The 133,902-nt window shown below is 40.8% G+C and overlaps 4 protein-coding genes and 1 long non-coding RNA gene across 10 annotated transcripts; 3 read left to right on the top strand and 2 right to left on the bottom strand.

Moving 5' to 3' along the window:
- Positions 1–19,507: 19,507 nt before the first annotated feature.
- Positions 19,508–20,719, bottom strand: LOC109481771. Its single transcript, XM_019784362.1, has one exon. The coding sequence runs from the start codon at positions 20,717–20,719 to the stop codon at positions 19,508–19,510; it is 1,212 nt and encodes a 403-aa protein (XP_019639921.1).
- Positions 20,720–27,345: 6,626 nt separating this feature from the next.
- On the bottom strand, positions 27,346–28,732 carry LOC109481770. Its single transcript, XM_019784361.1, has one exon. The coding sequence runs from the start codon at positions 28,730–28,732 to the stop codon at positions 27,545–27,547; it is 1,188 nt and encodes a 395-aa protein (XP_019639920.1). The 3' UTR covers positions 27,346–27,544.
- A 7,955-nt stretch (positions 28,733–36,687) lies between these two features.
- LOC109481903 (CD9 antigen-like) lies at positions 36,688–66,410 on the top strand. Its single transcript, XM_019784532.1, has 7 exons — positions 36,688–37,005; positions 61,471–61,671; positions 62,415–62,489; positions 62,629–62,727; positions 63,191–63,349; positions 63,697–63,780; positions 64,216–66,410. The coding sequence occupies exons 1-7, from the start codon at positions 36,940–36,942 to the stop codon at positions 64,288–64,290; spliced, it is 759 nt and encodes a 252-aa protein (XP_019640091.1). The 5' UTR covers positions 36,688–36,939; the 3' UTR covers positions 64,291–66,410.
- A 1,551-nt stretch (positions 66,411–67,961) lies between these two features.
- Positions 67,962–126,799, top strand: LOC109481902 (tetraspanin-18-like). Of its 6 annotated transcripts, none has more exons than XM_019784525.1 (11): positions 67,962–68,062; positions 74,379–74,411; positions 79,736–79,818; positions 109,579–109,755; positions 111,326–111,520; positions 114,699–114,773; positions 117,022–117,129; positions 117,894–118,085; positions 119,091–119,174; positions 121,660–121,709; positions 124,842–126,799. In XM_019784525.1, the coding sequence occupies exons 4-11, from the start codon at positions 109,687–109,689 to the stop codon at positions 124,852–124,854; spliced, it is 786 nt and encodes a 261-aa protein (XP_019640084.1). In that variant the 5' UTR covers positions 67,962–68,062; positions 74,379–74,411; positions 79,736–79,818; positions 109,579–109,686; the 3' UTR covers positions 124,855–126,799. The 6 variants fall into 6 exon arrangements, with proteins under 6 accessions (XP_019640084.1, XP_019640089.1, XP_019640090.1 ...); XM_019784530.1 differs by lacking the exon at positions 124,842–126,799 and adding an exon at positions 122,473–123,556; XM_019784531.1 differs by lacking the exon at positions 121,660–121,709.
- Positions 126,800–129,476: 2,677 nt separating this feature from the next.
- Positions 129,477–132,140, top strand: LOC109481813. The gene is made up of 4 exons (XR_002140931.1): positions 129,477–129,836; positions 131,189–131,292; positions 131,521–131,580; positions 132,099–132,140. It is a non-coding gene; the product is annotated as an uncharacterized LOC109481813 (long non-coding RNA).
- Positions 132,141–133,902: the final 1,762 nt, after the last annotated feature.

Below are 133,902 nucleotides of genomic sequence, written 5' to 3'. Positions count from 1 at the left end.
AAATAATGATGTTTTAATGAATATAAACGAGAAAACTATGAAATATTCATTTCGGTTTTAAAGTTTAGTTTTAATATTTTACTGGTAGTGCACATTCTTGAGTAAATGACTTGCTTTCGAAAGAACGTTTTGCACAATTACAATTCTCACACCCTACGAGATTTTATAAATTAAAAAACTGCAGGATATTTTTGTAGTCTGACACAATGCTGAGGTGTGTATTTGGTATACCTCCCATGTGAAGTATATCATGAGTAATTTGCGACGGAACTTCCTTAAATGTGAAATGATCCAGGGGTGTTTTGATATTCCTAGTCAAATGGATCATTCATATGTACTTGTGTGGGCGAGTGTTATGCTGTACAGGTATTGGGTGCTCTGCAAAACTTTGCATAATACATATCGCTTAATTCGCTTTGAGTTGAACTTTGCTTCTATTCTATAGCTGCGACTCTGACTATAAATGTTTGTAAAATTTGATAATTGGGGCAACGTCTTGATGTCATTGCGCAACGTTTATACATATCACGTTTGGTCAAGTCTAGCGGTTGAGAAAAATCCTGCAGATTGTATTTGGGGGTATTGTATGGCCTCAATCCATAATTGGCGTACTTGATACGGTCGCTAGGTGTCACTTTTCATGTTTACACAGCTACATGTACTTAGCTCGTGTTTGCTTTCTGTGACGTGATAAATGGCGAGGTGACTCGACTCAAGGATCTAACTTCCAAGCAGATCTTTGGGTGGCCGCAAAGACAGTATGAAATAGATGGCCAGGCCGTATGCATTGGCCAGACAGTATCGGGTGGCCAATGGGCACTGCCTGGCCAATTTGATACTGTCTTTGCGGCCACCGAAAGATCTGCTTAGAAATTAGCATTTCTAGACTTGCTACATTGTATCTTGTATTGTCGTACTGCATCATTGGAATAAAGTACTTTGTTTGGAAGTGAAGCTTCAGAGCAGTTTTCCTTGGTTTTGACCTCTTTAATCACAGGTCTAGTCTACAGGACCTCTCTACAGGAAGGGCCTTATTTACACATGTCACTTGTTCTGTTTCACAAAATAGCTAAAGTCTCAACCGTTTTTAATGCAGAATTTCCTCACATGAATAATGATTTACCGGTTATGTCAATATCCTGCTCTACAACATGAAAAACGCGCTATCCCTCACGTCCATTCATCCCACACGCCATGTCCTTCAATTTCAGATACTTTATGAGGTCCCTTTCTTCTTGTTTCATGCGGTCCTCTCCAGTCTTGCCCTCCCCGTAAGCGTTGTAAATAAAGAGTGCGATATTATCGTGCGCTGTAGTATCATTTTCAGTTAGGCCTCTCCTGCCATGTTGCGCGTATAGTCTACCGATTACAACCTCAACAAGTAAGGTTTTACCCAAGCCTAAAGGGCTTTCACTGAATGTAAGCAACTCATGGTAGGTTTTTATGAGTTCCGCGGACTTATCCGCATGATCTGACCATCTGCCTTCTACTCCATTTGTAGCCCTTCCTGCATAAGCCTGTACGCTGTATTCTTTGGGTACACCCTTAAAGCGACAGAGAAGGAGGTACACTGCGTTATGACATGTGCTAGGTTTATCTTCCGGGAGGAACGTCTTTATTGGGTCATTTTTTTTTATTGTGAGTTTTTCCTGCGCCTGCGCTATATACTCAGTAGCCCACGATGGAGGATCTTTCTCCGTCCCCTTCGAATTATCTTTACTGCCGTCCCCGTATGTCTCCCGATTATACTCTACCCAAACGGTAGATTTTTCCTCCTCCTCCTCCTCGCCGTTTCGTTTTTTCTTCTCCTTTAACCAATACATTACTGGCATGAGTTTTTTTCTGCCATCCTTGCGCGGCACATGCCACGACTTACGTGTAATACAAGAATGGAGCTGCGATGCTTCAAGCAGCCTTCGCTCCTCGTAATCAAGAATCCAGAACTTTGTGACTCCTTTCACAGCCTTCCCATCCTCATCCTCCGTGTCCCATATAATTTCTCCGGCGTCATACAGTACTCTTATTATGCGCTTTAAAAATTGTTGAGCTTCCACAGTATTCAGTGCTTTCAACGCGGATTCTGGGCCATCAATTTTCTTTTTTTCTTTGACAATGTGCTTAACAAACTCAGCGATCTTCTTTTTAGCACGATCACTCAATATCCCCCGGTCTGCAGTAACAACATCTTGTAACTGTTTTTCAAGTCTTTCTGTGCGTTGAAAGTTAATCTTTGTTTTGCGCATCAGGAATTTTGGTGGGAGAAGCTTGTCTGGGATCAGTAAGCGGTAGATGTCCCAACAAGCTGACATTTTTTCCTCCTCATCGCCTTGCGTTTTTTCAAATGTCGACGAATATACACTTCCAAGCTCGCTCTTTATTGTCTTGAGCCGCGGATCGTCTATTGTCTCAGAGGAAGCAGATGCCATGATATCTGTGAGCTACGATTTCAGGAGTCTGTTGGTAGTTTTACTGCTGGACTTTTTGTCAGTCCCTTTTATCTATAGAGGGATTACAACAAGATGCTGACACCCTCAGGCAGCGACTATATATATATGCACAACTGGTGTCAACTTTATTTTCCTGTACATAACAACGTAATCCATGTTTTCCAATATATTGTATCACTTATATAAAACAGCGTAATGCTTACTTGTAGTTTTTAGTTACATACAACTCCAGTACATTGTCATGTAAGCCATTTGACATATATATATTATATCACTTAAATAAAATAGCGTAGTGTTTAGTCTTAAGTTACAAAGAAACTCATTTCATTAATATTTTATACATGTATATTGTATCAATCAGACAAAAATGCCATAGTGTCTAGTTAGGCCACAGCAAGTAAATTTTATGGATGACATCCGCGCGCTCATTAATTTTCGCCTGATTTTGGAAAAAAAAACAAGAACTTTTTTTGGCTTCTGACAGTGGTCAACATGCCGAAAATGGGCAAAGATGTCTGCCATGCTGGAAGGTGGATGGCAGATATCTATGAAGAGAGGAAACAAGAAAAGGCTTTGATTTAATGTTTTGTTTCTTACTTTGATGCGGTGATATGTGATGCTTGCTGTGTATATGTGATGTTCCTACTGAATCAAAACCATTTGTACAATGATTGAGTCAAAATTCTAAATTGTAGGAACCTTGTTTTTTTCGACCCGCCTTGTTTTTTTTTCGCCCGCTCGCATTAGATTTGGAGTCTGCGGAGGATGTCATCCATAAAATTTACTTGCTGTGGCCTTATAGAACTTCTTAGCATTGTTGTAGGCAACAGCGATATTCGTTCAATGTTTCTCAAGAACTTGCCATACATGGTACCTGCAGCTGCGACATTTTTTTGTGCAATTAAGTTTAATTGATTCATATAATTTGCCCTTACGGCCACGGTTATCTGTGTCTGGTACAGTATTTGAGACCTCGCAGTGATTTTCATTTACAGGAGTGGACTTTTATTCTAAATATCGGCGTTTTTTCTTCTTCAGTAGTTTGATTCAAGTCTGAATCCCCGTCTGTTTTTACTTCTGCTATGTTCCACCGGTATAGCAACCCTTTGGCGCAATAGACACCAGCTTGAAATCAGCGGCGGCTTTGTTGTTTTCCAGCGAACAGACCGTAACCCGAGTGTACTCCCAGTTCTTGAGCGGAGAAAGGCAACCGTACGCAAGGTTGGCGGGAGGTGTCGACAGTATCCGCTTCTGTTTTGTTACACTAGCTGGTATAGCCACCCGACGGCAAATCGGCGGCTTCTTTAGTGGAGGCGAACAACTCAGACAATAGACTAATCGTACCAGTTCTGGAAAGCTGAGAAACTGTCCCTCTTTAAAACACACTATAAGTTCTCGTCAGGTCTCCGCAAAGTGTTCACACGTACCTCCAGTCTTTCGTGGTAACGTTGGACCGTCCACAGGAGACAAACACTAACAGAAATGAACCCACAAGACTCTCCACGGTGAGAACTAACCACTCTGAGCTTCTCACCGAGGTGGTAACTCATTTATAATATCTGCCAGACACACCTTTGGACAACTATTCGTTCCAAAGTTTACCTATGATTGACGTATATTTGTTAGTGTAAACAATGCACGTCAATCATAGGTAACATGTTACGGCTGCCATACACTGAAGTTATGATACGGGACTGGTGAGAAGAACAAATATATAATACACGAAGTGTTTGTACTACACACCTGATGTTGATGACACGACTAATGTAAAATTGTTCTAGACTAGGTGATGTTGACACACGGAGATAGACAGTCAGATATAGTCTTTGATGTTTTATCTATTATTGTATTTCACAACCTGCCGTAGTGTGGCTAACCTGTGTGCTAACTGAGCAAAGTTCGCATGGTTATAACAAGATGCTGACACGCCCGGACAGCAACTATATAGACAGCAGACAACTGATGTCAGCTTTATTTTTCTGTACATAACCACGTAATCCATGTTTTCCTATATATTGTATCACTCACGTGAAACAGCGTAGTGTTTAGTTTTTACTTATATAGAGCTCCAGTGCATTGTCATGTAAGCCATTTTTCATAACATTTTTCAGAACAACAATTAAATTATAACATGTAATGTTACATTTAAAAAGAGGCTTACCTGTGCAATGAATGTTTTCATATGTTTGTGAATTGAGTCACTGGGGGGGGGGGTCAACTAATTGCTATCTCTCTAAAGTGGTCACCTGTCCATAGTGGTCAAATTTGGCCAGTCCCTTGAGTGACCACTATAGACAGGTTTGACTGTATATTAAATGTCACGAAATACATGTATCATGTTTAGTCTTAAATTATATACAACTCCTTAACATTGTTGTAGGCAATATCGTACCTATTAGTTCGATATATTTAGTACTTCTGAAGAACTTGCCGTACCTGTTACAATTGATTGATTGATCGTTCGATTGATATATAATGTCCTTGCCTATACAGACACGGCTATCTGTTCCCATGATGGTCTCTACAGAATTTTTGAGACCTCGTGGTTTTCGTTTATATGACTGGACATTTATTCTAAATTTCTGGAGATTGATTCTATTTGAATTCTTCAAACAGGCCTTGTGGAGACTGCGTGTCACTGTATCTGGGCAGCATATCAGTCCCGCTTCGGTTCGTTCTGTTCTGTTCTTCCGATAATGCCCATGATGTCGGCAATTACTGGCATGTTTGTGTGGCTAATACGAAACGAGGGTTCGCCAGCCCCCCCGGTGATTGTCCAAATTCTACTGTATGGAAGTTGGTGATTCACTTACAAAGTGGGGTTCGAACCCAGGACCTCTCGGTTCCGAGCCAAACACGCCACTGCTACCGGCCACACGACCCCACGTGCCACCTTGTTTTTGATTTCCCACCCCTTTAAATTTTTAGAAGCATGAAAAAACAAAAACACAGCTTCACTTGCAATGCCAATAGAAATAAGCTAACAGGAAAAACAACAGGATACAGCGCGTTATTACCCTTACTATCAGTTCTCTTTGTATAAGGCATTCTTTCTAACCTTTGTACTTAGGGTAAATAAAGACAGGAGCCCCAATTAGAATTTGACAGAATAACACTGCTTTTAATAAAAAAATCTGTATCCATCAAACAATTCATTTCATATTTTAACATACTATCGACACAGATGACACGCTACTCATATACAGTTCCAACAAGTCAGGTAGACTCAGTGCTAATGCATTTCTATGCCAACTCACAACTTACACAATTTTTCAGGCAGTGATATGTAAAAGCCTATTTCCCCCTTCTCTGCTATGACAACAGAAGTAGTTTTTTCAAGTTCATCTGATCTTTGTGAATGGGTGTCAATGGTTCTAGAATAATCGTTTCCCTCCAAAGTTTCTATGTTTTTCCCATTCTTATATCCCTAACTTTCAATAGAAAAAATCATCTAGAAAATCAAGTTGATATTCTGAATGCATGAGATAGTTTTTAACATACATGCCTTGATAACACAGAAGTCCGTCTCTAGAACTCTGTACAGTACTGGTACAAAAGAAAGTAAGAAATGTTGTACATCTACACCCGTACCTGAGGTTATGACTACAACACTATACCTTAGATATTTAACGTTACAGTAATACGAAGATGTGGAAACAGTGCCGTCTATCACTGTGGGATCGAGTAGTAACACAATTACTTCGCGAGACTATGCCTGATCCGAAACACATCGTAGATGGGTAATGTAGAGCAACACGTTGTAAATTTCCCCTACAAGAAATCATTTGTCCGCCTTCTGATCTCGACGGGATGTTTTAACGCCCTTCGTTTGGACAAAATGTAGCTATATCATGTGTGAAATAATTTCCATCGTTTTATTTATGGTTAAGACTGCTGGCTAGCCCTTAAAAACTTTTCAAGAGACTGTCCCAATGGACCTTTCCGGTCGAACATCGTAAGCCCCGCCCCCTGTTCTCTTTCGAACACCTCGGTCAAAAACAGCGCTAGCGCAGGGAGGACCGCGGAGGCCACCGCCGCCAGAATGTCGGTTCTGCTGCTCAACATTAGGGTCGAGTTTTCGGAAGCGAAAAACTCTCCCAGTAGCCCCCAAAAAGTGTTACGCTATCTTCGTTGAAGTACACATCGATCCACCGAGTAAAACTTATCGGTGTAAAACTATATATTTGAATCGGAGTAAAACTATCTATTTGAGGAGGGGACAGGGATAGTTTGATGAGAGCAAAATGTTTTCGCTCAATGCGGACGCGGGATGCGCCGCATAACATCACACGGTAGGCGGACAAGAGTGCCCAGTTGCTGAGAAACAGCCGATGCAAGTGTTACGCAGAGTACGTTTATCTGTGACTGTGTTTTCCACGGCATTTGCTGCATGCATCGCAGCTACATATAAGCCAGGAAAAAAACGAAATGAAAAAAAAAAAAACAGCTCGGGTGGTCACGAGTAAGGGCGCAACTTATAAAGGGCTTTGATTTGTGATGCAAGTAGAAACATAAGCACGCAAACATGGACATGAGCAATACTGAAGGCTTCATAAAGAAATACAAGAATGACAAAACGTCTTTGGTCAACTTGAAATTGCCTCCGATGTCACAAATTCAATTTCACCGGTAAAACAAGGAGTACGAGTATTTAATAAGTAGACATCAACTCACTTTGCTGCTCTTAGATTTCCCGCGCTGATTTTGACCGAGGTGTTCGAAATAAAACGAGGCAGGTTCGACGTGTTCGATCCAGAAAGGTCCATTGTTGCGTTTCTATGAATATGTCTCACATGCTTTGCCGGTTATGTCAATATTCCGCTCTACGGCGAAGCGCGTTCCCGACGTCCATTCATCCCACGCTTCATGTCCGTCAAAGTCAGCTTATCTATTAGGTCTGATTCTGTATCTTTCATCAGTTTCATGTGATCCGCTGGTGTCTTCTTCTCACTCTTGTCCTCAGTGTTGTTCGCCTTGTCAGCACCGGTTCCAACCTCGTCTTCGTCGGTCGAATCCTCGTCTTCGTCGGTCGAATCCTCGTCTTCGTCGGTCGAATCCTCGTCTTCGTCGGTCGAATCCTCGTCTTCGGCGGTCGAATCCTCGTCTTCGGCGGTCGAATCCTCTTCTCCGTCGTCCTTATGCTCGTCTTCTTCGGTCCCGCCCTCTACTGCCTTAGACCCGCCTTCTTCTTGCGATTTTGACTCAGTCTTGGAGTCTTTGCCAGTTTTGTTGCCTGTTTCGTTCGGCCCGTAAGCACGGTAAACAAAGAGGACGATGTTATCATGTGTTTTTACATCCACTTCGGTGATAAATTTCCTACCACCTTGAGCGTACAGCCTACTGACTATGACGTCAACAAGCTGTCTGGAGTTGGGTTTGTTTATGTTTAAAGGCTTTGCACGAAACGTTTTTAAGTTAAGATATTTTTCCATGACACTCTTTGACGCTGCAGCGTGGGTCAGCCATCTGTTTGCTACTCCGGGTTCAGCCCTCCCTGCGTATGCCTGTACTTTAGGCTCACCCGTTCCGTTAAAGCGACAGAGAAGGAGGTACACCGCGTTAGGATGCTTGTTGGGTTCCTCAATTTCCTCTTTTGGAAACACTGTGATATCGATCTTCTTGTCTTTGATGTATTTAGTAGCCCAAGACGGAGGCTGTCTCTTCACCGGACTTTTACTGTCGCATTCAGTCCTACAATAACATGTACTTGACTCCACCCAATCTGTGTCTCCCTCCCCATCCTTCCAATACATTACTGGCAGTAGTTCTTCCTTTTTCTTTGGCACTTTCCTTGTCTTGCACGACGAATAGAGCTGTGCTGCTTCAATCAATTTCCTTTCGCTGTACTTAAATTCCCAGAAATTTGTCGTGCCCTCCGCAGCCTCCCCATCCTCAGTCTCCCACACGACTTGTCCAGCTAGAGACAGTTCGATCAATTTACATGATATGTATTCCCGATAGTTTGATTTCTCCACAGTGTTCATGGACACCGATACCGGGCCTAACATTTTCTTGCCTTCTTCAATTATATGACTGTCGACAAAAGTTTTGATACTTTTTTCAGCAGCAGACTCGTTCTCTCGTGCAACAGCCTCTTTTAACTCTTGTTTGAGATGTTCTGGGTCCTTCCGTCCACGTTTGAAGTCAATCTTGATTTCTGTAGTAGTAGTAGCAGTAGATCCCATAACCTTGCCAGTCGTAGGGGCATCATTGACCTCTGGTGGAGAATCAAAAAGCTTCCTGGGTTTTAAGCTTTTGTTTAAGTTTTGAAGCTTTTCAGGGGTGGCAATGGGGTTGTCTTTCATCGCTTTTCTCTCAGAATCGGCTGTGTCGCTGGTTCTTGCAGCCGTTTCTGGGTCATTCCGGCCATCTCTATCAACCGAATCTATCGAAAATTCTGACGGAAAAAGCTCGCTGGGTGTCAACTGGTCGTGGATCGCACAGCAAGCTGCCCTTTTCTTATCCTTTCCGCCTTCCGTTTCGTGAAATTTCATTGAATATATCTTTCTAAGCTCATCCTTTACTTTCTGCAGCCGATCGTCCAGTGTCTCAGCGGCGGCCATGATAACAGCTAGCTTAGATTTCTGCAGTTGGTTCTAATGTAATGACTTCTTTCACTGAGGGACGACTCTATAATCCCTTATCCCTTTTCTTCTTCAGTGGTTTGATTCAAGGTTGAATCTGCCAACTGTCTTTCCTGGTAAATGTGCTATGTTCGACCGTTATAGCCTTTGGCGCAACTGACACCTGCTTGCCAACGACCGGCGGCTTGTTGTTTGCCAGCGAACAGACTAACCTGTACTACCAGTTCTCCGGGAGCGAAGAAAGCAAACTCTCCCCCCGACAGACTTCGTTCTCGTCAAACTCCAGAGAAGTGGTGACAAGTACGTATTTCCAGTTTTTCGTGTTAACGTCGAACCGTTCATCACAGGAGACAGGCACAACTTGGCGAACGTGAAGACACAAGACAAAGTGGAATTCCGACATTCACAGTGTACAAACTCGCACCGAGAAAGTACTGTAGCTGCTTGTTGTTTCCCGACACACCTATGTTTGGCATTCGTTCCCAACGTTACCGATGACGTTGGTTGTTGCCCCTGGCAGGAGCTAACGTTAATTATTATACGATATGGGGCTGAAGAACAAATACACGAGCGATGTGTTCAGCTTCGCACTACACCTGGTGTTGATACATCACTATTCTATCCCCTGGCGGTGTTGACAATCGGGGATAGGCAGACTCCTCTCTCCTCTATGTTTTTATCTATTGAATATTTGTATATCACAACCCTAAAACTGACCAATGGTTACATCACGATGTTAACATGCACGGACAGCCCTACAGACACGGTTCAAAAAAGTTCTCGAGTCTATATACGAACGACAAAAGTTTGGCACACACTGAGTAGAGTAGAGTGTGTGCCAGACTGTTGCTAGGTCAGTTCATTCTATCACAGTGGAATGTCCTTGATACTAGTTATCCATACAGGTTAGCTCATCGGCCCCAGGGACAACATGTCCCCAAGGAAATTTACAAGCCCTAGACAACATGATTCCTTGGGTCTGGCCTGCGTATTGGCCATGAGAACCGTAACAGTTTAGAATCGTTTATACATATCACGTTTAGTCAAGTCCACAACACTTTTAGGTACGCCTAGCGGTTGAGAAAAATCCTGCAGATTATATTACTTATTAGGGGGTACTCACCTCACCTACTGGGTACTGTTGGAGGTGCTGTTGGGCCTAAATCCATAATTGGCGTACTTGATACGGTCGCTAGATGTCACTTTTCATGTTTACACTGCTAAATATACTTTGCTCGTGTTTGCTTTCTGTGACGTGATAAATGGCGAGGTGATTTAACCCATCGTATGTGAGCTAATCTCCAAGCAGATATTTCAGTGGCTGCAAAGACAGTATAAATTGGCCAGTATATCGACAGTATATCGGGTGGCCAATGGACACTGCCTGGCCAACTTGATACTGTCTTCGCCATCAGTGAAAGATGAACATTCTCTGGCCAATGGATACTGTCTTTGCAATTGCGACCACCGAAAGATCTGCTTGGAGATTAGTATTTCTAGACTTGGTGTCAAGATGTTGTATGTGCACTCCATCGTAGGAACAAGGACATTATACACACTCTGTATAATGTCCTTGATTTCCGATCTTGTACAAATAGCAAAGTATATTTACAGTATTTACATTTCTACTGATATCTTATGAATAATGTCCTATCGGCTTACCTAATTCTTTCAGTTCTGTACAAACACACGGAGATAAGACATATAGGTAACATTCTTATCAAACTTATCAAAAATTCTTATCAAAAGACCAGCAACAACCACAAAACGTTTGTCTAGTTCTTATGTTTATCTTTGATGGAGGTTATCTTCAATAAAATGCAACAGTATACACAGTAACACTATACATGTATACTCAAGTGACCATGTTCAAGATCATTCTCTGTACAATGCTTATACACTCGGACTATACTTTAGTTGATATTGATACGTATATACACAGTAGCCCATGTCATTTTTTCCAAATGCTATACATTTAAAACTTGTAACAATAAGGATTAAGAATATATAACGATACGTACTGCAGGATGCTAAAGGACCGCAAATCAAACGTGGCCCTTATACCTATAAGCCGAGATCCAGAGGACACGTTTTCTTAATACATCTCATGTTCGACAATATACATTTTCAAAGGTAACAAGCCATTATGTACATCACAACTTGAACTCAGTGTATCACAAAAAAATGTACAAGATATCAGTTCAGTCCAGCTCGTCCTCTTTGGAGGTGACAGTTATAATGCTTTTAATGATGACAAGACATCAAATGTCCTGGTTTGAATCTCAGGGGTACATGTATTGTACTTGGAATGAGTTGATAAGGATGCGATGGGAACGTACTTGTTGTCATAGAGCATGTGTGCAGGAACGTCTATGCAGGGTTTCTGTACAGCATCTTCCTTCACTCTTCCACATATATATTGCATATCCCAGGTATTTTCCGTTCTTCAACAAACAGTTCACAAGCGTCCGATCATGCTCCAACTTCCTTGAGAGATCTCATTCTGTCTTTTTCACGTCCTTTGTTTTGGTATTGTCCCCGTCTTTGCGTTCTTGGCATTCTCGGCCTTGTTCTTCTCTTTTCCGGGCTCGATCTTGTTCATGCCGCGCTCCATTTTCGTCAACTCCAACTCCCTTATGAGATCTCCTTCTGTGTTCTCCATCTTTTTTGTATTTGCCTCGGTGTTGTCCCCTTCTGCGTTCTTCCCGTACGCGTGGTAAACAAAAAGTGCGATGTTATCGTGTTCCTTACTGTCATTTTCGGTCAGGCCTTTCCTGCCATGTTGCGCGTATAGCCTACCGATTACAACCTCAACAAGTAAGGTTTTACCCAAGCTTAAAGGGCTTTCACTGAATTTAGGCAACCCATAGTAAGTTTTTATTAGTTCCGCGGACGTATGCGCATGATCTGACCATCTGCCTTCTACTCCATTTGTAGCCTTCCCTGCGTAAGCCTGTACGCTGTATTCTTTGGGTACACCCTTAAAGCGACAGAGAAGGAGGTACACTGCGTTATGACATGTGCTAGGTTTATCTTCCGGGAGGAACGTCTTTATTGGGTCCTTTTTTTTTATTGTGAGTTTTTCCTGCGCCTGTGCTATATATGTAGTAGCCCACGATGGAGGATCTTTCTCCGTCCCCTTCGAATTATCTTTACTGCCGTCCCCGTATGTCTCCCGATTATACTCTACCCAAACGGTAGATTTTTCCTCCTCCTCCTCGCCGTTTCGTTTTTTCTTCTCCTTTAACCAATACATTACTGGCATGAGTTGTTTTCTGCCATCCTTGCGTGGCACATGCCACGACTTAATGCAAGAATGTAGCTGTGATGCTTCAAGCAGCCTTCGTTCGTCGTAATCACGAATCCAGAACTCTGTGACTCCTTTCGCAGCCTTCCCATCCTCAGTCTCCCATTTAATTTCTCCGTCATCAGACAGTTTTCTTAATATGCGCTTTAAAAAATTTTTGAGCTCCCACAGTATTCAGTGCTTCCAACGCGGATTCCAGGCCATCCATTTTCTGTTTTTCATCGACAATGTGCCGAACAAACTTATCGATCTTCTCTTTAGCACGATCACTCAATGTCCCTCGGTCTTCAGTAACAGCATTTTGCAACTGGTTTATAAGTGTGTCTGGGCGTTCCCTTACGTTTGAAAAGTCAATCTTTGTTTTGCGAACCAGGAGTTTTGGTGGGAGAAGCTTGTCTGGGCTCAGTAAGTCGTAGATGTCCCAACAAGCTAACATTCTTTCCTCCTCATCGCCTTGCGTTTCTTCAAATGTCGACGAATATATACGTTCAAGCTCGCTCTTTATTGTCTCGAGCTGCGCGCGCGGATCATCTATTGTCTCAGAGGAAGCAGATGCCATGATATCTGTGAGCTACGATTTCAGGAGTCGGTTCTTGAGTAATTGGTAATGTTACTGCAGGACGTTTTGTCAATCCCCTATCTGTATAGGGATTATTACCATACATGGCACCTGCTACATGTTTTGTGCAATAAAGTTTGCTTGATTCATATGTTATTGCCTATACAGACACGGATATCTGTCTCTGGTACAGTATTTTAGACCTCGTAATGATTTTCATTTACAGGAGGGGACATTTATTCTAAATATCGGCGTTTTTTCTTCTTCATTAGTAGTTTGATTCAAGTTTGAATCTCCGTCTGTCTTTACTTCTGTTATGTTCCATCGGTATAGCCACTCTTTGGCACAACTGACACCAGCTCGAAATCAGCGGCGGCTTTGTTGTTTTCCAGCGAACAGACTAGCCTGTACTTCCAGTTCTGGAGCGGAGAAGGACAACGCACTCTCATCGCTTAATTCGTTCTTGACAGATTTCAGCCAAATGAAACACGTACCTCCAGTCTTTCGTGGTAACACTGAACCGTCCACGTACAGGAGACAAACACAACAAACGTGAAGCCGCAGGATTCCCCTATCACTTCGTGACAACTAGCCACTCTGAGCTTCTCACCGACAGGGTAACTGCTATATATAATATCTCCTAGACACACCTTTGGACAACTATTCATTCCAAAGTTTACCTATGATTGACGTATATTTGTTACTGTAAACAATGCTCGTCAATCATAGGTAACATGTTACGGCTGCCATACACTAAAGTTATGATACGGGGCAGGAAGAACAAATATATAATACACGAAGTGTTTATACAACACACCTGATTATTGATGACACGACTAATGTAAAATTGTTCTACCCTAGGTAATGTTGATACACGGAGATAGGCAGTCTGATATACTCTTTGATGTTTATCTATTTTACAAGATACCTTAGTGTGACTAACCTGTGTGCTGCCTGAGCAAAGTTCGCATGGTTACAACATACACGGTGCTGACACGCCCGGACAGCAACTATGCATACACAACTGATGTCAACTTTATTTTTCTGTACATAACCAAGTAATCCATGTTTTCCTATATATTGTATCACTCATGTAAAACAGCGTAGTGTTTAGTTTTTACTTATATAGAGCTCCAGTGCATTGTCATGTAAGCCATTTTTTGTAACATGTTTCAGACCAACAATTAAAGTATAACATGTAATGTCATATTTAAAAAGAGGCTTACCTGTGCAATGATCATGAATGTTTACATATGCTTGTGAATTGAGAATAAAGACATCTTACATCTTTGTTGGTACTACTGAAAGCATGTGTCACTTGGGGAGGGGGGCAACTAACCGCCGTCTCTCTATAGTGGTCACCTGTCCATAGTGGTCAAATTTGGCCAGTCTCTTGAGTGACCACTATAGACAGGTTTGACTGTATGTTAAATGCCACTTAAATGAAATACATGTATCATGTTTAGTCTTAAATTATATACAACTCCTTAACATTGTTGTAGGCAATATCGTAGATATTAGTTCGATATATTTAGCACTTCTGAAGAACTTGCCGTACCTGCTACAATTGATTGATTGATCGTTCGATTGATATAATGTCCTTGATGGTCACTACAGAATTTTTGAGACCTCGCAGTGCTTTTCGTTTAATGAGTGGACTTTTAATTTATTCTAAATTTCTGGGTATTGATTCTATTTGAATCTTTCAAACAAGCCTTGTGGAGACTACGTGTCACTATCTGAGCAGCATATCAGTCCCGCTTCGGTTCGTTCTGTTCTGCTCTTCCAATAATGCTGAGATGTCGGCAATTACTGCCATGTTAACGTTTGTGTGGCTAATGCGAAACGAGGGTTCGCCAGGCACCCGCCCGGGTGATTGTAAGTGAATCACCAACTTCCATACAGTAGAATTTGGACAAAGTGGGGTTCAAACCCGGGATCCGGACCTCTCGGTTCCGAGCCAAACACGCTACTGCTACCGGCCACACGACCCCACGTGCCACCTTGTTTTTGATTTCCCACCCCTTTAAATTCTTAGAAGCATGAAAAAAACAAAAACACAGCTTCACTTACAATGCCAATAGAAATAAGCTAACAAGAGCGCGTTTTTCAGTTACTCTGTCAGTTCTCTTTGTATAAGTCATTCTCTCTAACCTTTGGACTTAGGGTAAATAATGACAGGGAGCCTCAATAAAATCTTTGGCAGAACAACACTACATTTAATCAAAGAAACCTTATCATTAAACAATTCATTTCAGATCTTAACATTGTATCGACACAGATGACATGTTACTCTTATACAATACAGTTCCAACAAGTCAGGTAGACTCAGTGCCAATGCATTTCGATCCCAACTCACAACTTGTACAAATTTTCAGGCAGCGATGATCTGTAAAAGCCTATTTTGCCCCTTCTCTGCTATGACAACAGAAGAAGCTTGTTTAAATCCATCTGATCTTTGTGAATGGGTGTCAATGGTTCTAGAATAATCGTTTCCCTCCAAATTTTCTATGTTTTGCGCCTTCTGATATATCCTTAAGTATCAATAGAAAATCACAAGTTAATCTTCTAAATACATTAGATAGTTTTTAAACATACATGTATTTATAACACAGACGTCTGTCTCTAGAACTCTGTACAATACTCATACACAAGAAAGTAATGAATGTTATACATCTACACCTCGTACTTAAGGTTATGACTATAACACTATATCTTAGATATGTACAATAATGCGTAGAAGTGGAAAAAGTACTGTCTATCACTTACGCTAGAGTATGCCTAATATGTACACACATTGTAGATTAATATGTAGAGCAACACGTTGTAATTTCCTCCCTACTTTCAAACAGCATATCATTTGTCCCCTTTCTTATATAAACGGGATATTTTGACGCCCTTTGTTTTGACATAATATAGTCATTGCATATGCGAAATAATTGTCATCATTTTATGTATGGGTAACACTAGCTCTCATTTATTTATCCCATTTATTTAGTACTAAAAAACATCTCACTGAACAAAACGTGCTAGTTCACATTATGGGGATAACTGTATGTTATTTGTTTGTCGTAACACTGCTAGTCAGCCCTTAACAAACTTTTCTAGATACTGTCCCAATTTGGTTTCTGTGCATAAGATCCTCATATGCTTTACCGGTTATGTCAAAAGTCCACTCTGCGGGCGAACCACATTACAGGTGTCCATTCATACCAAACATCATGTCGGTCAACTTCAGCTTCTTTATGAGGTCTGTTTCTGTTTTGTTCATCTTTACCTTATTGCTCAATTCATGACTCCCGTCATCGCCGCCATCGCTCCCGTCATCATCGTCATCGCTCCTGTCATCTCCGCTCCCGTCATTGCCGTCATCGCTCCCGACATTGCCGCCATCGCTCCCGTCATCATCGTCATCGCTCCTGTCATCTCCGCTCCCGTCATTGCCGTCATCGCTCCCGACATTGTCGCCATCGCCACCGTTACCGCCGCCATCGCCACCGTTACCGCCCCCGTCATCGTTCGGCCCGTAAGCACGGTAAACAAAGAGGACGATGTTATCATGTGTCTCTACATCCATTTTGGTGATACATTCCCTGCCACCTTGTGCGTACAGCCTACTGACTATGACGTCAACGAGTAAATTTTTGGCTTCCTTTTTGTTTGTGATTAAAGGCTCTGCACAAAACGTTTTTGACTGACGATATCTTTTTATGACACTCATTGACGCTCCAGCGTGGCTCAGCCATCTGTTTGCTACTCCGTGTTCGGCCCTCCCTGCGTATGCCTGTATACTGGCGTCTTCAGGCACGCGCTTCCCGTTAAAGCGGCAGAGAAGGAGGTACACCGCGTTAGGAAGTTTGTTGGGTTTTGGAACCGTCTCTTTTGAAAACACCTGCATTTCTTCTCCGCGTATATTCTGAATATAGTCACTAGCCCAATCTGGAGGCTGTCCTATTCCCAGCTTTTCACCGCCTTTTTTAGTCCTACTTGACTCCACCCAATTCCAAGCTGTAGGGTCTCCCTCCGCCTCCTCCTTCCAATACATAACTGGCAGTAGTTCGTCCTTTTTCTTTGGCACATGCCTCGCCTCGCACATGCACATAGAATATAGCTGTGATGCTTCAATCAGTCTCCTTTCCCTGTACTTAAATTTCCAGAAATCTGTCGTGCCCTTTGCAGCCTTCCCATCCTCAGTCTCCCACTCGACTCGTCCAGCTAGAGACAGTTCGATCACTTTACATGATATGTATTGTGGATAGTTTGATATCATCGGCGATTTCTTCACGGTGTTCACAGACACTGATACCGGGCCTAACATTTTATTTTCTTTTTCAATGATATGCCCGTCGACAAAGGCTTTGATACTTTCTTTAGCATCAGACTTGTTTCTTGCAACACTTTCAACAGCCTTATTTAATTCTTCTTTTATAGCTTGTTCGTTATTCCGTCCACTTTTAAAGTTAATCAATGGAAATACTGATGGCAAAATCTCGCTGGGTTTCAGCTGGTCGTGCATTGCCCAACAAGCTGCCCATTTCTCATCCTTTCCGCCATCAGTTTCTAGATACTTCACCGAATACATATATTTGAGCTGAACCTTTACTTTCTGGAGCCATTCGTCTGGTGTCTCAGGGGTGGCCATGATAACAGCGAGCTCCGATTTTCGCAGTTGGTTCTAATTGTTATGTTCCGCCGGTGTATGTATATATAGCCACACTTTGGCGCACCAGCTTAATTAAAATGAAGCGGCGGCTTGCTACGTATTTGACCCAGACAACAGTCTAACCTGTACACCCAGTTCTGGAAAGCGGAGAAAGCCAACTCTTCCCCTGAACAGCCACACACTCAGTTCTCGTCTCGATCGTCAGACTCCGGCGAGGTAGCGAAGTGTTCACACATACCTCCAGTCTTTCGCCGGCCGCGGTAACCATGCAGGCCGTCCACAGGAGACAGAGAAAGACAAAACTAACGTGAAGCCAAGTCAGACTCTCCCGCTGAGCCATCCGGTACGGTGAGATTTCCTTCGCAACGAGAGGGTAGCTGCTTGTGTTTTTCCTACACACCTTTTGTTTGGCATTCGTTCCCAACGTTACCGATGACGTTGGTTGTTGCCCCTGGCAGGAGCTAACGTTATACGATATGGGTCTGAAGAACAAATACACGAGCGAGGTGTTCAGCTTCACACTACACCTGGTGTTGATACATCACTATTCTATCCCCTGGCGGTGTTGACAATCGGGGATAGGCAGCGACATAAACTCATGTTTTGTATACCACAACCCTAACTGACTAATGGTTACAACACGATGTTAACATGCACGGACAGCCCTACAGACACGGTTCAAAAACGTTCTCGAGTCAATATACGAACGACAAAAGTTTGGCACACACTGACCCTATACACGTAATGTAGTCTGTAGTGTAGATCTACTAGAGTAGAGTGCGTGCCAGACTTGCCAGGTCAGTTCATTCTATCACAGTAGAATGTCCTTGATACTAGTTATCCATACAGGTTAGCTCATCGGCCCCAGGGACAACATGTCCCTAAGGAAATTTACAGACCCTAAACAACATGATTCCTTGGGTCTGGCCTGCGTATTGGCCATGAGAACAATAACAGTTTAGAATCGTTTATACATATCACGTTTAGTCAAGTCCACAACACTTTTGGGTACGCCTAGCGGTTGAGAAAAATCCTGCAGATTATATTAGGGGGTACTCACCTCACGTACTGGGTACTGTTGGGCCTAAATCCATAATTGACGTACTTGGTACGGTCGCTAGATGTCACTTTTCCTGTTTACACTGCTAAATGTACTTTGCTCGTGTTTGCTTTCTGTGACGTGATAAATGGCGAGGTGATTCGTCTCATTGTATGAAGGAACTAATTTCCAAGCAGGTATTTCAGTGGCCGCAAAGACAGTGCCAAATTGACCAGGTAGTATCCATTGTCCAGGCAGTATCGGGTGGCCAATGGACACTGCCTGGCCAACTTGATACTGTCTTTACGGACACCAAAAGATGGCCAATTTAATACTGCCTTTGCGACCACCTAAAGATCTGCTTAGAGATCAGTAATTCTAGAATTACTATGTTGTATGTGTACGTATACTCCATCGATATCATTGGAATAAAATGATTTGTTTGGAAGTGAAGCTTCGAAGCAGTTCCGTTTTACCTCTTTAATCACACAGCATACTAGTATACAGTTCGAGTATCTACACGACCACAGCACAGGAAGGGCAAATCTTCCGTTGTTTGCACATGTCACTTGTTCTGTACGTTCTCATCTTGTACAAATAGCAAAAGTACATGTACAGTATTTACATTTTTATTAATATGAACAATACGTGTTATCAACTTGTAAAATGATTGTTAGTGCACTTATGACATATTGCAGCTGTCTTGGTAGCATTCGGAACAAATATCCCATGTATCATTCAAAAAAGCAACATGTTACTCTACAAATTACAAGACTTTATGACCTGTTCTGAATCTCAGTGGTACATGAATATGGTGTTGTTTAATAATTAGGAATTGATTATTTTCTTCCAAAGCTTGTACATTTCGGGCCACGTCAATAGCCATGCAGTTCAATAACAAACCAAGATTACAAGTGTCCATTCATACCGCGCTTCATGTCCTTTAGGTTTAAACTGCTTATGAGGCCGCTTTCTGTCTCCTTCAGTTTTTCTGTTTTGGTGCAGACAACAAAGAGTGCGATATTGTCGTGCGTCTTGTCGTGCGTTGTGATATCGTCAGCCGTTTGGGTGATGTATTCTCTGCCACCTTCGGCGAACAGTCTAGCGACTAAAACGTCTACAAGTAGTGAACCGCGTAAAGGTTCTTTGTTGAAAGTTTTCAACTTGCGGTAGCTTTCTATTAAATGTATTGATGCCCCCGCATGCTGTAACCACCTGTCTTCTATTCCGTTCGTTGCCTTTCCCGCGTACGCCTGTACTCTGGCTTCATCAGGCACCCCCTCGCCGTTAAAGCGACAGAGAAGGAGGTACACCGCGTTAGGATATTTGAACGGTTTAGAATTGTGATGAAACGGCTGCATAACCTTGGGGAGATCCTCTTTCGTGTTGATATAATCAAGAGCCCAGTCCGGAGGGTTGTTTTTCTTTAGTTTACTGCTTTTGGGCTGGAAAGGGTTCCACTGTGTCCAAGTTTCATCACCGAGTAAAGTGCTCTTCCTCTTCCAATACATCATTGGCAGCAATGCTCTAGTTGTTGGGACAATCTTTGACTTGTCATCCGTTGAATTAAGCCGCCGCCATAACCTGTCTGCTTCGAGGAGTTTTCTATGGTCATATGTTACTGTTCCTGAGAAAGCTGTAATGTCTCCCCCACTGTCTGGATCCTCGTCGTCGGTCTCCCATCTGATCTGTCTGGCAAGGGACAGTTCAATCAGTCTGAGTTTCATATACTGTGGGGCTTTCAACTTCTCAAGTACTTCCATCGCGGATTTCTGACCAGTCATGAGTTTGGGTTCAGTTTTAATAGTCCAAACAAACTTCTTGATGATTTTGATGGCATTCTGTGACACTTCCCGTCTTGCCTCTTCGACGAGCCTCAATCTTAACTCATCTTCAAGGGTTGTTGGATTAGTCTTTCCAGTAAGAAAGTTAATCTTAAAGTCTGGGCGAGGATGGCTAGGTTTCAGCCGGTCATAGAAATCCCAACACTTTTCCTTTCTCTTGTCTACATCGACATCGGCTGGCGTTACTAGCAACATTTGTTGGTATGCTGATTGAACATCGCCCTTGATTTTCTGAAGGCTACTATCATCTATGGTCTTTGCGGAACCAGTCGCCATTGTGAAAGCAAGCCTCCCTTTCTTGTTATGAATTACACAATAAGATAACTCTGTCAACCCTTTCCTTTATCCTTTTTACAGTGGCGGTTGCTTTCTTCTGTAATGTACAATACAGGGCCAACCGTGTTTGCTGTCCCTGCCAATGGAGCGGCCGGCCGTGCACCCGAGTCCAATATCTCATGTAGTATGCCCCTTAGGTCTTTCGTAAAAACGAACGTTAACGGTTCTGGAGTGCGTTTGTCAACAAGGCAATAGTTGCTCTATATATACACTGCTGACGACCTTTGCGGTCAGTTCTCCCCTTAGTAGACTTCGTTCTCGTCAGACTCCAGCGAAGTAGCCAAGTGTTTACACGTACCTCAAGTCTTTCAGGTAACGTTGGATCGTCCACGGGAGACAGACTAACGGACGTGAGTCACGTGAAGCCACAGGACTCTCCACGGTGAGAACTAAATAATCACTCTGAGCTTCTCACCGAGAGGGTAACTGCTATATATAATATCTCCTAGACACACCTTTGGACAACTATTCATTCCAATGTTTACCGATGATTGACGTATATTTGTTACTGCAAACAATGCACGTCAATCATAGGTAACATGTTACGGCTGCCATACACTAAAGTTATGATACGGGACTGGTGAGAAGAACAAATATATAATACACGAAGTGTTTGTACTACACACCTGATTATTGATGACACGACTAATGTAAAATTGTTCTAGACCAGGTAATGTTGACACACGAAGATAGGCAGTCAAATGTATTCTTTGATGTTTTATCTATTGTTTTATTTCACAACTCAGTTTCAGTTTCAGTTTATTTATTTAACCAGAAGATACACTCAGGTCATTTGACCTGTTTTTCAGGTAGATCTGGGTACAATAAAAATGCAGAAACAATACAATGATAACAACACAGTACATAGCACATAACATAGCACATAATAGCCATACATCAGTACAAATACAATATAATTACAATGAGTTTTTGAAGGCCGTTACAGTTCGGAGCTTTCTCTGTTCTATTGAGAGCTGGTTCCACAGCACTGGACCCTGGTACTGCAGGCTCCCTTTGTATGTGTTAATGTTTGCCGGTGGAACAACCAGCATGTGAGGGTCCCAATTTGCTAACTGGTTTACAGCTAACCTCGTCCGTCTGTTCAACATTGGGGGTGGCATCCACTTACACATTTCAGACAAGTAAGGCGGCATTTTCTTGTTTAGTACCTTAAAAACAGTCACTAGTGTGTTTACTTCCACTCTTCGTGATAGTGTTTCAATACCCGCCTCTGTTAAAAGAGTGTCAGTAGGTACTCGGTCCTGCAACGTTCTGCCGGTGATGATTCTGGCAGCACGGTTCAGCAGCCTGTTCAGTTGCTGTGTTCTTGTCTTGTTGCAGTTCAGTAGCGCTAGCAACCAGGCAGTGGCACAGTAGTCCAGATGTGAATATAACAAAGTGTTGCACATAGTTTGTAATATACCAATGGTGACAAAGGGTTTCGCTCGACTTAGGGCACTTAGGCCTGCGAGGAGTTTCTTTGTTACCTTCTCAGCATGAGCTGCCCACTGTAAAGAGGAGTCTAGAGTAACACCAAGGTAAGTAAAGGACGGAACCTGTTGGAAGATGTTTACCCCGTCAGTTACAGATACTGACTCTTTGACATGCCGTAGTTTCTGGGGGAGACCAAAGAGCATGGACTTTGTTTTGTCCGGGTGTAATGACAACCTGTTTTCTGTGAACCAGTTTGCCGCCCTTTTCATGTCCAACTTACCTTAGTTTGACTAACCTATGTGCTGACTGAGCAAAGTTCGCATGGTTACAACAACATGCTGACACGCCCGATCCCCAGAACAGCGCCTTTATACACACAACTGATGTCAGCTTTATTTTTCTGTACATAACCACGTAATCCATGCTTCTTGCATATTGTATTCCTTATGTAAAACACCGTAGTGCTTACTTTTTAGTTACATAGAACTCCAGTGCATTGTCATGTAAGCCATTTTCATATATATCATATCACTTAAAAATGAAGTGTTTTATATGAGTAGACTTTTATTCTAAAGTTCTGGGTATTGATTCTATTTGAACCCTTCAAACAGGCCTTGTGGTGACTGCGTGTCACTGTATCTGAGCAGGATATCAGTCCCGCTTCGGTTCGTTCTGTTCTGTTCTTCCGATAATGCCCATGATGTCGGCAATTACTGGCATGTTTGTGTGGCTAATGCGAAACGAGGGTTCGCCAGGCCCCCGCCCGGGTGATTGTAAGTGAATCACCAACTTCCATACAGTAGAATTTGGACAAAGTGGGGTTCGAACCCGGGACCTCTCGGTTCCGAGCCAAACACGCTACTGCTACCGGCCACACGACCCCACGTGCCACCTTGTTTTTGATTTCCCACCCCTTTAAATTCTTAGAAGCATGAAAAAACAAAAACACAGCTTCACTTACAATGCCAATAGAAATAAGCTAACAAGACAAACAACAGCGCGTTTTTCAGTTACTCTGTCAGTTCTCTTTGTATAAGTCATTCTCTCTAACCTTTGGACTTAGGGTAAATAAAGACAGGGAGCCTCAATAAAATCTTTGGCAGAACAACACTACATTTAATCAAAGAAACCATATCATTAAACAATTCATTTCATATCTTAACGTTAACATAGTATCGACACAGATGACACGTTACTCCTATACAATACAGTTCCAACAAGTCAGGTAGACTCAGTGTGCTTTGCATTTCTATCCCAACTCACAACTTATACAATTTTTTCAGGCAGTAAAAGCCTATTTTGCCCCTTCTCTGCTCTGACAACAGCCGGGGTAGCTTATGTCCATCTGACCTTTGTGAATCGGTGCCAATGGTTCTAGAATAATCGTTTCCCTCCAAATTTTCTATGTTTTACGCCTTCTGGTATCCCTAAGTTTCAATTAAAAATCAAGTTAATCTTCCAAATGCATTAGATAGTTTCATAACATACATGAATTGATGACACAGAAGTCTGTCTCTAGAACTCTGTACAATACTCGTACAAAAGAAAGTAAGAAATGTTGTACATGTACACCCCGTTCCTGTGAGGTTATGACTATAACACTGTATCTTAGATATGTACAGTAATGCGTAGAAGTGGAAAAAGTACTGTCTATCACTGTGGGATCGAACTACGCTAGACTATGCCTAATATGTACACACATAATATTGTAGATTAATATGTAGAGCAACACGTTGTAATTCCCTCCCTACTTTCAAACAGCATATCATTTGTCCCCTTTCTTATATAAACGGGATGTTTTGACGCCCTTTGTTTTGACATAATATAGTCATTGCATATGCGAAATAATTGTCATCATTTTATGTATGGGTAACACTAGCTCTCATTTATTTATCCCATTTATTTAGTACTGAAAAACATTTCACTGAAAAAAGGGGCTACTTCATATTATGGGGATAACTGTCTATTTGTCGTAACACTGCTAGTCGGCCCTTAATAAACTTTTCTAGAGACTGTCCCAATTGGGTTTCTGTGCATAAGATCCTCATATGCTTTACCGGTTATGTCAAAATTCCGCTCTACGGGCGAAGCACGTTACAGGCGTCCATTCATCCCACGCTTCATGTCCTTCAACTTCAGCTTCTCTATGAGGTCTGTTTCTGCTATTTTCATTTCTTTCTCGGTCCCGTAAGTGCGATAAACAAAGAGGACAATGTTATCATGTGACTTTACATCTATTTCGGTGATATACTTCCTACCACCTTGTGCGTACAGCCTACTGACTATGACGTCAACAAGTAAATGTTTAGGAGCATTTTGGCTTACATGTAAAGGCTCTGCATTGAATGTTTCTAACTCACTATAGTTTTCCACGACGACCTTTGACAATCTTGCATGCTGAGCCCATCTCTCCTCTACTCCCTTTTTAGCCCTCCCTGCGTATGCCTGAACTTTGGCTTCTTTAGGCACGCCCTTTCCGTTAAAGCGGCAGAGAAGGAGGTACACCGCGTAAGGAAGTGTGTTGGGTTTCTCACCGGCGTCGTCGAACAGCTGCATTTTGCCAGGACCCGGAGCGATTTTGCTCTTCTCGATATAGTCAGTAGCCCATTTCGGAAGCTGTCCATCTTCCCCCAACATTTGTTCGCCTTCCTCAGTACTTGACGCCCAAGATCCATCATACCAATACATTACTGGCAGCAGATCCTCTGCTTTACCTGCAGCTGGCACATTACCATTGTTCTTACACAAAGAATGGAGACGTGATGCTTCAATCAATCTTCTTTCTTCGTACTCAAGATCCCAGAAATTCTCATAATCAGTCTCCCATGTGACTAGTCTAGCCAGCGACATTTCGATCACTTTACATGATATGTATTGCGGATAATCTTTTTGGCCCGTTTGAGCTTGATCTCCCTTCAGGGACACTGATACTGGGTCTAACATTTTATTATCTTCGAAATACCTGACAAAAGTATTGATACTTTCTTCAGCAGCAGACTCGTTCTTTCTTTCACCTTTTAACGCCACTTTTAACTCTTTTTTGAGAGTGTCTGGGTTATCCCGTCCATTTTGAAAGTCAATCATTGGGAATTCTGATGGAAAAAGCTCACTGGGTTTCAGCTGCCTGTGGATCGCCCAACACGCTGCTCTTTTCTCATGCACTCCGCCTTCTGCTTCTTGATACTTCCTCGAATATATATATTTGAGCTCATCCTTTACTTTCTGGAGCCATTCGTCTGGTGTCAGAATAGGAGTGGCCATGATAACAGCGAGCTCCGATTTCTATCTGCAGTTGGTTCTAATCTAATGACCGATTTGACTAAAGGGATACTTTAATCACTTATCGGCAAAGACGTACTTTCTTCTTTCTTCAATTTACCCCGTGGTGCCCGTGCAAATTTGAATGTTCGCTTCTGTAATGTTCTACCGGTATATATAGCCAGACTTTGGCGCAACCGATACTAGCTTCATTAAAATGAAGCGGCGTCTTGCTACGTATTTGGCAGGGAACGACCCAGACAACAGTCTAACCTGTAACCTGTACACCCAGTTCTGGAAAGCGGAGAAAGCCAACTCTTCCCCTGAACAGCCACACACATTCAGTTCTCGTCTCGATCGTCAGACTCCGGCGAGGTAGCGAAGTGTTCACACGTACCTCCAGTCTTTCGCTGGTAACCAGGCCGTCCACAGGAGACAGAGAAAGACAAAACTAACGTGAAGCCAAGTCAGACTCTCCTGCTGAGCCACCCGGTACTGTCGGAGATTTCCTTCGCAACGAGAGGGTAGCTGCTTGTGTTTTCCGACACACCTATGTTTGACATTCGTTCCCAACGTTACCGATGACGTTGGTTGTTGCCCCTGGCAGGAGCTAACGTTAATTATTATACGATATTATGGGGCTGAAGAACAAATACACGAGCGAGGTGTTCAGCTTCACACTACACCTGGTGTTGATACATCACTATTCTATCCCCTGGCGGTGTTGACAATCGGGGATAGGCAGCGACATAAACTCATGTTTTGTATACCACAACCCTAACTGACCAATGGTTACAACACGATGTTAACATGCACGGACAGCCCTACAGACACGGTTCAAAAACGTTCTCGAGTCAATATACGAACGACAAAAGTTTGGCACACACTGACACTGTATACGTAACGTAGTCTGTAGTGTAGAGTAGAGTGCGTACCAGACTGTTGCTAGGTCAGTTCATTCTATCACAGTAGAATGTCCTTGATACTAGTTATCCATACAGGTTAGCTCATCGGCCCCAGGGACAACATGTCCCCAAGGAAATTTACAGACCCTAGACAACATGATTCCTTGGGTCTGGCCTGCGTATTGGCCATGAGAACAATAACAGTTTAGAATCGTTTATACATATCACGTTTAGTCAAGTCCACAACACTTTTGGGTACGCCTAGCGGTTGAGGAAAATCCTGCAGATTATATTAGGGGGTACTCACCTCACGTACTGGGTACTGTTGGGCCTAAATCCATAATTGACGTACTTGGTACGGTCGCTAGATGTCACTTTTCCTGTTTACACTGCTAAATGTACTTTGCTCGTGTTTGCTTTCTGTGACGTGATAAATGGCGAGGTGATTCGTCTCATTGTATGAAGGAACTAATTTCCAAGCAGGTATTTCAGTGGCCGCAAAGACAGTGCCAAATTGACCAGGTAGTATCCATTGTCCAGGCAGTATCGGGTGGCCAATGGACACTGCCTGGCCAACTTGATACTGTCTTTACGGACACCAAAAGATGGCCAATTTAATACTGCCTTTGCGACCACCTAAAGATCTGCTTAGAGATCAGCAATTCTAGAATTACTATGTTGTATGTGTACGTATACTCCATCGATATCATTGGAATAAAATGATTTGTTTGGAAGTGAAGCTTTAAAGCAGTTCCGTTTTACCTCTTTAATCACACAGCATACTAGTATACAGTTCGAGTATCTACACGACCACAGCACAGGAAGGGCAAATCTTTCGTTGTTTCCACATGTCACTTGTTCTGTACATTCTCATCTTGTACAAATAGCAAAAGTACATGTACAGTATTTACATTTTACTAATATGAACAATATGTGTTATCAACTTCTAAAATGATTGTCAGTGCACTTATGACATATTGCAGCTGTCTTGGTAGCATTCGGGACAAATATCCCATGTATCATTTAAAAAAGCAACATGTTACTCTACAAATTACAAGACTTTATGACCTGTTCTGAATCTCAGTGGTACATGTACATTAGGAATTCTTCCAAAGCTTGTACATTTCGGGCCACGTCAATAGCCATGCAGTTCAATAACAAACCAAGATTACAAGTGTCCATTCATACCGCACTTCATGTCCTTTAGGTTTAAACTGCTTATGAGGCCGCTTTCTGTCTCCTTCAGTTTTTCTGTTTTGGTGCAGACAACAAAGAGTGCGATATTGTCGTGCGTTGCGTCAGCCGTTTGGGTGAGATATTCTCTGCCACCACCTTCGGCGAACAGTCTAGCGACTAAAACGTCTACAAGTAGTGAACCACGTAAAGGTTCTTTATTGAAAGTTTTCAATTCACGGTAGCTTTCTATTAAATGTATTGATGCCCCCGCATGCTGTAACCACCTGTCTTCTATTCCGTTCGTTGCCTTTCCCGCGTACGCCTGTACTTTATCATCTCCTTTAAAGCGACACAGAAGCAGGTACACCGCGTTAGGATGTTTGTACGGTTTAGAACTGTGATGAAACGGCTGCATAACCTTGCGGAGACCCTCTCGTTCTTTCGCGTTGATATATTTAAGAGCCCATTCCGGAGGGTCTTCTTTCTTTAGTTTACTGCTTTTGGGCTGGAAAGGGTTCCACTGTGTCCAAGTTACTTCTCTGAACCAGAGGCTCTCCCTCTTCCAATACATCATTGGCAGCAATGCTCTAGTTGTTGGGACAATCTTTGACTTGTCATCCGATGAATTAAGCCGCCGCCATAACCTGTCTGCTTCGAGGAGTTTTCTATGGCCATATGTTACTGTTCCTGAGAAAGCTGTAATGTCTCCCCCACTGTCTGGATCCTCGTCGTCGGTCTCCCATCTGATCTGTCTGGCAAGGGACAGTTCAATCAGTCTGAGTTTCATGTACTGTGGAGCTTTCAACTTCTCAAGTACTTCCATTGCGGATTTCTGACCAGTCATGAGTTTGGGTTCAGTTTTAATAGTCGAAACAAACTTCTTGATGATTTTGATGGCATTCTGGGACACTTTCCGTCTTGCCTCTACGACGAGCCTCAATCTTAACTCCTCTTCAAGGGTTGTTGGATTAGTCTTTCCAGTAAGAAAGTTAATCTTAAAGTCTGGGCGAGGATGGCTAGGTTTCAGCCGGTCATAGAAATCCCAACACTTTTCCTTTCCCTTGTCTACATCGACATCGGCTGGCGTTACTAGCAACATTTGTTGGTATGCTGATTGAACATCGCCCTTGATTTTCTGAAGGCTACTATCATCTATGGTCTTTGCGGAACCAGTCGCCATTGTGAAAGCAAGCCTCCCTCCGTTATGAATTACACAATAAGATAACTCTGTCAACCCTTTCGTTTATCCTTTATACAATGGCGGTTGCTTTCTTCTGTAATGTACAATACAGGGCCAACCGTGTTTGCTGCCCCTGCCAATGGAGCGGCCGGTGTGACGGAGATCTCGCACCCCCTGATTTTGCACCCCCCCGGGGCGAGATCACTAGCGATCTCGAACCCCCCGGGGCGACATCGCTAGCGATCTCGCACCCCCCAAGCTAGTGTTTTCGCACCCCCAAACTAGTGTTTTCGCACCCCCCGGTGATCTCGCACCCCCCCGCCAAACATTTTGAAAATTGTTCTGTCTGCCCGGTATATAGTTGATAAAGTTAGTGCTAACCCACCCCCACCCCCTTACTAGTACTGTGCATGTGAATGCTATACACGTGACCTAAAGAGAGAAGTCCACTTGATGCTGGGTTTGCTGTTTTGTAGTTCAGTATACATCAATGCCAGTTGTTTTGTTGTTATTGTTGTTAAACTTTATTACAGAAATTTAACTGTTGTCCTGCCTGGAAGCAGAGAACCTGACAGCCTTTCCAAAGTTCCTGAAAAGGAAGACAGAACGGAGAATCACTGTAGAGACAGTTACTGTGACTGCAGACGGCCACAGAGCATCGGAAAGTTTAACCTGTGCTCCGAATGGTCTCACTACAGATGTACTAGCATTGGACTCTCGGGCAAAGAAGCAAGGAGCATGCAATTGGAAGACTGAGAGTGTCCAAAATGTAGGCCCCCATCGTCAAAACGGCCGAGACTGTACAGCACACTAGTACTGTGCACGTGAATGCTATTCATATACGCGATTAAATTAGATCGCTCTTCTGTTACTTTTCCTGTTACTGTTGGGAAGATTCTATGGAAATAAAATTTGAATACATGTAATTCAATTTGGTGTGTTGTATTGCCTCAATAACCTAAGGAACGTACCCTTGCAGTCAAAAGAACATGAAAGGTAAACAAAAATGGATTTGTGCATTATATACAACTAGAGTTCCACGATCTCATACCTTCGCCAACTGATGTTCACCTTAATTTATATTAGATTATGCATATGAGGTCTTAATTTGAATAAATTATGTTTAATGATATTCAGCTTTGCTCACCCTCCAAACGCCACAAACATCAAATTCCTGGCAGTTAAAAACAATGAAATTATAGCTTTTTCTTATAAATTATGAAAATTAGCCCCCAATTAACATAATATTATATGGCCATGTTCCTCTCCTGTCCAATTACACATGTCACAAGTCTGAATAGTCCTATCATGACATGCAACAGATTTATAGAATATCCTCATTAACAATGCAAATTATATCCTATAAAATCGATTGAGGGGGTGCAAGATCACCAAAGGGGTGCGAGATCACTAGTGATATCGTTCCGGGGGGTGCGAGATCGCTAGTGATTTCGCTCCGGGGGGTGCGAAATCACTGGGGGTGCGAGATCTCTGTCACACCGGCCGTGCACCCGAGTCCAATATCTCATGTAGTATGCCCCTTAGGTCTTTCGTAAAACCGAACGTTAACGGTTCTGGAGTGCGTTTGTCAACAAGGCAATAGGTTAACGTTGCTCTATATATACACACCTGCTGACGACCTTTGCGGTCAGTTCTCCCCTTAGTAGACTTCGTTCTCGTCAGACTCCAGCGAAGTAGCCAAGTGTTCACACGTACCTCAAGTCTTTCAGGTAACGTTGGATCGTCCACGGGAGACAAACACAACGGACGTGAGTCACGTGAAGCCACAGGACTCTCCCCGGTGAGAACTAACCACTCTGAGCTTCTCACCGAGAGGGTAACTGTTTTATAATATCTACCAGACACACCTTTGGACATCTATTCGTTCCAAAGTTTACCGATGATTGACGTATATTTGTTACTGTAAACAATGCACGTCAATCATAAGTAACATGTTACGACTGCCATGCAGTGAAGTTATGATACGGGACCGGTGAGAAGAACAAATATATAATACACGAAGTGTTTGTACTACACACCTGATGTTGATGACACGACTAATGTAAAATTGTTCTAAACTAGGTAATGTTGATACACGGAGATAGGCAGTCTGATATACTCTTTGATGTCTTATCGATTGTTTTATTTCACAACATACCTTAGTGTGGCTAACCTGTGTGTTGACTGAGCAAAGTTTGCGTGGTTACAACATACACGATGCTGACACGCCCGGGCAGCAACTATATATAAACAACTGATGTCAACTTTATTTTTCTGTACATAACCACGTAATCCGTGTTTTCCTATATATTGTATCGCTCATGTGAAACAGCGTAGTGTTTAGTTTTTACTTATATAGAGCTCCAGTGCATTGTCATGTAAGCCATTTTTTATAACATTTTTCAGACCAACAATTAAAGTATAACATGTAATGTTGCATTTAAAAAGAGACTTACCTGTGCAATGAATGGTTTCATATGTTTGTGAATTGAGTCACTTAGGGGGGGGGGGGTTCAACTAATTGCCATCTCTCTATAGTGGTCACCTGTCCATAGTGGTCAAATTTGGCCAGTCCCTTGAGTGACCACTATAGACAGGTTTGACTGTATTTTAAATGTCACGAAATACATGTATCATGTTTAGTCTTAAATTATATACAACTCCTTAACAACTACTTAGTACTTCTCAAGAGCCTGCCGTACCTGTTACAATTGATTGATTCATCGATCGATTGATACCAGTATAATGCCCTTGCCCATACAGACACGGTTATCTGTGGTCACTACAGCATTTGATGGTCATGATGGTCACTACAGCATTTGATGGTCATGATGGTCACTACAGCATTTGATACCACACAGTGGTTTTCCGTTACTAGAGTAGACTTTTATTCTAAATTTGTGGGGATTGATTCTATTTCAATCCTTCAAAAAGACCTTGTGGTGACTGCGTGTCACTGTATCTAAGCAGCATATCGGTCCCGCTCTAGCCTGGTATCCAGTCTTACGTGATTGGGGGTGTTGGGGTATTTAGGCAGCCTGTGTCTTCGGGGGCTCTAAGAGGTCCCCCCGCCCAGTGCAACAGGCCGTCCCGGTCTGGTCCCGGTAGGAGTGTTACGCTAATCATAGACAGTATGCTTGGGATTTGGTCCCGGGACCTCTCGGTTCCGAGCCAAACACTAGCTACTGTTACCATCCACACGACCCAACGTGCCACCTTGTTTTTAATTTCTTACCCCTTTAAATTTTTAGAAGCATAAAAAACACAGCTTCACTTGCAATGCCAATATAAATAAGCTAACAGTACAAATAACACAGCGCGTTGTTCAGTTACTCTGTCAGTTCTCTTTGTATATGGCATTCTTTCTAACCTTTGGACTTGGGTAAATAAAGTCAGGGAGCCCCAGTCAAGTCTTTGACAGAATAACACCACTTTTAATAATCACAGAAACCATATCATTAAACAGTTCATTTCAGGTCTTAACATAGTATCGACACATATGACACGTTACTTCAATACAATACAGTTCAACAAGTCAGGCAGACTCAGTGCTTATGCATTTCTATCCCAACTCACAACTTATACAATGTTTCCGGCAGTGATGATCATGTAAAAGCCTATTTTGCCCCTTCTCTGCTATGACAACAGCTGAAGTAGTTTGTTTAAGTCCATCTGACCTTTGTGAATGGGTGCCAATGGGTCTAGAATAATCGTTTCCCTCCATATTTTCTATGTTTTATGCCTTCTGATATCCCTAAGTTTCAATTGAAAATCAAGTTAATCTTCTAAACACATTAGATATTTTTTAACATACATGAATTAATGACACAGATGTCTGTCTCTAGAACTCTGTACAATACTCGTAAAAAGAAGGTAAGAAATGTTGTACATGTACACCCCGTACCTGTGAGGTTATGACTATAACACTGTATCTTAGATATGTACAGTAATGCGTAAAAGTGGAAATAGTACCGTCTATCACTGTGGGATCGAGTTAGTAGTAACACACTCACTACGCTAGACTATGCCAGATATGTACACACATTGTAGAGTAATATGTACCGCAACACATTGTAATTTCCCCCTACTTTCAAACAACATTTGTCCTCTTTCTTATATACTACGTAAACGGGATGTTTTGACGCCCTTTGTTTTGACAAAATGTAGTTATTGCATATGTGAAATAATTGTCAACATTTTATGTAGGGTAACACTAGCTCTGATTATTTATGACATTTATTTGGTACTGAAAAGCATCACTAAAAAACGTGCTAGTTCATCTTATGGGGATAACTGTATGTTACTAGTACTTGTTTGTCGTAACACTGCTTGCCCAAACTTTTCTAGAGACTGCCCCAATTAGGTTTCTGTGCATAAGGTCCTCATATGCTTTACCGGTTATGTCAAAATTCCGCTCTACGGGCGAAGCACGTTACAGGCGTCCATTCATCCCATACTTCATGTCCTTCAACTTCAGCTTCTCTATGAGCCATGTTTCTTTGTTTATCATCTTTGCCGCATTGCTCTCTCCATCGGTCCCGACTACGTCGTCATTGCGCCCGTCATTGCGCCCGTCATTGCGCCCGTCATTGCGCCCGTCATTGCGCCCGTCATTGCGCCCGTCATCGTTCGGCCCGTAAGCGCGGTAAACAAAGAGGACGATGTTATCATGTGACTTTACATCCATCTCGGTGATATAGTCCCTACCACCTTGTGCGTACAGCCTACTGACTATGACGTCAACAAGCTGCCCGTATTGGGATTTGCTTATTTTTAAAGGCTCTGCACAAAACGTTGTTAACTTACGATATTTTTCCATGACATTCTTTGACGCCCCAGCATGGCTCAGCCATCTCTTGTGTACTCCATGTTCAGCCCTCCCTGCGTAGGCCTGTACTCTGGATTCTTCAGGTACACCTTCTGCGTTAAAACGATAGAGAAGGATGTACACCGCGTTAGGATGGTTGTTGGGTTCACTAACTTTCTGTTTTTGAAACACCTGTATTTCTTTATCCAGCAGAACGTTTTTGCTCTCGTCGAAATAGCGAGTAGCCCACTCTGGTGGCTCTCTGCCGTTTTCAGGCCTACCTGACCACTCCACCCAATAGCAAGGTGTAGTGTCTCCCTCCTTCTCCTTCCAATACATTACTGGCAGCAGTTCCCTTGCGTTAGAAGGTACGTGTGCATTTTCTGCCTTACACGACTCGGAATGGAGCTGTGCTGCTTCAATCAGTCTCCTTTCGCTGTACTTAAATTTCCAGAAATCTGTCGTGTCCTTTGCAGCCTTCCCATCCTCAGTATCCCACACGACTTGTCCAGCTAGAGACAGTTCGATCACTTTACATGATATGTATTCCCGATAGTTTGCTTTCTTCACGGTGTTCCCTGAGACTGATACCGGGCCTGACATTTCATTTTTTTTAATATGATTGTCGACAAAGGTTTTGATATTTTCTTCAGCCTTGCTTCTTACAACACTTTCAACAGCCTTATATAACTCTTCTTTGAGAGGTTCTGTGTTAGTACGTCCACTTTTAAAGTTAATCACTGGTGATTGGGGAGTTGGGGATGCTGATCGAAACAGCTCTTTTTTAGCTTTAGCTTTTATACCGTCGGACTCGTGGGTCCCACCAGCTGCCCCTTTCTCATCCTTGCCGCTTGGCGTTTCAAACCTCTTCACAAAGTTCTGTTCTTTCTGGAGAGAGTCGTCGTGTTTTTCAGGCGTGGCTATGGGCTTAACGTTCTCAGAATCGGCCCAGTCTAATTCTGATAGACAAATCTCGCTGGGTTTCAACTGGTCGTGGATCGCCCTACATGCTGCCAGTTTCTTATCCTTTCCGCCCTTCGTTTCATTTAACTTCGCCAAATATATACTTTTCAGATCACCCTTTACTTTCTCAAGTCGATCGTCCGAGGAGGCCATGATAACAGCGAGCTCCGATTTCTGCAGTTGGTTCTAATGACTAACCTGTACAACCAGAAAGCTGAGAAACTGTCCCTCTTTAAAACACAGAATTAGTTCTCGTCAGATCTCCGCAAAGTGTTCACACGTACCTACAGTCTTTCGTGGTAAACGTCCAACCGTCCACAGGAGACAGATACAACTTGGCGAACGTGAAGACACAAGACAAAGTGGAATACAGGCAATCGCAGTGTACAAACTCGCACCGAGAGAATACTGTACCAGCTTGTTGTTTCCCGACACACCTTTTGTTTGGCATTCGTTCCCAACGTTACCGATGCCGTTGGTTGCTGACATTATACGATATGGGGCTGAAGAACAAATACACGAGCGATGCGTTCAGCTTCACGCTACACCTGGTGTTGACACGTCACGGTCTAGTCACTGCTATTCTATATCCCCTGGCGGTGTTGACAATCGAGGATAGGCAGCGACATATACTAGTGACCACTAGTATACTCGTCGATGTTTTATCTATTGAAATTCAATAGATAGAATGTTTTGTATATCACAATCCTATTATATAACACAACCCTAATATACAACACGATGTTAACATGCACGGGCAGCCCTACAGACACGGTTCAACTGGCGAACGACAAAAGTTTGGCACACATTGACCGGACCGTGACTGTACTCCACAGGCTCCGCAACGTGTAGAGTGTGTGCCAGACTGTTGCCAGGTCAGTTTATATTGGCTGGGACGTTCTATCACAGTAGAATGTCCTTGATACTAGTTATATAGGTTACCAGGGCCAACATGTCCCCAAGGAAATTTACAGACCCTAAACAACATGATTCCTTGGGTGTGGCCTACGTATTGGACCTGAGAACCATAACAGTTTAGAATCAAGGCTACGCGGGGCAACATTAGGCATGATTTGCGTCCTTGCTGTGGAATATACGAGTTGACCTGTTGTCAAGCATGAAAAAAATACACGGCCAAAGGGATTCTGCGCTCAAGTTATTCATCTCAACATTAAAAAATTAATACCAGCAAAGACAAAAGGCATGCGAACCTATTTTCATAGATACTGATGTTACAAAAGCTACATGGTTTCATCGCGCAGCCACACACTAATGACTGAGTGTAGACAATTGTTGTAATTTAGCAACGTCTCGCTAGAGGTCGCTCTCACTACAAAGTGGCATGTTCTCCGTCTCGCAAGAGTTGTACAAACTTTTTTTGGCCAATGATGTTGTCCGACATCAGAGGGCATTGCAAAGTAGAAAGCAATTCATCCAAGAATAAATAAGTTTAAAAGAAAATCAGAAAGAGGTTGATCTTGCAATGAGTGCATGTTACATTTAGCACACCTTTACGGGCATACTTGATGGAAAGGTATATGTATGACTCTTAGCTCAATGATAAATCGTATAAGGTATTCCGTCTAGGACTGCCAAATGCTGTCAAGGAGCTACAAACACTTTAAATCAGACCAACGCTGCCAGTAAGCTTTTATTAGTTGCACATTAATAATTAATTGTCCGTTCCGAAATGTACCCAACTCCTGTGTCTTTGTGTTACGTCAGCAAGACACCAACTTACTAGTATGATACAATATCAAATATTGAATATGCTACCGATACTAGTACACCAAATACTCCAATATAATGCATTCCTGTGCCATTGTGATGAAAATGACGTTGAAAATGACAACTGAGTAATATATTTCCAACCTATCCAAAATACACATATCGAAAGGCCACACGGCCTAGCCGGGTTTTAGCCTCTACCAGGCACCGCGGATCGCTGGAAAAATAGTAGAAATTGACCGAAATAAAGGAATGAAACCAGGGAGTTAGCCGGCCAGAGAAGCTTACCAAACCTATATTTTCGCAAATGCGGAGGACAAATGAGACTCCGTTCGGCAACTAAAATAGGTTTGATGACCAGGCTAGCACACAACCTCCAAGACCATCACCAGACACCACTCCACCCCCAGCCTCCTCCTCCTCCCTTCCCTGACCAACACTGACCGGTCCCCGGCCCGCCTGGCCCCTGCGCATCATGACTTCACCTCTCCCGGCGCTCTATTTTGGTCCCATGTGTCAACCCGTGTTCCCAAACCTCCGGGCACAGCTCCGCCACCGCCGCCTTTGTTAGTCTACCGTCAGAGGAACCACAACCAGAGGAAACAGAGTCACAGAGCCGTCTATTTTCTCTACGTACAACATCGTTCCACATTTCTGACTGTTGGGATTTCTACTACAGTACTACTACTACCAGTGTGGAGCTTCTACCATGGCATTGGAAGGCTGCATGCGATGTCTGAAGTATCTGATGTTCATATTCAACTTTCTCTTCTGGGTGAGTTTGTCATGTTGCTAGTTTTTCCCTTGTCATCAGAGTAACGTGTTTAGTCTGCACAGGCGTACGTGTTGCTTGTTTGTTATCACACGTACGTGATATTGGCGGCTCGCTATCACATCTGGGCCACGCGATGGGGCTGGGTCCGCGAGTTCTGGTCCCAATTATTCAGCTCCAGGGCCGCTCTGACCGGTCATATGTTATATTGATAGCACGTAAACGGGCCAGGAAACACCCCACAAAAGGGGGGCACAGAGTGGAGCCCCTTTGTCCTCGTGCTGGGGCGATTCAAAAGCGTTTTCATACTTTTTTATTCCAGAAAATCGTGAATGTGCGAACCCCCGTTTCGCAGTGTCTTGTGACCATTGACGGTCGTTTGCATGACACTCGGGTGTGAATTCGTGCCGTGTTAAAACGGTTAGCACCACCCAGAGAGCGTGGGTACTCGACCATCAACACACAACAATCAAATAACTAGCTTTTAAAACAACCAAATAACGATATTATCTGTTTATTTTGTGTACTTATCAGTCACAGTCTTTGCCTTGGTTGTTTTGAAAGTCGGACAGGGCAACATTCGAATCATGTATTGCGTGTATACAGAAGCATGTAACGGTACTCTCAAACACCCCCTGTTCTCGTGCTACGCAGATGCGCTACTAGTTTTTGCTTGACTTCTGTCTAGTGAGACATCTTTACAATCTTACAAGATAGTTTTACTTTCAACCTTGACCACCGTGGGCGAGAGAAGCGTCGGTAGCGGTAGATTTTGGCAGCGTGTCGTGTGGACCGATGAATGCACGCTTTGTTTGCAGTTCAATGTTGCTGGCTTCGTGCTATCTGATTTGACCTCAATTCTCCCGAGGGTTGGGGAAGTATTTATAAGGATACGGCAGGGACGGTTCATTTGCTGCGTCGATGGAGCGTAGCAGGGCTCTCGAAATATAGATTGAGAAACTTTGCTAACAATTACTTATTTTTCGTCTTTTCTTCCTTCGTTGATGCTCATTTTATCCTTGTGGAAATGAAGTTATACATTCTCTTACATTAGGAAATGTGAGGTTTTTTTTTTCATTTGAGAGGCTAAGGCCCTTGGGGTTGTCTGATTTTCTAAATTTGTGTCGGCCAGAAATTCTCAGAGGACGATTAACTCTCAATCACTGTAATCAGGGGCTTGTAGTGACTGATTATCTGGATCTGCATCTATCATGGAAAGGACGTGTAATCACTCAGCATCGCTGTCCTTATCTGTAGATTACACGTGGCGTGTGTGTAACGTTACATCTCACATCTGGGCAGTTTGCTGCTGCTTTATCTATTCTCCAAGCAGAGGTTGGTCATTTGTGGAGAAGACTGTAACCTTTCTATGTCAGGGCTTTCTATCATATCCATATAGTATACGTTTTCTGTCGCCACTCTCTCACTACGATCTTTTCCACCAACCTCTGCTTGGAGAGGAGTAACTTTAATATCGTCCGATCGGGTCGTGCGGTAACAAAAAATAACAAGTAAAATGCTTTGGAAAAGCTCAGGAACTGTCTAGATAAGCTGTGCTGACCATTCGTTGTTGTAGATAATGCGTACGTTTGACTTTGTGTCCTCGAAAAGAATTAAGACTAAACTCCAAGCTAAGACATATCAAGGATATACTACTAAGTTCTGTTTGCTTTACGAGTGTTGTCCTTAGACGTCGGCTTTTGGTCACATGATCATATGTACTTGTATCACGAAACAACGCTTTGGTATTAAAGATAGACGGTAGTTGAGTTTTATTCCACAGTTATCAAAATATTTCCACTCTGGACTCATACATACAACACCAGTGTGTCCCAACACCCCCTCCCTCTCCACTGTACTGACAGTCTGACCTTCAATGACCTGGAATTCGAGACCAAAAGCAAAGCGAAGCGAATCGAGGTCATCGAATATGGAGCCGCTTTTCCTTTTCCTGTTGCTCCACATTGTTTCCCACGAGTTTTCAGTGGTGGGAATCCTCCAAAAGAACGTCATTTGACACTACAGAAAAACGAGAAGGAACCTGAAAATAAATGATGCTTTGAACGCTTTGCTCTGAAAATGTCGTACCAAAATGATTGCAGTAGCTTTTAATTAATGATGATCGAATTACTTTAGAATTTCAATTAACACTGCTTGGAAGGAAAAAGTGAAAACCAAATCATCCCCAGAAGACATTGAGACAAAATCAAACACTACAAAAATGTAACTGTAATCGCTTGAATCCAATATGTCCTTACTAGGTATTTCTAACCTTTGGTTGTTTACTAACAAAACGTCTAAATGTTTAAGTTGCCCCACTTATCCTTTCTGGAGATGAAAGACGTCCAGGCAAAGCACGAGTCATTGAATCAGGCAGCAGGAGAAAAGTTTATTGTGAGAGTTTCTCACAGGATACAAGTTGTTGAAACGTCTCATTCATCTGGACGGCTCGTGCCGAGACGAGAGCTGCGGTTACCATGGTGACAGGAATGTCGGGAAGGAAGGAAGTGTGGCAGGGAAGTGTGGGTAGTCTGGGGGAAGAGTTGGTCTTGAAGTTCAGAGGTTCGGCGGTACTAGTACGGAAAGGGCGGTCTGTCAAAATATATGTTAGGAAACAGTTGCTAGATCTTTTAGAAATACCACCCTTGAGGCTTTCTTTTTTGGCAGGCGTACTGACGATATCAGTCCAGAAATCATTTACTAGTAAGTGATACTTAGCTTCTCCATTAGTTTTTTTTTTTTGCTATAAGTTTGTTTTTGATTATTTAATGTTTACTTATTTACATTTTGTTAATATTTTCTTGTCATTTGCCTTGATTGTCATTTGAAGCATTTCAGTTAATGTGTGATTGTCATTTGTTAGGTTAAAGGTAAGGAGGTAGTATAAGCCTAAAAGGATTCCTGTCTTCTCCTGCACAGTGTTTTTAATCTACTTCAGTCACTTTGTATTTTGTATTTTTGTGCGAACAACAATAAATGAAAAATAAAAAAAAAAGAAAATCTATTAAAACGCGAAAATAAGCCGAAACCTAAACCACTGCTGGTAGAGTACTCTTCTCTAACGTATCGCCCAGATTTCCTGTCCATCTGCTGTAAGACTGCGGATCAATACCGTACACTGCGGAAGTACCCAGGAACGCCATTAGCCGTAAGTGGTAGATCTAGTCCGTGGTACTTTGGGACAGATCTCGATCGTCCTACCGTACATCGATTTTCGTTTCTACCAGCCCCGGCTTGTCCGGTCGATACGTTTGTGCAGATGCTGCCGTGTTGATAACCGTCTGTAAGAAACGACGTAACGTTACATCTATCAAGGACCGTGAATTCCATACTGATTACTGCTTCATGTTTGTCGTCGTAAACTTAATATGGACGGTGGACCTGTAGAGTTCCACGTGCACACTTGCCACTGCGACATGCTTACGTGAGTTTCAGGCTAAGGACAGTCGATATCGGTTTAAAATATTACATGCATAACGTTATTGACGGATAGATCATTATCATACTTTACTCTATCAATCGCTCGAAGAGCAACGCCTTCAGAAGCCGTCTACGAATTTTCTGTTTCCGCTAAGCAGATTCTCCAGGAAGTTGAACATAGCTAAGGTCATTCAAATGCACAAAAATGCCTTGTAATAAACTTTGGACACATTTTGAATTTGACATACGATACGATTCTTTGCCGTAAGCTTTGTTGTCCTTTTTTTGCCATTCTTTGGTCATGCTGACGATGTTCTTTGATTTCATACACCGGGAAGTCAATGATCGAGGGGGTCTATTGCCATTTCTTTGGAGTCTGGACTATAGCCAGTAGTGAAGGTAGTCCCGTTGCATTAGTCCCAAGGACCTCATTCATAATTCCGCACTTTGTAGACGATGTGTGTTTCGAATTACAGCAGAAATGTATTTAGAGTCTCCCGGGGGCAAGCGTTTTCCGATAATGATACTGACCCCCATGAACTGCAGACCCGCATGGCTCGGACTTGTGTTGTATTGGACAGAACGTAAACCTCATAGATTTAAGGCTGGTGCAACACTGCATTGCTACTACTAGGATTCATAACTAAGAACACGATATGATTTGGTTGGAAAGAGGTATGAGAAGTCAAGAAAAATGTACATAGAATCCCTAAAGATGGATAGCTGGCTATGTCATATCGGTACAGGGTCTCTATGAGAGATGAGGGTGAACAAAAACTAGGAGCTCTTGTTTTCCTTTGAAATTCCCCACACAACTTACTTCTCAAACATCGTCTGTCTCCGCTTAGTCCCTGAAGATGGATAGTAGGCTTTATCATCGGTACAGGATCTCGATCTGTATTTGGAAGTGAACCAATGCTACTAGGAACTCTTGAATTCCTATGAACTTCCCCCGTTAACTTCCCAAATTTCAGCTCTCTGTGTTCCAGGTTATGAGGAATGCAGTATTCTCTGTTGTGTCAGTGTTATAAGACCGCAATAAGACCGCAAAGGTGTCATTCTTTGGCAAATAAATAATACAAACGTCACATTAGACTCTCTAGAGGAACAAGAAGTCCTCAGACTAGACAGTTCCAGTTGGAACGAGGAAACACAAGGGACAGCGGCCAGGGGTCCCAAATAGGATATCGTTGCATGTTTCCCTTTACATTGCTTTTAAGAGCTGAATAATATGGTTTCAATTTGCCGGAGACTTTCAGGGGGATTGCTGCTTGACCTTGTAAGTATTGAGGAACCTGAAACGAACCATTCAAGTCCATGGAGGGGTGGAGGGTGTAGTCACTGGAGTGGACATCCTCTATTGGAATCGGCAGGACGATTTCGACTTTGCAAATGTTTTTAACACTCTGTGATGCCATCGTTACATTATCGATGCTGTTCGATATCCAAAATATGATCCATGGGACCAGGAAGAAACAATGACTTTATTTAGATCTACAGGATTTTCTTTCGTCAACGATTTTTGTCCGAAGTAAATCTCAGAACTCCCAGCAGCTGGTTTCATTGACTTCTTCAAGATTTGGCACCAGTCGTGCTTTCGGCTCTTTCCTCCTGGAGGGCGGACAAAATCAATGACCGCCTCCTCCAACAGGTGAGAGGTACTAATAACCGCTGACAGTTTGTGCCGCCTCCGGGAGTTGTAACTGTGAGAGGAATTTTCTGCATCCGGCTGCTTCCCGAGTGGGTGTGCGAATTCGAAAAAGGTTAGAAGTACCTTTGAATTGTATAATCAGGGCTCGAAATACTGGGTGCATGTGCACCTTAGTGCACCAAAAATTGGAGCTATGCACCCAATTTTTTTCTGTGGGTGCCCAGATATTTTTGTAAATATTTTATATATATTACATGTATAATAGTATAAAGGGTATTCTTGGCATCTAAGTGTCAGAAAAATAATAAAATATTTGATGTAGTACTTGTTTAAGATTTTGAAGTTAGCTTCCATTTCAGATTCAAGCCCAGAAGAGCAGTAAGATCTGTGATTAGGTTTTATTTTATATGGTGCACCCAGATTGTGCACCTAATTTTTTTAGGTTGGGTGCACCAGAGCACCTATTCCCAAAAATGAATTTCGAGCCCTGATAATGCAGTGAATCATACATACAACTGGTAATGACATGGTTAATTTCTGATAACATTGAGAACGTAATCTGCAAAAAAAAAAATGATAAGGCAGCAACAGATTGTGTTTCTTGGGCAAATTTCTGGTAGAATTCAAGGGCACGGACCTCGAAATGTCCCGGATGCCAAAGGACCCAGGGAGAGTTCCCGGATGTCAAGAAGGCCAAGGTCCCGGATGATATCTTGTGAAGGCGTAATTTGTTGTGATTGATATATTGAGTCGATTTCGGTGTATAGTTCAAGGCTAAATCATATTTCTGACGGCCAGAACTGCAAGTTGATAAGATCCTGGTGATAGATTAATCGATAAGTAATACTGCTGCGGACCGGTAAAACTAAAATAGCTTCAAAGGTGCAGACCATGTAAGGATTGCCGCCGCAACAATAATGTAAGAAATGATGTAGGACAGGTAGATGATCGTGTATCTTGTTGCCTTACTTTGTAAGATTTGTCTTCACTCGAATAAGAGAAGAAAAATAGGGGTGGTGCCTATCTCCACTTCTGTAGCCCTTGAGCCACACAGTCAAGGACAAACTGAAAACACATACTAGTACTTACACAAACAGTCACCCTGGCCTTGCCATGTTGGTGGTAGCACGATGCCTATGATTACTCTGACCGATGACCTATCATCCTCATTCTCCATTTTTTTTTACTTATTTATTTTTTTTGTAACGTTATGTTATGTTTAATAGGTGTTAAATGTGCAATGTGTAAACTTATGACTCCAGGAAGACTAGTGGTGATAAAATAAGCCTGGAGTTGTACAGTCGAAAATTTGTGTGAGTCCAATTTCTTGTGTTGGATATTACAGTTTAAACTTGCTTCATAATGATTTCTACCAACACAGATGAACTTTCAAGATAAAATTTGTTTGGAGATTAGCATATACAGTGTATAGCATGTCGTAAGCTGACGTAATTCGGGAAATTGAAAGAGTTAGAAGATAATTCTATCAGAGCCTGCTAAGCTGCAAACGAGATACCAGACTCGGTCAAACCAAGGAACCTCCATGGCCTAACCAAACCGTAGTTCCCCACGTCTGACTCATTTTACACGTCAGCCGTCCATCATCTCAGGCGGAAGAAAAAGTCACGACCTCCGAACTGTTTTTTTTAATCCAAGCACACACCAGAAACTGGAGACAGCCGATGGGAGCAACGTATCAACACAAAAACAAGAACAAATCTATACACAAACGTTTTCAGCTACACAGCATGTATATGCAATATCATGTATGTCTAGTATAGATGTACGTGATTACGAGCAACCGTTTTGCTGATAATGGCATTCGCCCATCGTAAAAGACCTCGACATTTTTCTATGCAGAGTTGTGTTTTATTGGTAGGTTAAAACTGCCAACATCGCCTCCTTGGTTGAAGTCGTAAATAAATATGAATTGAATGCAAAGCTCTCAAAATCAATGGGTACTCTGCGGTCGACTACATGTATCATCTTTAATTGCCACTGCGAAGTTCTACTCAAGTCTCAAGATATGACAGATGGCTGAGCGTAGCTATACTTGCAAGACGTTACAAGACACATCTTTCTTGTTCACATACAGGGAATCAATACTCTGCCTTATTGTCTTCGTCAGAAGGACTATGAAATTGTCTCGCCGGAGTGTAGGGAACTGCGGATTTTGCGTTATAACTCTGGAAGGCATGATTCGACGTCCATGATTTTTGGCAGGCAGATTACCGCTGTTAAGGCCGAAGTCAAGTACAAGTTTCGGCTTCGTGGGGGGTCCGTGCGTTACGTTAGTGCACCTTTTGTGTTTGTGGCTTGTTAGCAAAATAACTCAAGTCTTTGTAAAATGTTGATTATAATTCTTGGTCTGGTGCTTACTATTGTCAGGACCAAGGTTAAGTTCGTTACTGAGCTTCGTGGGGGGTTTCGTTGTGACTACAGGGGGCATTTTGTTAATTTTTCTTGTGAGCAGGATAACTTTTGTATGTGTGGATGGAAGTTAATGAAATTTGATAGGCATGTTACTTTGATAGTCTCCAAGATTGAGTTCAAAGATGAGAGTCGTGGACGTCGTTATGTCCCCGTAATAGGACCTTTTGTGTTTAGAAATCCCCACCTACATCTGCTTGGAGACCGCCGACAGCTGGATATAGCCGGGGAACCCCATAATGGGATGGGATCAAATGACGGTACATTGAGGGATCGTACTATAACTTCAGCAGGGGGGGGATACTAGTAGGTTGGACATATGTCAGGTTATTTTCTACGGCCACACCAAGTAATTGCTATGGATGACGTCCAATGGAGACCTTAAATCTAATTACCTTAAATTTAAGGCAAGCGCGCAGTAAAAACACGAAGGGCCGAAAAATGAGATGCCTAGATTTGGAATATACTAACTGTAGAAGTACAAATGTTAGGACACAAAGAACACAAGTCTTCTATTTGTCATAAAGACAAATTAACAAAACAGCAGCCAGTAGTCACCCTGTTCTGATTCTTTCCTTTATAACATCTTCTCTTATTATATTTTGCGGCGCTTTCGTGACACTTTCAACACAGTAAGAATTTCATGAACGTTTTTTTTCCAGTAACAGTCCAAACTCAAATAACGTAGGGGGGGGGGGCTAACACGGGTGACGACGCATCTGTATAATCTGCGGCAAACCGTTTCAGGGTGTTCTGTACCATAAAAATAGTACAGAGATTCTTTTGTTCTTTAGACCAAATTGATTATCAAAAAGAGTGAAGAATACGCATGTTAATTTCTCTAGAACGATGTACCTCTGACGAAAACATGAGATCTCCGACCTCTAGTTGTATGTGTGAGGCTGAACGATCGGCGGGTGTTAACGCTTTAATGCCTTGTCTGCAGCTTGCATCTAAAATCAACATTTCATCGCTGTTACATCCCGTAACTCTTATGTCGTATGAACCTAAATCAGTCTTGAGTAGGCAGAGTAGCTATGAGTATGAGCTATATATGCGCAGTTCTTGTGGCGCAAGACATACATTGATTGAGACAACTTCGTTTCTGTGGTCTGATGTCTTTATACAGGACGTTGTCGACTTATTATTCCTGTCGCTTTTGGTGACTTGTTTTGACTGTAAAAATGCGTAATCATCACAAAGGCAAATAGTGTTAGAAATTCAAAATTCGTTAATTTGCAATCTCCAATCTACGTTGTTGCTCTTGTTATTTTGACTTGCAATTCCAATGTAAGCCTTTGGTAAAAGTTTTACGATGGATCCTCTTTTTTCAACCTGCCTTCCCTCACTCTCTTTTCAAAACTCCTGTTCTAGATCTAGATCCGCTCATCTCATTCTTCTTCTTTAATGAGAGATTCTGAATCGCTGCTCCTGTACATCATATGACACGATGACCTCCTGTCTGACCTGACGTTCCTGTCACCAGTTGATTAACCGCGCCAAAATCAACAAGTTTCATCTCCGCCTGGATGATTTATTCTGGGACAAGCACGTCTCCAGTCTGTGATGGTCCATATCGAGTAACCTATCGACATCACATGTCCGATGTCTCATTCCTAGCTACACAAGACAACCTTGCGAACGAACAGGCAGATTTCAGGACGCAATGAAAACCTGTTACTGTGATAAACAAGATAAAGCATGTTACTGTTACCAAGGAGGTCTAAAAATTCTATCAAACCACCCAGTTAACAACTATTCTCACAACGACAGAAAACGAAACTAGAAAGGTGACATCTAAAATAATGTTACGAGTACCTTCACATTGTCTAGCCTAACACACTAGTATGTTCCGTTTGTTTTTACTCAAACACATTCACATTCATTTTTATGGTGACCAGCCTCTCCAGCGCTGTCCTGCTATAATGTAATCCACATCACATGGTGTCTGCTACAGTACCAGTTACCATGGTGACAGACGTCTGGTCCAGGTCATTGACACTTTATTTGCTTGGAGAAGAAAATAGGAAGAAACTAAGCAAAAACAACATGTTTCCTTCTGCAAAGGTAAACATAACAATACAAAGGTACACGTGAAATTTCCCATCCGAAATCATCAATACACAACGAGTTTCTCGATGTTAACCTTCCATTGGGCGAACGCTAATAACAAAGCGATCAATACAATAGATCAATAGCTGGAGAACTTGTTACCATGCTGTTGAGAATTGTCACCACAGACGAATTTCAACTTCGGATGGATTTTTTATTGCCATTCCTGAAGGTTATCTCCCGCCGTCTCAACATATTTGTTCTAATTTTTGAGTGCAGTCAATATTTACAATGGCTTATATCGACCACGCCATGTCTGCATACGCTCATGCCTGGGGCATATATGGTTAACTGTAGACGCAACATATCGACGATTTTCCACCAGCGATTAATTTGTACTTTAATGTCAACGTTGCGTCTTGTCTGCTGCTTGAAGTGTAAAATACAAAGGTTTCTTATTGATCCTTATTGGCACGACGAGATTCCTTTGAGACGTCAAAATTTATGGGCCCAGTATTCCACTAACTTGAGTAACATAATGTTCAAGAACAGTTATCGTAAAAGGCATCAATAATCATTTGTTGTAGCAGGTTTTTTATGTATCATGTTCTATAAGTGAGAGGAAACTATACATTGTTAGACCGCACAAGCAGGCTCTTGTCAACGTTTGGAATGGTCATTTTTCGTTGGGTCGACCGGTACGTTCCAAAGCCCAAGAGATTATCATGAAAGTTAGCAGTTCCAAGGTTGGCGCTGTTGTACACACGTGTTTTAGATTATAGTCGTGTCATCGACCTGCTACGAACAACGAACCTTATCAACTTGATAAACTTTCTCTGCCGGATGCTTCGAAATCAAAACCACACGTACGCGCCACTGTCCACCCGTTTGTTTACATCCCGCCCCTACTGGACCCTCCAGGACCTCATTAGTAGTAATTTGACAGAACAGACGTGGCTTGTAACGAGGTCCTGACACTTGACAGCAAGGCTTACTTACCACACAAACAGCTACTCTCCATGCAGAGGTTTGGGCTCATTACCTTCGCCAAGAAGGTTATGTTTTCAGTAGCGTTTGTCTGTGTGTGTGTGTGTGGGTGTGTTTGTGTGTGTGTGGTTTAGCAAGATAACTCGAGAAGCAGTGGATGGATTGGAATGAAACTTGATAGGTGGGTATGACTTCATGAGACCTAGAAATGATTAGATTTTGGGCCCCCTGGCGGCTTTCCTAGGTACTGCAGCTGAACTTCCGGTTTTGATATCTCATGTTCTGTACATGCTAGGGTCACGAATTTTGGTTGGTAGATAGCTCTTGGGGTAGGGAAGAAGTGACATGAGTTTGGGTCCCCTAGCGCCTTGTTCTAGAACTGCAGGAGCATTTGTTGAAAAAAAAAATTGAAGGACGATAACTCAAGAACCGGTTGACGTATTGTCGTGATTTTTGGTATGTAGGTAGTTGAAGTAATGCTTGACATAATCAGATGGCAATTATGCAAATCAAGAGCTAATTTGCATAATTAATGAGGAAATTCTATAAATCTGCTTTGTTCGATAATAGAACTATGAAACAGTTGTGACATCTACTTGAGAACGAGAAAAACATCTGAGGATATAGATTATGTAAATGAGGACCTAATTTGAATAATTAATGGCAGATTCTTATAATTCCATAGTTGTAACTGCTGCACCCGAATTTCATACTTGCCACATTTGGAAGTTAAGTGAAGGTGAACATCAATAAACATAATTTATTCAAATCATGACCTCATTTGCATAATTTATGAGGAAGTGGTATAATAGCCTTTTTGTTATGATAAGGCTGTCATTGGATGGAGAATATGATCAACTGATATAATCCATGCAAATGAGGCTCTTATTTACAAAATCAATGATTAAAATTGTAGACTTCGTCACCCGCAAGGGTTAACATTTTTTGGCGAAGGTATGAGATCGTGGAACTCTTGTTTTGGCGTGTTTTTAGGCTTTTTTTATCGGGGTTTCTTTTTCGCACTGCAATTTTTGTTGGGTTGGTGTAAAAAAACAATTCAAGTGCTAAAAAAGAAGCCCCGATGAAAAATAAGCCAAAACCCAAACCTTGGAGAGTAACAAACAGTCACTTCTGACAGATTATCTCTACATATATGTTTGCATTTCACGATCTCGTTTCTACACCGAAGAGCCTTTGGCAGAAAGTGCCTAGAATCTTGATTAGTTGTTGTATATCATCATTGACCAGTGTTACGTTCACTTGCAGCACTCATTGTATCATACTCCAAATGCCGTGAAACGTCTGAACTTCTCTGAAGTGTTACGTTTCTGACAGAGTGTAGCTCTTTTTCTAAAAGTTTTAGTACTTTCTTCTATACAGTTAACTCTTGATCTGATGTAGAGCGCATGGAAGAGATAGTCACTGCCGATCCACCTCTTATAAAATCAGTTATTGCCTTTCAGTACCAAAATGCTTGCAAACATCCCTTTCATTAGTACATTCTTCATCTCGAAGACGATACGCTTGTAACAACAATGTCCAGATAGCCTGACATCCAGCCGTGTTTAGTTTGAGTCTGCTCCAACCGTCACATGTCCTGCGCTGTCAGCAGTGTAAGGTTGATAGATTCAGGCTAGACAAGACTGGATTCTGGAGCTTGCCCCCACTCTCGTTAACAAGTGATCTTCTTCAGTATGTTTCTAATGTCAACGTTACTTGATACTCAGAGTGGACTGAGGTTTGTGGGCGTCAAAAAAGCTTTCATCAGTGGAATGCCTAACCTCATGTTGGCAACTATTACTTCTCGAAACAGTCATGCCCTTTTTGGGGACGTCCCAACAATGTCAGCCGAGGAAAAAACACTGGCAGCCCTTTCAAAACAACATTGTACAATAAAACACTCGAATAATATCTTCCCCCTCATTTGAATACTAGTAACTTTTCTTCGTCATCCAAAGACAAGAGCAGATCTACAACGTTTAGATGTAATCTCCAAGCAGATCTTCTGGTGCAAAATCGTCAGCTATCAGATCTTGGATGCCAGACAGAAAACCGTGGCGATTTTGCCGCCTGCTTGAAGATCAGTTGGTTCAGTTTAGATGCTCCTTTAAAACATTATTAACGTCTTTTCCCCATTTATGATCTCATCCCAGGACAGAAGCGATGAATATTCCATCCAGACCTGCACGACGAATCGCCGACCCACATGACCAACAGACCAGACTTGGCCCGCGTGCCAAAAGCGTCGTTCCCACGGCCATTTTCCCCATACATTTGTCCCATTCAATCATTTCAGACGGCTGGAAATATCGGCCACTGCCCACATATAGCGGATAAAGCGTTTTTCATGGCTTACACATACTCCTGGTGGTGCGATTTTCCAAGGATTTAGAGGAACTTTGAGATCGGAAAATCGTACCATGTCTTGCAGGGTACGCGATCCGAAATGAAGACAAATGTCATGTTGGTTGAGCTGGTTTGGACCGGTTGTCGTATACCCCAAATCCCAAAGTCTAAACTTGAACTTTAGATGGTATTAGCCTTTGGTTAGCTGCGCATGCCTTCAAGGGTACTAGGTTGACAGGTATCGTTTCTATAGACAAGGAGGTTTAATCAGGACCTCATTGGTCTAGTTATGTACTTTCTATATTTTAATACAAGACGCAGTGGACGTTTCTGAACCGCTGTTATAAGAAAACATCGAAACATTATCAACCCCTTTGCACTATGTTTACAACGAAACGTCTGAAAACAGGATAGATTGTTTTCGAACATTCAATGAAACTCCTGGGACTGCAACCCATAGTTAGTGGGTCAAATGTAACAAGCGTCTTGGTTTCAGGAATGCCAAACAAGATTCTTCCTCTTCAGACGGCTCCCAGTAGGTCCTCTAACCTTTCGCTTGCCCGGTGAAAATATCACGAAATGCCGTACAAATGTCAGGCGTTACCAGCCCCGTGTAGCAAATGTACCGTGACTTCTAAGCAGATCCTAGTAGTAGCGACGAAAACAGCATCCATTGACGAGAGGAGTGACCATCACATGGACACTCCTCTGGCCAATAGATACTGTCTTGCCACCGTAGCAGGGCGTAGGATTTGATTGTTCCGGACTTTTCAGGAAGCAAGAAATTGCAGAACTAAAGACCTATCACGGTGAGGAATAAAAGATTTCAGACAGAAAAGCGGGCTGTCTGTGAGTAGACAAGACTTGTAAACGCGACGCTGACCTATCGAACTCGCTTCTGGCTTTTTTTTACGCAGACTGGGTGGTAGGTGAGAACCATTTAGAGATATATTTGTTAGTTGTAGACCCATAGCTATGGATCAGACAAAGTTTGAGGATCACTGCGTCTCGCCCACTGCCCATCTTCAGACCTACTCAAGTGTCCTGACGTATTATCCAAGTGAAGGGGTTCTGCACTCTGATGCACTCAGGAGTAAAATTGTCGAAGCAACCCGATTGCCAAAGGCTGAGCTATCTATATCCATCGCTTGCTTGTCTTGGCTTGACTTCACTTGGGCGTTTGTGGTCGGTCGATATAGGCGCGGTAGCTAATATTTCTTACTATCAGACAGGAGCGAGGCCTGACAGGAGCCGTTCTTAGACAGTGTCTTAGATCTAGTAGCCAGTCGACAAGGCACCACCCAGTCGGCAAAGTAACACTTTGCTGATGTAGGGCTGTACTTTAAGACCGACTGTCGCGAATTTGTCCAACAAGCCCTTTGCCGGAGTCATGCTTGTTGGCATTGGCTATTGTTCAAACCTACTTCGTAAGTTTCTCACGAGTTCGGTTCCTCTTTGGACGCCACCCACGTCTAACCAGTCTTTGTATTTTTCAGAACCATGACAAATTTGTCGAGTATCGCTAATTTTCTACCACGCCCGCATAATTTGTGATTCAACCTATCTTTGCCAGCTGCAATGTTCTGTATGCTCCTGTTCATCTAAAAACAATATGAATATCTACGCAAGATACAAGATCTTAGAACGTATATTCTCAGTAAAAGCTACGTCAATCACCAAGAAGGTTTTAGGCTTTTCGCATCACCATTTGTGTTGCACTACTGTCTTAGAATGTTATAATCATCTTTACTGTATATTTTCTTGCGCGTCGTGTGCTCAAGTCAAATTTTCATTGGAAAACAGGATATTATAGTAACATCATCAAATCATCAAGCCTTCGGGCTGACGGCATTCAATTTCATCATTTCACGATCAAAGAGGCGGTTCTACTAGTCGTAAATGCAATCTTATCGGAATTCATGGCAGCCAGAAGTTGGCAGAATCGAAAACAGGGGCATATCTGTGACGCAACGTTTGGTGATTCTATTTTAAATCATGGCGTTCCGGAAGACCACCTTAAAAAACAGAAGGCCCACGCATGTCCCAATTCTCTCAGTATAACACAAACACGGCGTGATGCCGGACGCATCTGTTGTTCTGACGTCACGTGAACTTGGACAGTGTTGGGTCGACCTCAGCTTATCACTCGTGTACAGGCCACCGGTGACATGATGTCAAAAGGGCAGGACAACATGTTTGTTCTGTCACTCTGCTGAAGTCTCGGGTAAAAGGCATTTTCAATCAACAAGGTTGACCTTCGAGTAACACACAACACTACCAGTGGACTGGCCCTCTGCTGTAGTGCTTCCACAATATTGATGTGTTTTTTGAACGTCGATTGTGCAGATGATTTGATATGTTGTGGGAAAGTGTTGAATGTGTAATCTCCAAGCGGATCTTTTGGTGGGGGTAAGACAGTAAACAAGGGTGGGGAAATGGTTACAGACTGGCCAATTTGATACTGTCTTACCCCCACCAAAAGATCTGCTTGGTGATTATTGAATGTGCGCATATCTCTTCGACGGCAATGTTGGTCAGGCCGTATCCTGTTGGCCTACTAACTTACAGGCCCCAAGAGATATGCTCGGCGATATGCAAGAACGGAGTCTAGTAGCCTATAGCTAGTTTAGCATGAAATATTTAGCAGATGGTGTTGTAGATACTGCAGAACTACTCTCATGCACAGGAAACAAAACATTTAGTTTGAACACAAACTTGGCAAGGTTTTCGCCCATTTGTTTTCACATTTCCTTAAAAGAGGAAGTTTACAAAGTCTCAAAGCTTCCTGTTGGTCCAGTGCCTGAGAAAAATATGTGATGACAATATTAATGATGAGATTTCTGAAACTCCAGATGTCAGTAATTTTTTAATCCCATCAGTATCAATACTAGTATATAATTTACTGTGATAATTCCTGTTAATGTCAGTATAATGCTAAATTACAATGTACAATGATGTTATCACTGTGTCCAACTACGTTAAGTCGCTCCATCAAGGGGATGATGGGGCAATGCTTTTATTCCTGGCCTAAGAATAGTGAGATTATTTAATTTCCCAGAAATGGGTGGGGAAGTTGCCACATGGGTAGACCTAACACGCACATGGAAATTACATTAGGGGACATGGGAGAGTTTGCTGGCACACTGGTGTTGCCAGCTACGTTGGAAAGATCATTATATCATAGTAGGTAATGGTATTAGCATCAAAACCCTGCATGAGTGACAGACTGAAATGCAGAAAAGAAGTTATAACTTGGAACTATGCAGCTCCAGATGTCTTACTGAGGGATGACTGCCCTGTACTGTGCTAGATGTTGGTTAGCTTGAGGAATGAATCCACTCTACTTATAATATGCTGCAAAACCCTACATGAAACAATTGATTCAGTATCTGGCAACGTTGCATGCAATACAAAGAAGTGCAAAGGCATTCTATACATGACAAGAACAATAAACAGTTTTAGAGGGGGACCCAGATAGAATTTAGACCTCAGTTTCATTTGACGATTTGCTCTTCGATAAGGGATTAAATCCAGATAATGAGATAAATATACAAGAAATTGTTATTGATAGAAATTAATAGATTTTGACATATCCAAGTCACTGACAAAAACTAGTGGATGCTACTTGAATGAAATGTCTGACAGTTTTCAAAATCTGTCTATTTGCTTGAGTAACGATTTCCATGAGTAACACATCTCTGTCATCGAATTTGAAAGGAATCCACTTGAAAATGTCTGTCTTGTAGATTAATACCCTTACAAATACAAAGTAGCAACACAAGTGGCTGGTCTAAGAAAGGAGCAAATGAGAAATGAGTTCGATAAGGAAGGAGAACAAGTGAGCGTTATGGTGTGTGATATGTAACCTCCTTAGAGTCACAGGTCGCCTTTGATACCGTTCCAAGTCATATGACCTGCTCCTTAATCTTGCATCAGCTGGCTTGAAAAGGTCTGGCTTCCTTCCAAGACACATTCCTTCTTTCCTGCCAAACACCCCTACTAATGAAGTTACCCACTCTCGGGATCTATAAGTTGTTCTTGTATTGACATGGGAAGTACAAAGTAAATGTACTATGGTAGCTTTTGGAGACGTTCTTTTAGGGTAATTTTATCTCAGAAATGTGAAGTATGCGCTTCATATCTGGCACAGTCTTGAGGATGCTTCTGTCATCTTTCAATTAAGACAACTGATTAAGACAAATTTCTGCATGTTGTCAAAAGATAAACAATATTTAAACATCTGATAAACAATATTCCAAGATAGATATATCTGAAGGAGATAATTTGCATTTTCAAGTTTGCCAATTTCTGTACAGCTGTGCAATGTTTTGTGCAATAATTGCACATTGTTTACACAAATTTTCAATCATGCTATTAGAAAAGAGGTAAATTCAAAGGTAAACAGTATGTATTCTGCCATTTCTGTTGCATTGACACCACAAAGTCCAAGAATCTGAGGTATTTTTGTATCATAAAAAATGCAAAAGCCACAGACAGATGGTATGATTTGGACTTCATGAAGATTTATTAACACTGCCATTTTGATTGTTTGATCCTTGTTTCCCTGAAGTGGTTTACAACCTAATGACATTACCTCTCCTAATTCTATAATTACAAACCAATTGAATGGGGTGTTCTATTTTAGGACCCCTGGATAGGGCACACAGACCCCTGCAGTCCCCCCTGTTGACCCAGAAGTTTATTCTTATCAGAAGAATGTAAACATTTGTAAGGCTTGCTGAGCTTTGTAGATAAGAGACCATAGGATGTAGGAAGTCCTGCTACCACACATAAATTGGATCTCCAAGCAGATGTATGGTTTTGTTTATGTATATCTTTCACCAGCATTTTGTTTTGATATAATATACATGTAACGATATCTGGTGTGTATTTGTGTAGATGCAGTGTGAGCTTGTTTATGTGTGCTTGTTTATGTGTGTGTTGTGTGTCCAATGTGTGTGTGTGTGTGTGTGTGTAGCATTTGTGTGTGTGTGTGTGTGTGTATGCGCATTTACATAATGTATGTGTGTTTCTGTGTGTGTGTGTATGTATGTGTGTGTGAGTGTGTGTTTGTGTATGTGTGTTTGTGTGCGTGTGCATGCGGCTGTGTGTGTGTTAGTACACGTATGTGTGTAACGTTATGTGCATGTGTTTTTGGGTGACTTGAACTGAACAAAGCACTGTAAAAGGAAAACAAGCCAAAACCATATCTCTGCTTTAAGATAAACACATTGCCTGGGTGCCATTGAGTACTATAGTAATACTGAAACTTGCAGTTGTCAGTTTGCTGCGCTAAGAAAAATGGGAGCACCCAGGTAATTTGTAGAATTATATGAGCTACCCTGACAACTTAACTAGGACTGAGCAACCACTACAGCCCGAAAGAATGTACAGCAAGTCTTGTAATGATACCCTTTGAATGCCAAGGAAATGACAAGACTTTGAAATACATTTAGTTCTTCCTCACAAAGTGTAGGAGTATGATAATTACAGTTCAAACCACCAGCCATGACTCTACAAATTTACAAAAGAGCTGATTTGACAGAAAACAAAAGTTGTGGCAGTGGTTTTGTTCCTATGCAGGAGAAGTGCAGGGCTAGCATGACGTGCTGTTTGGAACCAAACCAATGTGCAATTTCCCCTTCCTCCTGCTCCAGGCAGATAAGACCTCTGCCAAAACAGACAAAGAAGACCTGCTAGGTTGGATTACGTTACTTGTTAGGAAGAGGAACTAAATCTTTCGCAGAGCCTGCAGCAGTAGGCACATTAATTTGATAGGACGGCTCTTTATTTGGCAATTACCCCAAATCAGCTGCCTGGGTCTCAACTGGGTGGTATTTAAAACAGGCTATTCCGTTTTATGGTAGGTGTTTTAAGGTGGTGGTCTGTCTTCACAATAAAGTTTCTGGACTTTATGAAGTAAATGCTGGGTTTGAATTACTTTTTATCCTGGAGAGAAGTTTTAAAATGGAATTGGAAGTGTTCTCCTTCAGTCCTTCAGATGAAGCGTTCTGCTTTTCCGATAGTTCAATGGCATTGATTATGTTGCTGCACTGTGGGTTGCCTTTTCAGCCAAGCCCACTAGGTCACAGGGGGGCCTGCATGCCCTTTTTCGTAAGGCGTAATAAGGCCTTTTTAGTCTTCGTAATCCATAGGCAGCCTCCCAAAAAATGAACGTAATTTGTAATAGAACATTAACTGCAAAGCGTAAAGTCATAATCAGCTCTGAGACTTTAACGTGATTCGTAATCACTACCCCCCATGCAGGCTCTCTCACAGGTATACTTTGTGATAGGTGTGTCTTTTCATGTACTTTTACATGCAGTTGTTTTATGCTGCGGTTCCCCCATACACAGAACCAACAGCTCTACATCCCTTCCGAACAGACAAATGCAACCCATTTTTACCTTCGCCAAGAAGGTTATGTTTTCGTTGGCGTTCGTGTGTCTGTGTGTGTGTGTGTGTGTGAGCACGATAACTCAAGAAGGCTAAGATGGATTGTCTTGATACTTGGTAGGTGGGTAGGTCTTCATGAGACGTGGAACTGATTAGATTTTGGGCCCCCTAACGGCTTGTTATGGTACTGCAGCTGAACTTCCGGTTTTGATATCTCGTGATCTAGACATGCTAGGGCGACGAAATTTGGATGGTAGGTAGCTGTTGTGCTGGGGAACAAGTGACGTGAGTTTGGACCCCCTAGCGGCTTGCTCTGGAATTGCAGGGGCATTAGTTGAAAAATGTTTAAAGGCGGATAACTCAAGAACCGATTGATGGATCGTCGTGATTTTTGGCATGTAGGCAGCTGAAGTGATGCTTGACATAATGTTATTACAATTATGCAAATATTAATGTAATTTGCATAATTAATGAGGAAATTCTATATATCAGCTGCATTCCATGATAGGACTATTCAAGCTTGTGATATATGTAATGCAGAACGGCAGAAATACAGGCAGATATCGATTATGCAAATGAAGACTTAATTTGCATAATTAACGAGAAAATGTTATAATTACATAGTGGTAATGTCTGGAATTTCATACTTGGGATATTTGAGAGTTATGTGAAGGTGAACATTATTAAACATAATTTATTCAAATAAGGACCTCATTTGCATAATTTATGAGGACATGCTATAATGGCATGCATTGATAAGATAAGACTGTCTTCTGGTGTAGAATATGACCAACAGATATAATTGATGCAATATAGGATCCTATTCGCACAATCAGGGGGATTCATCTATAATTTCTTAGTCATAAAGGCTAACATCATTTGGCGAAGGTATGAGATCGTGGAACTCTAGTATTTATCTGTGCTTGGTCTAATAACCCTCCACCCTCTGGATCCCCGAATTATGATTGAAGTAGCAGGGTGGCATACTGTTTTCAAATATATTAGCTTATTATGACATGAAAATGCACAATATAACCTAATAAAAGAAGTATAGAAGAAAAGCAGTGGAAAGATTTATTGATTATAAAGTTGAGCGTAATATTTATAATACTTCATCAATAGTGACTCCTCCACATTTCACAGTTATTACTCCTCCACTGCGTTTTGGTCTAGTGGCGGTTCCTCAAAAGAGACATCAAACACATGGATTATACTAAATCAATGCAAGTCTGGTTATTCGGGTGATGTTGTATTGGGGATAATGTGTCACATGTGCCCCATTGAGCGCCGACAACACCATTTGATGAGCTTGTACTGACATAGATGTATTTCCCTTGGAACAATGGTGTATCGATTGCAAGTGCAGGCTTCAAAAAGAGGACAGCAGTGTGTTATTATTATTCAGGCGTTCTCTCTTTCATCTCGGAGATATTCTGATGGAATCAATTACAACAGGAAGCAATTTGGCATGAAAAGGATCAAGCTTGTTTATTAGAGGGTCATTAGGGTCTTAGGTTTGATTTGATTTGGTTAGCTGCATGTGACGGGGTGATGATTTGGATATCCATCACTACAATTTTCACATTTGACAAGGAAGAATTATTTTTCTGTCATTCTAGAAATTATATTACACACAATATAGCTGGTATAACTACCCTTTGGCGCAACACACCAGTACTTTGTATAACGTTACAGTACTACCCAGAAATTATTAAATTTCAGTACCTGAAATCATACAAATAAATTCAATGTATGAGTAATTGTTACATTAGCCTGGGTACCATCCTGGTTAGTTAACGTCCGCTCCCACAGTCGCTCCCACCAACATGGAGCTTCTGTAGGAGCAGATGTAAACTAACCAGGATGGTACCCAGGCTAATTGTTACATATGTTTAAGCCAGTAATTCTATCTTTTGTGCACAGAGGACAAACAGGTAGAACTGGGATAAAAGGACATGATTCAGAAAGATCCCCTAGGACATCATGGCACCTGTCTAGTTTCCTCGCCCCATACCCATTCATCAGGACTCCATGACTAGTCTAAAATGGCTCTCCTAAGCCTGCCTCTACCTGTCTCTATCCAATACAGTCTGATAAACTTGCTCTTCCCAGTTTCAAACAAACATTTAGAAACAATTGCCTTGAAAATTTTACCTTGCTTGTGATTCCAACAGATGGCAACTCTTTCTAAGTCCTAATATTTTGCCACTGACTACAGTTGAACTGCATCAAAAGGCAAATCTGTATTTGTGCACTTGCTGTGTTGATTGATCAACAGATGTATACAACATAACGTTACAGTTAACATTACATTTAACTCTACATAACATCTAATTAGGAATGAGTAAACTTTTCAATTGTTTTTTTTTATCAGAATGTGCAGATACATGTAGAAAACCCCAGGCTAGTCAGGCAGATGGTCCAGTTCCTGTTGCATTCTGTCTCCATTTGAGTTCAATATATCGGATTTCCATTATCCTAAGAGCCACCATCCATTTGGTCAATCCAAAAACCTCTTTCTGTACACCGCGAGCCCATCCTTGCCATCTGCCTTCCAATCATCATGACAGTCCTGTGTCATTTTTTTTTTTACATTGGAAGGTCATCAGGTTGAATCTTTTGTGTTAAAAATGCCTGAAACTAGTTCGTTGATGTTAATTACCACAGCTCTGTTCCCTCACAAAGGCAATTGCATGAACTGGCCTTTTAGCAACTAAATGGTACATGTACTTATTATCTGAGCAAGAATTGAGCACTTTGCTTTTGCAGACCGCCTTTTCAATTTACCAAGGACCATTGAAGCATCATGGGAAAGATTGGGTTAGGTTCAGATGTGTGTTCCATTCCTACCCAGGGTTCCCTGCTATTAGGCCACACCAATTTGATTTGTCTGTTTGGATTTCTTTTAGAAAAAAATATAATATAAAGCGACAGGGTAAAAAAATAACAAAAACAGACCTAGTCATGACGTCAACAAATCAGGCTGGTTTATTGTTCAAAGAATGAATTTATCAAACCAATGCATTGAAAAATTGAAAAACTGTAATAACTTAGAAGAAGAGGAGTGTTCTTCAACTTCACTTGATTGTTTGGGCTGATTGAAGCATTTTGGAGTTTTTGGAGATTCAGAACCTGAATCTTAATCTTTTTTTTTTGCAAATCTGAAAAAAATGATGAAAAAGCGGGTGAATCTGAGAACCAATTAATCAAATTAATGTGGCCTTATCTACATCGTCCCTGTTGCTCTGTGATGTATGCTCCAATCAGAACGTCATGACCTTGCCTAGTATGACCACCATTTTGGACAGGACAGATGGGGGTATAAAATCACCTATTGTGTGTTTGGCGCCATTAAAACTTTAAGAGCAGGCAATTACTACAGTACTGCAGCATGACAGGTGCAGGGAATTCCACTGGGAATTCTGATGAATAAATAAATAACAACCAGGAGTCAAGATAACACGAAACATTAATGTTGTGGGCACAACCAGGCACAAAAGTTTGCATTACTGACAATGCTTGTTAGCAGAACAGGTTTGAATATTGCACAATACCACACGTTGCAAGGTCAGCATTCCAGTAGCCTTCAACCAGTTGTTCACAACTTGTTGTAAATTCCACCCAATGTATTTCTAGAGATTTCCACAATAATCTGTTGTCAATGTTATAGAATACCAGGAGGTATAATCTTCTTGAAAATTTCAGTTTTTCACAGAACTTTGGTCTGAGAATGGTTACGTGTATGGCTCCAGCTTGTCTGGTTTGAATGATGATGGATGTTTTTATGTCCCTCTCACCATGATGTATAGCATGAGTCATCATTACCTGCCTGTAACTGTCACTTTACCATCCTTTGGGACCAGGTCTGGCAGACAGATTAACGTGAAATCATTTTCCAAGGAAGCCATCAAGGCAAAGCTGCTATAAGTTACGTTATACTAGCAGGCTTTGTACTAAGTAAACAACAATATAACATAACACCACGCTAGGTAAATGATTTGACGATTAGAAACTTATTTTTGTGCAGTTGCTTTCAAATAGATCATAACATTTTTTATGAATTATATTGACATAAAAACTGTCTGCTTATGATATCATCTTCAATGGAGGGGGGATTCATTTTATGCCTGCAATCGGCTTGACCGTTTGTGCAAAGCATACGCATACCCTGTATTTTATGCATTCTTTGATATCACTCCCGAATATGGTTCAAAGGCCATTCTCTCAAGGCAATTCCCATAACCTGCAGTGAGTTTTCCATGATTGAAAATTCTTGAATTTGAAAAAAGTGTGACAGAACCATCATTCATATGCTCTACAACCTGTTCACTGCAGTCAAATCCAAACATAATTCTGTCAACTACAGAATGACAGCAAATCACTTATTACTTATCTTCCTAAATGCCAGAGTATGTTGGTGCATGTTGGCCAAATGCCAAACAATTTTGAGAAATACTGTCCTATATCCCTGGGCTCTTGTAGATTCCTGTTGACATTACTGGTGGGATTTTCCTGCCCAGTTCAGCTTGTTCCTGTAAATGGCAAAGTGCTTGCAGATGATGCCTACAAGCTGAGGCTTAGAGTAGCCGGTGAAGGCTACTTGTTCAGTCAAGCGAAGGGAGGTTTTGATACAGATCCCATATTCTAGTGGTTTGAAAATGTCCATTGGCAGGTTGACTGTGCACTAGAGTACTTGGTGCAGTACCCCCCTTGTGGTACAACAGCGCCTCCTAGTATATGAGAGGATAATTACAGCCTACACTCACTGCCAATGTGGTTCCAAAGTCTGACTTGATGAATTTGTATCTGTTTTATTCCACACCCTTTGTATTTAGATTCTTAAGTGATAGACATTATGAAAAGAAAAGTGGGAAGTGTAGGACTATAATATATGAGGGTAGTCAAAGTCTCTGTTCTGTATTTTCGTTTACTCTCCAAGCAGAGGTTTGGTTTTGGCTTATTTTTTGGCATGTTCCAAGGATTTTGTCAGGCTTTCTTTTTTGCACTAACATCTTTTTTTACGCCAACTCAAAAATAAGCCAAAACCCAAACCTCTGCTTGGAGAGTATTTTCATTTTCCTGAGTGGTTTTAATCTAGCCAAATACATTATTCTTCTTTACGTTATAGCAAAACTTTCATCAAAACTTACATTGCAAGCTATTCATGTAAATTCGTCTTTCCACAGTTACTTGGCTGTGCGATCCTGGGCGTTGCGATATGGCTGCGTGTGGACCAGAGGACGACACAGTACGTGGACACCGGGGAGAACCTGTCGTCCTACTACATCGGCACGTACGTCCTGATGGCGGTGGGGGGGATCATGATGCTGGTGGGCTTCCTGGGCTGCTGCGGAGCCATCTACGAGTCACAGTGCATGCTCTGTACGGTAAGTATCATTTCAATTAACAGTTGAGTTTTTTATGTTAGCCACACTGATTTAATTTTATGGATGACATCCGTGCGCACACTGATTTTTACCTGCTGTTCATAAAAGTTAGACTTAGAGGATGTCATCCATAAAATTAAATCAGTGTTGCTTTAGTACAAAGTCACTACATAAAGATACACTAAGCTTACCTCTGCCTAGCCTGGTGTCTAGTCTATCGCAGTTGGGGCAGTTTTCTTGGGGGCTGCAGAAGCTCTTCCCCGCCCGACTCAGCTAGGTTCCCCGGTAGCCTGGTTTTGTACGACTTGAGTTAAATTAGCCTCACCACATTCTTTCTCTAATCAACTCTTGCCGTGCAAAACTCGTACAGGCGTAACACTCCTACCGGGTGGTCTGTTGAGCTGGACAGGGGAAAAATATTAGAGCCCCGAAGACAGCCTTCCCAAACCACGATAGACTTGATACCAGGCCTGCCTGGATAGTGATGTTTTTACCAATATACATGTAGGTCAAAAGAGGAGCTAGAAAGATAATGATGTTTTGGAGGGGTAACAGTTAGGCCTTGGCCTTAGACACCTCTACATGTAGCTCTAGAAAGTTACAAGGTTTAGAAAATAACTGGTCATAATTAGTTCTAGAATTTTTAAAAGCAGTCTGACACACCAGATATATAGTTAGCTTTAATATGTTGACGGGACTTCAAAAACAGACATTAACAAAAATCTACTCTCTGTCTTTTTCAGTTCTTCATCTTCCTGTTGCTGATCTTTGCAGCAGAGATTGGAGGGGGAATCTGGGCCTTCTTACACCAAGATGATGTAAGTTTTATAAACCTGAAAAGACAGTATGGTCACACATGTATTTGATTATGATAAAGCATTATTCCTAGCTTTATTGGGCTGAAATGCCAGCTTTTTTTCAAGTATGTAATGTTTAATATGTTTTGTCTTGCTACAGCTGACAGAATTTATCAAGTCAGATTTTGAAGACATTGTGAAGAGCAAGTACGGAGTCGACCAACATGCCTCAAAAAGCTGGGACGGGGTTCAGGAATCGGTGAGTACAATGTCATATATAAATGTCTTTCATCAGTTTCTTAGACTGGGTGCTTCCTTATTCATCTTTAGTCCTCTGCTAAAGATTGAAACTAAGACATCTATTTATGTTTATGTTTATTAGGAATCTCCATTAGTAAAACAAAGTTTGTTTACTAGTCTTCCTGGAGTCCTTTAACATTACATTTAAAAGATGAAATATAATCAATTACAAAGTTAACTTAATAGCTACAATTATATGCAACAACATCAGCTTAAATAATAGTATAACAATTAACACAATCTACATATTAACCCACATTTCAACCTTATGCTTCTGTCTTCAAGCTTCTAGCCTGAGTGTCAGCCTTTTTAGCTTTCGTAGCGGATGGTGGGGAGCAGACGAAAGCTGAAAAGGCTGAGACCCAGGCTAGTCATTGCAGTGGGCTGTTGGACTGATTTTCCTATGTTGACTCCCCTCCCAGCTGATGTGTTGCGGTGCGGCAGATAAGAGTGACTGGGCGCAGAGCACGTGGGGAAACCAGCAGAAGAACTGGGGCAGCGTGCCGCCGTCCTGCTGCGAGAACCCCGCGCCTGGCTGTGGCAGTGGCGGGATAGTGCTCATTCAGCAGATTCACCAAAAGGTGAGAGGAAATGTCTGGTATTATAGGGATGGATAACAAGCTAAGATGGACATTACAGCACATCGGCAGAACATACTGCACATGCGTGAAACCCGTAATGTATTGTGCATAGCACATAGCACAGTAGACTGACCTAGTGAGGCTTGTCACATTGCTTCTTTGAAATGTGACGTCAACACTGAGTCAAAGGTATCTGGTAGACGATGTCGACCCCATCGCGGTATATATTATGAGAACATAGCACCATCACAATCATTGGTGATACCAGTAATTTCCATTGTTGAAAAAGAGCTATTTAGAATTATCAAAGTATTTGTTTTGATATGTTTGTTTTCTCTCTGTTTCAGGGCTGTACAGACAAGTTGATTGAATTCTTCCACAAGAACCTCATGATTATTGGCTGTGTGGGCATCGCTATCGGAGTAATTCAGGTGTGTAGATTACTAGAAATATGTTTCTTTTAATTTGTTATAAATCTACAGCAAAGTAGCTAGAGTGTTTAGAGTTTGCAAATTAATTTCGTATTGTGAACAAATGTGGTAGAATGGGATCTAGAAGTAATTCATTTCATTGAGGGAAATGATCTATTCATTTATCAATTCACCTCATTCAGTAACTGTTAGATCTTTTATTGCCTTCAAATTTTAAATTTTGCTTTTTTTTGTTGAAATTTGATTTTGTTGAAGCATTGATTTAAAATTCTGGATTCTTTTTACAGTAACAACCTTATTCTTATGAAGCAAGTTTGTAATTTCCAGCACAAGGAATTGGGCTTTCATGTGTGTCATCTGCATAACTTGATGTCTACCAAATGAATACAGATGAACTTTCAAGATAAACTTTTTTCTTTTTGCCTCCCTCTGTAGCTCCTGGGAATGACCTTTGCCCTGTGCCTGTGCTGTTCGATCAGAAGGAACAGGAATAAGCACTACCACGCGTGAAGACTGCCTCCCACTAAACTACCCTAGCCTTTAAACCTAATCTCCTAGCAGATCTTTCGGTGGCTGCAAAGACAGTATGAAATTGGCCAGACAGTCTGGCCAATGGATAATACCTGGCCAATTTGATACTGTCTTTGCGGACAACGAAATATCTGATTGGAGATTATTCAAAACCAACCCTGCAAGACCACTGGGCGTGGATTCGGGCCGACAGTCAAAAGTTTGCATATTTTATGTGATAGAATTCAGAGCGAGCATTTCAACTCATAGAGAGTCATAGGCTGAAATAAGTTGATTTGCAGATACAGAGACACTTGTTGCATGCTCAATTTATGTTGATTAACAATTGTACCAGACAGTGATAGAATTCGCAGCCATAGCCATTTTCCTCAGTCAAATCAACTTTTGCAACATATCTAATCTTTGCTATGTTCTGTCCTTACTCCATTCTTCAGGGTTAAAATGATATATGCACAAATGATCACAATAGGTAGCAGTCTTTCCAGAGCACTTGAGACTTGTATAAACAGTTTTGTAAGTACATGACATTATATCAACACATATATTAACTCAGTTATGCTGAATGTCTTAGTACAATTGCAGAGCAGAGCTTACATAGTAAAGCACTTGTAAAGCTATAGATTACAATAAGGGAATACCAGGTTGATAATGAGACTTTTTCAATAAAAACTAAGCCAAAAGCCTTAACATAATGCATAATACAGGAAGTGGATTTAGATACACCAAGATTTTCATTGTTGAGATTCATTTCCTTTTAAACTAAGTTTTCTAAACAGCTATCAAGTCCAGGGTGGCGAGATTAACAGAACTCATTGGATGCTGTCCTTGGTACTGAATGATGCCGTATGGGCTGTTCCAATTTAATGGGGAAACAAATGAGTTTTGTTAATCTCCAAGCAGATCTTTAACTTTAAAGTAACCACGACAGTGGCATTTTGGACACTGCCTTGGTTGCCTAAAGACCTGCTTGCAGATGAGGTGGTTGGAGACAGCTGTAAATAGAGACAATTGTCTGTCAGAAATAAATTGGACATGGGAATTTTAAAAAATATTCCGACTGGGTTCTTTTGAAATTGAGTGACTCTCATAGCTGAATTTCATCATCATCCTTTTTACAAATGTACTATGTAGATCTAGTTACATGTACATTTAGTTTTAAGGTGACTATTATATTTAACACATCATAAATTCATAAAATATAATACTTGATCTTTTGTAGTCCATCCTATAGCTTTGTGTACAAGAAATGTTTATTGTGAGTTTGGCATTGCTTCTTGAAGTTAGTCTTTAGTGAAGTCAGGTTCAATTTCAATTAATTCCTTACTTTGCTCTTTATCAAATTCAGCTTGTCTTCCATATGGTACCAGATGACTGATTATATAATAAGAGTTTGAAGGAACTCTGAATTTTGTGCTATACTGTGCCTATGAAATTTGATATTCAAAATGTAGCAGATTATTAATCTTATGCTGACATTTAAAATTTGTACATTTTATAGGATGAAATGTGGAACAAACATTTTAAACAAATACTTGATGACAGAATATGAAATTATAATGAAGACAAAGTAAACTTTGCATTTTAAGTTAATGTATTTTAGACTGGTTGTTTGTGATTATCATAGGAAAATGTATTTAACCATATGTACTGTACAATGTAGTTACTACATATACATACAGTCACTGTGACATTACAGTTTTTGCCATTGCAGACTTAGAAATTTAGTGTAGTAAAACTTACTTATTAATGCAGAACATTTTTATCCGTCCTACAGTTTTTTAAATGAGTTTGACACCTAGAAAATGAATTCTGGGTAGAAAGATATTATGAAAGATACAAAGGTACCTTTTTAAGTTGACAAGACTTACTGTTCGTTTTTATTTTTATTTTTTGTTGTCAAAAGCACATCAACAAAGATTATGTGTGGGTACTGTAGAACCCTTAACTAACCTATTGCATTAACAATCCTATGGGATTAAAATACAACCGAATGTATTGTCTTATCCATTTATTGCAACTGTGCATGTTTGAATGGTTCAGTTTGTCACACACAATATCTGTATCTTTGTAAAAACGGACATTAAAAGTTAAAACATTTGAACAAACTTCGTATTCTTTCGATGTATTATTTCTCCACCACGAAGGTTTGATCAGAGCACACTCAGATGCAGAGTCGTCTAAATCCGACAGGTGGCGCTGCTGCTTGGTGGAAATGTGCTGCTTGCTTCAACAGAGTTGCACAACTCGAGGAAATGTAGATTATTTGTTTTGAACGTGTTTTGTAGGCATGTAGTGGTCCGTGGCGTCTTCTCCTCGCCTAAAATGACAAAAAGCGACAAAAACAAGCCTGGCACATCACCCAGAAACGTTTAAAGCAATCTTCCTTCCCAACCTCTGCTTGGAGATTAATATTATTGGTTGTCCCGTCGTCTCTTTCGCGACAGTTTTACAGAAACAGAAGAAATAGAAGGGACACGTAATAGAACGCACAACTCTTTGATTATAATTAGAGAATCTTGCGTTCCTGGTATGTAGCGAGGAAGTGTGCATCAACTTTTATTGGAAGCCATTCGGAACTGTAGAACTTCGGAGCACATACATGTAGATGAAACCTACCAGGCTTTGGGCCTGGGAGGAGGCGATTTCTCTATGCTGATTTGTTTCAATTTTGTTATAATTTCAGCATAATTTTGTATGTTTTATTTACTATCATTCTTGCTAGTAATCATTATCATTTTTATTTTATTTCATGTTATTGGACTCCAGGAAGAATAGCATGGAATTTACCATACCAAGGGGAATCTCAACAAACAAACAAACAAACAAACAAATAAACAAACAAACATGACTAGTTTACTACACTAAGTATATTGTTATATGAATTCATAAATATTTCAATGATAAAACCGGACTATTATAAGTACATAAGTACAACGTTTATACATTATTTGTCAGTCCTAGCTAAAAATGCATCTTCGCTTGATTATGCTCAGACGGCAAAAACGCTCTCGTTGCGGACCCCTTTAAAAAGGGAATTTGAATCTCGAATAATGTCAAGAATAACGTCACTGTCACTCCTAGCGAAGGAACCGTAAAGTACAACCTCCGGGCAAAAGGGTTTCAGAACATTTTATACCCTACCCATTAAGAAAAGGAGCAAAGAAACCTGAAGAAACCAAACCCTGTTTACTCAATAGGAGAATATAAGTACATGTACACAAAGGATCACAATGGAAATGCTGTAGAAGCGTTAGATGGTGAATGGGAATGGTACTCGAAAGAAATTTGTGGACTCGCAATCATGTCCTCTATTTTGACAAGACTTGATTTTCAATTGAAACACATTGATTAACGTTTAGATCTTTATGATTTCAATGTTCATGTTGATGTAGATCATGAACTGCTCCCCCCTCATTCTAAAGTGGACTCTTCCAAAAGGCATATTTTCGCCCGACCGCATTGGACCGTGGCGAAAATAATAATCGTAGCCTCAGGAAACTGGCCTCAAAATCCCAAGACTACTTATCTAGTCCACAAAGTACAGATAATATTTTTATCATTCGAGATAATGATGTATCTAATTCCCATATGACAAAAGGAGGCCCAAATCACACATTCTTTGTTAGTATACGGCACACAATGCTTCGTTACGTTTGGCTGCCACCAGGTCCTTCAAAGCCGGACACTTCAAAACAGTCGGCGCGTTCAAGGCACGCCCAGAATATTTATCGGGACACCTCAAGCCAGAAAGGTGGGTTTATTTGTTTACCTGGAGGCTCTAAGGTGGTCTGTGGCACGGTCTGAGGTATGTAGTGCCGCGTAACGCTGCTGACAAGGCCGGTTCGCTGGAATATAATACGTTCCGTGGGAACTGTCAGGCCATGAACATGGCTTTGTTGTTTTTTGGGGTAGCCCAGTCGCTAGTTGTGTTTTCCTTGTTTGCGTCTTGTTGACAAATGATGATTTGAAACGTAGATTCGCTGTTTTAAGAGTCTTGATAACGGGATTTCATAGCTGCGTTTCGATACTCCCATGTAGTATGAAATTGATTACGTGGAAAAATTGTGTGACATACACCGCTGTACAAAAATTTGATACAATGTATTGTATGTATGTTGTGATGAGCTACTTCAAGAAAGCACTTCAGAGAGTAGCTTAGTAACGTCTACTGTAACCGTTATACTAAAAAAATTCAAGACATTATGTCATTTAGGACTAAACAGGATATAATGTTAATATCATAAATATTATGGGAGAATCAATTTGTTGACACTTAAAATATTTTCCCATCAATTTTGTAACGTTAACGTTATATTATTACGAGGAAAAAAGGCAGCAATATCCTTGACAAAAGTAATTGTTGAAAGTAATATAATTTCTCTTTGAAAAAGCAAACACATTTAGAGCACCGCAATATACACAATAATGATAAACATGTCATTAGTGCATGACATATCAAATTTTTAATTGTATGCACATCGGTGGGTGTGGCAAAATTACTGACTCAACTCAAGGACTTCTTCAAGTATTTCTCAGGCGCGAAAAAAATTGAGAATTGGGTGGAGCAACATAATGCACATCCTGCTTCATGTGAGGTCACTTAAGGCAACAAACTGATCTACCTGCAGGTTGGGTTCATTGTAAAAGTACATTTCATGTCCAATATACTGTAAATCACGATTTTTTTCATGGTACTTTTATATTCACGTTTTTTTGTGGTCACCTCTGTAACCCTGAACTTATCATTACCGTGAACAGATAATTTGTTGACTTTTTGCAGGCACCTACCGCCACTGCTTATAGTTCTGTGAACATGTTAGACCGCAAACTTTTGCTACAGTGAACATTAAGTGATTTACAGTACTAATACTTTTGAAATGGAGTCACCATGTTCTGTATTTTAAAAGCTTTAACGTTACATACTAGTACATACATGATGCAGGATTGGTGTCTGTAAATATTGAAGTAACTTGTGATATTATATTACAATACATGTAAACACATAATATTTATAGAAATATACATATCATGGCATAAAACTCATTACAAGTGGTTAAAAAGGGTGTAAACACATAATATTTATTGAATATAAACACATACATAGAACAATTAAAAAGACTAAATTATATTTTGATGTCTTATGATGTTGCACATCGTGTGCACACCCCAGTTAGTACCTCAAGCTTGTATCCTTCAATAGATAATAGAAGATACTATCGGTCCCCCATGGATAGGAGGTATTTCCAAGATTTTAGGAATGAAAGTTGCTGAGGTCCAGATGTTATAAAGATCTCAAGTGAAAATGTTTTTTCTCCTTGATTTTATTGCTCAATGTATATAACGTTACTAGTATATAATATGATTCAATTGTGAGTGATGACAGTGGGAGGAAGACAGTTGAAATGGCTCGCTGAACTGAGGATGTCTGAAGTAGATATACAGGGAGTAGAAATCGAAGGGTCATTAGTAGTAGTCAGCAAATGTTTTTTTAATAAGAAGATGAAATCCACAAATTTTCACAAGAGCCAGTTCTATGCAAACATTGGTTGAGATATAATTAGAAAAAGTGGTAAAATGATCTCAAGTACCATTTATTCAATACATAATATATTATTATAAGACAGCTTGATTCTTAACATATTCAGTCTTCTTAATCCAGCCAATACGTGTTACTATTAAAGTATTATATTGTATCCAGCCATTTTCCTAGCCTTTAATAGCCTAAGGCCCCACATTATGTGTATAGTGCTGTAGCACACATGGTGTTTACACATTTTTCTATCACAATTTCACCCCAAATTCTTTGTCAGTCTTGTTATGCCAAAAATTGGGGAAAGAAATTCCAGGGTTAACCAGATCCGGGTAGCCCTTGGCTTTCCCCACAGTTGACATGAAACAAAACTGCCCAACGTGCCTGTGGTGACTGAACAGCCCTCTCTAACCATGTACATGGGTAATCCATCTAGATCACGTTACTGAACTTGGACACTGTATGTGGGAATGCTATAATGGTTTAACACTGGGCACTTATCAGTGTACTTTCCTAAGGGGGCAATGGACATGATATACAAANTACGATTAATGTTAAATGGACCCTCAAAGCAGAGTGAAATAGGCGAAAGATAGAAATGCGTGTGTGTGTGCATGTGGAGTGTTGTCTCGTGTTAATAAAGGAAACATACTCACACCCAACTACCCCATCTTCTTTCCCACAGCTCTACCAATAGAAGTCTGGTTCTTCCTCCTGCTCAATCCGGTCTCCGGGTTCACATCTTGAAGACAGAGAAACAGAAGTCAGTGTATTGAAAACAGCACTTGGCTTTTAACTTAAATTATGTCACACAACTTGCATGTTTATGACAAGAATGTAGATATAATCATAAACCTCATTCAACTTTCGTGGTTGAAGCATCAAAACCTGTGATTTTTTTGGGCAGGAAAATGGACTTACTAACAAATCAGCGAAACAAAACTATGCCCATTATTCACTCAAAAGTTTCTTTCCCTACATTTACAACTGCCCTACCTATATCACACTTAAAACTGTTTACTTTTTAAATGGCGAGCTACACTTTTCGAGTAAAAAGCTTTTTTTAGTGTCTGCCTTCGATAGTGGGAATGCCGTGTAAAGAGAATTCCAGACAGTGTAGTCTCGCTGTCATCAAATTTTCAGTTGTTGGCAGAAAACTTGACGAAAGCGGGGCTACACTGTCTGGAATTACACGGCGTTCCCACTGTTGCAAAAATTTGTGTATAAAGTGGGCCTACAAGTTACAACAGCCTGTCTACCTGCGAAATGATGACTTTTAACTTAGTCACTTGAGTGTATTATACGATCCTTGTATTAATGTTGATCTTTTGCCGAGACCACCGGGACCAGGAAAGAGATCCTGGCCCACTGTCAAGGCCATACCTGCTGGTATCTGTATCTGTATCTGTATAGCCGGTATAACCGCCTTTCGGCGTAACACACCAGCTTCGCAGGCACGCGGCGCGGCGGCAGCTGGCTATATTACACCGATCGACTTGTTACACCTAACCCTTGAACTTCTAGCTCTAGACATTGTTTAAAGCTATCTATTGACAGTGCCCCTACTGTACTTGGTGACAGTGAGTTCCACTCTGCGATAGTTCTAGGAAAGAATGAATTCTTGAACACCTCAATCCTTGGTTGATAACTCTGGTACTTGAATGCGTGGCTATTTCTTGTTCTCTTCTGAGCTGGTATTAGGTACTTAGTAGTTGGGACATCCACCAGTTTATTGGTCATTTTGTACATCATGCATAGTCTAGACATCTTTCTTCTGTCTTCCAGTGAGGTCCACTGTAGGTTTCTTTTCATTTCCGTGACACTAGCACCTCTTACATAGTTGTTCATACAGAATCTTGCAGCTTGATTCTGTACCCTTTCCAATTTGTCTTTGTCTTTCTTTGTATATGGATCCCATACTGTCGCAGCGTATTCTAGGTTCGGTCTTACAAGTGACGTGTATACAAGTGATTTTACTCTCGTTGGACATGCCCACAGATTACGTTTAATCACTCCCAATGTCTGTTTCGCCTTAGTTGTGATATTATTAACATGTGCACCCCACTTCAGTCCGCTTGTCAGCGTGACGCCCAGATACGGATGGATTTTTGTGGTTGCTAAAGCCTGACCACAAAACTGGTAGCTAGTTGCATGTGGTGTTCGTTTGTTTGTTATGTGCATAATGTAGCATTTTTCGGGATTAAACTGCATGAGCCATTTGCTTTGCCATTCTTCCAGGGTGTTCAGGTCTTTTTGGAGAAGTTGTGAGTCGGTCTGTGTAGAAAGCTCTACATACAATAGACAGTCATCGGCAAATAACCTCACATTTGAGTCAAGCTGATCTGGTAGGTCATTTATATACAAGAGAAAGAGCAATGGCCCCAGGACGGTTCCTTGAGGGACCCCAGACGCTACTTTAACTGGAGCCGACGCCTTCCCTTCAACCACTACTGTTTGCTCCCTGTTGGTCAGGAAAGCCTTTAACCAATTCAGCGTAGGGCCTTGGATTCCATAATACTCCAGTTTTAAAATGAGCCTGCCATGGGGGACTTTATCAAAGGCTTTAGTGAAATCAAGTATCGCTAAATCTACCTGCCGTTTACTGTTTAGTGCGCCAGCTATGTCATGGACTGTTAGTATAAGCTGTGTTTCTGTGGATCGTTTGGCTCTGAATCCATGCTGGTAATCCGTTAATATACTGTAACTTTCTAGGTGCTTCATGATTTGGCTATGGATGATATGTTCAAGTAGTTTGCAGGATATGCAGGTCAGTGAAACAGGTCTGTAGTTGCTGGGGACCGCTCTATCTCCTTTTTTAAAGATGGCGCATATATTTGCATCCCTCCAATCTTTAGGGATTTCTGCAGTGTTTAGCGAGTGTTGGAAAATATTGGTTAGAACAGGCGCGATTTCACTAGCTGTCAACTTGAGGAACCACGGTGGTATTTGGTCTGGTCCGGATGCTTTAGAGGGATTGAGACCTTGAAGCATTTTTTCGACACCATCAGTAGAAACTACTATATGTTCCATTGGAGGAGTACAGGGCTGACCTAGAGATGGCATATCTGTGGTGTCTTCCTCTGTGAAAACACTTTTGAACTGTGAACTGAGTACTTCTGCTTTTTTCCCACTGTCACTGATGATGGTATTTCCCACCTTTAGGGGTGCTACCCCGACAAGGTCTTTCCTCAGTCCTTTTATGTACGACCAGAATGTTTTGGGTTTGTCAACTATAGCTTCTCCCAGTATGTCTGCCACGTATTTAGAGTGTGCTTGTCTTATGCTTTTCTGAACTCCCTTCTTAACTCTCTTATATTTGTTCCAGTCTTCCTCTTGGCCTGTTTTCTTAGCTTTGTTATAGAGCCGCTGCTTCTTACGACAGTGCCTCCTTAGGTTTCTGTTGAACCAAGGCAAGTTGTATCTGCTTGATGTTATCTTACTTGGGATGTGCTTGTTCATCGTGTCTTTCATTTTGTCTTTGAAGTCTGACCACTTCTGTGTAACTGACATATCCTGAGTTCTTTTGTGAAAGTTATTTGCATAATCCGTTAGGTCTTTCTTAATGGCTGGTTCGTCGGCTTTTGTGCGGATGTACACTTTTCTCTTAGGTTTCCTGTTTTGTTTCAGTGCCAGGTTAACGTCCACTAGAACCATGTCGTGGTCACTTATCCCCGGGACTACTGTGGTCTTCTCAATTATGTTGGGGTTATTAACTAAGACCAGGTCCAAGAGATTACCATTTCTAGTTGGTTCCTGGACTGTTTGAAATAACCCGTGGTTATCCATTAGGTTTAGTAGTTTCTCTGCTTGGCCTGTGTAGGCCTGACTGTTGTCAGCTACAGTAGTATCCCATTTGATGCCAGGGGTGTTGAAATCGCCAAGAATGATCACATTGTTAGAGTTTATTTTTGCTCCCATTTTACCTATAGACCTGTCAAGTTCATCCAGACTATTGCCCTGGTCTGATGGGGGTCTGTAGTATGTACCTATTATCAGTGGTTTCCTTCCTGCAAGTTGAGTTTGTGTCCACAGAACCTCGCAGTCTGTGTCAAGGTCTGGCCTATGGGTAACAATTAGATCATCTCTGTTGGCCTGAAATACACCACCTCCTTGGCCAGTTTGTCTGTCTTTCCGGTGTGCTATGTGCTAATTACATAGTTCCAAATTTATCAATTCTAAACTCTATATTTGTACATTTACTAGTATCACATTTGGGATAGATAACAGCACTTCTAATCAAACATAACACCACATGTCCCTGAGGTTGCACTATTTATATACAGCCGTGTCATGTTTACCTTTGGTCAGGGGGTGGTGCTACAAGGACATAGTGATGTCACTCCTAAGCCCTTACTGACGTGTATCACTACATGTGTATGATCAGGAATTTGCTCTGTGGTAAAAATTGACCAGGTATTCAGGTGATGTATCAATTTACGTATTATATTTCCACTCAAGATATTTATAATTATGATGATGGTGTTTGATCCTTTAATCCTCTGACATGTGGACTGACACAATATTGTTTGGGTTTCAGAGTCAACAGACTGACTGAAAGAAGGTCATTAAGGTTGGTATTTAAGTAAAGGATATACAACTGTTTAGTAACTGTTGTTTTTTAACACATTTAACAACTGTTTGTTCCAAATAAGATTTAAGCTTCATTATGGCATTTTTGTTTTGTTTTCTTCGCTATGTAGTTTTGATCTGAAAAAAGCATTGGACAGAAAAAAATAATGTGCTTATTACTATAAGGATCCTTTCCTCATAAAGGATCCTTTCCTCATAAAACATATTTTAGAACACAGTATAAAGTTGGGGTCATAAATACAAAACAAACAGTGGACATAAAATGAAAATGGCTGGCACACCAATATAGAACCTAAAACGAATTAAACGTATAACCTATGGCATACATTGTATGTGGGTTTAACAGTACTAGTGTGCAGAAATTTTTTGTGTTGAAATATATTGTGACAATATATTTCATACATATACACTGTCAGTATGTCACTCTTTTTTGATGAATTGGAGATGAAACATAGGTCTTGTGATTGTTTGATTGTAGGCACTTTCTATTGTAAACAGGATCTTTTTCCAATTGTAAACAGTTTCCATAACAGTTAAGTGTCTGTAGTGTTTGGGGATCAAGCCCTGACCAGTTGGCATAGTGTCAGGAGGTGATGAGAGATCCCAACACATGATACGCATGTGATAAGTCTTCGCTAGCTTCCATCTTAATCTAGCTTCAGTCTGGTCCTTCCATTGTTAAGTAGTGTTGTTTAAGTGTTTGAAAGGCATATTGCAAATAGGTATAATCATCCTCAAAAAAAAATCTGATTGGTCTCGAAATCATGTCTTGAATGACCATTTCAATTTCACAAGAAATCATTGGATGACCACTTCAGAAATTCAATATCAACACAGACTCAGTGTATTAATAATATATCAATATCAATGAGTTGAGAAATGTGACTTTATAAGTTGTATATAATCTACTAGACTAAGTATATATTTTGTTCAGTATGTGCAGTGTTATCTACTGTGCCTGCACGACATCTGAAAATTTTCACGTTTTTCGTTGGAAGTTTGTTCAACATTGCATTTGTGAATTTTGCTGTCTTTTATGAAAACATTTGACAACTATAGACAGAATGTCATCTTTGATACATGAATTCGACTTTGATTAATGACACGTCATTTTGCCTGCCAAAGTGTTCACGTAAGGTACATTTACCAATTTTGTGCAGGTACAGTATGTTTTCTTTTGGGAGCAGTACAAATTAGTTCAAATTCACCTATGATAGAAGTCTTGCGTACAAACTGAAAATGCAGAGGGTTAAGAAATGTGGTTATGTTACTACTAATACTAGATCATAGAATCATCTTTTGGGATCACATTGACAGGTGCAGTTGCCTTTTTGGTGCTTATCAGGCTTGCATACCACTGACGCATAACTGATGAAGTGTCTTTATCTTTTCTATGATATTGGAAAATTAAATATTCATGCATTACAAATGACTATGAATTGTAGAAGCTGTAATATATGACATGAATACTTTATGTCTAATAATGGTTAGCATTATCACTGGCATCAGTACTTATTGTGAAAATGCCCATAAAAAAATGTTTTTCATTAGTACTTTACTGTAAAGATTATACTGTAGGGAAACGGTTACATGCAAACTACTATGGGAATGCATGCACTGTATGTAGATACACATGCTTGTAACATATTTCTTTAGTTTTGTGGCATTATCAAATCATGGTTAGCATTTTGAATTTGATGAAATGATCATTCTGATAGTAACATTTTTTTCCAATCAGATTACATATAATTACTCAAACTGTCAGTAAATCAGAAGCATTATACTTGTCAGTAGCTTTACAGTCATGCCAGTTAAACAGCTTTACTGAAATGTTACTGAAATGAGACTGTAGTCACATATCAGTATTCGACCAGTTTTTGAGGGTAGCCTCAACTTTGAAAACAATTTATTAAGTAAACATTTGTTTTTCCATGATCATAATCTATTACATTAAACATGATAAATATACAATGTACTAGCCTTCATATGTAAGTGGAGCATTTGCACAGTTGCCTTTCTATCAGACTGTTTCGTAAATGCATCCAAAGCGAGAAATACTACTCCTCAGTTTTGTATAAGTGAATTAAGTGCTGCAGGCTATTGTTAAAATTTTCCATCCCATCATATCACGTTACAAGCCCTCTCTCCAGCTTGATTCTGAAGTGTTCTGTCATGAATACACCGGCCCTGTTTGTAGTTGGTTGTCGGTGGCAACAGACGCCACTCATTAATGCTCCATACAATTACACAGGAAAATTGCGATTGATTTGACAACATAATAAATTATTGTATGCAATGTATTTTTTTTTTTTGCCTCTTCTAGTTTTACCTAGAAGGACTAGGAATTTGTGCACTAATCTATTGTAACAATTCACATTAAGTCCATTCCTAGCAATGCACCTATATACATTATTACTAGTACTACCCACATCTTTGCCTCTGTAAAAATGAAAGCGTCCCCGACGGAGAAACGCCCGTCCGGCACCGTCCCTGCCCGTCCTTAGCGGGAAACGGCGTCCTGACCGTCCCAGCACAGTTGGCAGCGTGTCCAAACTCCGGCCGGACGGCGTCCCAGAAATTAGTGACGGCACCCCGTCGCTCCCAGCCCGTCCTGAAGCGTCCGGCATGGAAACGGGCGTTTATTAATTAATTGGCACCGGCAGTGGCGTGCTTAACGATGTTTCCCACGGGGTTTTAGGCTTTTAACGCACATGCGCCAAGTTTGAAGGCGCTAGATTTAACCGTTAGACCGGGCTGGCTGGGGAAACACGTCTCCTCGGTTGATCTGAGTTTTTTTCCGTTTTGTTGGATTGTGTGCAATTTTGGAGAATGGATTTCAGTTATACAAGCAGCTATATCGTTCGACGATACTGCACACAAGTTTGGATAGCTCCAGCGACTGACTAAAATGTCAAACGAGGTGTTCCAAGAATGTAAACAGCGGCTGCCAGAATTTCGGGTGCACCGAAGCAATCTGTCTCAGCGGTTTTCTTTTCGAGGAGACTCGGTAAGTGGACAAGAATTTTCTGTTGTCAAATTTTACAAAAGAACTGTGTAAGACAGTGTTACAATTGCTACAACAGCAGAACAAGTTAATTTCTGGGGCAGATTTGTTGTCATTATTTGTTCATCGTCTCCGGGCCGAGTGCCGTGCCCTCCCCACAATTGCGACATGCGCCGGGCTGGTAACGGAAATTTGATGATGATGATGCAAAGTAAAAAGATGCACACGAACGATTTGTAGAATAGATGTATACAATACCTGCTGTTTTAATAAAGAATGATGATGCCGTAAAAATGTTCACGCTATGAAAAATCTAACTTAAATCCGGAGGCAAGTTCCCGCAGTTCGGCCGCCTGTGTGTCCCGACGTCACGGATGCCATCTCCAAACGCAACCGTCAATGTTGTTTTGATACGAAATTTTCAAAAATGCACGAAAACAACGTAGAATACAACTGTACAATATCTGATATTTTAATAAAGGAAGATGATGACGTTAACATGTCCACTTTGACAATAGTTCACTTATACTATTTTTGCACCCTGGCCTTTATGTTTGTATGTGCTCACAATGGTGCCGATTTTGCCAAGTTTCCGTCACATGTTCGCCGCTGTTCAACATTTTGTCACGCCGCAGACTGAATATTCTTGAAGAAAATCGTTGTCATTTGATCATGATTTTCTGTATTTACTTGTATTTAATCCCGGAGTGTTAGGGCAACTGTTACAAAATTATGTGGGCGGCCGTTACCTGATTCGATGCCAATCTGCAATTGTTTAATATCGGCGGCTTCTGTGACGGGACGCCGTCGGAAACGCCGTCCCAACCCCGTCGGAGCGGCAAGATCACACTGTCCACAATGACTGAGCACCCCCCAGAGACCCGTCCGGCCGTCGGACACGCCGTTTGTATCCCACCTGTGCCGTCCCAAGCGTCGCCCGGACCCGCCCTGGAGCCCGTCCGGCAGCCCGTCCGGGAGCCCGTTCGGTTGCCCGTTGGAAACGCCGCCCAAACGCCGAAAGAAACGCCCGGACGGCGTCGAAAACGGACAGTTCTGACGGCGTCCCAGGCGTTTGAGGCGTCCTGGCCCGTTTTTGGCCTTTGTCAAGGCGTCCGTTGCCGCCGTTTACCGCCAGGGACGGGCAGCCGTCCCAAGCAAACGGCCACCACAAACGGGCGTTTAAACGGGCGTTTCTCCGTCGGGGACGCTTTCATTTTTACAGAGGCGGCCACTATAATTCATATAATTATGTAAAACACGATATATTTGTCAGATTCATCATTGTTCAAAGGATTACTTCATAGTCACCATTACTAATAATACACATGGCTACGTATCTACTTGTACAACTGTTATGCATGGCTTCCATCCAAGCTGGTTGAGATGAAGATTTGTAGAGGAGTTGCAGGAAAGCAGTGTTCTCCTGGTCACACCAGGCTTGGCAAAGGTTCAACATCCATGTTTGTTGAAACAGATCTATACTGTATTAGACAGTAGTGCCTTATCTGTGATTTAAACTGTCACAGTTGGCTGCGTGTGAGCTTATATCATGCCGGGTTCGGTAAAGGAACTCATAGGTTTGTTCTTTCCTCTCTATTTCTTATAGTAACTGTGAGAGATAACCAAAAAAAATGTCATTAAGTAAATCTGTCAAGTGCTTCTTCTTGCATCTTTGTCCTCAATTACATAATTCCCATATGATTTATTTATTTGATGATTTGTTTTGTACTGGGGTACATTTTGAATAGTCCACATTTGATTGGGAGGGAGATATAGTGAAATATGCTGTATTTGCTCCCAAGCAAATGTCGGCCTTTCTAGTGTTGGTAGGATTTGTGTATGCTTGCCTAGCAGAGATGGTTGCAGGGAGAGTGGGTGGATATTGGTTACTAATGATTGACAGGGAGGTTAAGGCTCATCATGTGTTGGTTGGGAGTAAGTGGGCGGTATGTGGAGGAATTGAGGAAGTGGTGTATTACCTGATTACATTACATCATACAATCCCTTCTACAGTTCCAATATTACACTCATGAAAACTCTAACTACTTCCGTGAGGTCTGTGAAGTTGAAGGTCACAGAAAAAGACAATATATTTCTACCAGAAGTATGAAATCTCCAATTTCTTGTTCATCTGTTACAGTAACTCAGATATTGTTGTTTATCAATTTGTCATTGAATTGAATGGACCACCCAGAAGGCTGACAATTAATCAATCAATCAATAAATAAATAAAATAGATAAATGAATATTAGAAGAAACACAAATTCATATTATGCTAAACTGTGATTTCCTTTGTTTAGTGGATCCGGTGTGAGGAGTCTGTTTGGTGGTACCTGTGAGTTCCTGTCATAGATCACCAAGGAAGAGCACACCATTATCTAAGGTAAGTCAATGTCTCAAATTATTCCAAATTGTCACATCCCTGTAGCTACAGTATTATGTAGAAATAAAAATTATTAATAAGTACCTGTACTATCAAAATGATCACCAAATTTTTCAGTCACATCATCTTGTCTCAGTACCGTATTCTAAACTAGTAGCCTCTACCAGGCTTCTGAAGTGGCTGGAAAGAGTAGAAATCGGCCAAATAGACACAACTGTCATGTACAGATAACAATTGCCATTGGGGAGTTGGTCCTATAAAGGAGTACATTTTGCGGCAAATTTTATTAAATTACCTATTGGTTTGGTAGCAGATCAAATCTGTCTTTATTTGGCCATTATTTCTACTCTTTCCAGCCTCTTCCAAAGCCTGGTAGAGGCTACTAAACATCCAGAATACATGTATAATGTTTTCAAGGTGACCATGACTTTATGACACTTGAGTTTTCTCCCCACCAAAGGCACTACCACTCTATGTGTAAATTGTAGTGGCTTGATGTATTTGATGGCTGCTGGCAGTGTTCACCTGCCATAGAGAGATCTTGTCTCCCACCACCAGAGGGTTATTAAACACTCTACTGCCAGCCCAGTTTTGCACAGGGTTTTAAAAGGGTGGGCAGGTTTTTGGCTTTATGAGGGCCTGTATGCCCTTTTTCGTAAGGCGTAATCAGGCCTTTTTAGTCTTTGTAATCCGTAGGCAGCTTCCCCAAAAATCAACGTAATTCGTAATGGTACATTAGCCACAGAGTGTAAAGTTGTAATCAGCTCTGAGACTTGAACGTAATTGAGAAAATTTTGCGTAATTCATAATCACTACCCCCCATGCAGGCCCTCCTTTATGATGGTGACTCCTTGGCATAAGTCAAGGACAGCACAGGAAAAAATGCAATTCAAATTCAATACTTGCAATGTCGGTAATTGTATAGTATTACATTGTATATTTACAGGTGTCTAATATGTGTCATGTACAATGTTTATGAAGCATTTTTTTCTTTATGTTAGAAGATATTTTACCTGCGTTGTCTGTTAAAGCTACCATAGGAAAATTTCATAGCTCATTTAAAAACACGTCTGACATTTTGTTGGAGCAAATTTTCGTACTTAATCAAAGTGACAATCAGTCTAGAAGGATGCTTTGAGAAACACCCTTTTCTACAAACCTTGTACAAATGTAATTTGGATATTTTTCACCTACAATTTATTGCAGGTTTCTTAATTCAGTGTATGCAGAAAAGAAGTATTTGGAGCCCTGGTATCTTGAGCCTTGGCTCACACAGTAATAAGTACTATAAGTACAGTAAAGACCTCCTGGAATTTAAGATGACAAGTAACGCTAGCAGCACTCTGACCGTCTGAACCCAAAATAGGCGTGGCTCCTTACCAAATCATGTTCAGCCCTTCCGGCCAGAAATTCAGCACATACATGTAGTCAGCAACTCTCTTATACAGAACACCAGCTTCATATCTTTATTTCCATCAGTAGCACTATCCATGGCATCCGAAATGACTGATGATAGAGATAGAACTTGCCAAGATAGCTTACTGGTTAGGGAAGCACACAATGCAATCACTGAATATGCCAGGTATATATAATGAGTGGGAAAAAAAGCATAAGGTTGTTTTGCTTCATGATCCCTCTATATATATATTCTGGTTCTCTTTCAATAGGATAGTCCAATGCTGCAAAATTAATATTTATAGCTTCTTAATGTACATTGTATACATGCATAATGAGGATATAATAAAATGGAATTGGGGTTAAAGAAAGTGCAGATCATAGATATCGATGTAGAAGTGCAGTGCTAACGGTAGGTGCAATTCCTTACCACAGTTTTTATTATAAATTATTGAATTATTTTTTATGTCCTTAAATATGTCCTTTGTTTACTATGTATGATATAAAGTGATTCATGTATTATTTTAGGCCAAATGTATGCAAACATATTCTGATAATAAAATAAAGGCAATTGTTACCTCTGGTATATTAATATAATATTAGACATTAGACATTTCATTGCATTTGATTTATCAATGTAAAAAAATGAAATTGAGCCCTGGTATGCATACTGAATATATGCGTATGAAATGCAGAGCTTGAAGATATTTAATATTTGTCCTTCATGGCATTGATATTCAATCATAAACTAATCAGTATACAATTCAGCAATACGCTATTTTTCTATGTACTAAATAAACAGTATGTAAAATGTACAAAATGTATATTTTACAAGGTTGGAAAGTCTGTGTCCGTCCATTCCATGTTGTTTATTTAGTTCACCCTGCCACGTCAACGTTACCCCGGGACTAACCTTACACATCTAATATTCATGCATAAACGAAGGAATAAATCCTTGCTGTTTCCAAGCCGTACATGTATGTGCCTCGTTGGCCCGTAGCGATCTGTTACACGCTTGGTTTTCCGCACTGGGACTATTTCCTCGCTATTAGTATTCAGGTTGAGCCGCAGAATCTGGATATCTGGAGGGACGGTCCATTGGATACCACCTGATAGGGTAGTGATATTATAATTATAACAGAAATATGATGAGATTTTTGCAACAAGATATTGTAGTTTTGGTGTCCTGTGTGGGTGTAAGTGACATCCGGTCTGAATGTTCTAAATTCTATCCCTGTACAGTATAGGTTGGGCATCATATTTTATAAATGTAAACACATTCAATCATTGTGAAATGTTGAACTTTATTCCAACACACAATTTACAAAGAGAGGAAATTTTCAGATCAAACATTCAATCATTGATAGCTCTTTTCCAGAATGCCTGCTATTACAATATAGAATATAACATTTCTGATTTGTATCTTCATGTACATGTAGATAGGTAGACAAGATGGCAAAGTTGTCTTGTGGTTAGGGTTACAATAAATGTTGACAGAATCTGAAGGTTCTGGGTTCAAATCCCGGGAAGGCCCAGGTGAGTGTTGTCCCTTTGGAAAGGCACTTTACACCAGTCCTATTTCCTTATTTGACTCAGGTGAAAATGAGTCTTCTCTTATAGGATGTACATTTTGTAAAGCCTTAGGTCCAGTACTTGAACGTCACACCTCAAAGATCCCACCACACTTATCGAAAAGAATAGGCGTCCTTACCAGAGTTAGTGGTTCAAGCCTTACAGTCTGGTCTAAGGGTTGACATTTTGAAATGGTGATACATGTAGTCACCTGTTATATGTTACTAGTAATCCTTCCACAATGTGTGATAAGGCCACACCAATTTAATTTCTTGGTTAACATATTTTTCTAGAAAAATAATGGAGCAGGCGGGTGAAAAAATAAAAATAAAAACAGGCCTAGGCATCCTATTATGGTCCAAAATGGTACGATAGGAGCCATGAAGTCAACATACCAGACTGGTTCAAAATTTAAACAATGAATTTTGAACTTTTAATGATACCACTGCATTGAAAGATGGAATAACTGTAAGAAGAAAAGGACTGTTTTCAACTGTTCATGGCAAAATATGAGAATTTTGCAGTTGATTATGAATTTTTATTTTTATTTGCAAATCAGAAAAATGAAGTGGGCAAATCCGTTAACCAAGAAATTAAATTGGTGTGGCCTAAAGATATATTAAAAATATTATAATAATATCATATGACAAACAATGAATTCCTCTGGCCTGGCCTGATCCTGACCTGAGAGAATTCCCAGCAGTTTTGTCTGAAATGATCCCTATAGATGCTCTCTTCACCACAGCAGATACAGTTTCCCCAGAGACTAAATTTTTCATAATCAAATCTGAAGGCTTGTAATTATGCCATCATTATATTGGCTTCACCATGTGGGTTTGGCCTCCTTTTGGGTACACCACATATTAGATAGAGGCACGCCTATCGACAAAAGAGAACACTTTAGATCAACGCTATATAGTGCTGTATTCTTAAATTACCATTTTTCAATCTAACCATTTCTTAATCACTTTTTTTAAAAGTAGCATAAAATAGGTAAAACTCTTATTTGGTATACAACAGTAATGGTAGAGGCACACCTATCTCCAAAAGAATTAATAATATTTACACCTAGAACAAGTACTAGTGGTCAACAAGTACATAATGTATATAAACTTAAGGCAGATTAATTTAAAATTTCAATTGATTCGGCCATGATGTATTCTTGAATACATTCATATTTCATACATTGTACAACAATAACTGAACAAGGTTTCTAAAGAACAACATGTATAACAGGCCTTTTGACAAGCTGCTTTTTTATGCCTCCTCGATCCTCCCCCATAATCATTAGTGTACGGTCCCTAAGGGTTGGGTCGGCTCATGCAAGATGGCGGGGCAGTAGGAGATGTGCTGCTCCTAGCTCACAAACCCTCACACTAACAAGGTAGGAAAGCTGTGTTATTATAGGACCTGTTCGGAATTCTATGGTGCGGGAATTCGCATTGTAAACCCTTCAGGTACGATTTGCAGGTACACGTGTCTGTGGATGCGCAAGAAATGTGTGATGTGTATACATTCAATTTTTACCAGTAATTCCTCCACATAATTATTTACAATATCACAAGGTAAACTGCATGTAAATGCATCAGTCCTACTACATGTACATGTACATGTATATCGACTTTGGTTGTAAAGGGTCCAGACAATAGCATTGTGTTTTCACATTGTGTCGATTAAGGTATGTGTTACGTGGGGATTTCTCGTATTTTAAAGGAATGGGTTGAGCAAATTGAGCCGATACGTGGTTCCAATGTCATTATATTTCGTACAATTCTTGTTCCATCACGTCCCGGCACGATCCATACCCGCTAACCGAGTGGTTCATAAAAATCCGCTCGCAGCGGTACATCGGGACAAGCTCAACGATTTCTGCGCGTGGCAAAGGTCCAGTACCTCTCTGGGTGTCGGCGCTGGTCGGATCGTCATTTAGCGGCTTTAGTTGATGTAAATCAATTTCTGCGATGCAATATAGCGCAGTAACGGCCTCGTATAGTCCCTGGTGATAAAACCGGCCCGGGTAGAACATGCCTTATATTTTATGAGGGCCCAGTGGTGGGAGACAATTGAACGGTTACTCTCAATTAGCAATCATTGAAAATCTTCATTCATGGCTTTGGCAGGGAAGTAACGTTACATTTACGGAGATTTTATTTAGTATGTGCATCTTACCCTGGATGATCTTTTTATGGAGCGTCGCAAACAGATATTACCTGTCAGGACTCGAAATACTGGGTGCATGTGCACCTTAGTGCACCCAATTCTTTTCTGTGGGTGCACTGATGCACCCAAATATTTTCGTAGGTTTAACGTATGTAAAGATGTTAATTGTATAGTTGTTACAGTAATTTTTAACATCTAAGTGTCAGAAAAAATAATACAATCATTGTTATTGTACTTTTCTTGAAATGAAACATAATTATAGTTTTTGCTGACATTCTACCTATTTTATCTTATATGGTGCACCTAAAATATTTGGTGCACCAGTGCACCTATTCCCAAAAATGAATTTCAAGCCCTGCCTGTTATTGTGGTAAAAAACACAACATTTTGTGCGGGTGTGTACATTCTAGCCTGATGACAAAATCATTTGCATTCCCTCTGCGTATGAGAGGCATGTACGGCAAATGCGCCAGCTACAGGACTAAGCCCTCCTATTGCTTCCCTGACAGAAATGCAGTCGCTGCCATACTTTATGGCCTTCCCATAATTATACATGAAATCGGGCGGCATAAATTATGGACCGTAGGATGTCGATATGGAGGGGACTGTGGGAACAATCATGTTCGCTGGCTCAGCTCTGCTCCGTGATCTATAGTTTATAGGCTCAGGGAATTTCTCTATATAAGGCCTTAATAATTCAATTTGTTGGGTTGTGGATTTTTTTATAAAAATATGAAGCGACAAGGGAAAAAAAAAAAACAGGTCGACATGTAGGCATCCTAATGATGGCCCTAAATGCTACAGTTGGAACCACGAAGTCAGCACACCAGGTTGGTTTTTCAAATAATGAGTTTGAAAAATTTTAAACAAATCACTGCAGCATTGATATAAATGGAACAACTAGGAAGAAAAGGACTATCTTCACTGTTGGGGCCAAAATATGAGCACTTGGAGTTGTTTCATAACCTGAATTTTTAGGGCAAATCAGATAAAAAGGAACAGGGCAAATCTGAGAAACAATATAATATTAAATTGGTGTGGCCTAAGCATAATTCACCCAAGAGAACAGCTAAAAATAATGTCATGCATAATTTTTAAGCTTAGGTTTCTAGATACTGCATGTTAAATTACAAGATAGGGTTAAAGCTTATAATATACTTAAAGTTTTAAGTACTCTGATTGACACACTTGTTAAATCCGAATATTTTACATGACCTCCAAGATCCTGACCTTCATGGCACTAGTTAATCAAAGTCTCCTTCTTTAGCCTTTATTTTTAGAATCTATAATAACTCCCTGCCTGATGAACCTGACCTGTCTACCTTGAAATCCAATCTCATAACAACTTTTGGCAAGGACTCAAAAAACAGCACAAGTGACAAACGACGACTTTGCTATTGTGGTTGATTCATGTCTACTTCTGGTGACTCCGTGCTGGCTAATGACAGCTTTATGTTAACGGATGGTTCTATTAGCAATGTCATTAACATTAAGGGAGGTTTGCAGGCGTTTCCCTGACTCAATCTACATTGTAATGTGTTATGATTTAGATTTATGTTCGTATGAAATTGTTTTATTAAATTGTTAATTCTCTATCACATTAAAAGAGATGCGCACATTCTAGATGACACCAATAAATTTACTGTTTTATGCACTTAAGTCGTGACAGCAGCCACATTAAAATTTGTTTGTAAGTTTCATGAGAGTCTGAAGTAGTAAAAGTTTGCAATGCATATATATATATATATGTATATGTATATGTATATGTATATGTATATGTATATGTATATGTGGATATATATATATATACAGTATATAATGCACTGCAAATAAAATATCCCTGTATATACACACCCACATTTGTGTATAAACCTAGTGCATGTGTACCAATGCAGGTTAGGTGCAGGTAGACATCAGAAATACCTGCACAGTTCCAATTTTTGCGACGGTCACAACCCGCCGTACGTGCTTCTGCGTGCTGTCTACGTGCAAAAACGTGGGCAAACGTAGGGCATCCGTGCGTGGTGAGTACCACCTCCGTACGGAATCCTACGGATTTGGGAGCACGCAGACACGCCGTAGAACTTTAAGTGCATGTAAAACTTTTTCTACGTGCGGTCTGCGGATTCACCACCCGTGCGTGCAAGTACGAGCGACGCGCGTGCCCCGTACGCGCCGTGCGGAAGAGGCACGTGTGAATACGGCCTCCTTGCGGTAAAGTTGCAATCGCACAGAGATCGTACGTTGTAAGCACGTACAACTCACTTACCACTTGCGCAACGTACAATGCACGCAACCGCTCACGGCCAGACGTAACGTGCAGACCACACTCTTACACCTTCCAAAACTGTGCGAGTGACGTGCGTCGATGCCACTTCTTCCGCACGTTTTCAGAAAAAACGTAGCAGACGTAGCCTCCCAAAAAACGTACGGACAAAAAGCACGCACGGCGGGTTGTGACCGTCGCTTTAACCTGCACTAACCTGCATGTAACCAGTACATGGACCAGTGCAGGTTAGGTGCAGGTAGACATCAGAAATACCTGCACAGTTCCAATTTTACCTGCACTAACCTGCATGTAACCAGTACATGGACCAGTGCAGGTTAGGTGCAGGTAGACATCAGAAATACCTGTACAGCTCCAATTTTACCTGCACTAACCTGCCTATACCCAGTACATGGACCAGTGCAGGTTAGGTGCAGGTAGACATCAGTCATACCTGCACAGTTCCAATTTTACCTGCACTAACCTGCATGTAACCAGTACATGGACCAGTGCAGGTTAGGTGCAGGTAGACATCAGAAATACCTGCACAGTTCCAATTTTACCTGCACTAACCTGCATATACCCAGTACATGGACCAGTGCAGGTTAGGTGCAGGTAAACATCAGAAATACCTGTACAGCTCCAATTTTACCTGCACTAACCTGCATATACCCAGTACATGGACCAGTGCAGGTTAGGTGCAGGTAGACATCCGAAATACATGTACCTGCACAGCTCCAATTTTACCTGCAAATGCAGACAGTATTCTAAACCTTGTTAAAACCACTTTAGGGCCATGATTGTGAAGTAATGCTACTGATTATATTACTGATTGTAAAGGAAGTTTCTTCCCAACTTTTAGTGGTTAAAAAGGATGGATATCCACTGTGCTTAAGCAATGAATTTATGTCCTTCAAACAATGCTGTATCCATTTTGGCCTGGCTGTATCATGGTGCCTTCATTCAACAAATCTGTGTGTTGACCTGGCAAGTGGTCAATGCTCCTCCTCAATTTCTTCCAAGTTCCAACCCAACTTTAACATCTTGATCGATAATGTTTACAGCCACTTTGTAAATCCTTGCCCTGGTATGTCACTACTGCAAGCATGCCTGATAGAATTGTCTTGTGGGTAGATTTCATCTTCTTGACCCAGAACCATTTATGTGGTGTTCTACTTTCTCCCTGCTACATTGTACTTCATTCATCAATCTGGATAATAGAGACTTACTTGTTCTCTTGTGACCTTTCTTATGAAGAGGTTGTTTTGTTAGACAGTTGGGTGGATTGTGAACTGAACCTGTGAAAAATTGTATACCAAGCTAATAAGAACAAGTCAAAGTGATGTGTTTTTGAAAAAGGTCAGTATTTGGATCTGGGATTTTGAAAAAATGGATTCCCAACCATTGTTAGATAGGGATGGAGGTATTCTGACTTGGCAAAAATTTCCTCTTTGAGTACAATATAGTTCTGGGTTTTCTGGCATTCATGTAATGGTTCATTTTCTTTGCTATATATATTGTTATTGTGTGGGTCTCTCCTTGCAGCCAAGGGCTGAATTGTGAGGAGCTTACAATGCGTGGGGTGGGGCTTAATTTGCAAGGGTTTGGAGTGGCCTCAGTAACTCAGGTGACCTCAATACGATCCCAGGTGTGGCCATAAGACTGTGAAGATTGAACCACTCACACCAGGAAGTATGGTGGGGTGTGGCTCTTTTGACGGGACCACCATTTAACATACTATCCGAGGGTCCTCTCACAACTTGATCAGGTGGAGAGCGTTTGTAGCCAAAATATCACCATGTATGTATCATCAGGAAACATTCCAAGCTCATTATGAAATAAAGGCTAAACTCATGTGTCTCTGACGTCACATTCCAATAGTAGACGGGTCCAATCCGTGAACAATGTTGATGAAGTCAGCAAAAAATTTGGGTAAGTCTCCATTCATCCCCATGTTGGAGTTAAAGTTTAGTCTTTATGTCATAATGACTTTTACCAACACAGATGAACTTTCATGCTATCCCAAGCTCATATCATAAATCATGCACAGAGAGTCAGGTCAATATGGCGCCACGGTTGTCCATAATAGGTAAGGTGGTTTTTGCGGTCTGGGGATGAGTGATGTCATGTCAGGAACTGTTCTTCCCAGGCTGATTCCATTATTTCTGCTTATCAATCTGCTACACGTGAACTTTGCCCACTTCACATGTCAATCACCCTGGAAGTTGAATTTTTAATGTGACCTTGTTAAGTGGCCTAAACAGTCAGGCCTAGGCCAAAGAAAATAATGTTGTGTTTCCTGTTTGCTGACTGACCCTAGAAAAAATGCTTACCCTAGCCTTTTTTTGGGGTGCACCCCTGCAAGGGACATGAATTTTTCGAGCTGATTGACCGTTTCTATCTCCATGCATCCTGAGACACCTGAGTGAAGAAATGTTGGCAATCAGTTATGCAACATTGACCATGAAAATATAAGTGTTCTCATGCAAGTTTTACTTTGTTAAACTTTATTGTATAAGTTGGATCACTAAAGAGTGGCAATGTCTAAAAAAAGGAAAGAAAGAAAGAAAGAAAGGAAAAAGATAATTCCTATCTACCATTACCAAGTTTTTCAGGACTGAAACAGGAAACACCATTTTTTTCTAGGCCTCACAGTGCATGTGTTCAAGCATATATTTACCATGTTTCTTTTGAAAGACTTTCGTGTAATGTTACAGTGTATAGTTCCTGGGTTTCTGGTTAAAGAATTAGCCCATTGCACATGTCTTACAATCTTAGTTATAGTTTTTAGATTGAAGCAATTTTGTACATGTATATAATATTATGTCAGTTTTTAGCCATGCTCATTGCAAGCAATATCAGAATTATACATGCTACATAGTATTTCCGTTTGAATGATTTTTAGACTTAGTGTTGTGTGCAATATTGTATGTCCATGTGATCCATTTTGATATTTGTAAATTGAATGCGATTCAGTGTCTGAGTTACACTGAGATTTCAGAAAACATACATTGTATTGAATCACATTGATGTTTCAACATGTTTTCATGCACTGCTGGTACATGTATTACCTACTGACCTGTATGATAAAACATGCTATCATCATGTCTATAAGCACATTGTTAATCATCAGTATACAGCGGAGAATGATTTGTTTATTTTGATATTTGTTGTTATGTTTACTGTACGTACGGCACAGCTTTGTTTCAATTCAATTCAAGTTTAACCATGCAAATTTTAATATTTAGTGTATATTATAGCAAGTCAAAATTCGGGCATTCATACATGTAGCTCTTTTTATCAGGATTCCCTATACACTCGTATGCCGGCTGTTTCTACACCAATAAAATATGATAATGTTGCAGTAGTATGAGAAGGTATCAAGCTTGGGTCATGACATGTAGGCTTCCATGAGTTTCAGTGAGGAAGGTGCTTCTGGTAGATAACAGCCACATGTCTTTGTAGCCATTCTTCTGCAAGCCTACCATACATTTCTACATGATGTACCATCAGAGTAATAGGCAGTTCATTGTACATTCACACTTCACAGGGTACACAGTTCATATAAACTGTGTTCACGTCACTTGTATTTGGTACATGTGTCAAAATTCTATGTGAAGTAGCAAACAAAATTAATTCACAAGAAGGGTATCTTTGGTTAAGAATTGAAGTTTGTTTGCAGTAACTTATTCATAAGATGTATACAGGGTATGATGTCTTTTAACAGATTTGATAGGGGTCTTTTTTGTCCAAAGGGGTGTTTTTGTAAAACATTAGGTACTTGCCTTAGTCTAGTTGAGGCCACCTTATTCATACATGTATATTTCTACTGCAATTCTAGCATTTTTATAAACAGGAATTGTTACAGTGTTGTTTGTAGTTGAAAGTTTAAAGGAATAATGAGAAAAAGCAAAAATATCAAGTTTCTCTCCATGGTGCTGAAACCTTGGTGCTTCTTCACTTGATTTTCTATTGGAAGACATGGCATTTGGGCCAGTTTCCTGTGTGATACTGATAAGATAGGTAATCTTAAAGGTAGTCTCATAGCCTTTTTTAGGCTGTAGGGGCAGTATGTTGTTAATCCACTGTGTCTAGGGCTTGAAGTATTGGAAGGCAGGGCCTATCCCTTTCTTCCATCGCCTTTTACCTTCCCAAACGATGTCAGGTATCCGTTTTACATCTGGGTGGAGTGAGGAAGTCAAGCGCCTTTCCCAAGGACATAATGTCTTTCCAGGAATGCCAGGAATCGAACCCGTGACTCTCGGTCTTGTGTCCGCTAGCCTAACCACCCAACCATTCAATGCCACCAATAGGTGATACTGATACCACTCTGCAAGTTAATGAAGATTTACTCTCGTAGTTCTCTCACTTTCAGACTGCCATAATTACAATGAAGTGATAGCGTTACAGGGCAATCCTGTACCACACATTAACGAAGTCTGGGGTATTACACTGTTACTTTCTTGCACCTGGGACTGTGTACTTGGACTTGAGAACAATTCATTCTCAGAAATTTTCCCCGTAATTAGAAAAGTTGCAACCTTTCTGGGTAATTCTGTGTGATATATTGGTAAAGACTTGGATATTACAATGTTAGTCAATTGGACCTTAGTCTTCATTTAAACTTGAAAACACTTTCAGAAGGCAAATTTTGTTAAAGACAACTAATCAAAAGCATTGCCAGGGTATCAAAACTCTAACTATTCTGACTATACTAAGGCATTCTGTATGATATTAGAACATACTGCCCCACATAAGCATATTTGCATCATCAGTTGAGCATTCAAAACAGATCAGAAACAAGCCCTAAAATGAGTCCTTTATTGTCTTGGTCATGCCAGTAATGTTCCTCCGTGGACAATTTTTGGTTCTAATAATAGTTCGAATAACTTGTACAAACATTGGATCAAGTCAGGATTCATTGATCAGGTTTGTGCATGTTCAAAAGATTTTTAAAATGTCTGCCCTGCCAGTTGCATTGGCAAAGTTTCGCTCAACATCACATTTTTGTTCCATGGATGCTGATATACATTGGGATAATGTTGTTTCAACTTACTATGTAGACAAGTGACTAGAATATTGACTTTGAAAAATCTGGTTTACAAGCCCTAAACCTGCATCTAAGCACCTTTAAAAGCACAGAAGCACCAGTCATTCATGTTGATCCTGTGTAACACCTCTGTGACGTCAGAATTAGAGTGTTGCTCCAGTGCACCTGGGTTCCCAACTTGGACTTGAACACAATCTCATCAGGTAATGATGACACAGGGGTTTTTCTAGAAAAATTTGGCATGAGGGAGCAGTATCACGGCGAGGGAGCGAAGCGACCGAGGGGGGGTTTGTGCGGAAGGGGGGTATCACCCCTTCCGCCATGTGAAGCCTTTGAAAATTTGAGGTTGAAATGGGACATTTTGAGGCTACTTGAGGGGGGGAAATTTGAACTTTTAACCTCAATGTACCTTTCCCAAATTTCTATTCATGCATTGCATATTTCACTTATAAAATATAAGTACAATCAACAGTACACACAATCTGCAAATCACCCTTTATACACTTACACAATTAGTGATCAATGTTACTAGTAGCTCCAGATGACAACATTGGGTTTGCCACAAGCTGAAACCTTTCCCATGGCACAATTGCAACACATTCATCCAAGCTGCTACAAACTCAGGTCTCATGTTTCACTTCAGAGCCTGTTCTATAGTATGCAAATGAAGGAGGTCTAGCTACATGTCTTGAGCAAGTTCTCAATGAACATTGTTTATTCCATTCAAACTTTTACTACTAGAGCTAAATTTTCAGGTTTGTGGTAAGAGTGTGGAATTTTTATGAGAGTAACATAGTTTGTAATGCTAGAATGTATTGTTATGTGGTGTTGTTTTTTGTATTTTTACTGGAAAAAGATAATTTAGAAAAAGACTTAGGCTTCAATCTGAAAATTGATATGAGGGCGCTGGTTTGCTACATGAGGGCGCAGCGCCCTTGTTCCCCTGTTCAGAAAAACCCCTGATGACAGAAGACCAGAGCAGGGACTGCTACAGAGAGAGATCTATAGAGCCTGCCTGACATGTTAGGGAATAGTGTGAATTAGATGTAGCTGGACTGTACCTGGGGTTTCATGCTTGGACTTGAAAATAGTTTCATTGCATTTGCATACAAAAGTGACAACAATTTAGGATGATTCTTCATATTTTTGCTCAAAGACATAGCTTGGTTGGCTCAAAAGCACAAGTGATATTTCTTGAGTGTTACATGTACTTGCATCTGGGTCTTTGTCTTACCGTCATACCGGTCCCTTGACCGGGGGTGGTCGTGGGGGCACCTAGTGGCTGAGCACACTGCCTTTGTTTGTATGTAGACTCAAAAACCTGTTTAATTTTGGTAGATTTGAAGCAAAATAAAGAAGTATTTTATGATACCAGACAGAAGTACATAATGTACTGTAAGTCTACAAATTTCCGCGGTATATTTAGATTCGCGGAATTCGCGGGGACATTTGTACCGCGAATCTATTTCCCCGCGAATATGTTTTGCGTAAGTGTGCCCCCCTCCCCACACGCATTCACGAGGGCCGATTCACAACGGTAAGCGAAACACTGAAACAACACACGCGATCCACAAATCACTGCAAATCAACTTTATTCTCAGCAAATGTACGTATGTTGAGTACCAAAATTTTTTAAGTTATACTGATATCAAAAATAATATTATGAGACACCGAATCGCGATACTGCGGCACTGTCCGTGTCAAACGTGCACCGCCGGACAAAAATCTTTGCGTGCAGAGCGCCGGCCGGCCATGCGCGCCCGGGCACTTGAAAATTGCGGGCACATCGGGCAAATCTACTAATATTTTGATGAAAAATAGAACTGCTGGTATCTGGAAAATGTTAGTTGATTCTCTTTTGCGGCCTGCTATGCGGGCGTTTTTTTCTTCTTCTTGTTCTGCTGGATAGAAACGCTACCGTGGGCCTACAAAACCGAATGCGACCTTTGCATACTTCCGGGTTCAAAATCTCGCCGAAAACGGCATAAATTTGCTTAGGAATATATATTTTCCCGAAAGATTCTTACGATTATGCATTTCTTCACTAGATTATCGAAGTGTAGTCGTGGAAAATAGCGTTTTAGCGCTAATTTCCGAACAAAGAAAATTGTTTACACGCGCGTCAGATTGATAGAGCTTTACCGCGGCGCACCGCCGGCAGTCTCGCGCGGTGCAAGAAACAAATTTTTGCGCTGCAGTAAGGAAATAAATGCCGGAACACGAACTTTTATTATTTTAAACATTCACTTTACAAGTTCTTCTTGGAATGACCAAGGGAAAATCGCGAATCTAAAAATACCGCGGATTGTCCATTTTCCCGAAACCGCGAACTTTAGGCCCCGCGAATCTAAAGAGATTTACAGTATATTTTTACTACAGAAAACTTATTTGGCATAGCCTCATAAAGGCCTCTTCAAGGCCTTAAAACAGGATAGGAAATCCTGTCTTATTAGGTGTGTCTGTTGCCTTCTAAAAATAAAAGGGGAAAAACCAAGCTAGCATATGGCCTTGACTTTTCCTTCCCATGCATCTGTGTCTGTACCTGGCCACCTTCTTTACTGATCACCAGGATAACCCCATGGACACCAGTACTTCTCCTGGTGTAAAACCAAAATAAATCTTAGATGAAGCAGGTTAAATTTGTTTGGCCCGAGGCAGCCATTTTCCCTGACCAGCCCTCCCAGTAAGAGAGATGACAGCATCCTCCCACCTCCCCAGGCTACAGGTGAGGTAAGTCCATTACAGGAGATGGGCAGATGAGGCAGCACACCTGGGGCATCACATGCCCCTCTATAAACATGGCTGAGACCTGCCTGTTGGGGGGAGGGGGGCAGGATCAGAGGGATAGATAAGGCATAGGAAAAAATGTTGTGTTTCCTGTTTCAGTCCTGATAAAATGAGGGTCGATAGGTACATGTAGAGATTATCTTTTCTTTTTTTTAGAATTGATCGATCAGTCACTCTGGTCTTTCTCAGTAGACTGACCCAGTGAGGCTTGTCACGTGGCTTCTTTGTCTGTGTTGGATCAAAAGTTTTAACTTTAAACATGTAACTACCAACGCAGATGAACTTTCATGATAGAACATAGTGTACAGTATACGGAAGTGGTTTGGCTGTGTTAGCAGACATGTAATATAATCCTGTCGAATGACAGTGGATGATCTAGATCAGGTCAGGACTTATTGACAGAGTTGTCGCTTTGTCATTCCCACTGGGACCTCACCGGAGCTGTTACCATGGTAACAGAGATTGATTACCGTGCAGGAAGCATACCAGATGGTTTTATACCAGGGGAATGTTAGAGGTCAACGTTAGGATTTGAAGTGCTGGTTCAGTGATTTTTCCCATGTGTGTTTGTGTCTGGATTGAGGGTCAGTTGTTAGGTAGCTAAATTATTGCTGATATGTGTCTGCCTCCCCGTGAAAAATAAGTGGAACATTCCGTATGGCTTATTATGTAATCATCAATCATCGGTTGTTAATATCCATATTGCTTTCCTCTTACCGTCATCCTGCTTTAGAAGATAACCAACTCTTCAACACAAAGGTCATAGTATTTAGTTACAATTAATGTACATATCCAAGGCCAGGAAGTAGAGAAAAATGTAGTGTGGCCCTCATAATGAGAATGTCTGGTATACATATAAAATGCCTTTGTGAACCCTGGTATTTCAATATTACGTACATTATAACTGGAACTGCCTGAAGTTGTAATAAACCAGATAGCCAGTCCAAATTGTAACACCATAAAAATGTACACTACCCCTGCTGTAAGACCCCGAGGAACCTTCTGCGAGTAGATTTGTAACTCATTCACATGCAGGAATGGGGCAAATTTTATTGTGCAATCGATGGAAAGAAGATTACATAACTGAAGCCGTGAGCGCAGGGACTTGTAGTTGTTACTGGGTAACTCTCATGTTCAGCAGTTTTATCTCATTGTAGGTATTAGATTTGGAGTGATGCTTTTCTGTACTGGAATTGAAAGGCTCTTGTAAGTAATAGTTCTGTTTTGTGTAAAGTTGAGTACGTCGGCAGAACGTATGGCACCTGCACAAAACATGTGATGTATTTTGCATAACATTTGGGCAGAATGTATCATTTAAGGTTGTATTCACGTATTTAAGGATGACATCCTGTCTACAGTTTTCATGTGTTGTGTTGGAAAAAATATTGACAGCCAGAACAGTTTCTTACGTCACGCCCAGAAAGCAGTTACTCAAGCAACTGCTTATGATATGATTTTGTCTTCTGATTTAAGATGTTTGCTAATGGAAAATCCCATGTATATCAAGGTTTAAAAACCTTTAGGGCTCTAATGTTCCTTTTTTTACATGATGATGATGGTATTTTTACTTTAACTGCTATGTAAATTTGTTTCCATCAAGAACGATGGACGTTGTCAAAAACTAGGACGTTGGCAGAACGTACTGCACCTGCGCAAAACCCATAATGTATCATACATTACACTTCGACAGAATGTCTCATATAAGGTCGTATTCGCGCATATAAGGTTAACATTCTGTCTGCAGTTTCCAAATGTTATGTCAAAAAAAATATCCTCTGCAACAGGCAAAATTTTAATTCAATGTTGACCAAAAATCCTAAGAAAACCATGAAAAATCTGTTTTTTTTTCTGCCGACGTGCTCAAAAAACTGATGCTGAATTTGATCAGGTGGCATTTCAAGTCCTGACCTAGCGTAATGTATTACCTATGGAGAGCTGTGTCCACATCCAATCATTTGGCTCATCAGAACAAGCCGGTAATAGGCTTACCATTTCCTGTTCGGGAATCTGCTCCAGCTATCCCACTGGATCAGTGCCTTTGAAGTGTTAGTACCGGATTGGTTTGAGAAATTGTCTAGATCTGGCTATGGCAGATGACTGCAGTGCCACTGTTTCTTTGGATAGCATTTTTTTAAAGCAAAGCTTACCTTTAAGTTTCTATACAACAATGTTCAGAAATCCCTTTATGATCGTAAAAAAATTACAAAGTCACACATTTCTATTTCTTACGAACTGAAAATGTAAGGTGACTTTTATTGAGTATGTTGCAGTATTTTAGAAAAAATTGGACATTGCTGCTGTTGTCATCATTGTTTTGGAAATACGATTTCAAACATTTCATGTGAAAACAGTTGAATCAGCAAAGGATGCAAGATACAAGAGAGAATTGCTTATTCAAAGTTTTAAGCCTCGTCTATATAGATCTTACACAGCGAAAAATGGAGATCGATATGAAAGATTATTAAGACTTATATTGCATTGATAACCCTTTTGCTATCATAAAAGTTCCAAGTTGTATTTCAGTTGTTTTTGTACCATTGGTAACCAGCTCAAGTGTTAACAATAAAAAGGGACAATTTATGCCGAAGAAACCGAATTGTTATTTCCTGACAATGGGCTCCTGCATTGTAAAGTACAATTGGTCGCCTGGACCGAGTCAAGGGCATTGATTAATCTATAAGGACTTATGAATCTGATGGGGAAACCAATATTTCCTCATCACTGGGTACTTCTGCGGTACAGTGGTCTGTAAAGTCCTCATTATCTCAACATTATCTTGTGTTACAATCATCCCTATTGTGTATAGTTTCTGGAGAGAAAATTTAGGAAGGGACAATGCAAGTTTATTACAGGTATTATCAATGTGTGTTTACTGGTTTCACTAGGCTTGGAAAGCCTGTTAATGCTGTACCAATGATAGGATTAACAACCGGAAGGTCTAACGTAATAACATGGGACAAAGAACTGGTCGATCTTTCTGTCTGGATTAGCTTTTACTAGGGATCTCAGATTCACATACACGTAAGGCCACACCAATTAAATTTATTGGTTCACGGATAGGCCTGCTTCATTTTTATCTGATTTGCAAAACAAACAAAACAAGAGTTCCGAGATCTCATACCTCCATGAAATATGGGCTTGCTTTGTCCTCATTAATTATGCAAATACCCCCACATTAACATAATATATGCATAGCGATGCATACCTTTAAGTTACACATGTTACGAGGTATAAAATTCCCATCATTCACCAATAAGGATTCACAGAATTTTCACGTTAATTATGCAAATTAGGTCATCATTTGCATAATTGATATCTGTTGATGTTCCGCCTGCCACAGATTAAATAGATTACATGTATAGCAGTACCATTATATGAAACACTGTAATTATAAAATTTCCTCATTAATTATGGAAATTAAGTCTTCATTTACATAATTTGCATTTAATCATGTACAACTGTCTCTCAGGTACCTACACACCAAAAATGATGAAAATACGTTGTTCCAATCTGGACTTATTGGCTTTGAAAGTTTTTACCAGAAACTAACCTGCAGTTCCAGAACAAGCTGCTAGGGGGACCAAACTTACACCACTTATTCCCGACAGGATAAGCTATCTGTCACCAAAAAGTCAAGACCATAGCTTGTTCAGGACAAAAGATACAAAAAACGGAAGTTCTGCTGCAGTACCAAGGTCATCCACCAGGAGGCCCATACTTGACCTTGACCTTTGTCTTTCCAAGTCTTACCATCATACCAAATATCATCACAATCCATAAAGGCGTTCTGAAGTTATGCTGACTACAAAGTTGCGGAAACACAGACAGACACACACACAGACATACATACAGACAGACACGCCAAAAACAATACCTCCATTTTTCATGGAGGTAAAAAGATTCTGGTTCAGAAGCAAGTGAAAAATGCTCATATTTTTCCCCAAACAGTTGAAGACAGTGCACGTAAAATTTGAGCTGTGTAGGTATTTTGAATTTGTAGTTTACTGTATTACTTGCACCAGTACAGGTTTACAGATTAAAGTATTTAGAAACTGGCCTAGAAATCCTTGCCTGACCATTGAACTTCTACTTGAGCTGAAATTTAATGTTTACGAAAAGATTAGGGGGGGATTTTTTAATAGTCTTCATTCAGTCATTCATTTGCTTAAATTTTATGGCAGAATTTTCTTCCCAATTGAAGTGTCTAACTTTTGGGAGAAGCCATGTAATACGGGGTAATTCTTGATACACATTGTTCATGGCCTTGGTACTGAAGCCTTAGGTGTGATTATTGCAAAATTTCTTACCAAGATTGACAGTGAAAAAATGCACCAAAAGGTAAACTTTGTGACTTCTCACTCTTAAAATAACAATGATGATCAATAGAAGCAACATACGGTTGTGTTAGATTTACATGCAACTGCTTTTTATCCAGACAGCGGTTCCAAATTCAAATGGGCATGAAATTATCCCATTATTTCACCTGTTTGACAACATGGCCAATTCTAAATATATCCAAGGCTAGCGCTGCATCCATGTAGAAAATTTTTAACGTATGAAATGGTCCCTCCCATGGGTAAGCCAGCAGCCCACAAGGATTCCTATCCATGGCAAATTTGCTTATCTTTATGCCGCAGTTGTATTACTAGCTACTTTGATTGAACAAAGCACTTCTGAAACAGTCCCTCCCAGAAGGGAAGACGGGGGCAGCGCCGTGGTCACATGACATGGCCATGCATATTCTATGGCCTCTCCAGGCTGTGTCATACATCACCGTCTTATCAAGATGGAACCCTTCTCCTTCCCTCCGCACCAACGCAAATGAGGGAGCAGCAAAAACAAGGTTTGTGGGGAAAATCCTGGACATTCTGCCATCCTATTTTCTTTAACAATCATCAAGGTGGGTCCCTGCAATTCTGGAAAATGCGTTGCTTGTTGTGAATAATTGGTGGCGTGATTTTTTAAGTCGCTAGCTGGATTCCTGCCTTTCCTCTGTTGATTTTTCACCTGTGCGATGTTTTGTTTGCCAGTAAGAGAGATGGTAAGTTTTTCTGGATAGAAACATTTAAATTCAGTGATCCACATTAGACTTAGCTGCAGGGTGGTCAGAATTATATATTACATCATATGTGCTTTGATTTTTGTGTCGCAGACATACACTACTGCTGTGTATTGCCATGTTTATTTGCTCAGATTGAACTGGTTGGTAGATTTTTCCTTCACATATTCACCAGTAACGTGTTTGTTGATGTCAGAATGTTATTACCTCCGACGTAGGACGCCTCAGCTTCTGCTTGATGAGTGTGAATTTCATTAGGTTTTATTGTTTATAATGAGGGACGATGCTGAATATTGATTTTTCTTCTCTACGTACAATTACGCCAGCAAGGATGCCCTCTATTTGGTACCAGGTGTAACGTCAATCTTTCAGATGTGTAGTCCTGTTTTGAGATTCCCTTTTCTTAGTTCTATCTAGCTATTTTTAATGAGGTTAGCTTTCAAAGACAGGACTGATAGCTTACAGCTTTTTAAATTTCCTATATGAGAAACGTATGTTTTTCTATAACATATTAAGCTTACATGTGAAAGTATAATTTTTAACAGATACTTTACATAGTTACTGTAACAGATTCTGACTAAATGTTTTTCAGTATGCTGTGGTTCAAGATTTTCTCTGCCATGATTCTTTGTTACCACGGCAGAAATTGGTGTTGTATTACCTATACTACCTGCTTATTTCCCAACACAGAGCCACTCCCAAGTATGGGGAATGATTATATATTCCATTGGCCTGGCTACCTGACCTCTGGTGTTAGGGAGTAAGCCATTATCATTGATTACAGCAATGCGGTGTGTTATCAATAAAGACAGAAGAATTAGAAAAGCAGAAATGTTTTCACATACATTGTGCATTTTAACCCTTTTCCTGCCAACTTTTTAACTAGTGCAGAGGTACTTTGTCGGTGAGATAGTAGTAGTTGGAAGGTTAGGCCACAGCAAGTAGATTTTATGGATGACATCCTCCGCAGTCTCCAAATGTAATGCAAGCGGGTGAAAAAAAAAGACGGGCGAGCGGGCGAAAAAAAAAGACAGACCAAAAAAACTAACTACTAAAGGTTCCTACATTTTAACATTTTTACTAAATCATTGTACAAATGGTTTTGATTCAGTGGAAACATCACATATACACAGCCAGCATCAGATATTGCTGCATCAAAGTAAGAAACAAAACATTAAATCAGAGCCTTTTCTTGTCTCCTCTCTTCATAGTAATCTACCATCCACCTTCCGGCATGGCAACAAACATCTTTGTACATTTTCGGCATGTTCACCACTGTCAGAAGGCAACAAAATTTTGTTTGTTTTTTTCCCCAAAATCAGGCGAAAATTAAGGCGTGTGCTGATGTCATCCGTAAGAATTACTTGCTGTGGCCTTAAATTCCCCGTTGGCTGTGTCCAGTCCCTTGGTTATTGACCGGTGAAGTGATGAAGTCGGGTTGACAGGTGGGTTTGACCAGGCCTCAGGTGGAAACGGTCACTGGAAATTACTTAGAGATGGAGACAGGAAATGGGAAGGGTGAACAGTCGCTGTCCGTTACCACGTATCTGCAGCAAGCATTATGTTCACTTGTCAAAGGCACCCAAAGTGACTTCAGGACAGTAAAACTGGATTTTCAAAGTCAATTTCTTTTCTTTATGTAGTGAGTTGAATAAAACCTATCCCTGGATGTCCAAAGCCGATTTTCTTTTTTTATGTAGTAAGTTGAATCAAACATATTCCATATCATACTCATATCTGTGAGGCAAAAATGTGTTGTCAATGACAGAAATCAATTATTTGTTTCATATCGTAGGCTTTTTTATTTATTGGCAGTATCACAAAATAAAGGGGCTCACATAGATTATTTTTGGGCTGTTTAAAACAGTATGATATGAAGACAAAAATGTGTTAAAAATGGCTGTAAATGGCAATATCAGACAGGTTTTTTTGTTTGTTTTACCGCCCTGAAATTACATTGGATGCCTTAAAGAGAAAACAAAAACAAAATTGCAAATCTGCTTCCTCTGCCCTCAAGCAATCAGAGATCCGTGTGCACAAAATATTCATGGAATTCTCGAAAAAACAGACTTATTTGAAATCCACTCAGCAACAGGAAATATCTTGCGTGTATGGAGTACATCAAAACTGTTGGGTAAATTCAGGAGATGTTTGATATCCTGTTGTTTAGCAAGAGACAACGTCCTTCACACTTAAAGAACATCTGATTTTTTTTCTGCCAAACATCAAGGTCTTTGGAACAGATGAATGTGATATTGTCTTGGGACAATCACTCAATCTGAGGAAGTGTGCACAGAATTTTGTAGCATCGGGAAATCTGAACACTTTATACTGTGCATCTTTGAAGGTGTGTCATCCAGGATATAACACATAATAAATATTGATTTTATGTATACAGCTTGAATAGTGGTCCAAACATCTGAAACTCCACATCATTTGAGTTGTACAGATTAAATCAAGATCTATAAGCTTATACTGTAAGTTTAGAATGATCGTACTGCCCGACTGCTGATGGGGTTTTGCAGTTTTCCGTAGTGAAGACTTATGCCAGAGATTTTATCATTACAGCAGGTGAAACCAAGCCTGGGTAGATCCAGATTTTGCTCTACTAAACTTGAAAAAAAATTTTTGAGCGTAGCAGGGCAAAATCTGGATGGTACCCAGGCTATAGGTGAAACCAAAAAAAAAAGCTTAGCTACTGATTTATCATTACCTTTTGTAGCTTGAGTGTCGGATTATCATCCGTTTTGTGGGACCAATCATATTCAACTTTGTCCTTCTGCATGACAAGGACTGAACATGGTGACACGCCCCTGCATCACCCGAGCCTTATATGGCCAACGTAAAAACTCCTTAACATTCAGGGTAATAAATAACCCATCCTGCCTGATTACCACAGAAATGAGAGCATTTCTCACTGCTGTGTGTCTGGATGTGTCCTTTTTCTTTCTTTCTTTTTCGTTCTTTTTCTTTCTTTCTTTTTCATTCTTTCTTTTTTCTTTCTGTCTTTTTCATTCTTTCTTTTCCTTCCTTCCTTCCTTCCTTCCTTCCTTCCTTCCTTCCTTCCTTCCTTCCTTCCTTCCTTCCTTCCTTCCTTCCTTCCTTCCTTCCTTCCTTCCTTCCTTCCTTCCTTCCTTCCTTCCTTCCTTCCTTCCTTCCTTCCTTCCTTCCTTCCTTCCTTCCTTCCTTCCTTCCTTCCTTCCTTCCTTCCTTCCTTCCTTCCTTCCTTCCTTCCTTCCTTCCTTCCTTCCTTCCTTCCTTCCTTCCTTCCTTCCTTCCTTCCTTCCTTCCTTCCTTCCTTCCTTCCTTCCTTCCTTCCTTCCTTCCTTCCTTCCTTCCTTCCTTCCTTCCTTCCTTCCTTCCTTCCTTCCTTCCTTCCTTCCTTCCTTCCTTCCTTCCTTCCTTTATTCCTTTATTCCTTTATTACGTTTCCAAGCATACGTGTATGATGACTATCAAGGTGGTCTTGTGTTTATTGTTGTTCACTCAGAAAGGTTCTGGGTTCAAATCCCTGGCAGGCCCCACTGTTGTGTCCTTGGGAAAGGTACTTAACACCTATTTCCTCATTTGACTCAGGTAAAATGAGTACCTAACTTTGGTTAGGGACATCCTCTCAGATGAGTAAAGCAAATCAAAATGGTTCTTTGAGGAGAGCCACACCTCAAGCACATTAAAGACATTAAAGATCCAACCACACTTATCGAGAAGAGTAAGGGTGACCTTCCCGGTGTGATGGGTCTGGTCTTACAGTCTGGCTCAAGACTGACATCTTGAAAAGGTGATAGTCACCTGTTTTGTCAATCCTTCCTCAATATGAGGTGCATGTAAATCTCAATAAATAAATAAATTGGTACATAAATAATTAGATGAATAAATCAGACATAAACATTTGGGAGAAGATCTTCAAATTGCTGTTCCATAATTCAAGCCATATTTGCTAATAAGGGACAGTCCACTTATGTCATATATGTAGGTCTTTTATATGTCATACCTATTTCAGAATCACCCCTAGGTACTCTCCTCCTCAAGATATAATCATTAATGGTCTTTCCCTGATATGTGTCAGTCCACTTTACGAGCATGAAGAGGGGATCTCATGGAATTACTCTGGCCTATCACGACGCCCATTTCCCTACAACGAGACATACGTGTGCACTACATTGCCATAGACAGGAAAATTGGACGTTAGAAATGCTCAACACATTTCTAGGGGTGTGGTGCAAATGCTGTCAGAATTAATCTTGAAAATATTCTGGATGTCTTGCAATATCTAAAATATTATTCACAAAGATAAAGAAGGATTGTATCACTGCAAAATATAGATAAGCAATGGAAGATACAAAACAACATGTTTACATTCACAGAAGGAAAATATTTTGTTTTTTCTCCATTTCTTCTTTTCACCCAACAAATAAGGTCAATGACCTGAACCAGATGGCTGTCACCACGGTAACATGTGCTGTAGCAGACACCCTGTGGTGTTGGATTATATTATGTAGCAAGTTGCAGGACAGATTTGGAGGGGCTTGTCACCATTTATAAGAATACATAAACAGAGCAGTAGCTGTAAGGCGAGACTCTATCTATGTGAAGGTAAACATAAATATGCATTTGCTTTACAAACGTTATCTTTCTTTATTTAATTAGTAGTTAGTTTCTGATTTTCATGTAGGAGATCTAAAGGGTTTGTGTTGGAGGCTATATGGTTTCTCCAAGGTGTGCTCATGTTTTAATCCATTATCATCCCAGGCTTCTTTTATTGCCATACCATTTCTGTGAGCAGTAGCACCGCCAATAACTCACCGCCATCAAAATTCCGCCTGGGAATTCCAGCTCATAAATGCCTCTTTGCATCCTAGTTGGTATTCTGATCAGTCTCTGTAGAAATCGTGATCTTGTAGTGTACTGAGTGCTGTGTGAGGTTGTGAAAAGGGTAATCTTGAACCACGGGTTATGTTCAGACTCACATGTATCCAAAGCTAGGATGGTGGTGTGTGAGCATTAGTTTTCAGAGAATTGTGTAAAAAATCTCCATACAGCCCTCAAATGATAGCAAACATGTCTACAGAGATGCATTTTTTTGAAGCTGTATGGAGAGTGTTTTTTTTTCAGAGATGAGAATGTTGTACCCCCTTCATATCCTCATAATCACTTACTCAGTCACAACACTCACAGATGCTATTCATGCAAGCAGGAATTGAGGTCAGAGAGCTGAGGTCAGTATATGTTTGGCTGACCCAATTTGTAAAAGCAAAACATGTCTCAATGTATTCACACCAAGGACCCACATTCAGATGGTGAGGAATAAAGAATTTTTGTGTGACAAAGGAAGTCCTTTGGGAAATTTCAGTAAGAATTGCCTCTCCTTATTCTTACCATGGGCCCTGTGCAAGAAGGAATGCTTTATTTCCCTCCATCTTAAGTGCTTTTAAGACAAGTGCACTAGAAGTTTATGCGCAGCCATCCTTTATGCTAGTGTCAAGATAGGTTTGAGATGTTGTTCAAATGCAGGCATCGTAATGGACACTTGTGGGTAGTAAAAGTATGTGAAGAAGTACCTGCGTCTAATGGCTTAGCTGTCAGAGTAATTGTTCTGCCTCTTTGGGAACGGCAAATCTCTCTTCAGAAAGTTTTTTTTCCCACACACCAACTTTACCTACGCTAATTCAGGACAATGAGGGCAACCACAATTATATTGTGCAATTTGCCACAGACAGGGCAAGAAGACATTATCCAATTGTAACTTGAACAAATAAGGTTAAACTTATTGTCCTAGTGCCAATTTTTCCAACACTATGGCCCAAGGGGCATACATGAAAAAAGTCATAGCCTATGACATAAGTATTCACTGCACAATGGTACAGCTACTTAGTTAGTACACGGAGACCATTCTATAAAGAGCCCCTATTCTTAGAAACCTCTTAAAATTTCCATTAAGGCCCGTAAGTTTGAGTGGACCACTTTATTATTGTGGCCCTCTCATGTGGATTTGTGGCTAGTCTCACGGTGAGATGACAAGACATGGCAGCTCATCTTCCTGACCAGGAAACGGCCGAGCTCCGGGATTTAATTAGACGTGTAACGAGCCTGGCACCACGGTGTTCTGCTGTATTATTCATACAAACCAGCTCGCTGATGCCATTTGTATTGGCTTCTGTAGAGTACCCCTGATTCTGCAGATTGTCGGGCCAATTTGCGTCACTCAAGCTTTTTTTTTCAACACTTTGACCACGCAAACTTGACTTTATAGGTGACATTTACTGGAGTATTGATTCCAGCCTGTTCCTTCCTCAACACACATAGAACGGTGTTAACTGCCATTGTGGTATTGGCAGAGATCCACCCATCGTAAAACTACCACATAATGGGGGAATATGTTGTACTTGTGATGGAACTGTCAAAAATGAGCACACGCGTCATAAATGTCCATTCCAAAACAAGCTGTACTTATCTTTTTGTGTGGGTGTATCGATTTGAATCACATGACTGTAATTTGATTGATGTGATGTCATAAAAGCCGTGGATTCGTTCATTCCTTGGTTAAGATTGGTGCCGCTCAGTCGAACATTTTGGTAAGTCCTGTGAGTTCTTTCTTGTCGAATGTTACAGTTCGAAGTAGTGCTGCATACCTAAACCCACATTTAGGTTCAGGTCCAGATTCAAGTCCAGAGGTTTAGGTTCATTTCTGGAATTGTAAGTCCGGACCTAAACCCATGGCATATACATAATTGCATGTTGGCAACCTTGCAATGTTGTCTGTGTGAAACTTTGGCTGCATAACATGGAGGCTGACACTTGACGATGCACGATGGCAATGTTTTCTTCATTTTGCAGCACCGATTTTGCAATCTATGGAAGGTTTTAGGTGGTTTGGAAAGAAAAGGGGTATGTGACATGTTTTTTTGGGATAAGTCCGGAATCGGTTCTTGACTATTAGGTTTTCTTGGACTTGAACCTAAACATTTTTACAAGTCCGGAACCAGTCCAGTGAACCGGTACACAGCACTATATAGTATATGCGTGTGCAGAAAAAATTGCTGATGCAGTGACGCTGTCAACCTTTTTGACGAAAACCTTGTGGTGTGACTCTAACAGTGTTTTCTTGGGAAGGAAGTGAATGAACTTGAAGCCATCTACAAGGTAATCAGAAGTAGATTGCTGCTGTATTTGTGCCGGAGGATCAGTAGACGTACAGCCAGGGTTAAGGGAAGGTCAGTCCAGTCCTGTCCGTTATAGATCGCCTGACGTCCACACACTGTAGATTGGGCAGCTCGAGTCCTAGATAGGGTCAGAGGTGGGTGGATGGATGGGGGAAACGATGTATCCGGTGTGACAAGGCCATCCATCGCTCCTCAGTCAAGGGGAGGCAATGGTGCTACGATAGGGGTCGGCTGGTGGGGCATGTTGGGAGGTGGTTTGGACACCTTGCTCGGTCTCTTTTATTTTTTATTCCAGTTGAGAATAGCTATAATTTATAAAATATATACATGTATAATCACTAACATCTGGTTCTGAAAGATTTATGATGCAGGATGTTCCTGTTTCAATTACTTTATTTGCCAGTTTAGAATTGCTGCTCCCTGCATGTTCGGTCAGTTATGGCCGACGTGACCTGGGCTCAATGTTTCTTTATTTTATCTATGAATAAAGAATGATTTTACAGAAAGGCATGCAGTTACTTGGCATTGGAGATTCATACAGACCTGGGATTTAGAGCTTTTGATTTTGCTAGTGTTAAATTCTAGGCAATGTTTGACATTTTAATCATAATCCCAGGCAATATACTCACTATCAGAGGTTGATGGATTGATTCCTCTGACCTCAAGTGTCAATTTTTCTGTTCTTAAAAGACAATCTTTGTCAGTTCTGTAGAGTAGACCATAGATTGGCAGCTGTGTTGTTGCCTCACCTTTGTATGGGCCTTTTTGAATGGATCCTGTGAGCCTTTTTCCAGGCATCAATTAATGCTGAAGTTGGAAGTCTGACCATGTACCTGGTATTGGAGATCAGGTCTAATGGGTCCGTGTCTCATATGTACGGCTGACCATTGGCATCTTAGGGTTGACCTGCCATTACTTTAAGAACCATGATCATTAGTCTAGGCTCTGATACTAGGTGCTACATGATAAGGAACCAATTTTCAGCAGGCGACTCATACCACCTGAAATGTGCAATTTGTCTTCCAAATTGTTGGTAAGAGTGCTAACATTTAGGTACCAACCCCCCCCCCCCCTAGGTTAGAGTCATTAAGCTTAGGTTTATATTGCAAGTGTTGCCAAGAGAAGTTACAAAATGTGTGAAAATGACATATCATCTCTGGTCAACTCAAAGCATAATGCTTGATGCAACATAATCAATCAATCAATCAATCAATCAATCAATCAAATGTTTTATTTGTAAACATAAACAAGAGCTTGTAGCCATTGGCAAAATTTTGACTTGCTCTACAATATGCAAGATATTGCAGGTAATATTAGAGCTGTGCAGGTATTTCAGATGAGTGTCCAACTGCACACAACCTGTATTTTTATTTGCTGTATCGACTGCTACCACCTATAGTATGAAGAATGAAAGAAATATGGCAATAATTTCTGAACAGTTTTTAATATGATCCATAATTCCAAGATAAGTGGTGCACTGCCAGGTAATATTTGCCTGGTGCAAGTAATTTTCAATGTTTCCAGTGCAAGTATACAGAAAAATGTATTTTGAGCCCTGGTATAGACAGTTTTATAATATGGCTTGAACAGCAACTCGACAGGTTTCACAGACCGCTGGTGAGATTTTCGATAACTTGCTACATTGCAAGCGACAGAAAGAAACTGTGTTTCATGTTCTGTAATTCCAGCCACAAACCAGGCATTCAGTAGACTAAATCCATTTCTTGTAAAGTGCTTTCCTGCTGCAGATAACAGTTGTAGTAAATGTCAAGCATCACGCATTGGGAACAGACAGTACTTCACCATTACCACATCCATCCATCTCATCACAACAACGTGATGCTGCCAACTTTCCAACTCACCAGCTCACTAATGAAATCTTCGCTCCATTAGCTGGCCTTAGTTAATAGTCCACTTCCTCTTAATGGGCGAAAAACATATCTTTTCTTTCTATCACAACTGTGCACCATGTAACGTAACTCAATGAAATTAACAGGATGACCAATGATGCAGAATATGTCTTCATCTGGATAGGATTTACTGTGCAAATGTAATTATGAACACTGCCACAGTAGAGCCCGATAAGTAAAACAGACTACTGGGTGTTTTCTAACTGGTACAAATGCAAGCTATGATTCATGCATATGAACAAGAACTTCTGATTTCTTCAATGTTTTAACAATTTGTTGCACTAAACAAAAATCGAATTAGGACTTTGTGCTGTGTTATATTGCAATTTTTCTACTAAATTTCCTACCAAAAGTTACTGTATTTCAATCTGAAGTCTTACCACATAATCCTTCTTTTTCAGGTATCCAGGAGAGCTGATTTTATCAACTGCTGTTGGACTTTACTAAACCACTGAAGAGCCAATCACACTACAGCATTTTGATCAGGTGACGTCGGAGGACCAATCACCATGGACTCAGAAGGAGGCTGTTATAACTGCATGAAGTACCTGTTGTTTGTCTTCAACCTGCTTTTCTGGGTAAGATGGATTTTGCTACTGTAGGATAGGCATAGTTTTTATCATGTGTCAATTAAAAACCTGGGTGATTATTTGCCCAGTAAATTTCATGGAAAGTGTCTGCAAAACAGTCTTGATGGCCAATTTGTATGCAGACCTCTTTTCATGCTGAATTACATTTTACCATATGGCCATGATTTCAAAGAGCATTCCAAGGTGACCCAAGGGAAGCTCTGTTGCAACTTTTCCGAACATTACAACTTTTTTAGGTGTGTCCTTAGTGCTGAAACCCATGTTGCTATTATAATTCAAAGTTCTAATGTTAGGCCTAGGAAAAAAATGTTGTGTTTCAGTTTCAGTTTATTTAAAATCGACTGGCATGTCACACAATCATATGGTACATGAAATATGTCGAATTTTCACAAACACTGCACGTATCATGGACTATCCAATAAGTTAAAATTATAGAGATATAATATTAAAATCTGGTCATTGATCATCAATTTACAGAATACATATAATACAATCGTAATAATTAAAAGAGCCATATTTACAGACTATTTATATAAAATCAATATACCACTATGTAGAATGCAGAGATAATATCTTCAAAGCCCGTGGTATAAACGACAGTTCATGACGTTTCGTTCTACTGAAAGTGGAGCGTGACTGTTTCCTTCGTCTTAAGTTATATGTGCTTTGAGGCGCTACACATACAAAGTCATGCAGGGGGTTGTCAGTGTCGTTTAAGACATGTTGGATAGTTCTCAATGTGGCAAGGTCTCGTCTCATAGACAGAGAAGGTTTCCAGTCTGTTTCAGTCCTGAAAAAATTAGGGTCGGTAGGTAAGAAATATCTTTTTTTACTTCATACATGTATTTTTTTTTTAGACTTCAGTGATATCTACATACATTTGTAGTGGTCCAACCTACACAATACAGTTTAACAAAGTAAAACTTGCCTGAGGACACTTTTATTTTCAATGTCAATGTTAGAAAAACAATTGTACAACGTTTTATCCCTCAGGTGTCAGATCATGGAGCTAGAAAAGGTTGATCAGCTCGTCCCTTGCAAGAGTCCACCCCCAAAAAAAGTCTAGGGTCGGTCGGGAAACAGGAAATACAATTTTTTTCCTAGGCCTTAGCACTGCTTGGCATACTTAGGGCAGACCTCAAAGGCATTTGACTAAGTAAGAACTTAAAGAACAAGAAAGAATGATCAAGAACTAAGCCACTGAAATCAAAAGAAGTGAGGATGCAATCCTTTTGGATACGGAGCAGGGTTACTTTATCAGGGGCGTGAAGGAGGCAGATTACATCAGGGCCCATCAACCCTCTCTGAACTGTGATGGTGGGAGATTCCGTCTTCCCGCCACTTGTGATGCACTCCTGACGTCATCACGATTCCGACTTCCGGAGAATCAGCGAGTGCATCACACATCTGATAAATCATGGAGTAAAAATCAACTCCATGATCTGATGAAGGTTAATGAAATTGACCGAAAATTTATGGTGAGTTCCGTTCTAGATCTTGTGTTGGAACAAAGTTTGAGCTCTACGACTATGACATTACTGTGACTTTGTTTCCCCAGCTATCGGGAGCAGCCCTACTGGGGGTGGGGATCTGGGTCATTGTGGCGCAGCAGAGTTTCATCACGCTGGTCGGGGACAACCCGCTCTTCATCACCGGCGCGTACATCCTTATCGGGGTCGGCGCCTTCGTGTTCTTCGTCGGCTTCCTGGGCTGCTGTGGAGCCATCAAGGAGAGCAAGTGCATGCTCATCCTGGTATGGAGTGATGTAGTTACCTTCGCCAAGAAGGTTATGTTTTCAGAGGCGTTAGTGTACATGTACATGTATGTGACTGTGTGTGTGTGTGTCTGTAAACACGATAACCTGAGAAGGCCTTGATGGATTGTCTTGATAGTTGGTAGGTGGGTAGGTCTTGATGAACATCATTAAACATAATGTATTCAAATCAGGACCTCATTTGCATAATGTATGAGGAAATGCTAGAGTGGCATTGTTGGTTAATATAAGACTCTCTTTTGGTTGAGAATATGATAAAATGATATAATTCATGAAGATGAGGGTCCCATTTGTTAAATCAGAGGGGAAAAATCTATAATTTGTCAGTCATAAAGATTAACATCATTTGGCGAAGGTATGAGATAGGGGAACTCTAGTTTCCTCTGTAGGACATGCAGATACCAATTTGTACATTTAGCAATTGAAGGCTATAGTTAAATACACTGAAACAAGGCCTCAAAAAATAACTTTCCCACATTTCAGTCTCAATTTTTGTGCACCAGACAGTCACATTTTCATCATCAAGGGTCTGCCTCCCAAATATACAAAGAAAACAGATAGAGGGTTGACCAGCTCAAATTCCCAAAAAGTTGACAATAGTAAAATAACCCCAGAGTACTCCATCTTTAATCTCACTTTCCGATGTGTCCTCTCTGGCCATGTAAGATGTAACCACTCAGATCTGCCCATCAAAGTTCCCATGAAATTTACTGAAATAAACAAAACTTGACCAAGGTAGGAAAGTTTAGACTCTATCTGTTCCTTCTAGCTCAAAAGTATCCAAACTGGACCAGAGTTCCAAGGAAAAAAAGAAGGACTAGAATTGTAGTCACTATTCTGGAGCCTTCACTCAGGTAATAGCCCTGTCTAGCACAGTTAGCATGGTGGCCTTGTGAATAGGGTTGTTGACTTAGAATCTGAAGGTTCTGGGTTCAAATCCCTGGCAGGCCCTAGTCTTGTGCCCTTGGGAAAGACGCGTACACGGTAACACCTATTTCCTAACTCGGTGAAAATGAGTACATGATTGTCCTGGCATCATCTGTAGACATTGTGTTATCCAAAAATGTCCTGATGCATGTTGAAGGCACTTTTTTTCTTCCGCTTGTCATACGTAATTCCTAGATAATTTACTTCATACAAGAACGTGACTGTTTTTTGTTGTCCATTCAAACGTGCCGTGCACATCATTTGGAGGTAGTGTTGAAAATGAAATAATCAATATAAAGTGGCACCACTCCCTCCCTAGTGGTCCCATTGGCCTAATCATTTTTCTGCTTTAATTCCTTTTCCATCGGTCTGTCCATTATGTGTAATTGTGGCCATGTCTTTGTCCTACATCCACACAAATTGGTGATCTTCATTGACTTTTGTCTAATGAGTGGTAATGAGACATAAGGGAGGTAACGATCGGCTGTAATACATGTGGCCCTGACCAAGAGTGCTGTTGTATTGTCACTAAAATCGATACATATTGTGTCTAGGGACAGACTTGATATGTAGTCATAATATACATAACTGTTATAATTGACGGGACCTTGCGACATATGGAATATATTAGAATGGTTACAATTATTACATTATACGTACAAGGGTATTAAATACGGTAAGCCAGCATTTTCTAGGTACATGTACATGTATAATGGCATGGTCACTTGTCATATGATTTTGTTGACATACATGTAAGAATCTAAATCAGGCTCTGACCAACCACTGACAATGATCTAATACAGTAGGCTCTTTTGCAGAGTTCTACATTTTGTGCTGTTTAACCTCTACAAAGCGAAATTCCCTCTGCAGCATAACTCCCTCTTGTGCATTAGAGAACCTTCACCCGCGTAAAAATTTGCATATTGGCGCTCTTCCCAACATTTCATTTCATTTATTTCGAAACCTTTTAGCCCCGAAGGGCTAATCTTCCAAGGCTCAAACATTATAGCAATTACAACATAGTGGAAACATTTAAAAATACATACATACATACATGTACACCACGTCAACAATAAATACACATAGATATAAACAATTTAAAAGTGGCGAGCAAGGGTCAAGGATCAGGTGACACTACTACTGTTTGAAACGGCTTTCTTAAAACTGATAACATCGCACAGTGTCTTAACGTCAGATGGTAGATCGTTCCAGAGCACGACTGCACGATACAGGAATGAGCGTTTTCTGCTGTTGGACTTAGGTATTGGTAATCTAAAGTTGTGTGCGGAAGATCTGGTATTATGACTGTGAGATGCATGAACAGGCAAAAGGGAGTTGTAAATATTTTGTGGTTCGTGACTCGTGAGGATCTTAAAGAACATGACCAAAGTGCTTTTCAAGAATCTCTCTCTCACAGTCGGCCAACCAAGATCTAGATGCATCTGCCTGGTAGGAGTATCAGGAGTACATTTCAGTAACAGTCTACATGCCCTATTCTGCACTACTTGCAGTTTGCGCATGTTGGAGTCTGACATGTTGGCTAAGACTGGTGCGCAGTACTGCACAACTGACAGAACCAGTGCACAAACAACAACCTTGCAAACTGCAAAAGGCATCGCCCACATATGCCTTCTCAATAGGGCAATGTTTCTTGATTGTCTTAACGCAATGTGAGTAACATGTGAGTTCCATGTGAGAGACCTATCCATGTGTAGACCCAACAAAACTGTCTCCCTCACTTCCTGTACCCTCTCAGTACCGATTGCAAGATCTAGTGAATTATCAGGCAAACTAGCGAGCCTACGTGGGGTTCCGAAAAGCATGCATTTAGTTTTAAGAATATTCAACACTAACTTATTCATGCAAACCCAGTCTGATAAACGTACAAGGTCAGATTGCAAACCAGTATTCCCAACAATAAACAATAAATGCCCCTACTCAGAGAAGTCTGCAAAGGAGGCTACTAATAGTATACAGAATTTTCTGTTACAAGACAGAATTTTGTACTACACAATCAGTCATGCATGATTGTCCCGAGAATGACTTCAGTTTGGGATCTTACAACGATCGTGCAATGTATGTGATGGGGCCCTCTAGCAGCTTGAGAAAGTACTACATGTTACAACACAAGGTTCACAACAGTATGATCATAACTGCATAAGAAACAGTAAAATGTATTGACTGCTGCAGTGGATACCAGTGTCCTCACTGACTCACTTTGTCTCCCCAGTTCTTCATCCTCCTCCTGTTGATCTTCGCGGCCGAGATCGTCGCCGCCGTGCTGGCTTTCATGTTCAGAGCTAAGGTAAGCCATGCCCGGAGCCAGGGGGGGTTTGGAAGACCCCCCCCCCAAGGCTCAAAGGTCCACTTTTTGGTCCACTTTTTATCTAAAGGTCCAAGAATTTTCTTTAGATGGACTGATTTGTATCACAATGGTATAAAAACTGCCTGCTTTGTCATTGAATAAAAAGTCATCTCTGATTTTTTCTTTGAAATCCTCTCAAAAATGCAGGAAATACCATTTCAGAAGGTTTATTTTTCAAAATTTTCCGGGGGAGCATACCCTATGGCGCTCGCTGGTCCCTCAAGCACTAGGAAGAGCCCCCTCATTCAAAATCCTGGCTACAGGCAAGTAAGCTCAAGTTACTCCAGATTCAAACTGGTCTCCATAAAGATCTTTTTGTGTCTGAAGACAGTATCAAATTTGCCAGGCAGTATCTATTTGCCAGGCAGTTGCCATTTGCCACTCAAATGGTGCAAAAAAAGCTACCAGTACAATAAAGAAGGCACAATAAATATTCCGAAATAACAACAAAAATAAGCCAAAGCCAAAACCTCTGCTGGAAGAGTACCTGTATATATACCACCAGGTAGTTAAGTTGGCAGCATGACATCTTTTTTTCACTGTTCCATCTAGTGTGTTGGCTTCAGTCCAAGAAAACGATTTACAGCCGTGTCTGATAGATCACTGCAGCTAACGCTATTTGTCATGTGTCCAAGTTGGCTGGAAAAGTCGTTCATATGCACTCCTGAGATTTTATTGACTCGCAAGCGTTTCAGAATCTGCTGAAAGAGTCTGCCAGGCTCTGTCAGACATGATGATGGTCACGAATTGGCAGCACATTTGATGTTGCCCAGGAAAATTACTTACAGCACTTCACACTAGATAACCCCGGCCTAGGTAATGATGCCAGTCGGATAACCAAGTTGGCTTCAAAACTTGTTCATGAGCATGTCAGCTTGTCATGTATTTTTTTCTTAACGGAGTGGTTCAATGCAAGGCAAGACCACTTCTCGGCATTGAACTAGAAAGATGAGAGAAACATGGCTATGTCAAGAGATGGCGCGGTGAACGTTTGATTTGAAAGCCTGTAGATTGTAGGTTGGTGGGAAACACTTGTCAGGGTGGGAATTCCAAAGTTCGGCCGTACGGGGAAAGAAACTGTCACTGTAAGAAGATTTTGAACAAGGAATTTGGACGGTGAAGTTGTGTGAGCTAGTGGAGAACCTAGTGGAACGCTTAAAAGTTCTGAGTGGTGGAACTAGTTGGGTGAGTTCTGCAGAGCAATGACCATGAAAATATCTGTAACTTCCATCTGCTGTTGTCCATCCAGACGGATCAGGTTTTGTCAAACATGATGAAAAAAAATCGGCAATATGTTTGATATGTATGGTTGTTGTCCGAGAAATGCTTTCTGATAGGTAACTCCAGTTCCAAATTGGCATTAAAGCTTACTTGTTAACAGATCAGACTGCCATGTATTGACTTTTGAGTGCATTTGTCCCTCTAGATGGATAAAGTTTTGTCAAACATGAAGAAAAAAACTTTTTGCAATATCTTTGGTATTGAAAAAGAAAAATTCTTAATAATAGATAGTGGAATGATAGATAGTGGTTGATGCTATTAGTCAGAGGTTCAAATTGGCTTTAAATCTTGTATTGACATGTGTGTCTAGAGTTAAAACTTTTGATCCAACACAAAGAATTGTTCTCACCTAGAGCTTTTGACCAGTCACTTGGCTTTTCTGAAGTGTGACATCAACACTGGCATGGGTGAAAGGTATCTGGTAAACGATGTTGGCCACTGTTGCAGTTGAGTGAAGGGTGATGGGCCCTGATGTACATGTAAATAGCCTCTTTCACCGCTCTGAGGAAGTAGTCAAGACCCCAGAGTGACTGGCCGAAAGCTCTAGATCTGTATCTGTATGGCCGGTATAACCGCCTTTCGGTGTAACACACCAGCTTCGCAGGCACGCGGCGCGACGGCAGCTGGCTATATTACACCAATCGACTTGTTACACCTAACCCTTGAACTTCTAACTCTAGACATTGTTTAAAGCTATCTAATGACAACGCCCCTACTGTACTTGGTGACAGTGAGTTCCACTCTGCGATAGTTCTAGGAAAGAATGAACACCTCAATTCTTGGTTGATAACTCTGGTGATGAGAACATTTCTTTGTGTTGGATGGAAAGTCTGAATTTCAAACATGTATACTACCAACACAGACAAACTTTCATGATTGTATTGACTTGTGTTTCCTCTGTCTCCAGACGGAGCAGGTTTTGTCAGACATGATGAATAAGACCCTGCAGGAGGACTACAAAGGACCCAAGGCTCAGGACCCCACATCTGCCGCATGGAACTACGTTCAGATCATCGTAAGTTTACTGTGGTCAAACTAGTGATGAAGTCAGATGGTCCCAGCAACATTTATAGGGGCTAAGAAGGTTCTTTTAGTTATTAGTTGTAAATCACTTGGAAAGGTTTTACCTAACTGGTGTGCAAGAAGAAAATTAAACTCTAAATTGGAGTTCGGTCAGTTTACTATTTACTGCCCTTCAACTTAATGATACCATTTTTCAGATGTACATGTATGATGTATGATACCTCCTTTCCCCTTCTACTTGAAAAATATTAGACAAAGTTACAATACTCTTGAGATGATTAGAACAGGTGGTGTTCTGTAGCTATTGTGTATAAATTGGACTCAGATCAGGTTTTTAAGACGAGACCAAACATTTGAAAATAAATTAAATATAGAAGCAAGAACATACACTGTGTAATGTCCCTGATTGAAGGAAGGGTTTTGTTTATGTTATTTCACCCCTCCAGTTTGGGTGCTGTGGTACAACAGGTTACCAGGACTGGCTGACATGTCGTGTTTCTGACGAACAAACAAGGAAAGAAGAAAAATTTGATAATTGTGTAGAAGGAAATGCTAGTCGTAGGGTTTTGCTTTATGTAGCTGTGATTGTAACTGTCACCCCTCCAGTTTGGTTGCTGTGGAACAGCAGGATACCAGGACTGGCTGACATGTCGTGTTTCTAAAGATGTTAGGCACAAGGAAAGAAGAAACATTTGATAATTGTGTACAAGTGGTAGAGGGTTTTCCCTTTATGTAGCTGTGATTTCACCCCTCCAGTTTGGGTGCTGTGGTACAACAGGTTACCAGGACTGGCTGACATCTAACTGGGTGCAGAACCAGGGACAGGGCACGCGGATGAACTTCCCGTCCTCCTGCTGCGTCAGGGACAAAGCCTCGCTCGACAACAAGCCCACGAACGAGACCGCCTGCTTCGCCGATCCCACCAACTCCGCGTACATGAACGCCGGGGTAGGTTTTTTTCCAATTCAATTCTTTCAATTCTTTATTAAGACACCAAACATAACAGACAAACATGACATACAATGTCGCCTGAATGGTGTTGATATTTACATGATAAAATGTCAAAATATTAATATACATTTACAACAACTATAAAAACAGTACAGTAGGTGTACAACCCAGATATTTACAATGTCCATTATCTTGTGCCAGACTCTATCTGTACAGTCCGGTTATAGAGTCTGATTGACTGGTGAAGGAAAGAGTTCTGTAGTCTTTTTGTTCTGGCGGGGGGGATAGAGATAGTCTTCTTGTTCCTGAGTGAACAACCGGTAGCTGTAGATCTGGAGAGAGGGACAAGGTCATGTAGGGGATGGTCTTCTCGTAGCATCTGTGTGAAGAGTAAAGAAGTTTTTACAGGACACTGTAACCTGTGTTACATAACGTTTGCCCCGTCGGTGAAGGTTAGACATCCAGGTAATAAGATCTCACCAGGAAATAGTTACTCAAGCAACTGGATATGATTTTGGAAATGGTCAGACGTTTCAGGTAGCATCCACTACCTTACGTCAGTGACACCGGAAATGTGTCAGAAAAGCAGGTTTATAAGTAGGAACTACTGACTGAATGTGAATGAGTACAGGCAATTTTTTTTAAGACCAAAAGGAAACAAAAGTTAGACAAGTCATAAAGCAAAAGAAAAAGCAAGAATACATAAGTTTTTCTCCATGGTGCTGAAACCTTGGTGCTGCTTCCTTTGATTCTCTATTAGAAGACATGGAATTTGGGACAGATTCCTGTATGATATTGATAAGGTAGATAAAGGCAGTCCCATAGTCTTTTTTAGGCATTAGGGACAATAGGTTGTTAATCCACTGTGTCCAGGACACAGTATTGGGAGTAGCTTGAAAAGTCTTCTATTATTATTACTAATTTTACTACTTGCTATTTCCACTTTTCTGCACACTGTTCTGGACGTTTTCTGTGCTCTGATGACAAGTTTCTCTTTCCCAGGGGTGTTTTGAGAAGATGAAATCAGAGTTCCAAGAGAAGATTCTCATCATCGCTATCGTAGGAATTGCCATCGCGGCAGTCATGGTAGGTCACAGTACACAGGTTTACTGGACATTTATTTTGGGGCCGCGTGGCGTAACGACAGAGCCTTCTGCTCAGAACCTGGAGGTCCTGGTTTCGAATCATGCCAAGTCACCAACCTTGTGCCCTTTGGAAAGGCATTTAACACCTTTCGACAACTTTCCTCACATCACTCAGGTGAAAATGAGTATGCCAGCATGATTGTATCAATATTGTAGGCACTAAAAGAAAACCAAACCATTTTTCAATCCTCAGGCCACACCAATTTAATTTGTTGGTTCTCGGATTCGCCTCTTCGTTTTTTTCTGATTTGCAAAAAAAAAAAATTTTGATTCTGGTCCTGAATCAACTGAAAAATGCTCATGTTTTGCCCCCAACAGTTGAGGAAAGTCCTTTTCTTCCTAGTTGTTACAGTTTTCCCATCTATCATTGCAGTGGTTTGATTAAAAGTTCAAAATTCAATGTTTAAATTTTAATCCGGCCTTTTATGTTGACTTCATGGCTCATTTCGTAGCATTTAAGCCTATAATAGGATGCCTAGACCTGTTTTTATTTTTATTTTTTTTCGCCCTGTCGCTTCATATTTTTTCTGAAAAAATCCGAGAACCAACAAATTAAATTGGTGTGGCCTCATATAGACATCATAGAGCATGTTTTAGAATGTTCTGTTCCTGTGCAAAACCCAGATTGTTCACGGTTTTCATTAGATGTTTGGTCAACGTTGCATCAGAATTATCAATCAATCAATCAATCTTTATTCATTAAGGAACTCGCGGGCAACACATGTGCACCCGAATTACGTCCTTATTACACAAGTCACATTAAAAACATTTACATTTTAAAACGAATCGTCACATAGGTAAAATCTCAATATTAAAAACATCACAAATAACATGTCACAGTTAACATATGCTATACATGGCGCGATTACCAGATGTCCAATTACTCAGTGCTAATTGTCTTGTTGTAAAGACGGATTGCGCAATGGAGGAAAGAATTTCTTAGTCTCTCAGTCCGGGCCCTTGGTACACTGATAGTGCTAGAGTTTCTAAGTGTCCGTCCCGTGGCACCAGACCTTGAGGGCGGTACTAGGTCATGTAGAGGGTGGTCCTCCTGAAGCATGCGTTGGAACAGGTGTACTGCCGCATCTTCCCTCCTCGACTTCAGTGTGGGCAGGCCAGGCACGCTACGCCTTCCTCCCAAGGAAATGATACGCAAGGCCCGGCGCTGGACCCTTTCGATGGCCAGTTCTTGCTCCTTACTACACCCGACCAGTAACACATGTCCGTATTCGAGCACTGGCCGGACTAGCGCCAGATAAATCTGGATTAGGTCGGTAACGCTGGTGCCTTGTTTCGTTAGTAGGCGCAAGTAGTGTAGTCTGCGCGAAGCGTTACTGATCATGGAGTTAACCTGTTCATTGAAGGATAGGTCCTTGTCTATGAGGAAACCCAGTCCCTTAGCACAGTCGACAGATGGCACTGGTTGACCTCCAAGAGTGATCGTGGGTGGGATTGGGACAGATCGACTGAAGCAGATCTGGAGAAGGAGGCTCTTCCCACCGTTCAGTGTCATCTTGTTGTCCTCTGCCCAGGAGTTGAGGTGAGAAGACTCGTCCTCTACAGTTTTGTCCTGATCAGCTAAGGCTACGGAGAGAGTCCTTGACAGTGTGACGTCATCGGCATATCCAACGTTCATTGTGTCAATGTGTACCGTGGTGCGCGTGCTCATGAAGAGAATGAACAGGTAGGGGGAAAGAACGCCTCCCTGTGGCACCCCCGACGTTAGGGTGCGCCATGAACTAGTCTCGCCGTCGATGACGACCCTCTGCCGGCGGTTCTGGAGATAGCTGACGATCCACCTCTGCATGCGAGGGCTAGTGTGGATGTCAATAACGCGCTGTAGAAGCCGAGCATGATCCACACGATCAAACGCCTTACTCATGTCAGCGAAGATCGCTCTGACCAAGGTTGGCTTGTTTGAATCTACCGCAGTTAACCACGTTTGCACCATCCGAACCAGAGCCAGGGTTGTAGAGGAACCCTTTACGTACGCGTATTGGTCCTTGATGACAGCCTGGATGGAAGGTAGTAGCCTTTTCAAGATGCCAGTTGCAGATGCCAGTTGCAGATGAATTGGATAAGTTTTCCAACACTATGAAACTATAGACAGGATATAACCTTAAACGAAACATTCTGACAAAGTACTATGCACAATACATCACAAGTTTCATGTAGGCGCAGTATGTTCTGCTGATGTGTACATCATAGATGGGTGGGAAACAACATGAATGTATCATCATGGCATTTTTCCAAAAGTCCCAAAATCAACTTTTTATTCAACAAATAAGTTGGATCATATACATAAACTGAAGATATAGTTGTACAGTGACAAAGAAAGGTCTTTTAAACAAGATGTAAAACAATGGTTTTAATCCATAAGAATAATGGATGAAACTTGACCATGTTTGTGATGGTTTTTTTTCCAGATCCTTGGCATGGTGTTCTCTATCTGTATGGTGCGGAACATGGAGGAAAAGTAAGAAATTAAATGATATTCTTTTGTCTCACCTGTCCCCTTCATAAATAACTCTTTATTGCAGATTTTTGTGTTTGCCTCTCTTTGTGTTTTGTGACTGCTACCCTTTGCATGAATCTTCAGCCATATTTTGTGGTTCCATCTTTCAATTATGCAAAGTACCAATATGATATAAGAAACATGATTCAATAATATGCATCACAGTTATTACAGAACTATCAAACCAATGAATGGTTTGTGTCTGCCATAATCACTTGTTGATTTGCATGTTTGGGACAACTCAAAGGATCCCACAATTGCCTTCATCAGTGTGTCCCAAAGATTGATCAACTGCTAATGCATCCTGCATGGAGTGTTGCTTTATCTAGGATTGGCAATCAGTTCTGCATGGATCATACACTGATGCTTCATGTGATCATTGATCAAAATGTGTGGATATTGTGGCCTAGATTGTCTGAATCGTGAGGATGTTCTTTCATGGTCTTCTTCATGCATGGATTTTTGGTTGGCTTGTGTTGATTTTGTGAAGGGTTTGGTCATTTCTGTGATTACTTTTGATTTGCTTGCCATTCACATCCAGATCAGATCCTGATCTGACAGACAATCCCATACCTCCTGTGCCTTTTGCTGTCATTTCACGAGCTCCCCCTGGCATGCAAGCAGTGAACTGCATGATAAAGTACTCAAATGCTTTCTATTGAAATTTCATGAGACAACGTAACTCTTGCCTTTGCTAAACCTAACCCTGCTTGTCTTTATATAGGGAAGTTTGAGACGTTGCTTGGTGGCACTTGGCTGGACCCAGCTCGGTCAATTCTTCATGTACCTCCATGGAGATGTTTTTGGCAATGCCTCAGGGGCAGAGTTGTTTTCAATACTTCTGTGTTTTTTGTATGAGAACCAAACATTGCATGGTAACATGTGGTACCTGATTTGTACTGTCTTGTGTAGAGTTTTCAACTGAGGTTGTCCACATCTAAAATTATCCTGTTGTGTATAATGACGTTTTGTAGATGGACTACTTATATTCCCTGTGAAAGACTGAAACATTATCTTACTTAATGGCTTTCTAGTATGATTTGTGAATACATCAATTTGTTTATAATGCATAACATGCTAACTTTACAGAGGAAAACTGTCCTAAATGGTATAAATGATTCGTACACTTTTAAAATGAAGACCACATTGTGAAGACTAGTCCAATTGCAAACACAAACACTATTTGGACATGACATAACTAACGGTCAAATTATCATTTCTTAAAAGTTCTGAAAAATAACTTGGGTGGGGGGAAAGATGCACCTTTTTTTCTGTACCTAAAACTTCTCAGCTTCTAAGTGCAGTTTTTTTCACATTTCTTGATATCCTATTGAAAGGATTTGCAAATTGTTTACTTTGAAAAATGTGGCATCACAGTTTTTTAATACCTCCAGTGAGTTTGACCAATGTCGACCCTTTTAGTCTGTGGGAAATACAAGCAAAATCATGAGGGGTCAGGTTTGTACATGTATATACTGACAATTTCTATATGTCTCTGTGGAGCTATTTCCAGTTACCCTAGATGTCTGCTATATATAAATATCAGACTAGTCTGTGCCCAGTTTGGGAGTCCGTAGTTTCTACTATGTAGTGTATTTAGCCGTGTTCATGCACGTGACTCTAGGTGGTTACCACGAGAAGATGATGCTTGTTGCCATGTGAATACTGTGAAAAAAGTACCATGTGCACGCCATGTATTTTTATGGTCTGCTGGCTTATCGCTAAAGTACATGTAAAGATGCTTTGAAGTTTGTGTGTGAAATTCTTTTGAGGATTTCTGTGTATTTTGTTTATGATCTCAGTTGCTTCTACTTTTATTTGGGGTTGGATTATTCTATTTTCTGTATAAGATATTGAATGAATTTGTGGCTGCATTTTTCCTCAATTGCGTTGACTGGTGATGACTGTACGAAAAACTGTTTTTGTCCAAAAGTTGGTTTTTGGTTCATTGTGAGCATCAGAGCTATGATGCCGCACTGTTAAGAAAGCTATTGGGATGTGCTTAAGTTGCTGCACTTGACTTTTTGTCTGTTTTGTGGCTTTCTATATCAGCACTTGGGATGAAAAGGGTTAAGAGATAATCTATGACCTCTGAGTGTCATAATTTCAACCCTTTGACCTTGGAATGCATATTACCATAACGATTATAATAAAGTCAGCCAGGAGGGCATAACCTTACATGAAGAAATTGGACATTCAATACTCTGCTACACTACAATTGAGAATGATTGGCAGATATGACAGCTGTGTGTTGTCATGGTTGTCCTCCAACATTTTCACATTAATTATGCAAATTATGTCCCTATTTGCATAATTAGTATCTGTTAGTGTTCAACCTGCTGAAGTCCTTTATCTCCATGTAATCTTATCCCTTCCTAATGTACTTCCTTTCTAACCTCTGTACGTGTCCTAGAAAGTTAGTTTGTAGTGTTTCCCCTGTTAGCAATATTGTACATAAATTACATGATAACGGCCATTATCACTTAGAATGTTATTCAGAGTACAGGTTACGAATGTGTTGCATGCCATACTACAGTCATGTACCTAACCCCTGACTTTTATACAAGAACATTTGTATAAAGAATTTGAATATACAAGTATTTGAAGTACAAAATATCTATTGCAGTAATGTGGTGATACGGAGATTGCATATAATATGTGACTGTTTGTTGTGTCCATGTATAGTCTATAGTATAAAGTAGTGCTGTGTACTTTGGTGAATATTATGGTCCACACAGGCTTCAGCAGGCCCAAAGTTGATTGACAGCTGTACCAATTGGTGGGAATGAGTGTGTCAAAATGTAGCCTCAGGATTTAAAATTCTCAGTAATTTAACTGAGCCAAATTGCAGTATATCAAAAAAATGATATTGGGAAATCCATAGGAAAAGAGTTATCAATATATCTTTCTGTCAAACAACTGAAGTCTATTCCATTAGAAAAATATTCGGGGAGCCAGAAAGATTTTTGGATCTCCTTCTTTTCTGACAGAATAGCTCTGGTGGAACTGCTGAAGCCTAGTGGGCGTTTGTCTCTAGTGGAAGAAGTAGACAATCTGTAAATGATGTCGCCACTATTTTTGTTTTCATTCCAGCACCAGGATGTAGATGTTTGTGAAGCAGTATCTGTGCCTTGTGAACAAGTGGTCATGTTTACTGTAACCTCTACCAATCACACTGAACCGTCCTGTACCGAACCTGCTGTCACAGAATAAGGAGCTTACTTTCCAACCAAGGCTTAAAAACTCTCATGGAAAATACTAGTCTAAGTTTGTCTAAATTTGTTGTTCCAAATGGCTTTAGTACAGAGGAATGAATTGTTGAGTGCTAGTGTTATGGTACCTTTCTATGCACATGTGTTCACTGAGAAATTTGACAAAGTTATTTCTGCTGTTCTTTGTGAGATGGTGAACACATCTGCACAAAAGGTACCAAGTATTTAGTACAACAATACAGTTGTACCTGATATTAGAAACCTTCCAATACTGAGGTTTGGCTTGCTCAAATCAACAGTTTGGAAATGTGTATGACAAACTCTTTGTGCCATAGCTAGGCTAGGGTTCTTATTTTGTTCAGTTGTACTTTTCAGTTGCATTCATTGGTTTCATTGATATTTACATTATGAAGCAAAATTCCCCTGGCTATTTTGTTGAGCCAAATCATATTTTGAGAAGCATAATCATGACCTGTGAAATGATAAAAGTTTTCCAGCAAAATCTATTGAAAAGTTATCATGCATAGCAAATAAGGTACAGAAAAGTTACATCATACTTCTCTTTTTACTTTGTTTAGATTTTTGAACATTTTTTCTGTTTTTATGTTAGCTAAAATCTGTGAATTGGCTGCCAAACAACCTCCCTTTGAAACCTCTATAAAAGAAGTATTGAAAATTTAGAAATCATGTTTCTAAAACTATACATTCTTGTCATAATTAGCATAATTGTATAATAGACAATGTTAACATTAATGATAACTTGTATTTGTGTGTATAAAATTTGTGACAAATCATGGTTGAAACATTTTGTTTCTTAGTGGTGTTAACACTAAGATAGTGAACTTAAATTGATTTTGAAATGTCTTAAATTACTAAATTTTAGCCTATTATTGGCTATGTGGAAAGATATTATGATGTTTATCATAATTATGAGTGTGAAATTACTTTTAGCAGAGTACTGTATTACCTCTTTGGAGCTGAGTCCAGCATATATACCTCTATTGGAGCTGACTACTGATACTTCTCACACATTTTGTTGCAAGTCTTTCTTAGTTAACTACCTGCTCAAATCAACACAGAGAAAAATAACTTCCACTCAAGCTTGACACAACACTTGGAAGTCAAGAAACTTTCTGCCATTTTTAAGTTACTCCTTGTTACACCCCACTTAAATAACAATACAACATGATCCAGCGAAGTTGAATGTATGTAGCCCTTATTGTGTTGAAAATATTGTAATAATTGTGATGAAGAAAGATGATACAGGAAAATATTCATATTTGGCATTACACATTGCACACCTCGGTTACACTACCAAAACTACATTTACTATGATGGCAAAACTGTATTTACATATCTTTGTATTGTGTTGTTTTATGCCAAAGTACTGTCATATCAACATTAAGTTTTCCCATGTTTCAATTCAGTTTGAAAACTTTTTTCTGGTTTTGAAAAGTACTCAGAACTCATGGTACTGAAAGTGACACTACAGTGTGTGCTACTTTCCCATTATAGGGGAAAACAGAACCCTATCATATCAGTGTACCAACTTCCCTTTACACAGACACATTACAAATATCACTGCCTACATAAAATCGTAATAAAAGACCTACAAGAAACACATGGGTTGAACATACACTCAGAACAAATGTCCCTGCTATGTATTGCTTCATCCAGCTGTGTTGTTGAGTGGATTTTTGTTGTGCGTTTAGAGAGCAAATTTGATGGTAGTCTTATAACTGTGGATATAGATGGACTTCATTGTTCTTTTGTACAATGTGAATTTGATGTTAACACTCTGACTGGAGTCAATAAAATTGAAGTGTTGGTTGTCAGTAGCATCTTTCTCCAGTGTCTTTTTTTTCGTGATAATTTCACTACTTTTCAAGAATCGAGATGGGTGGATAGGGGCAGCAAACAGGGAGGTCAACTTCGACAATGGGCCTCCTAGCGGGTACCTATGGCACTGAAGAGGAGCTTCTAAGCTTAAGGCAAAATTTTCTGGAAGTGTTAGATTCATAGTGTAAGTTCTTGGGTCAGGGATTCAGTACATTTGTAACGTTACATACAGTATAAAGTATCTCACATGTACAGTATTCGATTTCGATCAACGTGGAATTTTGTTGTAACGAATTGTTGTTGTAAGTACGAGTACTTCTTTCGAAGTAGTTGTTGTAGGATGTAACTGTTATAGAGTAACTGGACGGTGTGTAAACAGACCGTGCATATCTATGTATGTCCTTGGCCACATTCCCAGGGTTTCCGACAGAAGATTACAGCGCGCGAGGACAACATCACCAAGTCCAGGCAGATGTTTTGCCGATCCTGGCCTGCCGCAGTGCGGTACCTCTATCAAATGTTTGTCACAGTGGCGACAGTCCCACCTCATCTACTTCACGACGGCAGTGGAGATCGACGTTGGACACGATAACTGCCGTTTGTTTCGTCCACACAAAGGGTACGAAACTTCTCTCCTTTCTGCGTTTCTTCTTGGGATGCCAGCTCCCTCGTCAACTTGCGGGCTGGCGGGTCGGTCTTCGTTCTCTCTCGGTGCGGTGGCAGTTCTGAGTCACCTGTAGTCAAGTCAACTCATCACTCCCAGTCCATCGGGGTTTCATCTTGAGACTGATGGAGAGATGGCAGGAGGATGATTTCTCTGTAGTCGCTGGTCTGCCAGTCCATCGGCTCAGGATCAGGCGCAAAGGTGGGGAAAACGGCGGGCGTCGGTACGTACACAGCCGGGAAGGGGTTGATGTGAGACACGGGCGGGGGGACGGGCCGCGTCGGGCGGAACGGGTCTGGGTAGTAGGATTTTTGTAGCCTCGGATCGAGGCATTGTGACAGGTGCCTCCTCTTAGGCTGGGCCGTGCTAGCCGGGCAACGTCTCTTCTTTGCCAAGGCCCCTTGCTGTATAAAACAATAATGATAACAACGCAAAGTCAGAGGGAAGACCCTTTAATTATAACTACCCAAGCTAAGCCCAAGCAATTGTCGTACATCACTTAATATGTTCGACTACGAGCTCGAGTTGCCACCACCTACACAACTTCATGAATTAGTGCACTCAAAAAAGTTTCCTGGCACATTATATATCTACCTAACAGTTCCCAAGTGGTTATACGTAATTTAAAAAAAATGAAATCCTCCGGAATGATCTTTATATACAGTTCTATACGATAGAACTGTGTGTGGCGTAACTTTGTTGAAATTTTAACACATTTACTTACCAGCCAGTTAACGTTATCCGCCTGGACTTCATTGGTTCGGGCTCTCTTGTTTGCCATTGTATGTTTCTCGAGTTTATTTCTCGATATTTCACCAAGAGATTATAAGACAGTAAGTTTGTCTGGTAGAACCAGAGTATCACTTCACACGCCGGTTTTCTATCTCAGGTGTGATGAAATGTTAGTGATGCTGCACCATGGCAACGGGGAGGGCAGGGGAACGCACATCTTCTCATGCGGACTGACTAGTTTCATATTAACTAAAACCTGTAATTTTTCGTTACATTTTACTATTCAGTTCAGTAGTTCAGGTGTATAGTTCATAGTAATTAGTATGCGTAGTTTTCGTCTAATAATCGAAGGAAAGGTCATCATTACGTCGTTGCGTTCTCTTGCCGTTTGCCGGTGATAGAACAAGTCGTGGCCAGGCAGGGGTGCGGTAAACTTGTTCTGGAACATCACAGCTTAAAAAGCATTCGTCAGCTTAGTTTTCCTATCGTAAAATAGTTTTCCTGTGTGTAGAAGGTGTTCAGCACCAAGGACAGGTTTGCCTGTGTGTGGAAGGTGTTCAGCACCAAGGACAGGTTTGCCTGTGTGTGGAAGGTGTTCAGCACCAAGGACAGGTTTGCCTGTGTGTGGAAGGTTTTCGATATACCATGCAATGAAGTCAACGCGAAAATTAATGAATTTACAGTAATAGGAAAACTGGACAACAGTGTTATATTTCATACTATGGTCACATAACAGCTTATTCGTCAGAACGTTTATTTGTCGATAACAGAAATACTCAAGTACCCTGTAGCTGCATTTTCATCCATTTTTCACCCTGAGATTGATATTAGTCTTTCTTCGTAATCTAATCCTCCTTCTTCGCCACATGCCACAAGTGCCTATCACCGAGACGAGCCCTCATTGGTCGTCATAATTAGATTAACAGCTTCACATTAATTAGACAGCCGTTTTGCACACCTGTGTAAAAACATGGTGCGTTCAAAATGGCGATTTCGTACGACGGGAATGCTCTGGGCTGAATTTCTTTTTTACAATTTTCTGGATACTACTTAGAGTTTTCGTCGGTAGCTTTACGAAGTGCGCAACAGAATGCTTGAGAGGTTTCGCTGTGGATATGCGCCGTTGTGGTGATGTTTTGAAGAGAAAATGCGGATTTCCTGACCAGGCGAATTTTGGAGAAGATGACCAAATGGCGAGACAGTCGAGAAGAGTAGCGTGGCATGGAGACGACTTCGCTTATTGTTGCAGGTAAACCAGCAAATTGCGGGGGGGCGCCAGCGCCGTACAGCTACCCAGTCGTTTTTCACACTAAATATTGCTTTACTTCATCTCAGGTGTAAGTACAAGTACGTAATTGATATTATGCCTCATACTTTGGGTTTCATTAGATCTTAAACATTTCAATCAAAATTGTTTGGAAATTGTCTCCTCCCACGCATGTGGCATAAGCCGCGCGGAGTACCGAGTGCAAAAGTTTACTTGTCGCGAGTCGGGAGTTGGCCATGCATGAGGCGAGGCAAATTATGCTGTTGATCGTGCAGCGACCACAGAGCTTCGACAAAGCAGTGCAGCTTATTGTCAGCTCACTCCTGAACTTGTGACCGCCGTGAGCATGGGATTCCAGCTTCCGGCTAACGAAGGTAAGGTTTTAATACACTTAAAATTGAACCTAAACATGTCTCGGGCCGCGCCCTGAGTAGCAAGCTTTAAAATATAATTTTTTTAACTTGAAAACGCCCATACGTAAAATTATCATCGATAGTGTACATTATTTATCATAGTAATCATTACTTACAAACTCAGTTTGCAATGTATGGCTCTGTTTCGAGACGTTGGCCCGGGTTGGTCCAGGCATGATTTGCTCTCCAAGCAGATGTTTGCGTATATGGCCAATGGCCTCGGGTTATTATTTTGGACGTGTTCCTTTTGCCACGCGTTTTTATCGGGCTTTCTATTGGCACCTTGCTATTACGCAAATTTCGGCTGGCAGATAATATGAAATAGAAATAGATACTGCCAGGCCAATTTGATAGTCATCTTGCAGATTATAATACTGCTATATATATAGCAATTGCCCAGTCGCTCCACAGCAGCAATGATTTGTGGGATATGGTCTCCACTGCAGCAGTGCATTGCGGGTAATTGGGTCAAACGCGATTGGCATTGAAAGACAAGATTAAAACAAGATTTTGATATGGCTTCACCACACCACACTGGGAATAGAGAATGAAAGTTTTCCATTGCAGGGCTCAAAATCTTTTTTACTGCACAATGCACTGGTACTAAACCATCTCTACTGTGACATATATATGCCACTACATGCTACATGTATATGTGGTGGGATGCAGATTGAGAGTTTGTACACATCCAAACTACCTGCACAGCTCCTAATTCAGCTGAGTATACTAGTGTGTAGGTGCTATTTCAATCCCTTTGCCTGCCACTCTTTCTTTGCATGTGATAGTACAATATAACACATAAGGCAAGAACCCTATATTTTGATGAATTTTATTTAAGTTATATTCATTTCAGTTATCATATCGACTTGCCATTTCTTACAACTAATTACATTATTAAGTGTTTGTGTGTGTGACACTGTGTGTTTGTCTATGTGCACATGTGACACTGTTATGTATGTGTGTGGCATCTGTGTGTGTGTGTGACACTGTGTGTGTGCACATGTGAAACTTATGTGTGCGGCATCTCTGTAGCTGTGTGTGTGACACTGTGTTGTGTGTGTGTGTGCACTGTTATGTATGTGTGTGGCATCTGTGTGTGTTTGACAGTGTGCGCTGTGTATGATAATGTGTGTGTGTGTCTGTGCACATGTGACACTGTTATGTATGTGGGTAGCACATGTGTGTGTGTGTGTGTGTGTGTGACACTGTGTTGTGTATGTGTATGTGTGTGTGAGTGTGTATATGGCTTTGATTTCTTTTATTGGCACTTCCTACCTGACACAACTTTCTTTCTTTCCACTACACTTTTCTAGTGATAGACACAACCCCTGACAGCAGCCCAAGATAGGAAGACCTGGCTACACCTCTGCAAAGTCTGCCTTGTCCCCCTGGTGACCAGTGTCGGTTATGGAACTAGGTAGGTATTTGTGAAAGTTGTGGCATTCAACAAAAAAACAAGTAACATTTGAACTAATTCTGCTTGGTCTGCTTGCCAGATAGAGAAGAGCCATTTTTCTGACATCCTTACAGGATGAATTTTCAGTATATTACATAAGTTGTATATGTATTTTACAGATTAATAATGAACCCCAGTGAGTACTTTGATATGTTTTTTTTAATGATTTCGTACTCTTTATGTTTGCAGGTGCTACTTTAGCAGAAGGCTGTCAGTTCCATTGTCCATTGTACTCTGCTAGCAACTGAGGTACTTAGTATACTTAATATGCTGTTATTCTATGTATCAATTTGTGGTATGCTGAGAGGAGCAGATATGATTTGTTTTAGACAACATTCTTTTTGCCCTCTGACATTACATTCATCTCTGGAGTCCATCAGTACATGGGTAGGTTATATTTATGGACACTGTAATTTTAGATTCCTTCTATTTATTTCTGAATACCTGGTATATTTAAGGCAACATCATCCATTTCTATTGTCGATTTGCCTTAGATATAGTTTTGGGCAGTTTAACAGTAGTTTCTAATACATGTATGTATGGAAGTATAAAGTACTCTTTCACAATTATTGTGTTTGATTCTATTTATGTCCATCCCTCTTCAAAGTTCAATTACTGACTTCTATAATGCAGGAGTTACGATGTAAAATGAGGATGCAAAAAGACATTGGAGTTGGATATACTTTATCACTGCTGTACTGTTTGATTGCTGTAATGATTATACTAGTATCCCATGTTGACGTCTGTAAATCACTCCTTTGTTATAGATGCAAGCTGATACACCACTTATCACTGTTCCCGGCCTCTCTGTAAATGACAGCCACTTCAAATATGCAGGGCCTAAGACTGACAAGTCCCTGTGCTACCAGATAAATCCTGATTTATGATTGAAAATGTACCTTTAGTCATTACTTTATGATATTACAGGTCATTCTTTTAACTGGTATGTAATTATGCGTCAAATTGTATTTTGGGCCTGACAGATATTGCATATTATTCATTAATGTGTTTTTTGGAAATATTGTAAAGACCAAGGGGCAATATATGTACATGTATGTCTTATTTTCCATATACAGTACTATTGACAGCTGTGTGAAATGCATAGGGGATAAAAAAGAGAGGAGATACATACTATGTTCACATAGATATTTTGTATACAATATTCTTCTTCATGTTCTTAGAGCTTCTAAACCCTACTCTCTATACATATACTAGTATCCTTTATGTGGAATGATTTTTTCAACTGTTAACTGGCATAGCAATGCTGTTATGTAATTGTGTTTCCAGTGAAGTAGTCCTTCTCTTGTGGTGAGTGTTGTGTGTGATGGATGTAAAGATGCTGAGCCTTTATTTTTTTAAAGACTGGCTCCTTTAAATAGACAGATATATGTAATGCTGTTTGTGATAAATGGTTCCATTAATAACACATGTCTATAAACACCTACAGCTAAAAGTAAAATGAACTGTTCATTTGAACATTGCAACAGTCACACTGTTTGATTGAAAACAGTGCAAGCACAAAGAATAAGACAACACTTTCAAACCAGGAAATAGGAAACAACTTTATTATCAAACTGCAAACACCTTCTTTATGGAACAGGCTAGGAGCTGCAATGACTTCTAACGTTACATGTAACAGTTACCTTACTTCCACTTGCCAAGGATTTGACATGTGTCAGCAGCCCCTCTCTGTCAAACTCAAGAGGGTCTGCATGCCCTTTTTCGTTAACCGTTATGGCCTATTTTAATTCACCGTTAATCGTTGCCGGCCCGCTCTAATTCAACGTTAAGCGTTATCGGTATATTCCTCGTGAAGCGTTATTGGCCGTTTTAATTCAACGTAAAACGTTATTTGTCATCCTAAATTCAGCGTTAAGCGTTAATGAATAATTCTTCGTTACGCCTAATTTTGCCTTTCAAAGTGCAGGAAAATGTGTCATTGAAGGTTTAAAAATACAAAATTTCCCGGGGGAGAATGCCCCCGGACCCCCCTAGATTGCTCGCGCCTTTGGCGCTCGACTCGCGCTTCTGCGCTCGGTCCCTTCGGCTCTAGGCAGAACCAGTTTTCCCTTCAATTTTCGGAAGTTTGCGGAGAGTTACAGAATTTTCTTAACGAATCCGTCAACCTTGACAGGCAAATTAACAAAAATCTTGAGTAAAATATGAAAACATCAGAAGGACCGACAAACACTCTCAACACCATGATTTGCCTCTCAAAATGCGGGAAATTGCGTTTTTGAAGGCTTAAAAAATCCTAATTTTCCCGGGGGAGCATCCCCCGGACCCCCCAGATTACTCTCAAAATCCATCGGTAAAACTGGGCAGACTGAAAAAATGCAAGCTGGCCAATGTTGACTCGGACTCCCCTTTATTTGTGGACGCATTAGGGGACCAGGGCAGGTGGGAAACACGTATACGTAATTTTGTTAGTGATCACCTTTTCTCACAAAGCAAGATATTAAATCCAGTGCAGCTCGAAAAAAGCCTGTCAATTTACCGTTAAGCGTTGCCGACCGTCCTGAATTTACCGTTAAGCGTTATCGGCGCTGCTGAATTTACCGTTAACCGTTG

Source organism: Branchiostoma belcheri, unplaced genomic scaffold, assembly GCF_001625305.1.
Source record: "Branchiostoma belcheri isolate BF01 breed outbred unplaced genomic scaffold, Haploidv18h27 scaffold58, whole genome shotgun sequence".
Taxonomy (NCBI): domain Eukaryota; kingdom Metazoa; phylum Chordata; class Leptocardii; order Amphioxiformes; family Branchiostomatidae; genus Branchiostoma; species Branchiostoma belcheri.
This window is presented reverse-complemented; position numbering and strand designations above follow the sequence as displayed.

What these genes read in the sequence shown, in the direction of transcription:
- LOC109481902 (XM_019784531.1), top strand. Translation starts at nt 109,687, where the DNA reads ATGGACTCAGAAGGAGGCTGTTATAACTGCATGAAGTACCTGTTGTTT. An exon ending in TCTTCAACCTGCTTTTCTGG is followed by an intron (nt 109,756 to 111,325) that starts GTAAGATGGATT and finishes TTGTTTCCCCAG; the next exon opens with CTATCGGGAGCAGCCCTACT. An exon ending in TTGCCATCGCGGCAGTCATG is followed by an intron (nt 119,175 to 124,841) that starts GTAGGTCACAGT and finishes TTTTCATTCCAG; the next exon opens with CACCAGGATGTAGATGTTTG.
- LOC109481771 (XM_019784362.1), bottom strand. Translation starts at nt 20,719, where the DNA reads ATGGCGACTGGTTCCGCAAAGACCATAGATGATAGTAGCCTTCAGAAA.
- LOC109481903 (XM_019784532.1), top strand. Translation starts at nt 36,940, where the DNA reads ATGGCATTGGAAGGCTGCATGCGATGTCTGAAGTATCTGATGTTCATA. An exon ending in CACAGTGCATGCTCTGTACG is followed by an intron (nt 61,672 to 62,414) that starts GTAAGTATCATT and finishes TGTCTTTTTCAG; the next exon opens with TTCTTCATCTTCCTGTTGCT. An exon ending in TTCAGCAGATTCACCAAAAG is followed by an intron (nt 63,350 to 63,696) that starts GTGAGAGGAAAT and finishes TCTCTGTTTCAG; the next exon opens with GGCTGTACAGACAAGTTGAT.
- LOC109481770 (XM_019784361.1), bottom strand. Translation starts at nt 28,732, where the DNA reads ATGGCGACTGGTTCCGCAAAGACCATAGATGATAGTAGCCTTCAGAAA.